General features: G+C 50.7%; 5 protein-coding genes across 9 annotated transcripts; 2 read left to right on the forward strand and 3 right to left on the reverse strand.

Annotated features, from left to right (window-relative positions):
• The first annotated feature begins 1,122 nt into the window (after positions 1-1,122).
• On the forward strand, positions 1,123-50,667 carry ZC3H18 (zinc finger CCCH-type containing 18). Of its 5 annotated transcripts, none has more exons than XM_053271225.1 (19): positions 1,123-1,339; positions 8,345-8,977; positions 12,314-12,398; positions 13,130-13,284; positions 13,752-13,844; positions 15,427-15,584; positions 19,379-19,411; positions 21,010-21,136; positions 21,578-21,855; positions 34,046-34,246; positions 35,302-35,427; positions 37,587-37,688; positions 39,823-39,966; positions 40,779-40,931; positions 41,864-42,024; positions 43,645-43,847; positions 45,490-45,589; positions 47,880-47,976; positions 49,747-50,667. In XM_053271225.1, the coding sequence occupies exons 2-19, from the start codon at positions 8,354-8,356 to the stop codon at positions 49,949-49,951; spliced, it is 3,045 nt and encodes a 1,014-aa protein (XP_053127200.1). In that variant the 5' UTR covers positions 1,123-1,339; positions 8,345-8,353; the 3' UTR covers positions 49,952-50,667. The 5 variants fall into 5 exon arrangements, with proteins under 5 accessions (XP_053127200.1, XP_053127198.1, XP_053127199.1 ...); XM_053271223.1 differs by having other exon boundaries at positions 1,124-1,339; positions 8,340-8,977; XM_053271224.1 differs by lacking the exon at positions 1,123-1,339 and adding an exon at positions 4,166-4,274 and having other exon boundaries at positions 8,340-8,977.
• Positions 50,668-61,159: 10,492 nt separating this feature from the next.
• Positions 61,160-66,782, forward strand: IL17C (interleukin 17C). The gene is made up of 3 exons (XM_053270472.1): positions 61,160-61,581; positions 63,259-63,566; positions 64,218-66,782. The coding sequence occupies exons 1-3, from the start codon at positions 61,396-61,398 to the stop codon at positions 64,465-64,467; spliced, it is 744 nt and encodes a 247-aa protein (XP_053126447.1). The 5' UTR covers positions 61,160-61,395; the 3' UTR covers positions 64,468-66,782.
• A 1,066-nt stretch (positions 66,783-67,848) lies between these two features.
• LOC128334524 (cytochrome b-245 light chain) lies at positions 67,849-77,803 on the reverse strand. Its single transcript, XM_053271425.1, has 6 exons — positions 77,489-77,803; positions 73,667-73,736; positions 72,299-72,373; positions 71,029-71,112; positions 69,563-69,644; positions 67,849-68,388 (listed from the first exon to the last, which is right to left on the reverse strand). The coding sequence occupies exons 1-6, from the start codon at positions 77,544-77,546 to the stop codon at positions 68,197-68,199; spliced, it is 561 nt and encodes a 186-aa protein (XP_053127400.1). The 5' UTR covers positions 77,547-77,803; the 3' UTR covers positions 67,849-68,196.
• A 1,276-nt stretch (positions 77,804-79,079) lies between these two features.
• MVD (mevalonate diphosphate decarboxylase) lies at positions 79,080-91,564 on the reverse strand. The gene is made up of 10 exons (XM_053271424.1): positions 91,138-91,564; positions 88,879-88,949; positions 87,479-87,593; positions 85,632-85,805; positions 84,226-84,425; positions 83,716-83,790; positions 82,111-82,329; positions 81,377-81,492; positions 80,789-80,897; positions 79,080-80,372 (listed from the first exon to the last, which is right to left on the reverse strand). The coding sequence occupies exons 1-10, from the start codon at positions 91,211-91,213 to the stop codon at positions 80,289-80,291; spliced, it is 1,239 nt and encodes a 412-aa protein (XP_053127399.1). The 5' UTR covers positions 91,214-91,564; the 3' UTR covers positions 79,080-80,288.
• Positions 91,565-99,280: 7,716 nt separating this feature from the next.
• SNAI3 (snail family transcriptional repressor 3) lies at positions 99,281-105,432 on the reverse strand. The gene is made up of 3 exons (XM_053271295.1): positions 105,223-105,432; positions 101,017-101,619; positions 99,281-100,075 (listed from the first exon to the last, which is right to left on the reverse strand). The coding sequence occupies exons 1-3, from the start codon at positions 105,365-105,367 to the stop codon at positions 99,894-99,896; spliced, it is 930 nt and encodes a 309-aa protein (XP_053127270.1). The 5' UTR covers positions 105,368-105,432; the 3' UTR covers positions 99,281-99,893.
• Positions 105,433-106,048: the final 616 nt, after the last annotated feature.

Below are 106,048 nucleotides of genomic sequence, written 5' to 3' on the forward strand. Positions count from 1 at the left end.
TCTTTGTACCCTGTGACATCTAAAAATGGGATGAAATGATGATTGGCATGTCCAGTAAACCATATGTGTGGCTCAATCACACATATTGCCTTGCCTCTCAATAGCAAAGACCTCCTCCCTCTGGCCACTCTGACTGGCTGCCAGAGCAGTCTTTCAAAATGATGAATTGTGATTGGTTGGAAGGTCATTCCCAGCTCCGCTACCTTTTGAAAATAAAGTCCAGCCTTTGAATTGGCTGCTGCCTCATCAATATTTAAATGAGCCCAATGAAACATGTGGCATTTCGGGACGGTGCTACCAACGCCCACTCTGTGAAAACATGGCAGCAGGCAGGCTGCAAGCAGGGAACAGGGCAGCACACACTGGGAGGCAGTGAAGCAAGCAGCTGCTGACTTGGGCACGTTTTTTGGGTGGGCACTGCCCACTCTGCCCTAAATTAGGAGTCTCCGTTGATGTGAGCACTGTAAGATAGAGGAGGCCATTCTGGGAAGAGCATCTGCATACTGGCATGCAGAAGGTCCCAAGTCCCCTCCCTGGCAGCATCTCCAGATAAGGCTAAGAGAGTCTCCTGCCTCCTGCTGCCAGTCTGTGTAGAAAACACTGAGCTAGAGGGACCAGGGTTGCAAGGCAGGGGGTGGATTTTTCAACGGCACTTTTTGTGGGGGTGGCTGGTTGCACACTGAAAAGAAACAAAGCCACACATGCGCTGCTGAGAGGGCACTCTGCACGCGCTCAGGGCGGCCGCTGCTCTGCCCAAGGGTTCCCTCGAACAGGGATCCCCCAGAGGTTGTTGACTACAACTCCCAGCATCCCCAGCGGCAAGGGACTTTGGCTGAGGATTGTGGGAATGGTAGTCAACCACATATGGGAAACCCTGTTGCAGGGAACGCTGCTCTGCCTGCGAGGAAGTTACGAAGCGGCTCCCCCGCTGCCAAACAGCCCTCCGCCCTCCAGACGAGCAAGCACGCAATGCGCAGGCGCGCGCCGAGGCGCCCTCTCCCCCTCTGGCCTGGCGCCACCGCCGGGCTTTCTGATTGGCTGCCGGGCTTCCCCTCAGCTAGGCCGCCCGCCTGTCATTTTCCCCCCGAGGTCCCGCCCACGCCGGCTGGGCCGGGTCCGGCGCCCGACCTCGCGCATGCGCCCGGGCGCCCGCAGCTACCGTGTGGGGCCGAGAGGCGACCTATCCGCCGTCGGCGTCGCGTTCGGGTGACGTCACGCCATGGCCGCCTCGCTCCGCCGCCGCTGCTGCTAGAGGCCTCGCCGCGCGCCCCGCCGCCTCCTGGAACCGCTCTCGCTTCCTCCCCCGGCTCCCTGCCCCGACCTTTCCCCGCCCGGCAAGGTGAGGAGCGGCGGGCCCGGCCTCCCAGCCCGGAGGGGAGGCCGAGGGGTCGGGGGTCGCCGCCCCCCTAGGAGTGGGGCGGGAGAGCCCTCGGCGGGGCGCCTGTGGGGAGGGCGGCTGAGGCCGCTCGGGGGAGGGGGCCCGTGACACGCGCCCCTCTCCAGGGGGAGGGAAATCGGTTTCCTGGGGAGGGTGGTGGGGCCAGGGGGAGGGGCCTGTCAGCAAGCCCGGGCGGCTCAGTGGGTCCTCCAGCTCCAGAGGTAGTCTATCCTTGGGTGCCTGGGTGCAAACAGCAGTGGGGGAGGCGGGTGGTCTGTGCTGCCTAGGCCAAGAGTAGGGATGGGGCCACAGCTCAGTGGCAGACTAGCATGCAGAAGGGCTCAGGTTCAGCCCCTGACAGCACTCCTAGGTGGGACTGGGAGAGACTCCGGCCTGGGAGGCCGCAGTCCTTCTGCCAGTCAGTGTGGACAACACTGAGCTGGATGGGCCCGTGGTCTGACTCGGTATAAGGCCACTTCCCACAGCTGTCAGAAACAGGACTGCTCTGATCTCACTGCAGGCAGGAGCTGGGCGTGGGGCCCCCGCTTGAAGAGGTCTGCGCTGCTTGCGTGGAAAACTGTGATGTGTTGTTCTGGACAACACGGAGTGTTCTCTGTCACGGAGTAACTACACGCACAAGTAGTGCGGAGCTGGATTATCCTCGATCGGACTTTTGGTTCATCTAGGCAGTATTGGCTACTCTTACTGGCAGCATCTCTACAGTGTTGTGGTCAGCACTTGGTCCATTGACCAAGAGTCTGGTTCAGTATATGGTAGGTTCCTATGATCTTATCCAAGGGGTTGAGGCACCTTCCCAGAGAATAGGACTCTCCCTGATGATCAGGCATGGTTCCTGTTCAGAAGCAGAATACTGGTGCTATTCAGCTATCCAGATTAGTAATGTTTACACTGACTGGCAGGACCTCTCCAGGGTTTTCTCCCAGCACTACTTGGTAATCTGCCAGGGACTGAACCCCGGACCTTCTAGTGGCATCTGGTAGACTACTGTGAGAAATGAGATACTAGACTAGATGGACCATTTGGTCTGATCCAGCAGGGAGGCTTTTCTTATGTTGCTGTATTCATAGGACTATGACAGGCTGCCTTACATAGCTGGGCCAAGCGGACTTGTATATACTTATTGAGCCCATCTAACCAAGTATTGCCTGCTCTGACTGGCAGCAGCTCTCCAAGGTCCGAGGCAAAGAAACGCCTTGCCCAGCCCTGCTGCCTGAGATCTCTTTCACTGAAGATGTCAGAGGTTGAGTTTTGGAGCTTTAGCATGTCTTCTGTCACTGAGTGACCCCCTCCTGTACACGCAAATATAATACAAAGCTGGATTATACTAGATCCAACTATTGGTTCATCTAGGCAGTACTGCCTACTCTTACTGGCAGCACCTCTTACAGTGTTGTTTGTCCAGTCATGTCATCTGTGGACATTTTAACTGGAAGTGCCAGGGACTGAACCTGGAACCTTATATATGCAAAGTGCTTAGCTATGGCCTCTCCTTATTTTGGGGAAATTGGAGGAGCAAGCTCAGGGAGCTGATGAAAAATATCACTAGCTCCTGCTTTGACAGGTGCATGGATGGATTAGTTGGACTGGAGCTGTAATGATGGGAGAGTGGGTTGTGATGGCAATTGCTGGTGTGAGTTCCTGATTAGCAGGCTGTATGTGTGTTGGAGGGGAAGTATTTTCTCTTCCATTTAGCAGGCGGTGATCCCACAATAAGTGTGTGAGGCAAGAGATAGGATGGAACAGACTCTTTTATGGGAAGCTGAAGAGGGCTTGGTGGGAAAGGATGGGTGCCAGCTTCTACATGGGCAACTTGGAGCCCGGAGGCTGGCAGGAGGGTAGCACATCAAAACTCACTGGGAGTGGGATTCATGTAGATCTGAGGTCGTGCAAAGCTAGCCTAATTTAAGTAAGTTTAAAGGTCATTGTGGGTTTCCCATATCAAGGGGTGGAAATGCTTATCTCCGTTATGGATCACAGTTTGAGTTCTAACCGTTTTGCATAAGTGACCTTGTCGTCTTTATAATAACCTTGTATGGTGGGTTAGTATTATCATCTCCACATTGCAGATGGGGGGGATGTTGCAGCTGGGAAGGGGTGGCTTGCCTGGTGGGTTCCTGGCATAGATGAGATTTGAACTGGAGGGGCTAAGAGACAGATTTGTCTCTTAGTTGTTGTACTGCATCAGCTCTGACTGTCAAGAGAGGTGGATGCTTTCTGAAACTCTTGATTGTTGTGTGTTTTAAAGTCTTCTATGCAAAGAAATCAGTGTATTTAGCTGGGTATATAGTTAACAAGATGGTGCGTTGATTTTAAAAATACGTACACTTTGGGACAACGATCTTTGTCATAGGTGCCTGCTCACTGCTGAAGTGATACAGCCAAACAGTACTGCCAAAATATTCCTAACTGGGCAAGGCTTTTGTGTCTTTGTGTGTGAAAGTGTCCCTTAAATTAGAACCATATTCTTCAGCTACCCAGTGGGACAAAAGAGTTGAAAAGTCCTTTGAAAAATGGTGATGTTTGGTATCTCAGTTCTTGTGGCTCAGTAATTCCACCAAGATATTCCTCATAACCACCTTAAAGGTTGATTCTGCTTTACCAAGAAAGCTTAACACCGCCTGTTATATATTGGATACTTGCTAATGGTCTACCTAAGGATCATCTTGCTCTGAGGGGAGGAGAGAAGACACACAGACAGACAGGGCTGGAAAGCTGCCACCATCCAGCTCCCATGCTCCAGCTGAGGTGGCCCCTCCCTTCCCAACTGCCACCACAGAGCTACCTAGGGAACATCTTGCTCTGAGGGGAGGAGAGAAGGAAAAAGCAGCAAAGCCTAAAGTGGTCAGCATGTGAAGATCTAAACATGTGGCTTGATGTATGGTTTTTTATTGACGCTTTTATGTAAACCGCTTTGGGAGATCTCCCCAAAAAGCGCTATATAACTGCCAGAAATAAATTGGAGGTTGTGATGATCTAGAAACCTGCTCCCCCCCCCTTTTTTTTTTAGATAGCTCTCCTAATGTTATATGATGTAATGACCATGACGTGGCAAAAGTTCGCCACCGGAACTGGGCAGCAATACAATGGATGTGCCATTTGCTATTAGCAAGTACTTTGCCAATCATAATTTGTATCAGTCGGGTCGCAAATCAAACAAGGCAGTGGGCTGCATCTGGCATAGGACACATACCTTGGAGTAGGCCTCTGTGGATATATGGCATTTGAAATAGTGGCAGGGAGATGTGTGCAAAATCAACCTATGATTCCCTGAAAAATAACAAATCATGAATGAACTTTATCTGAAATGGGCTTGGTATCAATAATCATTTGATCTATCATGTAATGAGTTTTTAATTCCTGTTTCTTTATTCACCCTTGGGGCTGGAAAAATACCAGGTACCTAGGAAATCATCTGCAGGCTGGTGCCTAAAGTCTTGATGAGGCCCTGGAAAATAATTGAAGGTGGCAAAAATAGATATCTGAGAACTTTTTTTTTTAGCCATAGATCAGTTAGCATTCCATGCTGTCCAATGTCGGCCTTTAAAACCAGCATCATAAGAAGCACAGCTGTGTTCATCTTTTGTGTAGTTGAAGGAAACACGCAAGATTTCCCTTCCCTCTGTATTGTTCGACTGGCTCATCACCGGAATAATATCTGAAATCTCAGGCCAGTATTGAGTAGAAAGCAGACTGCATTTCCCAGTAAGATACAAAGGTCCCATGGACATCTGTGGTCTTTTAGATTGTTTGTTTATTAAAATATGACTAATATCCCACCATTCAGATCCTCAGAGATAGAAAGTATGTTGTTCATCTAAGAAGAATATTTTCCTGGTCAGGTCTATTAAGTATATTCAAAATTCTGCTGTCCACTCAGCCCACTTATTAAGTTTCTTCAATTGGCTTTTCCAGCACAGTGTGTTCTCTTTCTGCCCTCAATCTTCCTCCAGCTTGTTATTTATTTATATCAGATTTGTACAGTGCTGCAAACTTTCGTCTCTGGGCTGTTAACAGTAACATAAAACAATTTAAAATATACACAAAACTTAAAACAATGTAAACAATTTAAAAGTCAAAAACAAATTAAAAACCTAAAAATTTAAAAAGCTGAAAAAGCTTGGGTGAATAGGAGGGTTTTCAAATGCTTTTTACAAATTGACAGAGAATATGATTTGACACGTGTGAATAAGCATCGGCTGTAAGTGACCAGGCAGGAGGAAGCCACCTTAAACAGGAAAAGAATTGCACTTCAAGCAAACGAGCCAAGCTGTATTACCAGTGGGAGGTCCTCTCCCTGGATTGCTAGCCATTTGGCCAGGAGAAAAGATTCTTCCTGGCTCCGATATCTCCATCAACTAGTGTGTTGGTCAATGACAGAAACCAACTATAACTAACTCCATCAGCTAACCCCTATTCATAAATCAAGTGGGGAGATTTTCAACCAAGCTAACGTGGTACTTCACAGCCTGCAGCCCTATTCATTTTGTCTTCTGACACCCCACACCACAGAAGCAATAGCAACTAAAGTGTGGGGGTGCCGCTGGATAAAGCTTATTGTACATGGAGGCTAGTGGGGTGGGGCAGAACATTTTCCAGGATTGCTGTTGCTATAGGCCCTCTGTTCCGCAGACGCAAGGGAGTTGTGTTGACTGGCTTCACAGCTTTTGGGTCCCTGAGGAGTCTGGGAGTCGCTGTGTACAAACTAGCACCTGTGCCATTCATCTGCTGGATACATGTCAGAAGGAACACACATGGTCTTGAATCATAGGGTTGTATTTTCAGGCTCTATTCTGCAAAAGCAGTCACAGACTAAGACTGCATATACATAAATATAGTCGCTATCTTCTGTGTTTAAGGAAGAGTCCTGGGGAAGGCGTCTTGATCTTTTCAAACTGCGCTTCCTTCTAAGTCATCAGTTTGAACCAGGCTATTACCCCAGCCCACCTGTCCATTTATATAAGCCTGCTAATGCTGACCTTTAATTTCAGGTGTTTCGGACTGTGAGCAAATTGCCATCCATGGGCGTGCTTAGGAGGGAATAATTTTTCAGGGAGTTAGAACAATTTCAAATTGTAATTGGAAACCAGGCCGTACGGCAAACTGTTAGGGATGGCTGTTTCTGATATTCACTTGGGCTTTTAAGTGCTTTTCAAGTGGCCAATTTGTGGGAGGCTTGTGCATGCTATACTTTACTGCCCTGAGCTGCAATTAACAGGAGGCAATTAGCATCATTCTTGTCTCTCTAAGCTTTTAATATCACCTTGTTGGGCTGAGCTGTGTGAAATGTTAGAGATCTGACCTAGGATGTGATCTCCTCTCCAGTGGAATGTGGAGTTCAGTTAATTCAGTAACATTTGCCTTTAGTTTTCAGGGTCCTGGATGTTCCTCAGCCCTAATATCTATCTGTGTGCAGATGTATAATATGTGGATGCAGTGTTCCATAGTCAAAAGCTTTTAGAGCTGGAGTTTGTTCTCCAACCAGCCTATGCAGTAATAATTACTACTGAATGTTTTTCACTTTACCTCTTCTACTTATTTTTCAAATCTTTGGTATGCTTATGAAGGTGGACACCTTACTTGGCATACAGGCCATAACTGGGACTAGCTCTGAAATATTTTTCTGGAGGGGGACCATTATGAAGAGAAAAGGTCTCAAGAGAGAGGCTTTAGTTGTCTAAAGAAGAAGCTTGAGCTCTTTAGGGGGTTGTTTCCATACAGCAGTGTGGGGCAGAACATTGGACCGGCAGAGGCTTTCCAGAGTTTTAGGTGGGATTTTCCAGCCCTGTCAGGAATTGCACCTGGGGCCTTCTGCATATTGAGCTATCCTTCCTCGTGACATTTTAATGATGCCTTGAAGAGTCCCTTCCTCTCCAGGCTGCTCTGCTTCCCACCCCAGCCAGCTCTTTGGATGCTTCTAGCTCACATCCTGACTTCCCAGGACTGGAGGCTGGCAGCTGCCCCCTTCCCCGACTGGGGCTGTTCTTGGTAACATGAGTATTTGATGCAGATCTGTCTGCATTCTTCCGGGCTGTGTAGTTGGATTTGTGGTGACTGCCCTGCATGTCTTCTGCATCCCATTGTTTGAACGTTTCTTCTGGAGCTGAAGAATTTTGAGCAATGAGAGACACAACACACAGACACTCCCCGCAAACAATCCTGGCAAGCACCCTAATGCTATGTTGGGCCAACAGCATAAAGTTCCTGATGCCACAATAAATCTGTTGGTTTTTAAGGCGCTGCAAGGCCTTTTTCTTTTTTTGCTTTTTCTGCAAGATAAGCCTCCTACTCCCCCTCTGGAATGTTTATTATCCAGGTGTTGTAATTTGCCCCAAGCCCTTGGGATAGAAATCCAAGTTAGGGCTGGGTGCACCCTGGTGTCATGATTTCACATGCTCTGCCTTCCGAATAAGCTTATGAATTAATTGTTGCATTTATATTTGAGAAAGAGAGGGGTGAGTGGGTGGGAATAGAAAAGCAGGCATGAAGAAAAGGATGAGATGGCCGTGCAGTGGGAGAATGAAGGAGAGACAGGCTCCTTCGTGGGGCGTTTCACCTGCCTCCCAGACCCTCATTTCCTTCCATTAGGGACAAGAACCTGTGTTTGTAAAATGCTGAGAATTGTATCATTCAAATGCACCTGCACCAACTACTAGAGGCAGAATTTGCATGGGGAATGTGCATGGCACCTTTCATTATCTGCTCTCTGTAGCTCAAAGCAGAGGGAATCCTAGTTTAAGATTACATTTGCAAATGATTCTATTGGAAGCCAATGCACCGTCTCCCTTCTTGGGTCCTAAACTGAACTCTTGTGTTTGAGGAGAGTCTGCACCCAACAGCTAAAAAAATGTAGGAATGGTTGAGGCTTGAGAGCCTGCTGCTGAGAACCAGTCCTGAACCCCCTTTTTGGCCCTGTGTGGTTACTGATTCTTTTCTCTTTCAGATTAGCAGGCCCTGATGGATGTTTCCGAAAGCCCTGAGCAAAATCCCCGCTCTCCTGACGAGAAGGTGGTGGAGGAAGAGGAGGAAGACCGCGACCAGCAGCTCTCGGAAGACGAAATCCTGAAAGGGAGTGACTCAGAACAGGATGGCGAGGACGGGCAGGGCACCACTTTGGGGGAAGAGGAGGAGGAAGACACAGCCAGGGTGTTGAGCCGCCAGGAGGCAGAGGAGAACCACTCGGACGAGGAGGACCGCTTGAGTGAGACCAAGTCTCAGGACTCTGACAATAACCAGCCAAGTCGGGAGCTGAAGGGCTCTCTGTGCAACCAGGGGGATAAAGAAGACAGAGCCAACGACCTGGGGGATGAAGCATCCTCGGTCACTCGGGAACTGGACGAACATGAATTGGACTATGACGAGGAAGTTCCCGAAGAGCCAAGCACTGTTGCTGCTGACGACGAGGCTGACAAGGCTGGGGGAGAGGAGGAGGAGGAGGAGGAGAAGGGAGACGAAGCCCCCGAGGAGGAGGAAGAGAAGAAGTCCGGCACAAAGAGTGATGATGAAAAGGACGGACAGGAGCCCCTCAAGGAGAAGAAAAAAGAAGAAGACGACGGAGAAATCGACGACGGCGAGATTGATGTAAGTTCCAGCTCCTCCCCAAGAGCTCAGGTTACACTGCCTGGCTCTTTGGTGAGATCGGCCTCCCTGGAAATCGGGGTCTGCATCGCAGTCTGTGCCCCTTCAGTTTTCTAGGTCTGCTGCGTGTGCAAAAAGGCTTCTTAAGGGCCCTTCTGCTGGTACTTTTTCATGATGAGGAACCTTATCCTGCACTGAGCTCTCACGTCAGTGTCATTTTGGGGAATGGCTGGATGTATGTTGGTTTCATGGGTTACATAGGAAGCTGCCTTATACTGAGCCCAGACCCTTGGTCCATCTGGCTCAGTATTGTCTACCCTGACTGGCAGCAGCTTTCCAGGGTTCCACACAGGGGTCCTTCCCTGCCTGGTGATTGGAGGGATTGAACTTGGGGCCTTCTGGATGCAAAGCAGGTGCTCTGCCCGTGAGCTACAGCCTCGATCCTTTCAGGCACCCTTGTTTAGCTAGAACTAGCAGCAGGCAGCTGGTGAAGATGGCCGGTAGCTAACCAAGTGAGTCCAGAGCTGAAGGGTTGTCCCGCAGAATCTGCTGGGAAGTGGAGAGAGTGCTTCCCAGCATGTTGTATTTCTGCTCTGTCCTGTCCCTTCCCACTTCCTCGGGCTATGCGAAGCAATAGTAGCACTGGCAGGAGGGCGGCCTCCTGTGTGGTTTGCTTCACCGTCTCTCCCTCTCCTGTGTCAGCATCTCTTCTCTTTGCCACCCACTCTTCTGCAGCCCCATCTGGCCAGGTCCCCTTGCTGACCAAGCTTCTGGACACGAAACTGTCGGGCAGGGGTCAGCAACCGGAACCCTCCAGCTATTGCTAAGCTGCAGCTCCCCTCATCCCCAGCCACAGTAAATTGCCGCTGAGGATGACAGTAGCTGGAGAGCCCAGGTGGCCGACCCCTGCTGTAGGGGACGTGGCTTTTTCTGGAATGTCGGCATTAACTCAGCAATGCGGTCCTGATTAGAAACCTTAAGGGAGGGGGTCCCAGCTCAGGAGCAGAACACATGCTCTGCATATAGAAGGTCCCAGGCTCGTTCCTGACATCTCCAGTTAGAAGGTAGCGTAACCAAGAAAAGGCAGGGGAAGATAGGAAGCTGCCTTCTACCGAGTCAGACCCTTGGTCCATCTAGCTCAATATTGTCTACACAGACTGGCAGCGGCTTCTTCTCCAAGGCTGCAGGCAGGAGTGTCTCTCGGGTCATAGGGAGCCACTAGCCAGTCAGAGCAAATATTCCTGGCCTCCACGGATTGCTGGTGTGCCACGTCTTAGGACTTGGTGGTTAAGCTCTTAGGATACCTGAGTTTGCAGCGCCAGCTAGCCTGGTGGGGCCTGTCATTTGATAAATCCTCGTGGCCTGCTCATTGAGGCAGCAAGCCTGAGAGCATGGGGTTCATGGCGTGCAGCCCATCTGTTCATGTAAGCTTGGCATTTCTGCATTATGTATTGATGTAAAACCTACCAGCTTCTGGAGAGGGATACCAGTCAGCCTATTAAAAGAGCGACCAGAGGAGTCGCTCATCCTGGGAGGCCTTGTGGCAGACACCTTCATCCAGCGCTTAAGCGTTTGAATTCCACGAGGCTCCTTCTGTTCAGTGTGAGAGGAGACTGCCCTCTGGGCAACTTTCAGACAGAAGCTTGCCTTGGGCATCTCTGCCATCTCCTCTTGATGACTCCTCCTCAGGATGCTCCCTTTCCCTCTTTGCCAAGAGTAGCACATTTGCAAAGAGTTCACACAGGCCTACAGAAAGGGTTGGTTGCATCATGCTCTTTGCATTGGGACACAGGTAGGGGTGTCACTGTTTTTCAGGTAGGACAGTGGGATAACCTCAGGTGCTTCACCATGGAGCTAAAAAAATTGGCAGAGAACTGAGCCTCTGGCCTTCTACATGCAAAGCATATGATCTCCCTCTGAGCTATAGGCTCTCATTTGGCTTCATTTGCTTGCTTTAAAACAACAACACCAAACCCTTTGCTTTCTGGTCTTTCTGAATCGTTACTTTTTGGAGGCTGTCATAAAGAACTTCCAGGGTTTGCTCTCAGCATGCTCTGATGCACAGCGGCTTTCAGTTTTGCATTGCCTTTCAGTGCCACATTTCCCAAATGAGGGATAAAAAGGGAGAGGGGGGTCGTGGCAGTGAGCAGTGAAATGGCTTCAGCTTCCTCTCTTAAAAGCTGCTCGCAACACAAATGGCCTTTAAACCTAATAGGGTGGAACCTCATCTGCATATCTGGCATCCTTCAGCTCTATGAATAAGAGAGAGCCAAAAATGTTCTGGACCGAAGTTGGTGGAGAAGAATAACAATTTTACTCCAAGAGAATTTATGTTCTGTGCCAAAGTTAGTTGGTGCAGATCGAGAAATTTCTGCAAACTCGTTGGAAGCTTTTCGCTTGTCAGGTGTTACACAGAACAGAGAATTTTCAGATATATTTATATACCGCTTTTCAACAAATGTTCCCAAAGCAGTGTTTATATAGAAATAAACATAAATGAATAAAGATGGCCCCCTGTCCCCGCAAGGGCTCACCATCTCAAAAAGAAACCTAAGACAGGCCAGCTACAGCCACGTGCTGGGGACAGATAGGGCCAGTTGCTCTCCCCCTGCTCAATAAAGAGAACCACCACTTTAAAAGGTGCCTCTTTGCTCAGTTGTCAGGGGGCTTTTGGAGAATCTCTGCAGTATTTGACCATGTGGAAAGTATAATAAAGGATGAGTGGCTGAGGAAAATAGCACTGTGCAGACAAGGGAAGTTGAGATGAACTGGTGCGAGTGTTAGATACAAAGGCTCTGGCCACGTCCCTTGGTGAAAACCACTTTGAGAACTTTCAAGTGCACCTCTGGAACCTCAAAGGTGGCAGTTGCTAGAAGCAGGAAAGAAAGGCGTGAGTGGGAGGAGAGGGAGCAGAAATGTCAGGTCCAGAAGGGTCTGTTGGAGAGGCTTGCCGGCTGAATTGTGGTCCACAGTTCACTTCTGGAGTGAAAGAGTTCTACTCTGTGTGTATATACACCCCAAAGCTGCCTCCTACTGAGTCAGAACTTTGATCCAGCAAGCTCAGTATCGTCTACACTGACTGGCAGCAACTTTTCAGGCAGGGGTCTTTCTCAGCCCTCCCTGGAGAGGCTGCCAGGGATGGAACCGGGGACCTTCTGCAGGTGCCCGGCCACTGAGCTGTGGCCCCTTCACTGCTCCATTTTAACCCCTCCCAGAGTGCAAAATTCTTGGCCTCTTCAGTCTGCTGGGCTGAAGAGTTGGGAGGAAACCCTCTGCACTGGTTTTGCTGTCAAAGGTGAGCCTCACATTTTTACTGGCCTGTCCCTCTGTGCCTTTCAGGACGACGATCTAGAGGAGGGAGAGGTGAAAGACCCCAGCGACAGGAAGGTGAGGCCTCGTCCCACCTGCAGGTTCTTCATGAAAGGTAGGAGCAAGCCCCAAAGCTCTCCTTCGCCTGGAGTGTGCTGAGGCAACCCTCGGGACTTCTGCTGTCCTGATTGATTGATTTTACTGCATTTTTATACCATCCAACAAAACAATTTCCTAGGTGGTTTGCAACATAATTCCTCGAGGTGCATGGCCTCTGTGAGGGTGATGTAACCCAAGATAGTTTTGGGGACCCCTCTTGGGTTCTCAGTGGTCACATTGAGCGTGATGAAGGCCTTTAAGTGCAACCAGGTGGAGCTCTACTGAGGTAGACCAAGGGCCCATCTAGTCCAGCACCCTGTCTCCAGGGGCCGGCAAGATGCTTCAGGGCAGCCCATGGAGGCCACACTGGCTCCCCTTTATTTGTCTCCAAGCAGCTGGTATTCAGAGGTACACTGCCCTGAAGGTGGTCCCTGAATGTGGAGGTTCAATTCAGCTACCATTGCTAATAATAGAAGAAGAGCCTGGTGCGACTTAGGAACCTAGGAAGCTGCCTTGTGCTGAGTTAGAGAGACCAGAGAGAGCAAAGCTGAGTGAATGAAAGGCAACACGACAAAAGGCTCACCCCTACCTTTCATTCGCTCAGCTTTGCTTCTTCAGTAAGTGCTCTGTGTCGTATTTGTTTTAAGTGATTTAATCTCCCTGGAAAAGCTGGAGATACCGTCTTCTCATTTTCCGTTGTTTTGTGCGAGAACACTGTACACTTTCTGTGCGCTTTCCCCGCTACAGGTCACTGTACTTGGGGCATGAACTGCCGGTTTATTCATCCCGGGGTGAACGACAAAGGAAACTACTCCTTGATCTCCAAGCCAGATCCTTTCTCTCCCAACGGCGCGCCACCCATTGGCCCAGGACCTCATCCGCTGATGCCAGCCAATCCTTGGGTACTGAGCTGTTACGTAACCTAGATCTGATCACTGGGGTTTACTGTGGAGGGCTGAACCAGGCCATGTTACTTGAGAGGGTGCGCACAGCCGGACAAGCGAGGAGCATCAAGGGGGCACTGCAGGCCCTAAGAACCTCAGAAGATCTCTGTTGGGTCTGAGAGAGGTCCAGCTAGTCCTGTGTCCTCCAGAGACCAACCTGTCAAGGCTCCTAGGCATGGCTAACACTTTTCTTCCAGGGTGTTGTCTAATTCCCATATCCAGCTATCAGTCTAAGCTAGTGGCCATCCTCACATCTTGGGGCAGTGAATCCCATGCATGAATTATGCCCCGCCTAACTAATCCTGCATCTCTTCTTGTGTTTATCTGCTGGTGACTGCAGGAAGAGAGGGCAGTGCAATGCCTTTGGGTCACATACCAGCTCTTGCACGGTTTTGTCTGGCTCATGGCTTCCTCTTTTCTCACAGGGAGGGCCAGTCGTTGATGAAATCTTGCCACTGCCGCCTCCAGACCCTCCGGCAGAAAGTGCCTGGGAAAGGGGACTCCGTCACGCTAAAGAGGTAAAAGGGCTGTTTGGGGACAGAAACACCAATGCAAATAAACCTATGTAGCTGCCAGACAGTCAGACCATCGGTGTTGTCTACTTTAACTGGCAGCAGTTCTCCAGGGTCTCTCCCGTCACTTGCTGCCTTGTCCTTTAAACTGCAGGTGCTGGCAGTTGAACCCGGACCCTTCTGCTTGCAAAGCATGTGGTCTGCCACAGAGCTATGGATGCTTCTGATAAGCCTCTGAAGCTGCCTTCGGCTAAGTCAGACCGTTGGGCTATCTAGCCCAGCACAAACTACTTGGACAGGCAGCAGCTCTCCAAGATCTTGAGCAGGGAAAGGTCCGTCTCCTAGTTCCTGTGGATGACCTTCCACATGCTAAGCACATGTTCTGCCTCTGAGCGACGGCACTTTCCTGTCGTAAGCGACATTTCCTCAATGACATCCAAGCCTCTTTCAGGCCGTGTGTGATGTTATCTCTTTTTTGTTATATTTTGGGCAAGCTCCCGTGGAAACCCTACTCAAATATTTACTCAACCAGCAAGCTGTGGTTTGTCCTTCTAAGAAAAGCAGGGGTTGCCATGCAGGCTACTCTGCAAAATGCAAAGCTTCAAAAGAAAGCAAGTGCCAGCGACGTCAGGGGCTATTGTTTGCGTCCTGGGCCTCGTAAGCCATCGCGTTGACTTCTGTGTGGTGCCACATGATTGTCCATCGCAAGCCTGCGTGCTTGGGTCGGTGCCCAAGTCCATGATTGTACGCTGGCTAATCGACTGGTTCTCGGAAAGAAGTAAGCCAGGAAACACCCCGCTGAAATGGGCAAATCCCAAAAGTGAATTTCTGGAAGCAAATGGTGCTGGAAGCACAGTCCCAGAAGGAAGAAGCAATCGTCCTGAGATCAAATACGGAGGCATTTCTGTTTGTATCAGAAATGCCGCAGTCCAGGGGTTCTCAAACTTGGGTCTCCCAGATACTGTTGGACTACAACTTTGGCCATGGTGGTGGGATGATGGGAGTTGTAGTCCTACAACAGCTGGGGGCCCAGGTTTGAGAACCCCTGCTCTAATTAATCACCGTGAGCCACTTGAGGAAAAGAGGGTAGAAACCTTTGAAATAAATAATATATACAGTTGCAGGATTCTGCCATAAAGGGATCCTAAAGAGAGATTATCATCTCAAAATGGTCTGTGCCTTGTAGGATGTTGCTGGTGGAGAGTTTTAGATGGTATCCTTGCTTGACCATTGTTTCTCGTGTTCTGGAAACGTCTCTCTTGGTTTACAGCCATGTCTCATACATGGGTTTGCCCTTGGAGCTGATTACGGGTTGCAACTAGGTTCCTCAGTGGGCCCTGGCCCTTATTTTTGTTTGAGTGGCCCTGTTGTGTTTTCAACCCTGCTAGCTGCTTTGAGAGGCCCTTTTTTGCTAATGGGATGGGAAATAGTAGTATATGTAGGTATATGTATAGGTACGTATTTCTTTTATTTATTTATTATCTCCCCCAGTTTAGTGAAAAATGCATCTTTGGATGTCAGCTCTGGGTTTGCCACCTGGCAGACTTTGTTGTCTCTTCTCTTGACTGACCTGTCCTACCCCCCATAGGTGTTGAAAAAGGCCACCATGCGGAAGGAGCAGGAGCCCGACTTTGAGGAGAAACGGTTTACAGTGACCATCGGGGAAGACGAGCGTGAGTTTGACAAAGAGAATGAATTTTTCCGGGACTGGAACTATCGCATCACTCGAGATGTCCGGGACTCAACGTAAGGGACTACTTTAAAATGGGTAACTCTGTATTGGGGGTGAGGGGAGAGGGAACATCAGTAGGTCCTCTTCCTGTTGATGTTCATGCTTCCCTTGGCTTTCTTCTGTGGGTCATCCTGTTATCCACCAGAGGGCAGTGTTGGCTCCCAACAAGAATTTGGCGGCTGTACTGTATTTTGGACCTGTGTTGTGTCTGGATTTAATTTCAGCTTGTTCACCCACATCCAGTTCATCATCACCCCGAGACACTAATTCATGGGCTTAGGTGGAAGAGAGAAGGAGAGCTAGATATCTTCTGCTTGGGGGTGACTGCCCCGCCAAATGGTTCTCCCAGTGGTTTCATGTCGGTGTTAAGTGATGTAGAGGTTGCTTGGGGAGATATTAGAGCCCTGAGGGATCCCACATATTGGGGGTTAGTAGGGGGTCAAACTGTTCTCCCCCAACACTGCCTTTGGGAAACTGCCCACCGGTCACCATCAGGTAGATTTTTCAGCACTGATAAGTTTCAAGGTGGGACCCTGTTTAATAAGTAGGTTAAGCAAGCTTCTCGGGAGATCCAGCCGCCGTGAGTGGGCTGGTATGTACAGATCACAGGCTGGTTGGTGTGGCACCTGATCCCAGCCTCCATGACTCACCCCAATGGATCAATAGCTCCCAGGTCTTAACCCACTTAAGATGGGCAGAGCATCAAGTGAGGAGCCATTGCTGAACAAAGCAAGGAAAACCTCTAGTGCTGATAATGCCCAGATCAATTGAATGAGCTTGTCCGGACAGGGCTACGTGTTTTCCTTGCTTCCTTGATTTTACCACTCAAGTGCAGAATTTGACATTGTGACAATCTGCAGCTTATTTTTATACAACAAGAGCCACTCTGTGCCCACCCACCCCACCCCCCGATGGCTGTGAAAATGTCTTCATTATCAGTTCTGAGGCTGGTTGCTGTACCCGTTGTCATTAGTTTAGTCTTCTTTACATTTAGCTGTAGTCCCATTTTTTCACTGTGCTCCTTACGGAGCTTGCAGATCATCCGCATTCTCAGCTATCAGAGTAGTGTCATCAGCAGCGTAGTGCAAGTTATTGATGTTTCTTCCTCAAACTTTAAAACCTCGCTCATCTTCTTCCAGTTCAGCTTCTCTCAGTATATGTTCAGCATACTGTATAATTTGAATAAATAAGGAGAAAGTATACAGCCTTGTCTTGCTCCTTTGACAATCTGGAACCAGTCTGTTTCACCATGTTCCGTCTGGACTGTGGCTTCCTGTCTTTTGTATAGGTTTTTCATAAGAACAATGAGGTGTTTGGGGATGCCCATTTTCCTAAGGATATTCCACAGTTTGGCATGATTGATGCAATCGAAGGCTTTTCTGTAGTCAATGAAGCACATATTGACTTCTTTCTGGTATTCTTTGGTTTTCTCAATTATCCAGCATGCATCAGCAATGATGTATCTTGTTCCTTGGCCTTTTATTAAACCAGCTTGGACATCCGGCATTTCCCTTTCCATGTAGGGCTCTAATTTGCATTGGATGATCCTGAGCATTATTTTGCTAGCATGTGAAATTAAGGATATTGTGCGATGGTTTGCACAATCTGTAAAGTCTCCTTTCTTTAGTAAGGGTATGTAGACTGACCTCTTCCAGTCTGTTAGCCACTGTGTCGTTCTCCAAATTTGCTGGCATAGTTTGGTTAGAGCCTTGACTCTTCTTCTGTTGCCTGCCATATTTCGGAAGTTATTCCATTAATTCCTGTAGCTTTCCAACTCGGTAATGACTGGAGTGCTGATCTAACTTCATCTTCCGTTGCTAGTGGTTCTTGCAAGTAGGGAATATCTTCTAGAGTATCTGGGATGTTGACATCTCTGTTGTACAGATTTTCAGAATACTTCTTCCATCTCTATTTGATCTTCTCTGAAGATCTTAAAATACTCTGATATTAAATAATGAAAATAATACTAAACTGCCAGTCCACCACCCAAATAATACATGTACCTTACAGAACAGAAGGGTTAACCATTTATTTCCTAATTTTACAAGCAGTGGCACAAAATTTAGGTACGTAGTAGGTAATCTCAGCATCAGAGTCAGAAAGAAGGAAATTCACATAAAAGTTGTCTGGCCTGCCTGGATAATGTAACACAATTGGGCCAATAAGAAGGGAGCGTATATTTCTATAAAATACACAGTACAATAATACATGCTGTACTGACTCAATCATGCCTGAGCAGCAGGGACAGAGCCATTGGGAATATGGTGTATGGCAGAATCTACCCTCCAAAACAGCCGACGGTAACACATTTAAATGTGCCAAAGTAAAGGCATGGCGGAACTTAGGGAAGGTAAGATTGTATAAGTAATTAGCCGGGGATAAGGTTTGTCTGGGATTTCCTGCAACCACACAATGTGTAGTTTGTGTTCTGTCCTTTTGAAGTGCAATATCCCAAAGGCGCTGATGAGTTAATTCTTTGGCCTTTAAAAGGCCTATGCGAGCCAGATCTGAGAGCGGGAGGCTATAACACCAAAGATTCTTATCCACTGCATTTCCCCATCTAGAAGAAAAGCTATCCATTAAAGTAAGGGTGGACAAACCAGAAGAGGTGTCAATTAATTTAAGCCAATAGATGAAAATAAGTGACCAAATGCAGTCTTCAGTTGGGATTAAACCAGTCTCAATTCTCAGTAAAGCATTTGGTACGCAACATGGGACGCCAAGGATAGATCTAAGGAACTTGGACTGCATTGCCTCTCAAGAGTCTACCTGCCCGGGAATTTATGCACATAGACCGTATTGGGCCAGTGTGGCTCCACATGGACATCTAGAGACAACTGATGTGCTGGGTGGGCAAGGAAGACAGACACACTTGCACTACTTTCTGCTTGTGCAGGCCAGATTGCGTGCAAAGTATCTTTTGATCCAGCCCATAATGAATCAATGCTGTATGAATCAAACAGCGCAGTTCCAATGTTGCAGGTAAATTTTTGCAGGTGGTTATCCCTTGAAGCATAGGCATAATGTATCGTTCTCAGTTATTTGGGCATGCTAAGATGAATGCTAACAGTTATCAGTGCCTCCATCCCCCCCCCCTTAAATTTTCAAGCTCTGTAAGGGAAGGATATGCTCTTGAATTGTCATATCCTAAAATAGTTACTAAGGTAATGGTAAAGTTGTGCCCTCGAGTTGGTGTCGACTCCTGGCGCCCACAGAGCCCTGTGGTTGTCTTTGGTAAAATACAGGAGGGGTTGACCATTGTCTCTTCCCTCACAGTATGCGATGATGCCTTTCAGCACCTTCCTATAGCGCTGCTGCCCGATAGAGGTGCTTCCCATATTCTGGGAAACATACCAGCAGGGATTTGAACCAGCAGCCTCTTGCTCGCTAGGCAAGTCATTTCCCTGCTGCACCATTGGGTGGCTTAGTCCAGTAAAAATTAGTAGAACTTTGAATCTGTGCAAATCTAACACAGTAAGTGTACTTGATTTAATTCCTTCCCCAGACACATGTTTCAGTTCAGCTGCTTTTGGATATGGGAAAGCTTTTACTATGTTTAAGTAGCATGTAAAATTAACACAATTTAGTTTTATTATTATAGGGCACTGTAAAATTTTCTGGAAAAATTTTACAATTCAAAACTTTCCAGGAAACTGACATCATCACACTTCCTCAAAGATCTGAGATTATTTGTTTGTTTTTTTAAAGTTAGCTTGCATTGAGATTAGATTGTGGTGTGTGAAGATGCTGACGAGTCCATAAATCTTCTTGTTCTTTTCCTCTTTCCCTCTTCCTTGAAAAACTCCAGTGAGGTGGATATCAAAGAGAACATTAACTATGGGTAAGCAGTCTCTAATCTCTCTTGTGCTCACAATGGTCTGATGTTGCTTTCAGTTTGATCCCTTGCCATTCTTAGGAATGTTTAGCTCAGTACCCATCATTGCATAACACTCGAGTTTCCAGCTGACCAGTTTTTACTTGTGCCTGTTTCTGGTTTGGAGATGGCCAGGTGTTGACACAGGGCCTCAAGTGAGAACATTATGAAAACTTTCGACTTGGATTTGGAGGGACAGAGGGGATGGAACCACCTTGCTGGTATTGCATTTCCAAGGGGAGGCTTTTTGGTGCTCCCAGGCAGAACGATGCTATGTCATGATGTAGCATCTTTTCTGGGGGGAGGCATCTGCTGGAAGTAACACCAGTAAGTCCCCCACTGCCAAGGAAGATGGCCAAACTCCTCCCTGCCAGTGGGCCGTGAAATGGGGATGGCTCTCAAGCTAGCCCCCCAAATCAACCTGGGTGTCTAGACAATGGCATGAGTTTTCTGGTGCCCTGAAAAGCTGCTGCCTGACTCCTGGTGGTATTTGAGTCTTTTGAAAAATATTTTTTTTCCAACGGGTATAGGAAATATTTCCCACAAAAACATCGTGGGGGGAAGAAGTGCAATATAGGAAGATCCTATTGACATCTCAAATTTTGTCTGAATCAAAGTCTGAAAACCTTGATTTGGTGAAGTTCAGATATTTCTGTCCCCTTCCAGATAGTACAGCTCAAGCAGAACTCTGTGTACTCAGATCTCAACCCCACTAAGTCCAGTGAGGCTTATTCCTCGGGGAGTAGGTTGAGGATTGTAGCCACAACGAAGCTTTCCTTGGAGAAAGGAAAGGAGGCGCTCATCCAACTTTTTCTGCAATCCACATTCTTGCTGCCATTGTCTGATTCCAGAATAACTCATTATGCACATGACGTGTCAAACCATCAGAAAGCCGAGTGGCATTAAAAGAGGATTAGAAGCTTTCCGGCAACCTAATCTGAGACTCATTGTGTGAGCAGTCCCCGCAGTGGGCACTTCCGCCACTCACAGGGGCGGGTGTGGGGGGGGGGAGATCCCTTTTCAGTCAAGAAGTGAGCCTTCCCTATTTCCAAACACCCTCACTCACCTCTGATGTCATCATCACTTAATCTGTCCACTGACGGTGCACACTGGACTCCCAGCTGGCAAACCTCGCTGTTTTTTGCATGGGGTGCGCTTTGGCAAAAACCTTCAGAGCGGGAGCCATTTGCCCCTGTGCTGATCTCCAGCCAGTGCTGAGCTTTTCTCCCTGCTGCGGGAGCCCTCTCTTAAGAGCTCTAGGAGAAAGGGCGACCTTCCCAGTCCTCTGTGCACGCATGGGGGAAGCATGGCATTGGAATTAGTTCTCCCTTTTGTGCAGTGATTGCTCTGAATATGTTGGTTTGGACACCAGTTGGCTGGGAAAGCGATTTGGTCTTCTCCCAGTAATTTCTTCCTGCGTGTGCAAAACGTATTTAATGTAGCCACCTTATTTATGTATGTATGTATTTGTTTCTCTATGTAAACCGCTTTGGAAGCTTTTGTTGAAAAGCGGTATATAAATATTTGTTGTAGTTGTAGTAAACTTTTTTTTGATGCCGTTGCAGGCTTGATCCTTATACGGACCCTTATTATGATTATGAAATAGAACGTTTCTGGCGTGGTGGACAGTATGAGAACTTCAGGGTACAGTACACAGACCCCGATCCCTACCGGAACTACAAGCTGAGTAAGGTAAGTTTATATGCATCCTCTTGAAGTTTGCCCTCCCCTAGCCTCAGGTCTGCAGTGGATTGACCCCGGCACCCAGTTTGTCCCCAGTGTGGTGTCCTCGGCAGCCCCTGGTCCAGTTATTGTGGGCAGAAGGTCATCGGGGAGGGAGGCAGGCAGATGGATCTCATTGGGCAGGAAGTCCCAGGCTGTAGACGTGGCCATGGAAAAGGTCCTCTTATGTTCCCACCAACTGCACTTCCAGACAATGGTGGGACATGCAAAAGGGGGGCCGTTTCGTGGGGGAGGCCACGTTCCTTTTGGTGTTCAGGGTGGTGACCACCGCTTTGAATTGGGTCCAGAAATGGAGCCGAAGCCAGTGAGGAGACAGGGGCTCATTGAAGAAATAAACTGCGGAGCGTGCGAGACAGAACTCTGAGCCTGCCTTCTCCTCTCTTTCACAAGGAAAGGGAAAGAGAGCGGGAGAGGGAAACCCGACAGCGTGAGCGGGAGCGCGAGCGCGAGAGGGAGCGGGAGCGAGAGCGTCGGCAGCGGGAGCGAGAGCGCGAGCGGGAACGGGAGCGCGACAAGGAGCGGCAGAGGCGGAAAGAGGAGTGGGAGAGGGAGAGAGAGCGCATCAAGAGAGACGAAAAGGACCGGCAGCACAGAGACCGGGACCGAGAGAGGGAGCGAGAAAAGGAGAAGGAGAAGCCTAAGCCTCGATCATCACCACAGCCCCCAAGGTATGAACTCCACTTTCAGTTGTGGGCCTTGCCCTTCTGTTCCATCCTGTCGGTGATCTGGGAGGGGAGGTGTGTGGGGCCCAGTCACTGTTGGCTGGTGTTTCATGAGGACATGAGACAGTGTGATGCAGAGAAAAGTGCTTCCCAGATCAGTTTGTTTGTTTTGTTTTGTTCATTTGTTGCCAGCCACTGAGTGGAGGGTAGACGAAATCTGACAGCAGCTTCCAAAGTGTCTAAATTAGCGGGCATTAAATGGGTGGTCCAGGACTCCTTGAGAGCCTTGCATTGCAAAAGGCTCTGACATGTATGCAGGAAACCAGTTTTAGAGTGCTCTTGGGTGGTTCAGGTTGCAAAATTCGGTCAGAATGGAGCACCCGAAGACTCTCGGCTCTAATTGTTTTAAAAGGCAAGCTTTCTAGCTCTTTTGGCTTCTGCTGGTTCCCCACACTACTAGTGAAGATTATATGACCAACCTTTCCTCCTCAGCGGTTAGAATATTCATCAGCATGCCATGAGATCACAGAAGCTCAGCCCGTGATTGTGCAGGGTATTGGTTCAGCAGGAGAATGTAACTTTTAGCTCTTCACATTGCGAATTTGTGGCAGTGAAACTGTCTGCATTAACATTTTGTTTGCTGTTTTAAATATGTTTGTGTTTGTTTGTTACGTTTATATCTTGCTCTTCCGAGGAGCTCAGAGCAGTGTACATGCTTATTTTTATCCTCACAACAACCCTGTGAGGTTAGGCTGAGAGATACATGACTGGCCCAGAGTCACCCCGTTAGTTTCATGGTTGAATGGGGATTCGAACTCGGGTCTTCCTGGTCCTAGTCCAGCACTCTAACCACTACCCTCTTGATTAACAACTTGAGCTGTTGGATAGATGGTCCAGTGCTATACGAAATAGGCTGACCTAATAGTTTCCTTGTTCCGTGCACTTTCCCCTGTCCTCCTGTGGTTACTGCTTCTGCCTTCCAGCATTTAGTGCCCATCCTCCCGCCTTCCTTCCTTCCACTCTATTTATGACCAACAAACCCCACATAGACTAGACTGTGCACAGGAAGTAACCTGTATCATTCTGCCGTTTGGGTTCCTTTGGCATTAAATTCATTTGGGACTCTCTATTTGGCTACGGCATCATGTGCACAACCCTTGGCAGATGACGACGGGGCAGGAGAGATGCCTGCTCTCTCTCTCTCTCTCTCTGTCTCTCTCTCTCTCTCTCTCTAGGCACCATCTCAATTTCTCCCCCCTGCAGAAGCCTCTGGCTGCAGACTCCTTTTTTAATTTGGCTAGCAGAAATCTTTGCCTTAATATGGGCCTTTTCTCTGTGTGCAACCCACCTGACTTGCACTGCTCTTCTGCCAATGGACGTGTGTGTGGGACAGGGTGGGCACTGGAATTCTTAGGGCTGCAAGAACTGCCTCCACCCGCCCCCAGCCCATTTCCCTGCTTCTGTGATGTTCTGCCTTCTTTGGAGTCCTTGCCCTTGAATTTCATCACTGGCCACACGGTTTGGCTGCCAAATCACTAGCTTGTCATGGTAGCATAATGTGCCCTGACCACTTCTTCACTCTCATTTATATAACTCATCCAGTGACTAAAAAGCTGGTGAAGAAAAGTGATGTAAGACTGAAATGTACACAGATTGCTAAAAGCCAGGTTTCCCCGGCTTCATGATGGCGCTTTGAAGCAAGTCCAGCTCCCCAGGCAAGGAAATGCATTCTCCTCCTCCTCAAGCATTTGGAGGCAAGTCTGTCTCACTCACCATTACTTCCGCTCGATGGCTCAGCAGAGTTGAAAAGTTCTAAAGATCTCCTTGGGGGTGGGGAGCGTCATCAAGGGTCACCTGAAGCTGGCCGGCTGAAGTGACTCCAGCCATGCGGTCTTTAACTGTTGGCTTGAATCACGCTTTGCTCCCCAAAATAGTGTGGCTTATTCCAAGCCCAGGTTCCTAGCTTTTGTGCTGAATTGGGCCTAAGAAAAGGTGTGTGTATCCAACACTGGTTTGACTTGGCTGACTGACTTGAGACTGGTTCCACAGTATAAGCACTTAATCCTAGATATGAGAAAGTCGAGCCAAGCAAGCCAGTTGAGCAGTTAGTTGCGGGGAGAAGGAAGAGGGTGATGTCTGCTCTCTGGCCAGGGCTTCGTTTCTCTCTGGTCTGCTACACAGCTGCACCTGCTGCTCAGTGGACTGCCAGCTCTGGAACTCCCTCTGTGTGCATGTGCTGTGAGCAGAATGCACATGGGGCATGCACTGGGTTGGGTGGCTGAGCTGGAGGAAGAGGGGAGGAGGACGTCGGGGCGGGCATGGCTGCAGGGGCGATTTGCACCCGGAAAGGGCTGCCATGGGAGAGGGGAGGGAGTATCTTCTGAAATTTGGTGGCCGAGTGCCAGAGAGAACCCAGGTATGCTTACCAGTGACAGGACAGTTACGCCCCGGTCTGTTGTGTCCCTAACCCACAGTATAACTAATATTTCCATATCAGATTTCATAAAAACAATTTTATTAATTAAAAAAGAGGTTGTAGCATGAATCAAAATTAATGTATAAGTCCTTAAAAAGTATGCATGTTGTGGGCAACCCCCCATAAGAAACTTATTTTGTCCTCAGGATTGTAACATGCAAGTAATGATTGAAGGCGCTTATTGAGATTCTTATTTCTTGGTTGGACAATAATCCCTCTTTGGTAGTCAGTTTTCTTCTTTGTGGCCATAGCTTCCTCTCAACGCATCACTTAATTTCCAAACAGAGGGGTGTTGATAAGTAATTGAACTTTGGATAGCACTATACCACCCCTCTAAACTATTGTTAGATCTAGGTAAGTCGTTCATTGTCCGATCATGAACATTCCACAAATCCATGGAGAAGGTTGCTGCAATCCTGCGCCCACATCTGCCTCTTGCTTGGCCACTGTATGTAACTTCAAAGTATGCAATGAATTTGGGAGGTAGGTCGTGATCTTCACTCAGATCCAGAAGGCCTGCCACCAGATCATTTACTGGAAGGAAAGCTAATGCAGAGAAACATCTAATTTTCGTATTGAATTCTTGATCTTCATTATACCATCGTCGTAAACCGAGGTCACACATTTTCTTAAAAATGGATTTTGACAAATGGAAAATACACAAGCTTATTGCTGCATTAGGAAATGTTTCTGCTATACTCTTTCTTGCTCCTAGTCCTGATCTCTCCGGCTGTCTGTGGTTTCTCATAGCTTTGATGTTGCCTTGGGTTCCCCGTCCCTTTTTCAAACTGCACACTCCTTTTAAAGTTATTGTGCAAGGCTGTCGTTATTGCAAAGACTTTTATTTGCTGCTGGTTTGTTTTTTGGTTGCTTTTAAATATTGATTGTTAGCCACCTTCAGGCATTAGCAAAAAGATCGGCTATAAATGTCTGAATAAGTGCCTCTTGGAACTTGCAAAAATCTGATGATCAAAGCCTTCTGGGATGGGAACAAATGCCATGAGCAGTTCTGGAGCCTTGTTGTGGGAGTGCTCTCCACACATAAGACCGATTCCGTTGGGTGTTCATCCAAAGGTGTGGGGAAAGGGGTCTGCTGGTGAGCCACGCTGGCACCCCCATGTTCAGCTGTGGCTTTCTTGTAAGATGGCGGGGCATGGCTAGCCAGCAGACTCTGGTTTGCCTCCTCCACCCCTTCAGCTGGGAGGGGGCACCGGAAACGCCATGTTCTTGGGGCTGAGGAGTCTCCTTGTGCAGTGCAACCCAGTGTATGTTACTCTGCAGTTAGTCCCACTCACTCCAGTGGTTCTGACTCCCAGGAAAGCAGACATTGGAATGCAGCCTCCACTCTGTTTTATGGTTCTCTTTATAAGAGGGGTACTCGGACTCGGGGGGCCCAGGTGTTACCTGTTGGACTACAGCTCCCATAAGCCCAGTCATAGTGGCCATTGTGGCTGTGGACTATGGGAGTTGAAGTCCAGCATCTGGGGATCCAAGTTTGATCCCCTCCTGCTTTATAAGGAGCCAAGATGCAAATGCCTGTCTTGCTTTTTGGCCTGTTCAGCAACAGCAACCATCAAGAAAACCCAGCTTCTGTTGGCCCAAGAGCAGAAGGATGACGGAGAAATGGCCATTTGCTTTTAAGCACATCTATGTCACTCTTATCTGGAATCCTACGTACAAGGCGGCCATTACGAAGTAATGTGTGTGTCTTTTTACGGATAGTACTTGGGCCGGTGTGTGAGTTGTTCTGGCCTCTCTAATCCATCTGGGGCGCTCTTCGGTATGACCCACAGCCAGGACACTTGAAGACTTGCTTTGATGGACCCTCCTCCTCTTCCTCCTCCTCCTCCTCCTCCTCCTCTCGGTGATCTGAGTTATGTGAACTTCACATTCAGAGAGAAGAATTATCTGGGGAACTGGTTTAATATGTAACATCTTTAGAAATTCGTTGTGTTTAACTAGCCAGCTTCTTCCTTGCAGTGGGAGTGACTTGACATTAATTGAGTTTATTTTTATAGACGCCTGTGCTTTCCCTAATAATTAAATCTTGGCTCAGCCGTTAGCAACCCCAGCCTCTTGCGTAGTTCTGGGCTGATGCTCTCCAAGCGCTCATGTGACTTGGCAGGTCTTCCTGATCTTGAAATGCCTTCTGCAGGCTACCTCCCTCCCTGCCAACAACTCAGGCAGTAAATGTCTAAATGAGTGCCTCTTGGAACTTGCAAACATCTGATGATCAAAGCCTTCTGGAGTGGGAGCGAATGCCACGAGCAGTCTATCAGTCATATTTGATTCTGGCTAAAGGCCTTGCCCTAAGCCTGCAAGGCAGGAGGGAAGGCTGCAAGGGCCGGGCATTCAAGATGGGCTTCCCGAAAAGTCTTGCTTTCAAAAGCATGAGGCCTTTATAACCCCAAAGGAGAGAATATTGGAGAGGGCAACTTGGACTTTGGTACCAAAGGCAGCCCTGTTGCTCACAGGCGCTTCTCACTCTTGGCAGGATGCTTAGTATTCTACTGTGCATGAAAGGGACTGTGGCGATAGATGGCTCATCTTGAATTCCTCCTCTTGACTCAGGCCAGGGGCCTGCTGGCTTGCGTTTTCTCCCTGGCACCCGCTGGGCTGGGGAGCAGTGTTCCCTCTCACGGGGATTCCCAGGTGTTGACTACAACTCCCATAATCCCCAAGCAAAAGTCATTGCAGCTGGGGATTCTGGGAGTTGTAGTCAGTAACATCTGAGAATCCCTGTTAGAGGGGACCCTGCTGGGGAGACCTCCTTCCAAAGCCCCACTCAGCCAGGCTGCTCTTGGGCAAATTGTTTACTTGGAGCCTGATGTAGAAGTCTCTGGGCAGGGTGAAACTCACCAGATTCATGGGAAGGCAGCTTTTTATATGCTACCCTGAGCTCCTTGGAGGAAAGATGGGACACTTATCTGATAAGTAACAGGGATTTTTATTTTGTACTTTGATCACTTTTATCTGGTTTTGAAAACCAAAGTTGAGAGAGTCCAGCAAGAAATATAAAAGGTCAGGATGAATGAATGAATGATTACCTATCTGCAAAGCGTGGCGTTACATACAAAGCAGTATAATGCTTTGGTATCATGTGCAAACATAAAAGCATTTTTAAACTGCAGGCTTTTGCCTGGCTATCAGTGCCACTGAACTCAGCAGGCTTCTGAACAAGCATACCTAGGATTGTACTATAAATCGGACAATAATGAAATGTCTACAGAAACAGTTAAAATCAGCATGTTGTTCTGAACCATCGATAAGCTGAACACGCAGTGAATGTCTGCTCTCACTGGTCATGTTTAAGTACAGGCGCAGAGCATAACGTTTCAAACAGAGATGGCAGATAAGAATTTGGATCACCAAACACATTTCAACCTTGGCTTGGGCATTTATTTTTAATGTATTCAATATATCACCTTGTTTCTAAATGGTCTTAAAACAGCTTGTTTAAAATGACGACCCCTGCTAGCTAATCAAAAAGGCATCTTGTTTTAAAAGTGGTGATTCTCTTGTATTTGGCAGTGGGGGAGCAATTGGTCCCATCCAGCCCCAGCACAACATCCCTCCAGTGGTTACTGCTGGTGCCCGCCTTGTGTTTCTTTTTAGATGGTGAGCCCTCTGGGGAAAGGGGACCATCTCATTCGTTGTTTTTTTCTACGTAAACCTCTCTGGAAACTTTTGAAATGCGTTAATTGAGTTTATTTCTATAGACGCCTGTGCTTTCCCTAATAATTAAATCTTGGCTCAGCCGTTAGCAACCCCAGCCTCTTGCGTCGTCGTAGTAGTAGTAGTAACTTGTTAATTTTCGTTATTTACAATTAATATTGTCTGATTTAAATAAATGTATGATACCAATGCATTTTATACTTTTTTTTAAAAGCACCTCTTTGAACTTGATAGTTCTCCCATTTATCTTGTTTGGTTGGAAATTATTTCATTTCCTTGATCTTTTTTTTAATCTGATGAGAGTATCCAAGTCAGGAAATAGCGTGATGCAAGCTGGAAGCTGCTTCCCCATGCAGAGGATACCTCCTCTAGGTGTGTGTGTTGCCAGCAGCAATGACTTCATCCGAATGGCTTTCAGCTTGGTCCTGGAGGGAGTTCTCTCTCTCTCCCCCCCCCTCCTCTGCCCCCTCCCCAGAGAGGAAGAGGGTGGAATGGAGTTGGCAGGAGGAGAAGGCAGAGACTCTAGAAGTGCAACAGAGCGTTGCTAGGTATGTGTTGGAGCCCGGAAGTTGGTGGGAGCCCTGCCAGCCCCATTAAGGTGGTTCAGGACGAAGGGAGTGCTTAAAAAAACAACCTTGGCTCTTTAGTTCCTATTGAGTCTTACAGTCAGAACACCCAAGCCGCTTCTTGTCTGGTCAAATTATAGTTTATTTGAAGGTGATATCTGCTAAATGAAGGGTGTTGCAACCCTGGATGCAGGCACGGGGTGGGGGGGGGAATATGGCTTTCCCCCCAATTATCTCTGGTTGGTTGTTTAAAAACAACTTTTGGAAACACACCAGGCTTTTAGTTTACATGTTTTAAAGTTCTAAAGTTTTTATTTATGGTGATTCTAATATGTTTTATATGATTTTTAGGTTTTAGTTCCTCTTTGTTTAAATGGTAAGCCGCCCTGAGATTTTATAGGGGGCAGTATACAAATACGTTAAATAAAATAAATAATGTGAATATGGCGAATATTTATATACCGCTTACCCACAAAAGTTCCCAAAGTGGTTTATATGGAAATAAATAAATGGCTTCCTGTCCCCAAAGGGCTCACCATCTTAAAAAAAGAAACATAAGCTAGACACCAGCAACAGCCACTGGAGGGATGCTGTGCTGGGGACGGAGAGGGCCAGTTGCTCCCCCCTGCTCAATAAAGAAAATCACTACTTTCAAAAGGTGCCACGTTGCTCAGTAGCAATAATAATAGTAATAACAACAACAAAAAGCAACTTTACTGGGGACAGCCTATATTCTGCGATGATACCTGTAACAACAGCAACAACATTGACCATAAAATTCAGCCATCCCAGGTCCTTGGGAAGGACTCGATGTCTGTGTAAAACAAACCAGTCAATAACACCTGGCTGACTGTGAAAACAGTAATAATAATTAATAATCTACCTCCACTCAACTTGTCCTCTAAAAGAAAAAAGGGGGGAAACCAAATATGTATTCAGAGTAGTCCACCTAGTTCAATATTGTCCACACTAGGCTAGGCAGCCTTGGCTTTCCAGCTGTTGTTGAACGACAACTCTCATCATCCCTGGGAGTTGTCGTTCAACAACAGCTGGAGAGCCAAGGTTGCCTACTCCTGGTCTGCACTGACTGGCAGCAACTCTCCAGAGCTTCAGTTCCCCCACCCACCCTCCCACCCAGCTCGTCTTGAAGATGCGAAGGAGTCAACCTGGGCCCTTCTGTATACAAAGCAGATGCTGAGCTATGGACCCTCCTCTAAGTAGTAGGTGTGAACAGCAAGGAGATAGAAAAGAGTTCAGGGGCACCAACCAGATGTTGTCTGCCACATGCAAGAGTCCACATGGTGTCGTGGTTAGAGGGTTGGATTAGAACCGAGTTCAAATCATAGGAACATAGGAAGCAGCCGTATACTGAGTCAGACCATTGGTCTGTCTCAGGGTTTTTTAACCTTGGGCCCCCAGATGTTGTTGGGCTACAACTCCCATCATCCTCAGCCACAGAGGCCATGTCTGGGGATGATGAGAGTTATAGTCCAAAAACGTCTGGGGGCCCAAGGTTAAGAAACCCTGCTCTATCTAACTCAGTATTGTCTACCCAGACGGGCAGCGGCTTCTCCCTGGTTGCAGGCAGGAGTCTCTCTCAGCCCTCTCTTGGAGATGCTGCCAGGGAGGGAACTGGGAACCTTCTGCTCTTCTCCGTCCTTTAAGGGGAATATTTTCCAGTTGTCACACTTCTAGTCTCCCATTCAAATGCAACCAGGGTGGACCCTGCTTAGCTTGGAGGACAAGTCATGCTGGCGACCACCAGCCCAGCTCTCCTCTCTCCCTTTTCAGACATGAAACCCGCTGGGTGACTCCAGGCCAGTCACTCCTCTTTCAGCCTAACCTACCTCACAGGGTTGTTGTGAGGATAGATATAACCATGCATAACACCTGGGCTCCTTGAAGGAAGAGCGGGAGAGAAGTGTAAAAATAAAATAAATAAGTACAAGATACTCGGGCACCGGCAAACGGGTGGGTCTCCAAGCAGCCGTAACTGCGCCCACTCCATGTTGAACAAATCTCTTGTCCACGCAGGGCTTTCCCTCCAGCCTGAAGAATCTTTCTACTAGGGAGAGGGTTTGTGTGTGTGTGTGTGCTTCTGCCTTCATCCTGCCTGCTTAGCTCTGACTCAGAAACCACTTAAGACTCCAAGGCACAGTGAAAACGGGAAAGTGTTGGGATCAGGTCCATTCCAGGAAGGGAGGGGCAGCAACCAGGCCATGTCTCTGTAATTTCATGACTACCCCTCACACATACGGGAGCCGTGACCTTGCAAAGCCCGCATGTAGCAAGAGCGGGCTGGTCCCTTTTTGATGAGTCACAGGGTCATGGCTGCGGCTGGTCCAGTTTTCTTCCACCGATGATGCTGAGAGAGAGAGAGAGAGAGCCCTCCGTAAGGGAAATGCTCAGTGGCCATGAGTAACACTCCTTCACATGTTGCACAAGGGACCAGCGTCCTACCTGGCTCTCGACTGACTACTTTAAGTCTAATCAAAGCCACACAGTCCCAGCATTTTGCCGAGGGCATGCAAATGTCCTCCTTTTGCATACAGCCCTACTATTTGCATGCCTTTCCCATTCCATTCACCACCCCCAGGGCAGCTTCTAGTAGGGAAGCACGAGACACCCAGCTACATAATGCTGCCTGCTAAAAATTCTTTCTCTGTTCAGAACTGTGTCCCTGGCCACTGGCTACAAACCAGTTTTATTTATGTATTTATTTCCAGGATGTATACCCCTCTCAAAAAATCTCAAAACCTTGCTCTGTAATTTTTAGTTGATCTTAATCAAGGGCTTATGCCACTGCTGGGGATTTGGGGGGATTTTTCTCTAACGGACCAGCACAGCTGCCTGCATTTCTGTGCGTTTTGAAGGATACTAGTGACGTTTGCAAGGATTAAAAAAAAAAAATTCAAGAGGATGTTTCTTCAGATTTAGCTTAACCTGCAAGCTGTTGAGCAATCACTTCCAGACCTTTTCATTTCCTCTTGTCAATCCCGGGAAACTTACAGTGATGTCAGTATGACACCTTGCTTGTTTTGTTTATTTTTTTTAAAAAGCATTTACTTCCTTGCTAGATGGACTTTCTTCAAAAGCCTGAACATCGTTGTCATGCTTCCCAACACGAGGGCCCTTCCTGCCTGATAAGATTAGGCCGTCAGTGAAAAGCTGATGTCATGCAGAGGGGAAGGGAAGGGGGGGAAGTAACATTCTCTCTGCGGAAAATCATTTTTTCCAGGCTGCATAATAGCATTGCAGGATCATTTGCATTAAAACATTCCACGGTTGGTCCCCCCTCCCCCTTTCATTCATCCAGTATTCTGGCTCATGGTCAGATTTCTCTTCTTGGCCTCCACCTGACACGAAATGACCTGTCTGAACAAAACAGAAAAGGCCTGGATGGGTTTGGGCAAGTTTCCAGAGCGGCAGAGCAAGCTGGAGTGTGCCAGGATTCTCCTCCTGGCAAGAACTTTCCCTTTCCAAACCGCTTCCCTTAGAATTGGGGTTGGAGCCCTGAAATTCTGCCTTTGCATGCTGAAGTGAAGCTCTGGGGAATGCATGGCCCCGAGGCAGCCTTTCCCACAGAAGCCAACCTGCAATGTATCTTAAGAGCAGGGCCTCATATATGCAAAGCAAGCACTCTGCCCTTTGGGCTACATCCCTGGAATGCCTGTGCACGCACAGGCACCCAAACTGATATTTTGGGAAGTAACCAGAGGCTCAGATAGGAGGAGGCCCAGAAATGAGGAGGGAACAAACCATTTCAGGTTTCGGTGCTTCTTGATGACTCCACACGTGACATTCAGATCTACCTCTCTTCTCCCAGCCCCCCCCCCCCCGTCCTGCTCCCACCGCAGCCTTCAGCTCTTCTGACCATCTGCAGGCAAAGCTGGAGAGTCCTTTGGCCAGTGGCAAAAAGTTCTTAGGTTTTGGAGGATTCCCATCCAATCTCCCCCTGGGGAAACCACATCATGCTGATGTCTCCCACCTTTACAGATTCTTACAGACCCTCCATGATTTTTAAGTATCCTTCTGGTCCACTGTTTTCTAGGACATAGACTTTTCTCTTGAAAACAATCTTAGCTCTGTTTTAAATTTTAATATTTTAGATTTAAAACTCCTTCTGCCTTATTATTACTCTATACTATTTTATATTTTATCTCCCATTCCCTGCTTGTATCTCATGTATTGTATTGTTCTTATGCTGGTCTACGACCGAATAAAGGTGATAGATTGACTGAGATTCTTACAGATCTTTTCCCAGTAATGATGCGGATTTTGAAGGGGACTTTTTGTTGTAGCTGGAGTAGTGAAAGGTAAAGAGAGAGAATGCTTCTGAAGCCTTAAACAATGCTGCGCTTTCATCTGTGGATTGTCCCAGTTAGCTTGAGTTTCAAAAAAGCACCCGGGCAAGTGGAGTGGCTTTCCCTTTCAGTTCTCCGCAACATGGCTTGTGTTGTCCCCTTCGCCTGCAAAGTCTTTCTCGGGGAAGTTTCCCAGGGACTTCACCTGCTGCTCCTGGGTCTGAACCCGGCAGCACTTTACAAAGTGTGCATTACAGTAGCCAAAAACAAGAAGCTGTTTTCAGCTGATGGTGCCCGGTGGCATTAAGGAGCCAGGTTAGGAGTGCAGAGAGCTTGAGCACTCGAGCCGTGGAAAGTAGGTGAGGAACAGGCCCCAATTCCCGCCACAACTCCCGTTGGCTGCTCTGGATCTCCCAGCACTCTAGTGAGCTGCTGCCCAGGCTTTCCCTTTGAGGTAGAGCAAGGCAACAGGGATGCTTCTGGGTTCTTTGTTCCCGTGAAATGATGCCCTGGCAATATTGCCGGCAGAACCTCACCTGGCCATTGTTAGCTCCTTGCCTCGTATTAAGCCCATCTCTTGCGCCCAAATCCGTCATAAGAGGGGCCCTGCAGGATCGAGCCGAAAGGTCCGCCTGCATCCTGATTCCCACCATGGCCACCCAGATGCCCTCTGGCAGGGGTTCTCCAGCTTGCACCTGCAGCAGTTGTTGGACTGCAGCTCCTGTCATCTCCAGACACGATGGCCAAAGGATGATAGGAGTTGTAGTCCAACGACATCTGGAGACCCGTGTTCTCTCTAACAGGGATTCCCAGACGTTGTTGACTACAGCTCCCAGCATCCCCAGCTGCATTGGCCTTTGGCTGGGAATTCTGGGAGCTGTAGTCAGTAACATATGGGAATCCCCTGTTGCAGGGAGCAGTGCTGGAGATGCAGGCTTGAGCTGCCCTGCCCTACTGGAAAGCCTACTCGCTGGCCAAGAAGGAAATAGCCCTTCCTTGCGGGTTCTTCCGCAGCAACTGGATCCAGAGGTCTGCTTTCTCATGAAGGTCCCTGGCTAGGAACCAGGGGTCGTCGTCCTCCTCCAGAAGCAGGACAAGAAAGTGGGCCTGAGGCCCTGGACAGCCCAAAGATCTCCCTGCCCTGCAGTTAACCGCCTTTGCTGTCCCTCTTGCAGCCGCCAACCTGAGCCACCAAAGAAGGAGAAGGAGACGACCACGACCACCCCGTCTCAGTCCAAGAGGGCCGATGAGTGGAAGGACCCCTGGCGCCGATCCAAATCCCCCAAGAAGAAGCACGGCCTGTCCGCTTCGCCCAGCCGCGCCCGCCGGCGCCGGAAGACCTCGGCCTCATCAGCCTCGGCCTCTGGTTCTTCAAGGTAGGATTCTTAGGGGCTTGGAGCTGGCACGGGAGGACCTTTCAAGTTCCTTGGATTGGCATCCTTGCAGGGGGGATGGGGGAGGAGGCAGGTGTCAGCCAGTGGTGGGAGAACCGGGGCCCATGGCTTGGGCAAGTGGCTGCTGGAGCGTCTGTGCAGAGGAGCGTCCAAGCCATCGTTGAGCTTGCTGTGGGACAGGTTGCTCAGGGGTTGTGGCCAGGAAGCCAGTTAATTGGACTGGAATGGCATGGAGAAACAGCCCTGGTCCATATACTGAGTCAGTCCTTGGTCCCTCTGGTTCAGTATTGTCTGCACTGACTGGCAGCAGCTCTCCAAGGTTTCAGGCAGGGGTCTCTCTCAGCCCTGTCATGGAGATGCTGCCAGGGAATGAACCTGGCACCTTCTGCATTTAAGCAGAGGCTCTTCCACTGAGCTACGGCCTCAGCCCTCAGGGGAATATCTTCCGGTGCTCACATGTTGTCACCCATCCAGATGTGAACCAAGGCTGGCCCTGCCTAGCAAGGGGGACAATTCATGCGCGCTAGCACAAGACCAGCTCTCCTCCCTGGTGGTAGCAAGCATGAATTGTCCCCTTTGCTAAGCAGGGTGAGCCTTGGTTTGCCTTTAGGTGGGAGACAACATGTTTGAACACTATATAAGCTGTTCCCCTGAGGCCAGGGGTTCTCAAACTTGGGTCCCCGGATGTTGTTGGACTTCAGTTCCCTTCAGCCATTGTGGCTGGGGATTATGGGCATTGACATCTAACATCATCTGAGGACCCAGGTTTAAGCTCCTCTGCCTTAGGGGAGAGCATCTGCTTTGCAAGCAGAAGGTCCCAGTTCAATCCCTGGCAGCATCTCCAGGTAAGCGTGGGATGCCCCGCCTGAAACCTTGGAGAGCTGCTGCCAGTCAGAGTAGGCCATCCTGAGCTAGCTGGAGCCATGACCGGACTCGGTAGAAGGCCGCTTCCTGTGTCAGCTGAAAATGAGAACTCGACTGGGGAATGTTCCGTTGCCAAACTACGGGATGTGTCTTTGTTCCCCCTGCTGCTCCAGGTCGTCGTCTCGTTCCTCCTCTTATTCTGGCTCCGGCTCCTCGCGGTCCCGTTCCAGATCTTCCTCCTACAGCTCCTACTCCAGTCGCTCTTCCAGGCACAGCTCCTTCTCAGGCAGCAGGTCCAGGTACCGTTTCTCTGACTTCAAGCTTTGGAGCTGGGCTGGCCAGCCTGAGCCGGGGGCTCTTTCGTTTAGGGAAAGATGAGAGAGGCCTATAGAACTGTGCATGGTGTGGAGAAAGTGGAGAGAGAGACATTCTTCTCCCTCTCACATAATACTAGAACCAGGGGTCATCCCATGGAATGGATTGCCAGGAAATTTAGGACCAACACACGGAAGTCCTTTTTCACACAACGCCTAACCAACTGGTGGGATTCTCTGCCACGAGATGTGGTGACCGCCAACAACCTGGATGGCTTTAAGAGGGGTTTGGATAACTTCAGGGAGGAGAGGTCGGAGGGCTACAGGCCACCTCCAGCCTCAAAGGCGGGATGCCTCTGAGTACCAGTTGCAGGGGAGTAACAGCAGGAGGGAGGGCCTGCCCCTTTTAACTCCTGCATCTGTGGGCTTCTAGTGGCATGTGGTGGGCCACTGAGAAACAGGATGCTGGACTAGATGGGCTTCCTTGGGCCTGATCCAGCAGGGCTCTTCTTCTGTTCTTATGAGCCTCTCCAGCTGTGGCCAGCCTGCAATGCCCGTTGTGCCCGGAGCTGTAGTCCCACAGCTGGAGAGCCTCAGGATAGCCACCCTTGCCTTAAAAGCCCTTAAGCTCTCATAGCCGCAGCAGGAGCAGGGTGGGCATGCCTTCATCTCCTGGCTGTGTGGCTTCCCAGAGGCATCTAGCAGGCCACTGTGGGAAGCAGGGTGCTTGGCTGGATCAGGCTCAGGTCCCGTCAGGGCAAAGGCATAGGATTTCTCAGGGTGCCTGTACCCACTTTCCAAGCCCAGGAACCCATGGGCGTGATCCACAGAGTGCGCACAAGTGAATGTGTTTACGAGTGTGACCCTCGGCTGGCATCTCAAATAAATAAACGTCGTCATTGCTGCCCCATGGGGCGGAAATGGGGGCAATTTCCTAGGCGGGCACTTTGCCAAGCGGTGCCAATCAACTTTGCATGTTTGGACTGGCTGCTGTTAGTGTAGGTGATAAAGGATGATGAAACTTCCAGATGCAACAAAAGGGTTGTTTTATAATGTGGAGGGAGGGAGGGAAGGAGAGTTATGTCAACAAATTGTGACAATCTTGTGACTCGCAGAGATTCAACAACACAGGCAGCTGTGAAGTGCACCAGGCCATGTGGACGGTGTCCCGTGACTGAGCCAAGGAATCTCACGATGGCTTGAGCAAACAGTGCCCGGACACCAGGCAGCAGCTGCGGCTGCGGCTGCTCTTTCTGCTTTCGAAGTCACTTTTCTCGTAGCGTCTTCTGGAGGCAGATGGGTTAGGAAGTCCCACAGCCTGGTCCGTGGCCTGTGGAAATGAGCAAGCTCTTATCTGTTGACTTCCCCCTCTTTCGAAGAGTCAGGCATTTCCCCAGCAAAGATGCCACTTTGGGGACAAGGAGTGGAGGAAACAAAGGGGGTTATCTGTTGACTTCCTCTTTTGAAGATCCAGGCGTTTCCCCAGCAAAGGTGCTTCTTTGGGGGAAGGAGTGGAGGAAACAAAGGGGGAAGTGCTCAGGCGGTTGAAGAAGAAGAGGGCCTGTGGGAAGACACTCTGGGGAAAAGGGAAAGGCGCCATGCAGGATGTAGAAGCACCTCCCCTGGTTACTGGAAATCCAGGCAGGTGCTTCTCGGCAAGCCACCCACTCCATCGGAAGCTTTCCTCTTGCACTTGAAGGGCTAATTATTTGGGTTTCGCCAACCACTACCTGGAAAGCTGAGAGGAGCCTGGCTGCTCCTCTCCCCCCGCCCCACCCCAGGTACTTGATTCTGTGGTTGTGTGGGTGTCTTGTGGACACCGCACACATGCACGCAGCCCTGAAGATGGTGCGGGGAGGATTTGGCCCTCTGAGTAGAGATGGTGTTTCCAGGGGGAAATGAAAATATTAAATAAGAGCTCTTGTTCTTTCAAAGCCGTTTTGAGCGTTCTGTCAGCCTCCTTATACCTGCACGGTAACTGGAGTTTTGTCATGTCAGGGGAGGGGCCTTGCGAGCTTTCTGTGCGGACTGTGCAAAGGATTCATTTCACCCCAAACTGGAAGAGGTGGTGGCGGCTGCAGCAGCCGCAAAGGCACATCTAACCCTTCACCCCCTGCCCTCTCTGTCCCTGTCCGGCTCTGCAGGTCGCGGTCCTTCTCATCTTCACCGTCTCCTTCCCCAACGCCATCTCCACACAAACCCCCTGCCAAGCCTAAAGGGGAGCCTGTAGCATCTGCTGGAAAGAGGTAAGATCCGGAGACTGCACTGGACAGGGCACCCTACATAGGAGCTCTGGACCCTGTCGTGGAAGCCTTGTGTTTCTGCCCTTTATCGGCTCGTTGCAGAGCTGGCCACCCCTCCAGCTCTCCCAGCAGTTGCTGTCCGGCTGCTTCCACCATCCCTGGCTCTTGGCCCTTGTTGCTGGGGATGGTGGGAGTTGTAGTCCAGGGACACGTGCAGAGCCTCTTCTCCTGTATCTGTCAACCAAACCCCGGCCAGCCGTGGAAGCCATCGATTATGGGTTGGAGGAACATCTCCTGGGGACGGGTAACTAACACAACTCTTTCTGTCCACACATGTGCACCCCTCTCAAATATTGAAGGGGGATATTTGGAGACTCATTCCTGCAAGGCACTGTGGACAATCATAAGTAGAGGCACAGCAGTTAGTGGTAAGAACTTGTACCCCAGTAAAACGTCGCTGGTGGGGAGGCTGGTGGGCCTTAGATTATGGGCTGAATGGCGGCCATGTTTAGAGACACACAAACCCCGATGGGAATATCCCAATGAGTGTTAGAAAATATCTTTCATGTATGATGTCCTTGCAGCTCCCCTTTTTGATATTGGATGTTTTTGGACTCCACAGGCATTCAGAAGGAAAGAAAGGTGGGGAAATATACCTGAAATGCTCTTGAGGGCACTCAAGCAGATGCTCTGCCACTGAGCATACAGCCTCAAACTGGCATTCCGTTTGCTGCTGAATGCCCGCTACAGAAGAGCCGCTTTAGGAGAGAGTGGTTGCCTTCAGGCCCTGCTTATGGGCTTCCTGGAGGCATCTGGGTGGCCACTCTAGGAAGCAGGATGTTGGACTTGATGGCCCTTTGGTCTGCCCAGCTAGGCTTTGTGTTCTTCTCTCTGGCACCTCGGGGGCCTCCTCTTTCGACTTTTTGGGGGGTTGTAAAGGTGCAGCCTCTTTGTTGCTGTCCTTTAGAACCTGGAAGGGACTTTCCACCAGATCAAGTGTGTAAACTGTGGTTCTGTGGTGGCCAGGCAGGAATTCAAGCACACACAAGAGTTGTATATGCTTAAATATTGATTTTGAAAATGACGTCAGCTCCCCTCCCCACCAACACATGCTCTGTATTTGCCCGACACAAGAGGCCACCTGCAGCACGATGCCCTCCCACCGGTGGCAGTGGTTTGCTTTGGAAGGTGACGTGCAGCAGCTCCCTAGACACGCCATCCTGAACTGCCTGGGCCCAGGAGGCAGGCGTCCGAGGGTAGCTGTGGCACATGTCTGCACTTGTACTGCTGCGTGTGGCGTGTGCGGGACCCAACGTCCTGCTTTCACTGCGAGGACAAAGTGGCTGCTGAGCCCAACTGGAATGTGTGCAGGCAGCTTCATTCATTCATTCATTCATTCTGTTTGTACACTGCCCCAGACTTCCGTCTCTGGGCGGTTTACAGCAACCTTGTTTATAGACCGCCTGACATATGCATCCCTAGCAAGGGTACATGGTTTTAAAAGGCAACCCCAACACAAAACAGGATAAAAACAGTTAACACAGTTTTGCGGAATAAGGCAACAATCAACACAGTGTCAAACAGCAGGTGTCCACTCAAGGGCCCCGAGCAGCCTGAACAGGACTTCTGCTGCTCAGGGGAGCTGTGTGTGTCAGGTCATGGCACAGGGCCGTGCCTACTGCATAAGAACGCAAGGACAGCCTTGCTGGATCTGGCCGAAAGCCTCTTTCCCCCAGTGGCCCACCAGATGCCTCTGGGAAGCCCACAACCAACCAGGAGATGCAGGCAGGCCCCCTCTCCTGCCGCTGCTCCCCCGGCCCCTGGCATTCGGAGGCATGCGACCTCTGAGCCTGGAGGGTAGCCTGTAGCCACCAGACTAGCAACCACCTAGAGTTGGAAGGAACCGGAGGCAGGTGTGGAGAGAGGCCTCTGCTGGGCAGCTGCTACCCATTGTTGTGGACAGGACTGGACTGGACTGATGTGCCACTGGCCTGACTTGGGAGAAGACCGCTTCCTGCTTAACGGGGCTGTCCCGCAGCCCCTGGGTGGGCTGGCTCCCTTCCTCTTCCCGCTGAGAGTCCGGGCCTCCGACTGCCGGCTCCCTTTGACCCCACCTTGCCCCGTTCTCCTTCTGCAGTGACAAGCCTGTGAAGAAAGTCGCCGCCCCTCCACCAGCACCTCCAGCCCCGAAAGCCGTCCCAGCCGCACCAGAGCCAGCCAAGCCAGGGGACAGCAGGGAGGCCAGACGGAAGGAGCGCCAGGCGAGGACGCCACCCCGGAGGTCAGTCCGACAGGGAAGCCAGCTGGAAGGCGTCCCCAGGAGGGCGGGTCCCAGCTGTGTCCTCTGGCACGTGCAGCTTTATTCAGCATCTGGGGAGGGGGGAGGAGGAGGAGACCTGGCCTTGTGGTAGCAAACACGACTGGACCCTTTGCTGATCAAGGTCTGCCTTGGTTTGTACTTGGATGGGAGGCTACGTGTGTCAGCACTGGAAGGTATTCCCTTTAGGGAGTAGGGCCATAGCTCAGTGGGAGAGCCCCTGCCTGCTTGCATGTGGAAGGGTCCCAGTCCCCTCCCTGGCAGCAGCATCTCCAAGAGAGGGCTGGGAGAGACTCCTGCCTGCAACCTGGGAGAAGCCGCTGCCAGTCTGGGGAGACACTGCTGAGCTCAGTGGACCAAGGGTCCAGCTCAGCAGAAGGCAGCTTCCTATGTTCCTCCCAAAACGTAGCATTTTGCTGCATGTCCCCAGAGTCCCCGCCACATAGGCACACAGGTCGTAATGCCCTCCAGCGCCTTCCTCCCGCCATTTGGGTACCTAGTGCACGTCTAGTTGCTGGGAGGCTCCCTGACTAATGGAGGGAATGCTCCATTTCAGTTCAGCGGAAGATCATTCTAAGAACTGGAGGCAAGCCTGACTTTGTATACGTGGTAGGAAGGCTCTTGTGCGCATGTTCGTATTCCTGGAGTGACATTCCCGTCGGGCAAGCACAGAAGTTCCCCTGAAATTCCTGGGCAGATGCCCGCCTGGCGTTTTGGTCCTGCCTCCTTGCCCTGCACAGGAGCGGCTAAACGGCTTCTCTGGGCTTCCCTTGCAGGCGGGCCATAAGCTGCAGCATGAGCGGCAGCGGCTCTAGCTACAGCGGCTCCAGCTCCCGTTCCAGGTCTCTGTCTCGGTCGCTCTCCCGGTCTCATTCCCGCTCCACCTCAGCCTCCGTCTCCCCGTCCCCGTCCGGCTCCAGAAAATCCAGGTGAGACTTCTGCTCAGTGGGGGCCATTCTGCTCAACCCAGGATCTGTTTGTTGGTAGCATCCCCTAAGACTAACGGATTGTTTCAGCAATTGGAGAGAGAGAGAGAGAAGTGCCGCAGGTCAGCAGCTGCTCCTTGGAAACTCTGGGAATTCCTGGGTCAGAGCAGAGATGTGTCCTAGGCTGCATCCTGTCCCTTGTCAGTATCTGGCCAGGTTTTCTCAGCCACACACATGCCCTGGGCCTGCTCGTCAGAAGTGTGCTCTGAAAGCAAAGCTCTTGACTCCATGGCAAAAAGGCTGCCCTTCGTTTTATCGAAACTTATGCCTCCTGTTTATACAGGCAGCCAGCACAATTTCTTATGCAACGCGGGGCATTCCTTAGCTTAATTTAGTTCTGAGAAGGAGCCTGGCTTGGCTTCAGGCTGTTGTCAAGAAGAAATCCAGGAAACAAACAAACCCAACGAAAGCAACCCTGCTAATACAATCAGCCTGCTTTGCCTAACATGCTTCTGAAACACTCTGTGCCATAACTTTGGTGACCTCATGGGAGTGCATCCCTTTCCCTCTGCTTCCTGCAAACTTTCCCTCCTTTTTCCAGATATTACTCCCACCCCCATGGTGGGGGGGGGGGGCGCGGTGGCGTTTCATTCAGCTTTGATTTCACTCAGAAACGCTGTACAGTGCAGTTGACCAGCATTTTGTTGCTGATGCTCATCTTCTCTGAGCATCCAGCATGATCGTAGACATTCTATGACATCACAGCGAGTCAGCCAGTGGGGGCAGGGGAGAGGCTTGTAGCCAGGCAGAAAAGAAAACTACCCAACCTTTTGGCCTGTTTGTAAAAATTAAAAAACGGGTGATTGCGGCTTTGCTTCAGCTGATCCTCCCAGGCCTAATGCTCCTTGCACTCCTTCCTCCCCCACGCCCATCAGGTCCCTGAGTGTGAGTAGTGTCTCATCCGTCTCTAGTGCCTCCTCCAGCAGCAGCTCCGTGCGCAGTGCTGACTCGGAAGACATGTACGCAGACCTGGCCAGCCCGGTTTCTTCAGCCAGCTCCCGATCCCCAACGCCAGCACAGCAGAAGAAGGAGAGAGGTACGCAGCTCTGCATTCACACGTGTGGCGCTCTGGTCTGCTCAGGTTTCTGAGGGTGGCTTGTACAGCTCCCCTGTGGCTGCTGCCAGGACCCAGCCTCCGTACCCTTTGGTGGAAGGGCATGCTTCATGCCTCCTTTTGAAGGCTGGTTTGGTAAGGTTTATGCTAACATGCAGCTAGACATGCTTTATGCAATGCCAAAAAAAAAAAAAATCAAAACCCAACATACACTGGAAACTTGAGGTTTTTGTGCAATTGGACCTATGGAGATTGATGAGGAAGTAGCTTGTTTGTTAAAAAATAAACAGAGGAGGAACAAAACAGACACCCCACCACCCCCCTCTCTCTCCCTACCTGCCTAATACACTAAGGTGATGCATGGCAAGCCCCGCCCACACAGTGCTTTACCAATCAGAGGTAACAGAACAGAAGCACTGTGGTGATTGGGCAGTAGGGATTCCATATGCATATAGGGAAGAGGAGTGGGGAGGGGGCGCATGAGAGTGGGTGACTGACACTGAGCAGTAAAGCAGGGGCTGTGGTGGGCTAGGGGGCACGGACAGCAACAAAGTCCCAGTGCACAGATGATCTGTGTGGGTGCAGCAAGGAAAGATGAGTGCTCTTCCTTTTCAAACTTGGTAATTCTGTATAAACTGTTTACCAGAGCCTTCCCTTTATTACGCTTCCCCGTTCTTTGCCATTTCCTTGCCTTTTGCCTGCCTTCCTCTGCCTCTCTTTTCCTCCCATCCATCCCTTGTTGTTCCCCCGGCTTCTGACTGTCTGTTTTTTGCTCGTGCCCATTTTCCCTTCCAGCGTTCTTTCTATTGGCACATTTCCGTCTGTGCAAACCTTTAGTTCTCTGAAGTCAGTGGAGATAAAAATGAATGTTCAGAATGGAAAAGCTGTTGGTCCTTCAGAAACATTCTTGGCGTTGGTGGCATTTAAGGATGTGATATTTAAATGACATGGTTTGCGTCTCCTGTGACTAACTTTGTTTGCAGTTATTAAGACCGTGGCCAGGAACTAACATAGCACCAAACCCCAGCTTCAGGTCCACCACCCCCGCTTTTGTGCACAAGGGGAGGAGACCAAAAGCTTCCTTTCCTGGTTCGGATCCTGGTTTAGTAACCTGGCTTATTAAGTAACTGTGGTTTGGGAAAACCTCAGTTTCCCCAGTTTGGATGAAATGGGAAACTATGGTGTGTCTGTGTGGGGGGGGTTTTAAAAACAAACTAGAAACAGAAGGCTGTGGAACTCGTTCTCAGCTGAGATCCGCACAGCTCCCTCTTTCCCAGCCTTTCAGAGGCCTTTTTTATTCAGGGTTCAGCCAATGAGTGGCCCCCTGCTCTCTCTTTAAATGGGAGCTGTGTGTGTTCTATTCTTAGGTTGCTTTTATTGAAATTTTATGACTGTTTCTATCCTGTTGTTAATCACCCTGGGGTCTTAGGATAAAGGGCAGTATAAAATAATAATAATAATTATTATTATTATTAGTAGTAGTAGTAGTAGTAGTAGTAGTATTAACAACAACAACAACAACAACAATAATTAATAATTAAGTGGCTTTCATGCTGACAGTCCTCTGGCCAGGCTTTCACTTTCACGCATTCTGGTTTTTAGCAGGAAAGCCCAAAAAGGAAGGCGGTGGCATCAAGGAGGAGAAGCGGAAACGGGAAGCGCCCGCACAGCCTCCCAGGTCGGCCAAGCCCGTGCCGGGGGGCAAATCCCAGCAGCCGCCCCCACCTCAGCAGATCCCACCTCTCCAGCCCCAGCCAGCGGGCTTCAGTGCCCACAAAGAAATCAAACTAACACTGTTGAACAAGGTGAGGTTTTGGAGAGGGGGTGGGACACAGGGCAGACGGGTCTTGATCCCCCGCCCCCCCGCCGCCTCCTGATCTGGGATCCGGATGGAGCTTGGCCACCTTCATCATGAAATCTACAGCCAGCGCCGTGTGTGTCTGTGTTGTTAGAGAGATAACTATAGAGATGGATGCCCACACACCCAGGGCCCTGCCTATGTATTTGGTTACAAGCAAGATGCCTGTAATTACCAGGGCAGGATAGGTGTGAGGGGAAGATTAACACTGTCTGGAATGCCTGCAGGGTGCGAAGGGTGTTTCTGCACACAGGACATGAGTGGCACCTCCCCTCATTTTTTTTGGGGGGGGGGGTGTCCCTGCTGGTGGAAGCCAGGCCAGCCAGTGCCAGTGGGGCTGGGCCGTTTCATCCTGATACAACACTCTCTCCCTCTCTCCCCTCCCTGCCCCCATGCAATGGTTTGCTCCCCCCTGCCTCCAAAGGAGTGAGTGACATCCGTTCACATCTAAGGGAGAAAATTCACGAGGACGTCATTCAGTTCTGTGAGGTGGACCTGTCCTGGGTGGCCCCTTTATTCCGTGCCAGTTCTTGTCCCCTTCTTTCAACTGTGTCCGAAAGTACATAGCAGCATAGGGGGCGGCCTTCTACCGAGTCAGGCCATCAGGCCATCCCGCTCAGGATCGCCTGCTCTGACTGGCAGCGGCTCTCTAAGGTTCCAGGCAGGAGTCTTCCCCAGCCCTACCTGGAGATGCTGCCAGGGGTTGAACCTGGGACCGTCTGCATGCCAAGCAGACGCTCTACCCACTGAGCTGCAGCCTTACAGCAGACAGGACTTCCATGTAGTCACCCTTCCCGCTTGCAAAGCAGGGCAGAGCCTGCTTAACAAAGGGGGCAATTCATGCTCACAACCGCAAGGCCCGCTCTCTGCAGGGGGCCGTACCAGAGGGGGACCCAATGCCAGGGCTGCTGAGCTTCCCTGTTTCTAGGACGGCAGAAGGTTGGTGGCAGATGAATGTCTCGATTTTGGTGAAGAGAGCGGGTCTTTTGGTCGCAAGCATGCCTTGTCCCCTTTCCTAAGTGGGGTCTGCCTTGGTTTGCATTTGGATTGGGTGACTGTGTGTGAGCACTGGAAGAGATTCCCCTCTGGGGACGGGGCTGCTCGGGGAAGCTGCCTGCTGCGTGCAGACGGTCCCAAGTCCCCTGTCAGCCTCTCCAAGGTAAGGCTGGGAGAGACTCCTGCCTGCAGCCCTGGAGAAGCCGCTGCCAGTCAGGGTAGACAATCCTGAGCTAGAGCGACCGAGGGCCTGACTTGGTAGACGGCTGCGCCTGATGAACTTCAGCCACTAGCTCTGGGGGAAGGGCCAGCTGAAAGGGGAAGCATTCAGGCCAAGCTGGCCTCGGACTGCAGCCTGCTTGGGCCATTGCCCGGGGCAGGCACTGACCTGACCTGTTGTGTGCGAGCGAGCAAGTGAGGCCTCTTCCCTCGGCTCCTGCCAGAGCCAGCCTGCAGCCGTGGTCTCCGGCCTTCTTCCTGAAAGGTCTCTGGCTGGGAGCCCCAAGGTGCAGGCTTCACACGAAGGAACTGCTGCGGCATGGCGCCCCCCAGGCAGGCCCTCCTGCCGCTGACAGCCCCTCCTTTGTTTTTAGGCAGCTGACAAAGGAAGCAGCAGGAAGAGGTACGAGCCCTCCGACAAAGACCGGCAGGCGTCTCCGCCAGCAAAACGGATCAACCTGTCTCCAGAGAGAGGTGAGGAGGCACCCTGTGAGGCAAGGCCTCTCCTGCCCTTTCGCCTGCCGTTGCGCTCCATTCTCCCACCTTCTGCGATGCCACCAGGCTGGGTTAGCATGTGGCACCGGCTGGCTTTTTCTTCTTTCTTTTTTAAAAAAAGGGATCTGTTTTGGACTTGGTGCGTTTGCCTTCCTCACTCGGAGCTCAGCCCTCGGGGCCTGCTCCGTTGTTCTGCCGATGAGCCAGGCAGCTGTGGGACTTGGCACTCCATTCAAGGCCCCCAGAGCCACCGTGGGATCTGTACACGTCCATTTGGCTGCAGAAGCGATCTTGCAAACGTGGGGATATTGGAGAGAGGCTGGGCATGTGCTGGGATGCTCAGCTCCATGCCACACTCAGTACGGCGAGCCGAAATGGAGCCCTCGATGCCCCTTTTCCCTCCGTGCCTAGAACTTTGCTTCTCTCAGTGCAGAAATCCTGTGAGATGCCGCTTGCCACTTTTCGGGAGTGACACTCTGTGAAGTGTCAGTCAGTAACTAAAACCGGTAGGCTTGGCCGAAGCCCAGCAGTGGCAAAACACAGCAGAACGGGTCGTTTCCGTAGTGGCTGAGAGGTCTCCCCTCTCCCTGGCCTCGTGGCCCTGAGAGTTCTAAGACATGCTGGGAAAGAGGGATCAGTGGAAACCTGGGCCTAGCCTCAGAAAGCTATCCCAGTTTGTGAAAGATATCTGATATCTGATCTCTCTGACATAACCAGAAGGCTATCCAGTGCCTCCTCGAAGAGGGCATTCCAGTTATGCCACCAGGCTAGGGAGAGGGAAGACGCCACCCACATAACTGCCGCGGGTGGGGGACCTGGTCCTGCCTGCTCTTAACACCCCAGCCGCTTCCTGCCTTTGTCCAGGCTCTGGTCTGATTCAGCGGCATGTGTGGCGAAAGCCAGACACCGACACCCCCGGCTTTCCTCCAGATCTGTTGCCAGCCCAGCGTGGCTGCCTCACTGAGAGCTGCCGTTCTCTCCGGCTGGTACACTCATCACCCCAGCTGACTGGGCTGCTGTTCCTGAAAGGCAGGCAAGCAGCACTTCAGCCTGGATTCCTTTAGCGTTCACTGTTGCTCGTGAAATCAAAAGCGCCGGCCGCGGTGCCAGGCTTTGCCAGCTGTCCCTGGGACATGCCTGGCATTGCTCAACTGCTGCCAAGACAACGGCAGCATCAGTAACTGTGCCACATTCCTTGTGCTGATCTCACCACTGGAAAAATGCAGCGTGGGATTCTCTTTAGCTGGTGCATCGGCTGGAAAGTCCCCAGTTTGAATCTTGCCCCTACCATGAACTCCTCAGGTGGCCAGGCATCTGTTTCCTCTTCGTTTCAGCCCCTCCCTGCAAGATGGAGATCAGAGGCAGGCAGAAGGGAGGTCAGCATGTGTTAGTCGATTTTCTCCCTGATTTTGCAGGAGATCAGCCAGCAGTTTCAGGCTCCACCAATCACAGCCGTTTGGAACAGCCTTTCCCATCCCCCCCCCCCAATCTTCTTAATTAGGTTACTGAAAGCAAAGCAGGTGTATGATGAGTAATGGAATTAAATGGCAAATGTAACAGGAGGAAAACCTGGAGTGGATTTTTGTGTGACAAGCCTGTGAGCTCCAGTCCAGTACGAAAAACAAATTCTGGGGCAGAAGTATGTGCTCAGAGGCACCCTGTTCCCTGCTTCTAAATGTGACTCAGCCACTCTGGGCCACTGTTTTTGCACCTGGCTCTGATTGGAGATCCTTGGGGTTCTTCGTTAAGAAACAAACAAACCCAAGTGGATCCGACAAGACTGACATCTGCCCACCCTGTAGATAACCTGCCTTGCAGGGTTGTTGTGAGGTTTACTCAGGTAATGTATCTTGAAGTGTTTTGAACGGTAAAATGCTTTGTTAATAATTTGTTGCCCTCCATTTTTAAAATTTGACTTGTCTTTGTTTTAACAAGATACAGAAAACATGCCAATAGATAGCTCTAAACACCCTTGTTGAAAAATTTGGGAATGCATCATCAAGCTTGCCCTAGGGCAGAAGTTTTGTCCAATTAGTAGATTCATGGATCTCCATCAGTGCTTTCCCCCGTTAGAGATGAGTCTCCTGACCCTCCGCTGGTATCCTGCCTGCTTGAAAACTGTAACATGTCCGCTTTCAGTCCGTGCAATTGAACTGCATTGACCTGTTTGATTTAAAGAACTTCTACCCCGCCTTTCGGTCAGTGATTCTCAACATGGCTAGCAAGAGTCTTAAGAATATGTGCATGTGACTTTTTCCTTCTGTCCCAGGTACTCGTGATAGGAAACTCACTGGAAGGCTCTCCTCCCCCAAACAGGACCGCCAACGAGGCCCCAATCCGAAGCCCTCCCCTGCTCAAGCCGACAAGTGAGTGCTGCTGCTGAGAGGTTTTCCCTGGCTGCTTCATTAGGCAGTCCCTGCCTGTTCTTCCTGCAGGCACTTGGACGGCTGCTGCGTCCCAGAGAGAGGCAAGGGCCCACACGCCCAGGCAGTTATCCTAGGGATCTCACTTGGCAGGGAATCTCTTGGCACTGCCTTGCAGAGAACAGTGTCATCTTTGCTTGTTTGCAGGATGGCCGGGTATCTTTACCTTCACCTCTGCTTGCCAGTCATGGTGTTACACCTCACCCTTCCAGTGCAGGACTTTGGGTGCAGTGTCTGTCTCTCTTTGGAGAGGAGAGCTGGTCTTATGGTTGCAAGCATGACTTGTCCCCTAGCTAAGCAGGGCCCACCCTGGTTGCATATGAAAGGGAGACTAGAAGTGTGAGCACTGGAAGAGATTCCCCTCAGTGGAGTAAACTGTGCTCCAGAAGTTTGGTGGGGGGTTTTTTGTGTTTGTTTTTTTAAGGGGGTCATCTTAAATTCAGACTAATCCTCTATTCAGGGAAATACAGTACTACTATTTATATATTGCTCAGAATCAATTTTTGCTATTACATTAATGTTCAACTTTGTGAAAAAGGATGGCCAAGTTCCACATCGCAGCTTGGATGCTTTTTTGTGCTGCCTGGAACTGGGTGTGAGGGAAGGGATAGGGAAATCCAGTACGTTTGATTAGGAGGAGGAATTCTTAAGATTTACTTGGAGGGCTTATGCTGCATTTCAGAAATGGAAAGGGAAGAGATGTCAGCCTACTTGGGATGGAAACTGCTCTGAAAGCTTGGTTTCTGCCATTGCATTGTGGCCAAGATGTTCTTATTCCCTGGACCAAAACAATGAATAGGCTTGCTCATGTGATCATCAAAGGGATAGTTAGTTTAATTTATTATGGTCATAGGCCAGCAGAAAAATACACACACACACTTCTACATTCAAAAACTACAAAGCCGTCATGCATAATCATTAACATAATCACCAAATGAAGGAGACAGTGCTCTGCCATTTATATTATGTCATTTTCCGTTAAATGTCATTTTCCTGGGCTGTGGAATATGCTCCCTATAAACATTTGTGGTTTAACATCTTTACCATCCTTCAAACGAGCCCTTAAGACACTCTTTCTTTTTTTAGCCTAGCTTTTAGTAATCTTTGAATGTTTTAAATCGTTTTGAATTGCTGTTTTAATGATTTGTTTTATTTTGTCTTTATTGTGTTTGTTTTTGTGAACCGCCAAGAGCCTTTGGAGTTAGGCGGTATATAAATTAAATAGATGATGATGATGATGTTGTTGATGTTGATAAATGGCCCGGCTTCAAGAGCTGTCCCTGCTCCTGGTTTTCAATCATGTGTGAGTTAAAAGCAAGATCAGAGTAGGAGAAAGGGATCGTGTGGGAGGCAGGTGCAGACTCCAGCGTCATCGTCCTCTCCAGCACTTCTACCCAGCACATTACCAAAGCAGGAGGGAACGCCTCTTCCTGCCTCTCACACAGTCACTTTCTCCTCCTCTGACCGAGCTTTTAGCTCACATGACCAGAAATCCAGACCATGACCAGCACTTGAAGGTGAGGAGGATGCTTGTCTTTACCCATTTACCAGCCATGTGAACAAGCCTACAATGGGTTTTTTAAAATAGTAAGCTGTGGCTTCAGTGGGAGCCTCCCTCCAGCCTCTGCTCATCTGGACCAACTCTGGCCCGGCCGTGCCTCTCCCTCTTGCCACCCTCCTGCTTCTCACGGCGGTGTGCTTTTCCTCCCACAGGAAGCGCCCATTGTCTCCCCAGCCCAAGGGTTCCAGCAAGGTCACGAGCATCCCGGGCAAAGTGGCCGAACCGGCCCCCGCAGCTGCTGCCACGAAATCGGGCAAGTCCAGCACATTGTCACGGCGGGAGGAGCTCCTGAAGCAGCTGAAGGCCGTGGAAGACGCCATTGCCCGCAAACGGGCCAAGATTCCTGGGAAAGTATAGTCTCTCGTGGCCCGGATTAGAGACTGCTCTGTGTTTTTATAAATAGTGTACAAGCGGCCACTTCGGATTTTGCAGTTCGGTTTTATTTTGGCTGTGGTCCTTTTTAAAAAATTAAAAAAAAAATTGGAAAGAGAAGAGAAATGTTGTCAGCCGAATGCCTGCCCACCCGCCCAGATCCAAGACGGCCCCCCTCTGGCTTCCTCTCCAGCCCACGTGTTGCTGGCACCGTGCCGCTGAGGCAGCCGTGCCCCCTGTGATGTTTTCCATGCCTATCTGGTACAGCGGACTCCACATGGCAGCCCTGCCAGATGCCTTCTCTCTGCTAGCTCCGAGTTGTCTTTCCCCTAGTTAGTCCTGCTGTGTGTTGAGTGTCTTCAGCAATGCAGTTCTACATCCTGTGTCAGGAGAGAGTCAGAAAGCCTGATGCCACCCACCAGAAATGTCTCCTCTGTCGTCTCTCCTCTGCCCTCCCCTCCCCCCCGCCGCCCCAACTCGTCCCCACCAGGAACGAAACCAATCACTTAGCTATCCTTGATGGAAGTCTGGTTGGAAGATCCCACGTGTCTTTTATTTTAAGCAGAAGATTGTTTTAGTTGATTTTGGGGAGCGGGGGTTGAAAAGAAGCAAAAAAAATACTGTCAGGATGTGTGTCTGATAAGGATTTTTTTTTTTTTTGGAGGAGTTATGCTGAAAATAAAGTATTTTGATAAACAGTTCCTCTTCTTTGACCTGTTTCTGTCCCAACCCCTCCTCCCACCTTCTAGTATTTTGAGCTCTCACGGAATTGGGGCTGGAGGAATCTTTGTGCTTTCGATTATTTGCTGGCTGCAAGTCGGAGCTTCCCTGCTAGCTTGCTTTTGTTTCGGTTTATTCATTGGGCCGGGCAGGGGGGGCATAGCCCCTCCTGCCTTTACTGACAAGCTGCCTCTGCTGGGTGTGCACTTTACCTGCAAGAGACTCAAGAAATGTATGTTTTTTGTTTGTTTGTTGTTTTAAATCCCAGGTGCCAGGGAGCCATGGCACCAAGAAACATAACCATGGGACCTAACTCAGATATTCAGAGGCAGAGTTAATTAATACAAGCTTTATTTGTCCCAGGCAACCCAGTTCTTATTTGTAAAGGGGGCAAAGAGAAGCCCATTCAATCTCCCTTTCACAGTTTGTCACTAAGCTTGGTAATTCTGTCAAACAGTCAGGCCAGGGGTCCTCGCCACTGGCCAGTGGATTTTAGATGCCTGACTGTAGTGCTGTAATGTGGGCTATATGCTTAAATTCTGGTGCACATCACATGGTCAGTTCCCATAATGAATCAACGCTTTATTAATCAAACAGGGCAGTTCCAATGTTGCAGGTAAATTTTTGCAGATGACTGTCCCTTGTAGCACAGGCATGATGTAGCATTCTCAGTTCTTTGGGCGTGCTCAGATCAATGTTAACAGTTATCAGTGTCTTCATGGATAATTGAATAATCAATTGATAATTCTGACCCAAGAAGCAAAATAGTAGGTAATGACAGTTGTGACCCGCCCAGACTTTTCCAGTTTTAAAAAAGTAAATATAATAATCATCCTAATGAACCCATGTGTGCTTACCACATAAGACAACATCTTTTCGACTGACTGTCCAGATGATGTCATGGCTTCCAAGGTTTTAAGTAAATGAATTAAATATAAATTGAGTTGCCTTTCAAACACATGCTACAGAGAGGAAGTATATTTCTGTACATGCATTCAGCATCACATGTAAATGGCCATACCTGTGTACAGAGCTGTATCTGGGTAAACTGTGCACGCTTCAGATGCATATTGAACATAAGATGTGAATGGGTCTCTGGTGAAAAGCAAAACTTTCTTGGCATGCCCTTGCTCTCACTCCTATGAAAATAATATCACACATGCCCCACACGTGCAGCCTTTCATGCATGCTTTTCCCTGGCTCAGAACTGTTAAAAAAACAAAACAAAAACCCATATACACCTCCCACAGTCACCTCATATATTCATACAGATGCAGCATCAACAGTGAAGAGCAAGCTGTCACCCAGCTGGCCCAGGGACATTTCTACCCCCTTGTTCAAATTATAACTATGCCCCCCCCATGCCCTGGCTCAAGAGACCTCAGCATCCCACAGGGCCTGAAGCTACAAGGCCATTGTGAGAGGGGTTTTCTGCAAAGGGGGGTGGGGTGTCTCCCAAGTAGGCAGAAGTAAAGTAAATTGTGCCAGGAGTCGGTGTCGACGTCGACTCCTGGCGCCCACAGAGCCCTGTGGTTGTCTTTGGTAGAATACAGGAGGGGTTGACCATTGCCACCTCCCGCGCAGTGTGAAATGATGCCTTTCAGCACCTTCCTATATCGCTGCTGCCCAGTATAGGCATTTTGCAAAATCCAGGAAACTGACCAGTGGGGATTCAAACCGGCAACCTCTGGCTTGCTAGTCAAGTCAATTCCCCTCTGTGCCATTAGGTGGCTTCAAGTAGATGGAAACCACCACCTTATTTTTGGGTCCTCCCATTTTGCTCCCATTTGGGATCAGTGCACATGACCACTTGAATTTGTTATTACGAATTACTGAATATCCTCAAAATTGTGATCAAATGAATGGGAGGGTTTCCTTGCCACCTTCCCCCCCCCCTTTCCTGGCAGGGCTGTGGGTGCCATGCGCATAGCAGATGCATGGCAGGCTAGATAGAGGTGGGAAGAGCTGTGCCTGGGCATCGTTTTTTCTGCCTGTTGCCCGCAGCTGCGGGAGGCTCAGAGGCCATTTCCCCCCAGAGCCGATCTTGGAACAGATCTCGCCTTGCCCTTATCTGCTCTGATTCACAGCAACTCTCCATGGGTGGGGGGGGAGTACTCAGGAAAAGATAAGAAGGGGTCTTTCCTCTTACCTGGGACCTGGGGATGGTGGTTTCTCCTGCACCACGAGGCCCCTCCCCTTCCTTGCTTCCTCTTCCAGACCAGGGAAGATTTTGCAGCACGGTGGACTTTTCAAAAAGTCACTGGCTCCCCACTGCCTGTTATTTCCACTTGACCTTTTGGCCCACCTGCCAGCAAAAATACCTAGCAAAAAGTCAACACCTGTGTGACTCAAAACATATCAGAGTGGGTTTTCAGAGATGGGAGAGAAAGAGAAGGGAAGGAGAGCAGAAGCCAGCAGAAAGCCAGTCTTGGAGGCTTCGTATGGGAAAAACCTCCGACCATTTATTGTGCAATCAGAAACATTGCCACAAAGCCCCTTTTCACAACTGGCACTTCAGCTCTGTGGGGTGTGTGTGTGTGTGTTTTGCATTTCCCATCTTTGTAATTGAATGAGAACGCCGCCTGTACAATTTCTGCTCCGAATCCCACCTTGCTTGATTGTTCATTAGTATCAATACTTCTATCATATCACCTTTCTACTTTCACAAAAATGCCCAAGAAGCCTTACTTCCATTTAAAAAGACAAAAAGAAACAATAAAATGAGAAGCGGCAGCAGATACACACTCACCAAAACAAGCCAGAACCAACAGTAAGATTTAGACCTCAGGCAGGCCAAGTGCCCACCAGAATGTCAAGGTCTTAGAACCTCAACAAAAGGTAATGTGGGAGGATGCCAGATGGGTCTCCTTGTGTAGGGAGTTCCACAGGTCAGGTGCACTATGGAAAATATCCCATCCACTCATGTGTTCCTGTCCTTCAGCCATCCAGATCCTAAGCTGCCAACAACATACTGCAAGAGACAGTCGAAGAAGGCCATGTCCTGGGTGAAACTGCCCTGTTTGGAAGATCCCATTGAGGGGTCATCTGCTCTGACTTCCTTGAGAAGACCTCTAGAGCAAACCAGGGCCTCTAATGAAGATGTTAACATCAGTTGGCAGAACACTCACGAGAGCAGGCAGCTCTTCAGGGATCCGGATCCAAAGGAGATGAACACTCTGCTCTCGCCCATACGCATGTTGAATGTGAGATGGGAATGGGTGGGGAAACAGAGGCCCCCCGCTAACTGAGCAAAGAGGCGCCTTTTTAAAGAGGTGATTCTCTTCCATTTAGCAGCGGGGAGAGCAGCTGGCCCTCTCCATCCCCAGCACAGCATCCCTCCAGGGGCTGTTGCTGGGATCTGTCTTCTGTTGCTCTTGTGAGCCCTTTGGGGACGGGGAGTCATTTGATGTCTTTATATCTATGTAAACCGCTTTGGGAACGTTTGTTGGAAAGCGGTATATAGATATTTGTCGTATCCATAAGAGGCAGGCGCGGTAGCTCAGTGGGGGAGCCTCTGCTTTGCATGCAGAAGGTTCAGGTTCACTCCTGGCAATTTATTTTATTAATTAACCCTGGCAGAGAAGTGCCAGCATTTGCGCACAAACACAGACCTCTGAAGAGCTTTGGCTGGGAGTCCATTATTTTATCTGAATTGTTCACAAACATATGAAAATGCTTGGGATGCAACCTTTAAATTTATGTATTGGTTAGATCCTCCCCTTAAACAACGTTTTAATCAAACAAAATGCATTCTTGATTAATTCAGGCAACATATTTTAAATATATATTAAAGACTGCTGGCTCAGTTTTCAAAGAAGCCTTCCCACTTGCCTTGGACCCAGGAGAGAATGCCTCTTCTCTGAACAGGTTCAACCTCTTCACTAGGCTGACCTAGGCGATCGCCTAGGGCACCAGTCTTGGCGGGGGGTGGGGGGTACATACATATAAGTGCCAGAATATAGCACTGCCCATTATTTGCCCTCTCCCATGCAAGGGTTGCATTGCACCCTTGAAGTACTACATGGTGGTGTAAGAATGTAAGATGTCATCCTGCCCATTCTGCACCCCGAAACACACCGTCTTCTTGGCTCATTGCATTTCAGCCCCCAATAAACAGCTAGCCTCATGATGTCAGCTGTTCTAAGAGCAGGACAGAAGCACAAAGGACATAAAGCAAAGACCTCAACCCAAGGCCAATATGGTGCTGGAATGCTTTCCCAATCTTCTTCTGCCTTAACCAATTTTGTTATCTTATTAATAGGCAGTCAGTCCCCACCAGTGATCATTTACATTCTCAGCGTATGAATAAGTGGCATGATCTGGTTCTAATTTATTCTTGCATAGCTTACAAGTCATCAAGAAAACTCAGCAATTATTATATAATTATTAGCTTTTACACAAAGAGGTATCACTTGCTCTTCTCCACATTGACTCAGGGGTTGCCTATGACAACAATGGCATCAGCATGTTTAAGAATCCTGAGCAACAAGCCATTGCACAGCTGAAGTCCAATTTTAAATAAAACCAGACTTACAGTGCAGTCCAAATTGTGCATCCTCACAAGTAAGTCTCTGGCTGGTCTCTGGGTCATCTCAGAGAGACCATCTTACTCCTGTGTGGAAGGAACTACACTGGCTGCTGATACGTTTCTGGGCAAAATACAAGGTGCTGGTTGTTATTACCTATAAAGCCCTAACAGCTTAGCCTCTGGGTATTTAGGATAACATCTTCTTCACCATGAGACCCACCACCTGTTAAGATCATCTGGAGAGGTTCATCTGCGGTTACCACCAACACGTTTGGTGGCTACTCGGGAACGGGGCCTTCTCCGTTGCGGCCCCTGGACTTTGGAATACACTCCCTGTAGAAATAAGAGCCTCCCCATCTCTGGCAACTTTTAAAAAGGCAATGAAGACGCATTTCTTCACCCAGGCTTTTAATTAGATGTATAGTTTTAATATTTTTAATATTGGGTTTTACGTGTTTTCAATGTTTTAAATTATTCTAATTGTTAATTGATTTGATGTTTTAAATTATTTTCATTGTAAACTGCCCAGGGCGATAGATAGATAGATTAGATTAGATTAGATTAGATTAGATTAGATTAGATTAGATTAAAAAAATAAGTCCTAAGTGTTGGGTGAGGCTTACTCCCAAGTAAGCAAGCATGCATACAAATTTATTCTTAAGCATGCACAACTCAGTACTTTGGGCCACTGATGTTAAAGAAATCAGTAGTTTCTTTGGGGGGGGACTCTGTGTGCACACACACACACATGTATAATTTTGTTATCTATGGTCTGCCAAGAAATCCAGAACTTTTTAGTTAATTACAGTCTGGCAGTTCAGTGAATGGGCATGCTGGAACTTTGAAGGAAGTGACTTTTTCGGGATTGCGAAAGAAGAGCGACAGTATCCCTTGTTTCCACATCCAAATTGGCTTCATGGGATCAGAGCATCAACCAGAAGCGGCTGAAACACAGTGGAACTGAAGCATGAATCATGAAGTCCCTGGATCAGAGATCACTCATGATTCAGTCATGGTTTCACAAGCAGCCTGCTCCCTGCTCCTTGATCTACACATCTGTAGCACATGGGGATAACAACCAAGTGACAGAAAGGTGGTTGCGCTGAGGCCACCTCTGTTTCTGACACTTCTGCCCAAGGAGGTGTAAAAGAATTTTTTTTTAAATTCCATATTTCTGCTAGGAGAAAAGTAAGCATTTGGTCAACACCTGTAATAAATATTTGACTGAGCGTTGCGCTGTGGCTTGTTCCCTGCATCATGGTGCATTGTCTTAGGTTTAAAGCAAGATTTAAGAGCACATTGCAAGACACACAGGAAGTGTTTGTTTTAAACCTGAACCTCCATATTCAGCACCAGTCTACCTCTGAACACCGGAGATGAGCGTTGATTGGTAGAACAACAGGAAAAGTTTGTTAAGTGGTCTGCTGAGACCCTAAGCAATTTTAAGTGGTCGAGGGGGGGGGTGTTCGAGAAACTTTGCATTCACCTTTTCAAAGCATATATTTTGTTGTGGAATGACAACCACCCTATATGAGAGGTTGGTATTATTATCACCATATTGTGAATAGGGCCATAGCTCAGCAGAATTGCTTTTGCTTTGCATGCAGAAGGTCCCAGGTTCAATCCCTGGCAGCATCTCCACGTACGGCTGGGAAAGACCCCTGTCTGAACCCTTGGCGTGTGCTGCTGTTTCCAAGGCCGCCTATAGAGAGCTTGCAGCAGTGGCAACGTGTGAATCAAAGACATCTCTTATGCGCTCCATTCGGCGCATGAAGCCACAGTGGTCTAATAAGCCATCCCCAGAAAGGAAGGAAAGAAGAAGCCGTGAAGACTGCCCGTTTTTCTGCCGCCTCCTCCCTCTGGACTGAATTGGAACGGACTTGGGAGTTGTGATGCAATGGTCATGGGGTGGTGACTTCCCCTCCTGTGGGCAGGTAGCGCATGTGATGCGCTTGGCAAATGAATGACACACCGAGAGGCATGACCAGGCAGAGCCGCCACTCTGCGCAGCCCGCTTACGATGATCCCGTGACCTGGAAAAGGTCAACCCTGCGCTGATGAGTCCTGACACTTCACCTAATTTCCACATCACGGCAGGCAGCAGAGCCTAATTAACTCTTTGAGCGGCAGTAGTTCCTGGGTGGCGTGGCCTCTCACCCAGGGAGAGGAGGAAGCCGGCTTGCCGTTACGGCCGAGTCGTCAGCCGTGGGGTTGGTTGTGTTGCATTTATTGACGGCAGCCGCGTCTTGCCCTTCCTCCCCACGGTAATCCTCCCAACAACCCTGCAAGGTGGGGACACAGGAAACTTCCTTATACAGACCTTTGGTCTTTCTAGCTCAGCCCTGTCTACACACCATCTCCGACTATTGGTGTGGCTGGGGATGATGGGGGTTGTAGTCCAGAAACAGCTGGAGGGCCGGAGTTGTGCCACTCTGGTCTGCACAGACTGGCAGCGGCTCTCCAGGGTTCCAAGCAGGTGTCTTTCCCAGGCCTGCCCAAAGATGCTGCCAGGGACGGAACCTGGGACCTTCCTCATGCAAAGCCGATGCTCCACCACTGACTCCATCCCACTGGCCCAGAGTTCCACAGCTGAGCAGCGGCCAAGTCAAGGCACATGGTCCCTTCAAAACACACCTCTCCCTACAGCGGAGCTGCTCCTGCAGTCCCAGAATTGAACCAGGATTCTCATCACATTAAAGCGGAAGTAAATGGGATTTCCTCCCAATTAGCCGGCTTTGATCCCATCTCTTAATGCCTTGCTTGAGTATTTGGCAGCGATCCTGGCACCTTCCTGGCAAGAAGTAAGTCTTTTGCAGTAGCAGCCTTAGATCAGTTCCAAGAGCAAAGTTGGATGCCCGTTCTGGGGAAGAGCTGGGCTCAGCCAAACTCCTGGAGACAGCGGGGGGCAGGGGGGCAGGGTCAGCCCGCCCTTCTTACCATGGCCGGAGATGCCAGCAGCAACATTCTGGTGGGTGGGCTAAGCTCTTCCAAGAGCCACCAGGAGAGAAGGGTGCTGATTGCCGGAGGACTGGCAAGCCAAGTCAGAGCACTGCTGTGGCTCATTCCTCATTAGTGGAAGGCTCGTCTCAGCTGAACCGGGGAACAGCTGCAATAAACAGCCTTATGTCTGAGGAGGTCCTGGAAACTCAAAGGACATGAGCCAGCGAGGGTGGGAGGTGGACACCATCCAGGGGGACGGATTATCATGCTGATCTTTGACAAGGGCTGTGCTCCTAGAGAGGGAAAGGAAGTGATTGCATTGCCAACTTTTCAGCTTTCAGAGCGTTCTCAGACTTTTATGGTCTTGACCATCGGGCCTGCAGGGACCAAATAAATGTGCAAGGGTGTTTTATTATCTATCTATCTATCTGATTTTATATACCGCCTGACTCCAAAGGCTCTAGGCAGTTCACAAAAATAAAAACCATGAAAACAAAACAAGACAAACTGTTAAGACAACAGCAGCAAATATTTATATACCGCTTTTCAACAAAGGTTTCCAAAGTGGTTTACACAGAGACATAACAAATAAATAAGATGGCTCCCTGTCCCCAAAGGGCTCACAGTCTTAAAAAAAGAAACATAAGATAGACACCAGCAAAAGTCACTGGAGGGATGCTGTGCTGGGGACGGAGAGGGCCAGTTACTCTCCCCCTGCTAAAGAGAGAATTGCCACATTAAAAGGGTGCCTCTTTGCCCAGTTAGCAGAGGTTTAAACAATTTAAAACTTTCAAAGATGACTAAAAGAACCGGCGTGGTGTAGTGGTTAGAATGCTGGACTAGGACCGGGGAGAGCCGAGTTCAAATCCCCATTCAGCCATGAGACTTGCTGGGCGACTAATGTGCGGTGGGGATCACGCCAAAGAAGGTGCTCTCCCAGGGAACCCGGTCCTAAGCTTTAAAGCTTCTAAAAGGTGTACAACCACAACAACTGCTATCAGAGGAATGGAAATGAAAACTGGCAGGACTGTCCTCCCAAAGACTACTCCATGGAGAGAGGAGGGCAGCCACTTCTTCCTTGCCCAGAGCCTCTGCCCAGCTCTTTCCTCTGTGCAAAAAGGTCTGCTGCAGTTTCACCCTTCCTGATAGTTTGAGGGGAGGGATAATGAAGGGGTCACGTCACAGAGAGAGTTGTACATGCAACAAGGCGATCACCTATGTTTTTTCTCACTGGGGTGGTGGAAGGTGCTGTGAGCTGCATGAGTCCCCGGAGAGGGCCCTGGCCGATGGGCTTCTGTTGCTGGCGCCTGCCCTGGTCTGCAGGGACAGTTAGTTCCACACATGCCAGGGATCACTTGTTGCTTTCCCAGGCATGTGTGAACTCCCCACCCTGAAGCCAGGCATCATCTGGGATGGCAGAGCACCTTTGAGTTGGGGCCACAGCTCAGTAGAGATCTATTTTAGCTCAGTCTTTTTACAGGTTTCATTTCACATGTTTGAAAATGGTTTCTAAAACCCACTGGCTCTTTCCAGTCTTGGGCTAATGAAAGCCACTGATAAATATGAAGTCAAGATCAAATCGGTGACAGTGGCAGCTTCCTGCCATGGGGCAGGAGGGAGGGTTGTCCACCTGCTATAAGGGCTGCCGTGAAAAAGCAAAAGGGTTAAAACACACACACACACACACCCCTACCTTTCCCTGTGGTCCCAATCCTGATCAGATCTCTCTCTCTCTCTCTCTCTCTCTCTCTCTCTCTCTCTCACACACACACACACACACACACACACACACTTACTTACTTGCAAGGCTGCTGTTCACAGTTAAAACGCAGACATACCAGGGTTTCTGACATGACCTTTGGCCCACAGTTAATACAGGGAAGAAAGGAAGGATGAGATCATCACCAGCACTCCTGTATTCTCTCCTCCAAGAGTTTCCATTTGGCTGCTTAAAAGGAGAATGGATCAATTGCCTTTCCTTCTGCAACAATACCAGGGTCATTCAATATAAAATTCTGAAGGCAATGGGTCGCTGCCATTTACTGAGTCAGACCACTGGTCCATCTAGCTCTGTATTGTCTACTCTGACTGGCAGTGGCTCTCCACCGCTGCAGGCAGGAGTCTTTCCCAGGTCTACCATCTCCTGTATGCTAAGCAGATGCTCTGCCACGGAGGTATGGCCCCATTCCCAAAATAAGCCCTGCCCCATATAAGGCTCAGACTTATGGCTTTAGGGTTTTGAGACTGACACACTAACTATTGCACCAAGGTAGTGCTCCAAAGGAGAGGAAATATAAAGCAAGTAAAAATAGATTCCATGTTGGCCCAAATTAATTTGACTGCAAAATATGCAAGCTTTGGAGCTGACAGAATGCTTCGTTTGAAGAAATGAAAAGCCAGCCAAAACTCAGGGGTTGCAAGAGCTGATATAACCATTGCTTGTTCTCCATCTCCGTGACATTCTCTTGCAGTTCCACTCCATGTGATGAAGAGTTCTATGAAACTCCGTAGCTTGCATAGCTCCAGACTAAGCCCAGTTAACCTAATGAGAGAGTGTTAATTCTAATTCTAATGTAGAATGTAAATATATATATAATTAGCTATAGAGCTAAACAGTTCAGAGTCTTCCCTTTGGAGGATTTTCATTTTGGAGAGCCATAAAGACCCAGCTCTTCAGCTTGGCTTTTGATAATATCTAAGTGGCTTTAATGGTTTCCAAATGAGGTTTATGTTAATAGTTTAAATTATTTTTTTAAATTATTATTATTGTGAACCACCAGAAGCTATTTTTGGATGGGTGGTGTATGGATGGATGGGCGAATGATTTACTTCTGGGGTGTCACTTCCATCAAAGGGGCTCACATTTTTCTCAGCATGAAAAGACGAAGAGAACTGCTCCACTATCCCCAGCCTCTGTGTATACAAGATCCCTGCTTGGGTTAAATGCCTTCCCTGCAAATCACTATTTAGGCATCTAGACCCCCACCCACCCCATATCCACTTTGTAGGGACAGGATGGGAAGCATAGATCTGTATGGTCACCAGCCACCCATTCAGTTAGCAACCCTAGGAAGAGCACTATTTCACAAATGCAGGCAGGGGATTGCAGAGGAAGAAACAAGTTATTAAAAGCACCCGTTTGTGCTTGGTGAGGGAGGAGGAAGTGAGTAGACTCAGCTATTTCCCCAAAGGGGAGGAGGAAAGTTGGAGTTTCCAGGTGTGTAACATCTCTGCTATATAAATGGAGACAGGTGCAAAGCTACCTTCAGAGCACCTGTCTTTGCTACTGGTTGAAATCCTTCCCCCAAGGGTCGCTGTGATCAGCCCACAACTCCAGGGCAAGAGGCAGACTCTGGATAAGCCTGCCAGCATCTTCTACGCCAGCACCTGCTCTCTGCCTCCTTCCTCCGTGGATTCAGCCGAGATGGTAAGGATGCTGGCTCCAGGTGCCACCTCCAGGTGCTAAAGGGAAATGCCAGGGAGCTGCTTGCTGGGCGAAGAGCTCTAGTGTCCTTCTCTCGGCAGAGCAGCAGAAGAGTGTGGGGGAGAATCCACTGGGACCAGCTGAGTTGCTTTGAGATGCTTTTGTGCAAACTAGTGTGCAGATGCATCCCTGGTGCAGAACTCCAGGTGTCTCTAGGGGGTCTTGTGCAACTGGGAGGCTGTTAGGTGTAAGCTCAGGTGTAGGCAGCAGAATGAGGTAGAGCAGAGAGGTGAGGTCTTGTACAAGCTCCAGCAACTCTGGGAGGGGAAACACTTGGCTTATTCCAAGGGAGAAAGAGCACAGGGTTTCATGGAGGCTGAAAATGGCAATGTATCTAGACAATGAGCACCTTCCAAGTCTAATATTCCCACACTCGCCTGCGAAGAAACTTGACTAAAAACAGAGGGGGTGGGACTCTAGAAATAGGATGTTTCAATTATCTCTGAGCCCTCCCTGAATAATCTTGGTTGCGTTTTGTTGAGGGGAAGAAAGGATGGGGGAAAGCAATCCTCATTTAATATTTTTGATATTTAGTCAGTCTCTCTCTTAAAAAAAACAAAAAACTTTTATGGAGTGTCTCGTTTAAATATCTAACCTACTTCAGGTGTATGTCGTCTTTTTTTCTCCTTCCTGTCGTTATTTCCCATCTCTTATCTACTGCTTTTATGGCGAAAAGGTGAAAAGTCAGGCTGTCAAATACCTGATGGGCTGCATAGTATTCCTAGAGTCCTGAATGAATATTAGCTCAGTTTTAAGAGTTGGAGTTCCATCGCTAGGCAGACTAACTTGCAAGAAACTATTTAGACTCTGCCTGGGCTGGGAGTGATACTGTTGTTGACTGACTCTTTTCTGCAATGGGTTTCCTGATAACATGGCTTAGAATGTGTCCCTAACAAATCAAGGCAGATTCTCAGCGAAGCTTGTTGGATTCTGCTTCACACCTCTGCCCTTTGATCTGCCCATGACATGGAGCAGGAGAACAATATTTCGGATATGTGGGGAAGAAAAGTGAACTGACAGAAAGGGAAATGGGTAGAGAAAAGAGGAGGGTTGTAATTCTAGGCACACTTACCTGAGAACAAGCCCCCACTGAATACAGTGGACTCATTATCGAATAGACATCAGAAGCTCTGAGCAAAGACTGTGTGAGTTAATGGTTATCTTCCAAACCCAGCAAGAGCTGCGATGGATATTGTGTTTGGTGGTGTTTTTGTGTGTGTTTTTTTTTAATTACTGTTACTAAGAACAATTTAGATAATGTTGTCCATGTGGCTGGAGTGCAATTTCCTGCCTCAAGGGGTTTGCAATCTCGGATTTGACGTGAGGAAGCCACTGGAAGAATGGAAGGGAAAAGCAGGCAGAGAGAATGCGGGGAAGGGCGTGCATTGCCCTCGGTTGTCCCTCAAGGCTGAACATCGAAAGTGTAGCTTTAAAAACCTCTCCTGCCAATGCAAAAGTGAAAATGCATTTCGGCACATGCGATGAAATACTTAAAGTGGTACTAGGAGTTTACCATTCTGGGTGGTAAGAAAGGCCGACAGGGACCCTTGAGGCAGAAGGCCTGTCCTCTGCTGCCGCCAGCACCTCACCCCCCTCTCCCTTCTGCCTCTCTCCATCCAGTGGTCCTCCGTCTTTGCCCTCCTCGCCCTCTTTGCCTGGACAGATGCCAGGCACCGCCGCCACCACCAGCAGCAGAACTGCTTCAGCCCACAGGACCTGCAAGGCGGCGGAGTGCCCACGAAATTCCTGAGCAAGACCGCGCGGTGGGAGCGCCACACCCCAGTGCAGCTGGTGCCTTATGTGAAGGGTGAGCAGGCTGGCAGGCAGAGGCACCGTCGGCACAATGAGGACAGATGCCCCAACCTGCAGAACTCTGACACTCTGCGCGGCGACATTAACGAACGCGCCATCTCGCCATGGACCTACAGGTAACACTGAGGCGCTGTTCGGAGCACCCAGAAGAATTCCTTGGGGCAGTTGGCTGGGAGAGGCTGCAGCAGTAGCCAAAATGGGATCCAGCACTTAATAGCTCACCCAAAATGATGATCTCTCTGGGTCTTGGTCTGCTCCTTAATAAAACATGTCCTTCCCCTCTCCTGGCTGGGATTCCTCTTCATGATAATCCTCTGGTGGATTCAGACTGATTGTTAGCTTATGGGACTCCTTGCCACCAGACGAGGTGATGGTCACTAGCTTAGATTAGAGGATTAGGCCATTCCATAGGTATTGGTCATGACTGCTATATGGAACCTCCATATTCAAAGGCAGTCTGCCTTTAAATAGCAGGTGTTGGAGAGCAACAGCTAAAGAGAGCTATGCTGGTCTTCTGGTAGACCACTTTAGGAAACGAGGTGGTTGGTCAAAACAAGCAGGGCTCTATTCTTAAGCAGATGCAACGGAGGGTTCCTGTATCTCCCATAACTGGGCCAAAAGAGGAATAGTGCTCCGTGCAGCAAGGAAAAGGCTGAAGAAAACAAAGCCCACAATTCTTGGAAGAGGGAGGAGGACCTTGCAGTTCAGGGATACCAAGTGGGGCATTTCGACTCCGCCTGACTCTCTTCCCCCCGCCTTTTTGCCAGGCTCGATGAGGATGAGAACCGTTATCCGGCCCAGCTGGCTTTTGCGGAGTGTCTCTGCAAAGGATGCATCGACGTCAAGACCGGAAGAGAGACGAAGTCGCTCAACTCGGTGTCCGTGTTCCAGGACATGATGGTCTTGCAGCGCACGCCCTGTCACCACAGCGCTGGTGACGACGGCTTCACCTTCGAGGTGAAGCACATCAAGGTGCCCGTGGCCTGCGCCTGTGTCCTGCCCCCGTCCAGCCGCTAAGCAGGGCGCCGTCTCTGCCAGCAAAGCTCCTATGGAGCAGTCTTGCTGGCAGTGTGTCCAAACCCCAAGCCTGTGAACGCAGCCTCGTGCACACCCCCCGGTATTGTGTTTGTTCTAAAGCACTTGTCCGTTTCAACAGTAGACCCCTAGGAAAGACAAAGCAGACACCGCCCAGTTGATATTGCCCCCCCCCCACACACACACACCCAGCACCCCAGGCCATCGGCAGAAGGGCCTGGTTTCTGGACACCAATGTGGCCAAGAGCAGATCTGCTTCCTTGAAAACACCACCATGGTGAATGCTCTTCTCCAGAAAACCTCCTTCCGGGGGGGGGGGAAATGGAGGCTGGAAATCGAAACCATGGTCAAAAGGATGTTTGCTTTGCAAATCTGAGTGGTTCAACTATCATGGCTTCTCCGCAGATGACAAAGGGCCTCTTCACAGACTCTGCAAAACAAGGAGACCTTGCGAGGAAGCCATGACAGCTGAAGCGGGTTTACCTACGTAGCCGCAGAGACATCCCAAGGGATTGTGCCTTAGGAGAAGGGCGCAATTGGGCCTCCTTGGCCCTAAGTCAGCCGGGGGCACCTCCCTCCCCTTAACTCTGCCCGCCTCATTTGGTGGCCTTTTAAGAGCCACATTTCCAGAGGGTGCTAAAACGAACACAACTCAAGTTGGGAACTTTCCGTTCCACCGGGTTGACCTGAGCCACAATGGGGCAGACTGATGTGTTCTTCCCAGAAACCTGTTTTTAACCTATTTATTTTATTTATATTATATTTATACCCATCCATGAGATTTTAAAGTGCTTTAAATTATTATTCCTCTTCCAGCAGTGCAGTTCTCGGGACCATGCTCTGCCAGGACTCCGCCTGTCTGCCACCCCCACCCCCACCTCTCTATCATGGGATGCCACCTCAGGAGCTCCAGCTGCCCAAGGCTGTGGTGAGAATCCCACAGCTTGGTTGCGCACCAGCGTGCAGCTGATGCCCAGCCAACCTTGTGGCACAGTGCAATTGTCCAGCTCAGGGGCACGTTGGCGTGCAGCCAATACCGAACTGACCTGCCAATTGTACCTCGGCAGACCGTCTCCTGGCAGAAGCCGGTAACTTAGCAGGCAGCAGACCTGCCGTTCAGTCCTGTCTGAAACTCTCTGCTGCCAACATGCTGAGCACTGCACTAAGGGGCCTGGTGCCAGCATGAAGGCAGACCTGGTGCTCTTGTGCCAGGAGAGGACGACTCCTCTTCCCCCCCCCGCTCCTCCTCCAGAGCAAGGGTGCCGCTGTGAAAGGGTGCCTGCCCTGCCCCACCCAGCTCACTCATGCAGCCGCCTTCCAGGTTTGTGAGGAGCCTCCTTCTCCCCTCCTGGGAGGGGTTGGGGTCGGGAAGATGCTGAAGGCTGCTCTGCTTCCTTGCCAGGAACATCAGAGCGGCAACCATCATCAGGACTAGACCCTTGGGTGTTGCTGGCAACGTTGCTTGTTTTTAATTATTTATTCGTATTTATCGCTCAAGTTCTAGACCGCCTTTCACAAACCTCATCCCAAGGCAGTTTACAAAAACTAAGCTACAATGAAAATGGCATTAAAACGTTCAAATTGGCTAAGACAATAAGAACCACAAGAACACCAAAAGGCAGTAGCCATAAAAAGACCAGCAGGAGAGCTGAGAAATCTGGCTTCCCACACCTTGTTGGATGTGTTGACCTATACAATTGTATTGTCTGTGCTTGGGCTGGGGGGTAAGCAAAGTATTGTATCAACAGAAGCCAAATTTTACAAGTGTAATGTTTAAAATTATTTAACTTTTGCTTAGCCAAGGGGTGGAGAAAGGAGTTGTGCCCCAGAGAAGCAACTCTTAAGTCCAGCTCTCTGTCTTCAGAGAACTTGGCAGTGTTGCCTATCCACTTCCACCTTGGTCTCTGTATCCATGAGGACTAGAGCCTTGCTTCCAACTTTACATGGAGGTAAAGATTCTCTGGCTGGTATGCTCCATGCATGCTGGATACCAGATTTCACGGGTTAGTAGAACAGAAGTGTGGACATGCAGCCAGCCTGTCTGTAGCTTTCACTGCTGTTTGCTGCCTCCCGCAATGGTTTAACTCTCTATTTATTTATTTGATGTTCCCCTGAATTTTTAAATTATGTATGTTGTGCCTAAACTCCTAAGGATGGTGTTTAAATTATTATTTATGTAAAAGTATTTATTCAACAAAATGCTTGTTGGGGATGTCTCCTAGATTGGATTTACATGCATTTTTAACTGATGTGAAATTCTTTCGTAAACCAATAAAAGCGTTGTTTGTCTATGGAAAGTCTCTGGTTCAGACTGCTTTGTTGCAATGCCATAGCACTGCAGGGCCAGGGGAGATCCGAAGGTAACCTTATCCAGCTGCACCCACCCCTTCCAGGCCAATCTATCCAATCGCCTCTCCTGCGCACACCTTCAATCCAGACCAGTTTGCCACAGGATGCGTGGATTTTCACAAGCAAAATATGCCTTCAGAGCAAATTGGCAGGACCAAGACAAATCGCTATCCTGCTGTTTGAAGCCCCCAGCAACTGGTACTCAAAGGCACGGGCTGCTTCTAATCACTCTCCACCAATAGCTGAAAGACACAAATTGGTCCAATCCACTTCTAAATCAATGGCCATATCTGGTGGTTGTGGTGGTAATAGTTGATTCCGTATGTTAGTTACATTGCATAAAGGAGTCTCTTTTTCCTTTCCATTGACATAACTGGACAGCCTACAATAGCACTAATCAGACATGATGCTGAACACTCACAATGAGTGTACAGTAATTCACACATTTATGCTGAACACAGCAAGATGTTTTCTATTTGTACAATGCATTTGAAGGGCCTGTATGCAGGACAACTTTTAAAATGAATTCCAGTACACAAATACAAATGAGCATAGACATTTTTGCCTCATTGGAAAGATGCTCCGACTCATTGCTCAGTTCCATTTGCCCTTTTCTGCACCCTTGTCACACTACCCTAACCTCCTTTGAGTCCATCTTAGTGGGGATGACCAAGTGGGCACATCCTGTGGCTGAAGATCCTTCTGCCCCAAACTGGCAGTGGCACATGTGCAAAACCACCCAGCTGATCACTTACCCCCTCTGCATCTTTTAACTACCTGCTTGTTCTTATTGCCACGATGGTACATGAGTATTTCCCTCCCAGGCCCTATGTGCACACATTTCTAAGCAAATGAACTGGAGACTAATCCACTTGGTAGAGCAGAAATAAGGAGACAGACCCAAGTGTGGAATAAGATGACACGAATGACGCAAACAGGCTGAGAACATGCGGCTGAGCCCCTGAACCGCAGCAGTCTGTCACGGCATCCTAATATAACCAAGAGGAAAGCCAGTGAGATCTTCCACTCATTTTATTATAATGTAGGCACATGAGGAGGAACCCTAGAAGAAGTACAAAGTGATTCCAAGACAGAAAATGGGGCCAGCTGCCACGCTTCTGAGGCCAGCAGCAGGCAGCCCTGCCTGAATCTTCACAACCCTGTGGAGAGAAACAAGATGGCCGCCACCAGGCCCCCTGGCGACACCAACATGGCGGCTGGTGGGCTGGCTGGCGGTGGGTAAGTGTCCATGGAGGTAGACTACAGGACAGGTAAAAGAAAATATCCGCAGGGTAGCCATAGGGCGGCTATCCCTTCCCCCCAGGTGCAGCAGAACAGGCCCCTCAGGCACCAGCCCGCCGGTCACTCCCCTCCGGGGAGGACTGCGATGGGGTTTTCATGCCCGCCGGCCTCTGCATCAGCCGGCCTCTTGCGAGCGTTGACTGGAGCCCGAGGCGGTGGGTTGGTCGGCGGGTGCTTAATGGTGACTCCAAGTTGTGCTCGTTCCTTCGGCCGGGATTCAATGGGAATCCATTCTTCGCCACGGATGGCAGCCTGAAGGAAAAGGTCCAGGGGGAAGGGAGGGGGAATGGTAACCTCAACTGCTTCATTCTCAGCCTGCTACTAACCAGGTTTTATCCCTTTCCCTATCACCATTTTGTGGTGTTTTCTAAACCAGGGGTTCCCAACCGGTGGAATCGCATTCCACTGGAATTGCATTCACTGCCCCCTCCTCCTCCATTTTGGGCCAATGGGGCTCATGGAGGGGGTTAGGATGCAACAAGCTCTTATTAAAAAAAAATTATCAGTGCCTTTGTGCAAAGCCGCCAGCAGGGGGAAGTCAGATCCTTCTGTTCTGCTTGCACAAGCAAGAGCACCGAGAAATGAAATGGAGCAGAAATATTTCTATATTTAAAAACATATGCCCTTATATATCCTCAATCTGCCAAATGATCCAGCCAATCCACAGTGCAAAAAGAGAGAGGAGGAAATATGAACGTGTCCGAAAAATAAGTCTGATGTAAAACAAAAGCAAATGTGATCGAAATCAAAAGCCGAAAGCAGATGAGAATCGGCTTGTACCTTTGCACAAAAACCCAGGTGGGGAAAAAATATTTTTTTCTCATGCATGGGACGGAAAGGGGCTGTAAATAAATCAACAAATCGTTGCACAATGATTTGAACCATCCACACCACACTGCAATGCATAAACGACGGGGCAAGCCTCCTACAATGGGAAAAACCAGCTACTTTCCTGCAAGGCATGTACAACGTTGTAGGGCTACAACGCATCAATAAACTCCGATACCAGGCATCGGAAATATGAATGGCACCCTGCTGACAGGGCAGCGACCATGATGTCGCAACATGGGCGACACAGAGGGGGACTCAGCGAACATGTTGCAAAACTGTTGCAGCGTGTAATCTGGAAAGCACCCCGGAGAACCACAGGTTGGGAATCCCTGGTCTAAACATACATGGTGCCACCTAGTGGCTGAATCTGGAGGTGTGCCAGGGCAGCCCACCCCACACCCACAATTGCAATTGCAATTATTTTTACAATTATCAGGGGGGGATAATTTAATGGCAGACAAAAACATGCATGAAAATACAGCATATGCCACACAGGTGGGTGACTGAACAGCCACAAATTATGTAAGTGGTGGACAGCCCAGCTCATGACTTCCAGGAGTTATAATCGGCCCTGGTGGTGGTCTTGGTCCCTTACCAGTAAGTAGATGCCACTCGCTATGGCCAGGCAGACGGTGCCAAGGATCGTGGACAGCAAGAATCCAGCTGGGACTGCCAAGCTGCAAAAAGGAATGAGAAGAAGGGAGCAAGTGTCAGGCAGAATGACTCTTTTGGGGTGGTCTCTCTCGTTCATCATACAGAGGCCCTATTTATACATTATGACAGGGATTTATGCAAATCTTTGGCGCGACCACGTTTGGAAGACTGTGTGCAGTTCTGGCCGCCACTTTTCATAAAAGCTGTAGCTCAGTGGTAGAGTATTTGCTTGGCATGCAGAAGGTCCTGGGTTCAATCCCTGGCTGCATCTCCGGTTAGGCCTGGGAAAGACTCTTATCTGGAACCTTGGAGAAGCCGCTGCCAATCTGTGTAGACAATCCTGAGTTAGATAGCCCAAAGGTCTGACACATATAAGGCAGCTTCCTAGGTATGTTCTTCTGATATTATAGAGGTGGGGGAAATGCAGAAAATCTTGCTGCCACCAGATTTGGTGATGGCCACTGGCTGGGATGGCTTTTGAATAAGCAAATTCAGGGAGGACAGGTCTAGAGGTGCACCTAGGTAATTTTGGAGCCCGGACCTAAAGAAGCGCGCACACACACACACACACACACACCCGCCAAGAGTTAAGCATCATCCTCCTACACACGCACCATGACAACACAGTATTTTTTACACTAGGGTTTCTTGAGGGCAAAAACAGCAACTGAACTCACAAGAACGTAAGCATATAAAACTTACAACTTATATTTTATTTGCACAGAACATATTTATGCAAATATGCATTAGCAGAAATATTTCTTAAACACGCAACTTAACATATTCCCATCCCACATATTTCTTTCCCCACTCGCCCCTCTGTCTCTTAAGCAGAGGTCATGCTCGGCGCCCGGCACAGGTCAGTCATGCCCTGACTGTGTGGGTGTAGTGACCACAACATCCGGGACAAAGAGGATTTGGGGGGGCCCCAGGGGGTGTGGAGGTCCTGGACCTCTGCCCAGAGCTTCAGGGGTAAGAGTGCCTCTGGACCGGTCTATGAATGGCTATTAGTCTTGATGGCTAGAGGCTGTCTCCCCGTTCAGATTTTGCTCAGTGGGGCTTGCATCCAATTAGGAATATAGGAAGCTGCCAAATACTGAGTCAGACCACAGGTCCATCTAGCTCGGTACTGTCTACACAGACTGGCAGCGGCTTCTCCAAGGCTGCTGCCCAACATTCCTTGTGTCCCAGCAGGTGGAACTCACCTGAAATTGACTCACCTGAATTGAAACGGAACCCCTGTACCTGTGGCCCGCTTACCTTCTCACCCTGGTTAAACACACCGAATGTCTGAATGCTATTTAACTAAGTTTGACAGGATACATTTGAGCTAACTTGGGTTTCTGGGAAGAGACATTAAAGTGCACACACCTTGTGTGCAGCCAGTAACAAGAGCTGCTGAGTTACCTGGCGTGGAGAATGGCTCGAATGTAATAATTCCTCGTGAGGGGTCCAAACACTTTCACCACGGCTGTGAAACACTTCTGGCCACTGTTAGGGAAGAAGGAAAAAGACAGAGTGCCACAGCTTACAGATCCTCTCTGCTGAAGAGATTGGTGATGCTCAGAAGCCAATGACACAAACAATGCTGCCAGCCCAAACAATGACACTGTTTTGCCTGCTTGGTGCCTTTGTGATACGATCATTCTCTCTGGACCTTGCTAAGCACAATCACCCTCACACCTATCATTTTTCTAAGGATCTTTACAGACGGCAGTTAAGTGAAGGATGCTCAAAGCTTTCGCACTAGTTCCAAGTGAGATCTTACTCCTTATCACTGCAAGCAGAAGAGGGCAACCAAGATGATCAGGGGCCTAGAGCACCTTTCTTATGAAGCAAGACTACAACACCTGGGGCTTTTTAGTTTAGAAAAAAGACAACTGCGGGGAGACATGATAGAGGTCTATAAAGTCATGCATGGTGCGGAGAAGGTGGATAGAGATAAATTCTTCTCCCTCTCCCATAACACTAGAACCAGGGGTCATCATCCCATGAAAGTGATTGCCAGGAAATCTAGGACCATCAAATGGAAGTACTTTTTCACACAACACATAATCCACTTGTGGAATTCTCTGCCACGAGATGTGGTGACAGCCAACAACCTGGATGGCTTTAAGAAGGGTATGGATGACTTCATGGAGGCGAGGTCTATCAACGGCTACTAGTCAGAGGGCTGTGGGCCACCTCCAGCCTCAAAGGCAGGATGCCTCTGGATACAAGTTGCAGGGGAGGAACAGCAGGAGAGAGGGCATGCCCTCAGCTCCTGCCTGTGGCTTCCAGCTGCATCTGGTGGGCCACTGTGCGAAACTGGATGCTGGACTAGATGGGCTTCCTTGGGCCTGATCCAGCAGGGCTGTTCTTATGTTCTTAAGCTTCCATGGTACTTCCTAGCACGATCGTACCCTCTGTATACAAGCTAAACAGGGACCTTGTGCGATTTTTCACAGCACCACCTGGTGGTGAGCTTTGGCATCCCAAGAACTCCTCACCATTTTTCATGCCTGCTTTTGTGGAAACGGGGGGGAAAGGGTGGTTTTTTCTCAGAATTCAAGCGCTGGCCAGCAGGTGGCGCTGCAAAATGCATCATCGGCAGTCTCTGCTCAGCCTGATTATCGGCAAGCGAAATTGCAGAGCCTCGATGCCCAACACCAGAAAGGACGGAAGGCTCAGTACTCACCTCCTCTCCATGGTGGACCCCTTTTTCCGCTTCCCCCGAGGGTACTCCAGCAGGCAAACAAACACTCCAGCTACTCTTGAAGGAAAACAGTTAAGGGGGAAAAAAAGAATCTTCCATGTCCCATTATTCCAGGGGAAGAAGAAGAGCCAGCGGCAGCGGGGTGTAGTGGTTGGACTAGGACCAGGGAGACCCGGGTTCAAATCCCCATTCAGCCATGAAACTCACTGGGTGACTCTGGCCAAGTCACTTATCTCTCAGCCTAACCCACCTCACAGGGTTGTTGCGAGGATAAACACAACCATGTACACTGCTTTGGGCTCTTTGGAGGAAGAGGGGGATAAAAACGTAAAAAATAAAGCAAAACGACAACTTTCTAGGAAAGCTCTGTCCGTGGCAGTCCAATAAGACCCAGGACATCCTTCCTGTAGTCCTTTTTTTGGGGGGGGTCTGACATAAGACATGGGAGAAGATTCCCCCACCCCCTTGGAGCAAGGACAGGGTTTCCAACAGGCGGTACTAGCACCCCTAGAAGTACTGGAAGGGCTCCCAGGGGCTACTCAGAATCCTCCTGCCTCCCCACGCTGCAGAAAGGGAGGGAAGAGGGAGAAGACCCTCCTCCTCCTCTGCTCCTGATTGGATGGCTTCATGCTAAAGCTCAGCGTGGCCCTCCCCTCAGCCTGACTGACAGACTTCACAAAATAAGCACGGATTACTCTCATTGAAATAGGACAAGTAAACTTAATTTATTTCAGTGGGAGTATTCATGTGTAAGCCACCTAATAATGGTGCAGCGGGGAAATGACTCGACCAGCAAGTCAGAGGTTGCTGGTTCGAATCCCCGCTGGTGTGTTTCCCAGACTATGGGAGACACCTATATTAAGCAGCAGTGATATAGGAAGATGCTGAAAGGCTTCATCTCATACTGCGTGGGAAGAGGCAATGGTTTTCTGGGACCATAATGTATTTGGGGGGGGCTTTGGAATTTTCTTGGTAGTCTGGGCAAGGCCTGGCACCTACCTGCAAAAACAGCATGTTCCTATTTTTCCTGATTTGGTCTGGGAATTTTATGTCAGCCACTGAGGCCAAAACAGCTTTATGTTGTAGAGACACACTCTCAAAATCTCTGTGGGTTACCTGACTTGAAGAGGTGCACTTGTTAAAGAAGGCTAGGAGCCCCTCTGGACTAGGAGCAGCTTGGCCCTTTTTGTGAAGACAGCAGGCGAGAGTCTAAAGGTGTGTTATAAAGATGTCCATCACGTGCAGACACCGACCCACACAAGGAGGATATTACTCACACCCAAGACAGCTGCGGTTACAGAATTCAGAGGGGTGGCAGGTGGGCGGACACTTATTTTCACAAAAGGATACATTGCATATGCTGCAAATTCCCAGCCTTTGAACTGGCCAGAAACTGCCACAATTCCACCGGTCACTAGAACTAAAGAGAAAGAGAGAGGTCATTTCATCTGCATTCAGGCCGTGAGCCTTTCTGACCACCACACATTAGCACTTTCCCTGAAATTCAAATATGCCGCAAACCCTGGAATCAGCTGCCTGTTTTCCGAATCCAGTTTTTCTTTCTATAAAGAAAGCTCCGCGGAATATCTTTTTTTCTAATTCAAGGGGGAAATTGTATCTCACAAATAAAAGGTTCAAGAAGCCACTGAAAGGGTCAGCTTGGCCTCAGTGGAGGCAGGAATGAATTTCTGAGAAAACAGGTGCCAGGGCTGAAACCAGCCTGGGATAATTCTCCTTGCTCTGGAATCTCATTCCTTAATCCCTGGTGGGTGGAGATAAGGTGGTTACTCCTGCCTGAAGGAAAGTGGCACACCGAAGGCAGGCTTGGGAACAAAGGAGCAGAGGGTGGACCGCCTTGTACTGAGTCAGGCACTTGCTCCATCTAGCTCTTTATTGTCTACACTGACTGGCAGCAGCTTCTCCAAAGTGGCAGGCAGGAGTCTTTCCCAGCCCTACCTAGAGATGCTACCAAACACCTCCTGGGACCTGCACCCAACTACCTTGCCGCTGAGCTACAGCCCCATCCTCAAAAGGTGGCATAAGTGGGTCTCCCATCAAGGCACTGACCACACCCAGGCCGGCATGCCAGACTAGACGGCCCCTCCTTGGGCGGACCCCGCACGGCTCTTCCGACATTCCTATTCCCGCAGAGTGCCCAACACGGTTTGCAGCCCAGACGAGATTCAGTGGGGAACTTCTCGGCTTGCATCTCACACCCACCAGGCTAAGCCACTCGCGGCCTGACATTTGCAGGGCCACCTGACCGCAGGCTGCTGAACGGAAACCCCCGGCCCACGTCAGGCCAAGGAAGAGGAACACGGCACCCAGAAGTGAAACCTGCTTCTCTGCCCAGCCGCAAGGCCCCCGCCTCCCCTCTGCCTCCTTTGTGGCCGCTGGCTCAAGTCAGTGCCCACTCTCAGTGGGGAGGTGCTGCTAACCCCGATGGGCCCTTTTGCTGCCCACACTCTTAGTTGCCAGAGACTACCAGGCCTGTGGTGGGCTGATGCTCATTTCTCTGGCCTGAAGTCCCTTTTTGCCCAGGGGTCAGGCGAGGCTTGCACCCACAAAGCCATTTCCAGAAAGGAGCCAGAGGCCGGTGCCATTCCGAGGGCATCTGGAGCGTTACACTTCTGGCCAGAGGGGAGCACATCTGGGACGCGTCAGCCGGAGAACCGCATGGGCACATGAGCCCACAAGTGAGCCCCCAGGCGCCAGGCATCAGATGGGAGGTCCTGCCCAGTCACCGTGCTGTGCTCCGAGCGTGAAGACCATGCACAGCAGGAATTCAAGGAGCTGGCCAGAAGCGAGGCAGAAATGACCCAGCCCTGAGTCGTCCTCTTAAGGCACTTAAGGGCTGGGAAATGCCCCAGTAAAAGAGAGAGAGGAAAACTGAATTTCCAAATGCCCCAGCAGCCCCCAAAGAACTGAGCAAGGAGGACATTTTTCTCCCTGAGCAAGCCAGATATTGCTCACTCCTAAGCAGCTCAACTTGCACTTCAGATAGAAAGTGAAGCCTCTCCTTCCAAGAAGAATATCCTGAAAACTCAGATGCATCAGACCCTGAGCCATCCCTCACCAATTCAGCAACAGTGGTGCATCAAGACCGGATGGGTACAACAGGTGCACACACACTCGCCCAGTTTACACACTGCCCAAGGGCAGAAGGAACTAGCTTAAGTTGTAAATGGATCGCATGGCTCAGTTAAAGGCCAGGGTGCAAAATATTCCTTCTAATCCCTCCTCAGAACCCACTTTTTCCATGGGTTCCTTGGGAACAGCACTTAAAATGCAGCCCTGCCCTGTCCTCTGTCATCGCCCCATTTGCCAATATAGAATGTAAGCTCCTGGGGGCAGAGACCTGGTTTTTGTAAAGCAGGTCAAGGGCACCAATTTTTTTTTTAAATAAAAAAGAACTTTGTGGCTACAAATTGGTCATTAAAGAGTTTAGCCTGGAAAGATGACTTTTGGCTATCAGACCTGTTAAATTCTGGTGAGGTAGGGGGACCGACCTTGCAGACAGGTGGTTCTACCTTACCAGATGCCTTTGGGTTCTGTCTAACGGATTCCCTGCCCAGGCAAAGATTTTGATGCTAATCTGCATTACTGTATTTATCCACACACAAGACTACACCCAAAAGGAAAAGGACTCTGAATTTAAGACGAGGCCCCCTGATTTTTAACATCTAAGAACTTCTCCCCAGATGTTGCTGGACTACAACTCCCATCATCCACCTGCCATTATGGCTGGGGGTGATGGGAGTTGTGGCCCAACATCATCTGGGGATCTGAGTTAGGAACCCCTAACTCAGAGGGCTTTGACAAGGCAGCAGGACTTTTCTCGTGGCTGTCTTGTGTAAGGCTAGTGAGGAAGCTGTGTCACTTCCAAAAGACCCAAGGAGGGTCTTGGGAGGCGGGGAGGGGGCCGGGGAGGCAGCACAAGGCCAAGCAAGCACCAAGGTCTGTGCCAGTCAGCAAAGGACACCTCAGAGCACTCACAGACAGCCACAGCCTTCTGGCTACAAGGTTTCCTTCCCCTATTTTCATGGGCTCCACTTCCTCAAACCTGCATCAACAGCCACTCACTTCCTCCTTGTCAGAATCCAGCCCAGCCCAGCCCAGCCCGGCCAAAAGCTCCTCTTCTTCTTCTTCTTCTTCTAAATGCTGGAAGTCTCACTTTCCCCACCCCTGCTGCCCCCACGTTTAAGAGGGAGCAAACTGGGAAGAAAGGGGTCTGTGGCTGCCCTGGGGCCTGGGCCCCCTTGCAGAGGAGGGCCACCCCTCCCTCCCTCCCCAGCAGAATCCCTGCACGGAGTTGCAGGGAACGGTGCTGTGTCAGGGGGTGGTCACAGCAGCAGCCCACTCCCGGCAGATGAGCTGCTGCCCGGCGGCCCCCACCCCTTGGAAGCATCTCTTGCAGCAGCGGGACAAGCCACACGCCTGGCCCCGAGGAGGCAGCAGTTGCACGCGCTCGTCGGGCCGTTCGAGAGCTCTGCGGAGAGGATCGTTTCGGGGGATCCTGGTTAACTGTCAGTCACCATCCACCTCCTGGCAACAGGGCAGCAAGGCCAGGGTGGGTGTTTCGGGTCAGTTTGTTTGTTAGTCATGCTGGGGATCTGAGGAGCAAGAAAGGACTAGAAGAAGACTCCAAGCCCGCCCTGGGGCTGCACACTTGTAGAATCACCGCGTGGTGCCTCTGGCCCCGAAATGTTAACTCTGCTGGGCCTGGGGGCGATTAAGTTCCTCCCCAAACTGGAAAGTCAAGGGCTGCCCATCCCTGAAAAGGGCTCCTAGACAAGGGGGGTGGGGAGGGGAGAGAGCCCCTTTCCCTGGGCTCCAGTTCTAGGAAGCCAAGAGGAGGCTGCCCTTTGCCCATGCTCAGGTGCCCCGCACCCCAGGATGGGGCAGCCCTCCAGGATGGGCCTCCATCTCTCCAGGGGACTCTTGGAAGCAATCCTGGAGAAGTTCAGGGCGGCGGCGGGGGGGGGGTGCGCCGCTCCATCATACGTGAAAAGCAAGCCTGGCGGCGCCCCCCTGGGGACTGTGGCTGGCGGGCAAGAAGCGGGCCTTTGCCCGGAGGGGGGGGGAGAAGAGGAGCAGCAGCCGAGGGGGCGACGCGGGCCCCCCGCCCGCCCGCCCGCCCCCCCCCCCCGCCGCAGCAGCAAGCAGACTCACTCAGGCCGGCGGCCAGCGCCTGCTCGTTGGCCCACATGGCCCACTCGATGCGCGCCATGATCGCGCCGCCGAGGGATGGAGGCGGCAGCAGCAGCAGCAGCCCAGCGGCCCTCCTCGCAGGCAGCCCCGCCGCGACGACGCCCCTTCCTGCTCCACCCCTGGCCAGCCAGGAACGCCCCGCGCGCCTCTGGGTCCCCTCCTGCCCGCGCCGCTGCGCCCGGAGAGGCGCCCGCGGACTCCCCTCGACGCCGCCTCCTCCCGGGACTCCTCCGGCGGAAACAGCAGCAGCAGCAGCAGGAGGAGGAAGAGCCGCCGCCCCGGCCCACCGGCCGGCTGGCTGGGGGCGCAAGCAAGGCGGGCACTGGCAGCGCAGGCTTCTTCGAGGCGCAGCTGCTGGCCAGCTTCGCGAAGCGGCCTGAAACGTCTCACCCTCCGAGAACCGGCGGCGAGGCGAGGGGGAGCCGCCACGTGGACGCACCCCGCCGGGATCGGGCTGGTGGGGTGGGCTGCAAGGGAGCCGAGGCAGCCCAGGGAGGCGCGTCCCGGGCCGGGGTGCCCGCTGCGTGCCATGGTCGCGCCCCAGGGCTCCCTCCCTCCCTTCCCTGAGTCGCCAACGGCAGCCGGGCTCTTGCGCTGGAAAGTGGAGCGGCAGAGATGGATGGTCCGCAGCTTCTGGCTCATCGGTTGCGAGGAGGAGGAGGAGGAGGAGGAGGAAGGTCGCCGGGATGAAGCGGGCCGGAGATTTCTAGGCTTCTGTTCCAAAATATAGTGGAGATTAGCCCATTCTTGGCTTCACGGGACCTCCCACAGCTCTCGCCAACTCAAACAAGAATAGTATATGATGGAGTGCTTGAAGATGAATTAATCCCGGTGTTGTTCCATATACAATTAAGAGGGAGTCTGCTTCTATGAGCCCCCTAATGGTGCAGTGGGGAAGCAACCTGCCTAGAGAGTTGGGGGCTGTGGGTTCGAATCCTCGCTGGTGTGTTTCCCAGAATATGGGAAACTCCCTCATCGCTGCCGAAAGGCATCGTCCCACACTGCGCAGGAGATGGCAATGGTAAACCCCTCCTGTATTCTACCAAGAAAACCACGACATGGATGCAAAAATCACCCCCCACTGCTTTGGCCCAAACACACATATGTTGCATCCTGGGAGGAGGTTCAGTCCCTCTGGGCAGATCCACTGCAGAGGAATGCTGGACCGCGCTCACCTCCAAATCAGCAACCCTGATGGGAGAGCAGGGGAGGAAGAACTCAGGAGCTGCATTTTATGCAACCCTGCTGAGAAGAACTGCGGTTCTGCCACCAGCTGGAAGCAAGAAAGAGACCTCCTTTCAGCTGCCAGGATTAGCCAAGACCAGCATCCACCTCAAAGAGCCCCAGAACGAGGGTTGAGTGGGGGGCTGAGGCAGCTCTGCAGGATGCTGGCGGGTGGTCCCACAGGGGCCAGAGGCAGCAGCGGCAGCAGGAAAGCTGGGGCCCAACAGGTGGGTTGCTTCCAATCAGGTTGCCACAGGCAATGAAACAGCACATCTGTTTGCCAAGAAAAGAGAAGCCATAAAAAGAGGACAGCACAAACACAGTTTATGACATCACTTTCTTCTTTTCTTTTTTAATAAAACCCTCCATTAAAAATGACAACCACGACAATGAAACTGAAACTGTAGAGAAGAACCGCAAGTGGGATTTTGAGCCAAAGAGAATGGCAGGAACTGGGCAACGGTGAGAAAGAGCGCAGAGAGCCAGAGGAAGCCGGCACAGTCGTTTGGATTCCCGACTTGCTGAATTGCAGCCACAACGGCATTGTCTGATGGAGCCGGCCCGGAGTCTCTCTCCTGCAAGTTGACAGGGGCCGCCTAAGGCAGCAGGAGTCCTCAGCTTGGTAGCCCCAGGTGCTGATGGACTACTACTCCCATCATCCCCAGCCACAATGGGATGAGGAGAGCCACAGCCCAACAGCATCCAGGGGCCCAAGGTTGGGGAACCCTATTCCAAGGCAATGGGGGAGGGCAGGTTAGGGCTGGGGCCAAATGGGTGGAAGGGGGGCTCTCCGGGCAGGCGCTGGAGAGTCACCAAGTGGGAGTGCATTCCTAGGCTCTCTCCACCATTAAAGGCCTTGGCGGCCCGGAGCGCAGCCTCTGGCTTCAGAGCAGAAGAGGTGCTTGCAGGCCAGAGTCTGTCAGTCTGGCTCTCTTTGCAAGAATCCCAGCCGGGGAAGCTCTCGGCACTGCAGCACCTGGGACAAGGCACCGATGCCGCCTTGCCTCACGACCCCTTGGTGGGGGCCAGCCCCTTTTCAAAGTGTGCAAGGCCCAGATCAGTCCAAAGAGCTGCTCTGGGGTGTGTGTGGCATCTTGCTGCCCTCTTGGCGTCTGAGGGGGACCGCCACTCCTTGCCTCATGAAAGGGCCACCCCCGATCTCAGCACCCAGCAGGCACTCGGTGGTCCACCGGCAATGGCCCAACTGCGCTCTACCGCTGAGCCTCCCTTTCCTACAGGGGAGCAATCCCAACCCCCAGAAAAGGTCAGGAAAAGGCACCAAGTGAGAGGAAGCTTCCCAGGAAGATTTGGGCTCAGAGGAGCCCCTGATAAGAACAGCCGCCGCCACCCATAAAAGAAAGGCCAGACCAACTCCCCATGCCAATAACCACCAGATCTTTCCCAGTTCCCTTAAAGAGACAGCCTCTCCTCTGCACACCCATCTTGTGGGGGGGGGTGTTTAAGGGGGCTGCTTCCTGCACAAATCTTCGGCCTCGGATCCAGCTGCAGCCCCCACAAGGACAGGGAGCCTCTTTGCTCAGCTGCTGCTGCTTCGGGGTAACCCGTCCGCTCCCAGGAGATGGCAGCTTGCGTCTTCCACTAGTAGTGGCCCCGGTCCAGGCTGGAAGAGGAGCAAAAGCCTGCATTAATGCAGTCCTGAACTCTTGAGTTTGCAGAAAGCTAGAAAAGCAGGTAGGCGCGGCGGGGATGGACGAACAACCAGAACGGTGGAAATCCCAGTGCGGACAAAACGGCATTGGCTCACTCTCTGCTTTGCCCTTTCTGGGACTCAGAGGAAGGGAGCAGCAGCCCAGGAGAGAGGCGGAGGCGAGGAATAATGAGGAACGATTCTGCAAAACACAGATTTACAAGCTGGGCAAAGAGGAGGTACTTTGAGCCAGGAGTGGAGAGGAGAGGCGAAGGCAGAGAAGCAGAGGCGTCTGGGTAAAGGATGGAAAGAGGGTCCTCACAGCCTGTGGACAGGGTCAAAGCCTCACGCAGGGCTCTGGAGGCAGATGCCACTCTACCCATCCGTACCTTGGTGAGCAGCAGGTACCGGATGGCTCCTGGCATGGGATCCCTCACCACCGCCGATACCAGTTCCTCAGACAGCGAGGCTGCTTTCGCCGGCAGACCTTTCAGGAATCTGGGGGCAGTGCAGAGAAAAAGAAGCACCAGCTGAGAGTCTGCAGCCCTCCTGCTCCCCAACCCACAGACGATTCCCCTCCACAGCGCCATGGCCCAACAGTCACCAGTACATAGGGAACTGCCTTCCACTGAGTCAGACCCTAGGTCCCTCCAGCTCAGGATTGTCTACACCAGGGATTCTCAACGTTGGGTCCCCAGATGTTATTGGACTTCAACTCCCATAATCCCCAACCAAAGGCCACTGGGGCTGGGGATTATGGGAGTTGAAGTCCAATAACATCTGGGGACCCAACGTTGAGAATCCTTGGTCTACACTGACTGGCAGCGGCTTCTCCAAGGTTCCGGGCAGGAGTCTCTCTCAGCCCTACCTGGCACTGCTGCCAGGGTCTCAGCCGGAGACCCCCAGCACGCCAAGCAGATGCTCTGCCCCCAAGCTACGGCCCCCTCCCCAAAGTCCGACTGGCCGGGCTCACTTACTGGCCTCCGTTATTCTCCGGAGGGAAGCTGCGTCTCACCACCTCCACCAACTCGTCCATCGTGTCCTCCGTGGTGAACAGGACTGGGTTGGGGCCGGCGTCAAAAGTGTAGGCCACCTGCAAGCAGGGCCAAGGGTCAGCAAAGCCCCCGTTGATTCAGGAGCCGGTCGCCTTGGCTCTTCAGGCCGCTGTTGAATTTGTTGGGGTTGCCGATGATGGGCGTTGTAGTTAACAACAGCTGGAGAGCCAAGGTGGCCAGCCCCTGCATTAATTGAAAAGGTATTCATAGCCCTGGGGAGAGGAAGGGGCTGGGGGGTGCCAACGGTTCTAGTGTTGTGGGGGGGGGGATTTCTCTCTGTCCACCCTCTCCACTCTAATAAGCCTCTCTTCTGCCTGCCCTGAATCTCCTGCCAATCCACTTTGCTCAATGATTCTGCATTAGAGGGTTATGAGAAAGGGAGCAGGCAGGAAACCCAGAACTTCTCATTCTGTCCATTCTCCCCAAGCCATGCTTAGTTTTGCCTTTCGATCAAAGCGACAGGATTTTATCACCTTGTGGTGACATTTCCCAGTAAAGATTCGTCTTGTAGACACATCCCAGAGAGTCCTTTTCCAAAGCAAGGATTCCCAGCCTTGCCCTGGGATTGCACGATCACACCACCCCCCCACCCCCCCACACACACCCTCCAAGCACCACAGCTGTCTCCCCCCCCCAGCACCGCTGCCCCCTCCCACCTTCGTCTTGCCGTAGTGCGCATTGAGGCGATGCACCAGGGCGATCACTTGCTTGGAGGTGTCGTTGAGGTAGAAGATGGGGGGGAAAGTGTCCAGGCAGGTAGCATGGAACTGGTTGCTGTCCTTCATGGTGAGCTCAGCGAAGCCCTCGAAGTTGCACTGCTGAACATGCTGGATCATTTGGGCCATGCGCTCGGGAACCACAGCCTCGGCACGGTGCTGGAAGGCAGGAGGAAGGAAGGAAGGAAGGAAGGAAGGAAGGAAGGAGCTGGGTCCAGGACAGACCCTCCCCAAACCCACCCTTTAGCTTTAGAGGAGAGCTTGTCTGGTGGCAGCAAGCATGACTTGTCCCCTTAGCTAAGCAGGGCCCACCCTGGTTGCATTTGAATGGGAGACTAGAAGTGTGAGCACTGGAAGAGATTCTCATCAAGGGATGAAGCCGCTGCTCTGGGAAGAGCATCTAGGTTCCAGGTTCCCTCCCTAGCAGCATCTCCAAGTTAAGGCTCAGAGAGATTCCTGCCTGCGACCTTGGAGAAGCCGCTGCCAGTCTGGGTAGACAATACTGAGCTAGATGGACCAAGGGTCTGACTCAGGATATGGCCGCTTCCTAGATTCCACCTGACAGGATAATTCATGGAAATGGCAGAAGAAGGGCAGGTGGTTTAGAAAACCTCCAGCAGAGAGGAATGAGAAATGAGAAATCTCTCTTCCCCCCCACCCCAGATTCAGTCTGCCTCTGCCTTTCACCCTTTAAATCCTTATTGAAGACATTTATTTTCCACTAGGCATTTGCCCTTTAATCCCCCCCCCCCCATTTTTCTTTCTTTCTTTCGTTCTTTTTAAGTCTCGGATGCTGTTTTGTACACACCTGAGTCTGTGGATTGAGCGGTGTATTAAATCTTTTAATAAACAAACTGGTATGAATATCAACAAAGGTGCTCAAAGCAGCCGATCTATTATTAAACCATAAATAATGTGGTTCCTTGTCTCAAAGGAGCTCACAGTCTAAAAATAAACAGAGGTAGACTACCAGCAACTACCAGCCACTGGAGGAATGCTGCGCCGGGGCTGGAGAGGGCCAGTTGCTCTCCCCTGCTAACTGTAAAAGAATCGCCACTTTTAAACGCTGCCTCTTTGCTCAGTAAGCAGAAAAACCGCTCACTCTCTCCGAACCGTAGAATTCAAAGGCACCCAGTAAGGACGGCCGCTGTTGGCCTTCAAGCCACAATCCGATCGCTCAGAGATGAATGTCGGAAGCTGCCGTATACAGAGTCCTTGGTCCATCTAGTTCAGGACCATCCTCAATGACTGGCAGCAGCTCTCCAAGGTTTCTGGAAGGGGCCTTTGTCTGGAGCTCGCAGGGGTTGATCCTGCGACCTCCTGCATGCCAAGCAGATGCTCTGCCAGTGGGATACGGCCTTTCCTCACAAAGAAGCGTATGAATCTGCCGAGTCTGAGCCTTGGTCCGTCTAGCTCAGCACGGTCGACACGGCTTGCCAGCAGCTCTCCAAGACTTCAGAGCAACACACACACACCCACCTCTGCGGCCTTAGTGGGGAACCTGCCTTTCCGTGGCCAGCAGGCAACCCCACCACTGGCCATTACCTTCAACAAGAGGCTTGTCTTCACGCTGGTCTGCATCCCCGCCGTGCTGCCCACCGGCTTCTTCTCCGCACTCACCTGTCAAGGAAGGGTGACGGAGAAGAGCAGAGAAAGCAGGTCAGGGCTCCTGCCGAAAGCGGCATCACAACATCCCGAAACCAGGGCCTGCCAGAGCTTCTGGGGGCACCGCACCATGGCCCGAAATCCTTTGCAACATGGCAGCTCCCATCTGCTTCATAAGAAGAGCCCTAGCGGATCAGGCCCAAGAAGGCCTCTCTAGCCTGTTTCCCACACTGGCCCACCAGATGCCTCTGGGATGAAGGCAAGAGATGAAGGCAGGCCCTCTCTCCTGCTCTTGCTCCCCTGCAACTGGTGTCACAGGCATCTCGCCTCGATAAGGCTGGAGGCGTCCTATAGCCACTAGACTAGTAGCCATGGATAGACCTGCCCTCCATGAATTGGTCCGAGTCCCTCTTCGAGCCATCACCACTTCCCTTGACGCTGCTCACTCACCACCAGAATCAGGACCCTCAGCTCGGGCCAGTGTGTCTCCGGCGCCACCTGCAGGGCGATGCTGTCCTTGCCGTCGGCTTGCTGCCCCATCACCCACTGCACGAAGCCCCCAAACATGCTCCTGCAGGCGCTTCCTGAGCCCTGGCGGGCCACTTCAGAGAGCTCGCCCTCCACGCCGTAGAGCTTGGCCAACGTGTAGACTAGGACGCCAAAGAGAAGGGGCTGGGCTCAGGCCTCGGGCTCGTGGGGAGGGTCCCAGCACAGCCACAGTTTCCATTAGGAGAGCTATTGCTTGATCTCAGCTACATCTCACCAGCACACACAGTTTACACATAATTACATCTCTCCCTGCAAACCATTAATCAACCACCACTCCGTTCTCATTACTCATTCACGGCACAGTATTGCTTCATTCATCTGGAAAGCAAAATATTCATGAATTCAGTCCTCAAACTTCAGATCAGAATGTCCCCAATAGCAAACACACATGTGCTATATCTTTTGTTGCGACAGACAGACAGACAGACAGACAGACAGACAGACACACACGTTACAAATAACTTTGTCATTATTAACTTGCTGGCCTTCTCTGGCCCATGCAAAATTTGATAATTTTTGCTTGCATTTTCTCCAAATTTGGCAGCCAATTGTTCCAGCTTGGGGGATTCATGTGTCCCCTCCCCACCACACACACCCCTTTTATATGGAAAGGCAGGAGGCGAAGAGGGTGGCGTGGCTGAGAAGGTGATCAGGCAAGAGTAGCGACTAAGGCGGCCATTCTGCAAAGCTCTGCTTCTACTGCCCATCAATGGTCCTGAGCCATATCCCACCATTCTGCCTCCCTCCCTCCCTATCTGTGGTTCAATTTCTATATCGCCTTTCATACAAACATATCCTAAGGCAGTTTACAAAAATTAATGCACGATAAAACTGCATAAAAATCACTCTAAAATACTAAAATCAGTTAACACACTGCCAAAAGCATCAGTTAAAATAATAACAACCAAAGACACACACAAAAAAACACACCACAACCCAACCACCATTTTAAAAAAAAGATAAAGAGAAGCAGAAAAGCTGAGAAACCTGGCAGTTCCTAAGGAGTAAAAGCTTGAACAAATAAAAAAGTCTTTAGTTGTTTGTTTGTTTTTAAAGCAGCCACAGATGTCAAAGAGTGGATACTCACTGGGAGAGCATTCTAGAGTCTGGGGGCAACAACCAAGAAGGCCCTGTTCCACATGCACAACCATTTAGCCTCTCTCAACCCCATCCCAAGTTTCCCCCTGCACAGCCACAACTCTCCTCCCCGGGCACCCCTTTGAACACGGAAGCAACATCCACAGAGCTGCTGGAGGGCTGGGGGGAGGAAGAGACCACTAAGAGCCACCAGGAGCTCCCCTACTCACCCAGGCAGGCGTACCCAGCCGCGGAGGAAGCCAGCCCAGCCGCCGTGGGGAAGTTGTTCTCCGAGGCAATGTGGACTCTGTAGGCCAGGCTGAGGGGTGGGGGGTCACCACGGCTGCTGCCATCGTCACCACCGCTGCCATTGGCGCTACGCCGCTTGCGAGCCAGACGGCGGACTGCAAGAGAGAGGGGGGCTGTGAGAGGAAGGAGGCCACACATCCCTGGAAACCGAGGCCAGCTCACTGCTTGCCTTTTTATCCCATCTTCCTTCCAAGGAACTCAGAATAGTATACATGATCCCTCCTCCCCGCATTTTATCCTCACAACCACCTCTGTAAGGCAGGCTAGGCTGAGAGAGAGCAAGGCAGTTAACATGATTATAAGGGCAGGACAAGTGTGCTGCTCCCGTTCGGAAGCTTTTGCGCCCTCTCCCGTGTTGTGACCACCGTGTGTGAGGGAAACGGCAAGGTCAGAGGGGGAGGCAGTGATCGTCTGGGAGAGAGGAGCGGAGTTGGACACTGGAGTTGGAGTTCCTGCCTCAATAGAGCTGGGCACAAGAGCGGAGTAAGACATTGCAGCTCCTCTCTCCCAGACACTCCTTTCCTCCCCCTCCGACCCGGCCATTTGCCTCACGGCACACGATCTCAAAACGGGAGAGTGCACAGCTCCCGAAGGATCATCTGGAAACTGTCCTCCTGAGGGCCCCGACTCTGCCTTCCAAGCGAGGAAGCCCACTGCTACACATCCTACACGCTGCAGAAAGAGCTCCTCTCTCTGGAAAACGAACCATCCAGGTTTGGCCTCTGGTGGCCAACTCCTCCCGCGCCACACCCCACTGGAGCAGAAGCATCTGGGCCTTGTCAATGCAGGTCTATTTATCACATTTTTATACTGCCTGACATGGACAACTCTAGGTGGTGTACAAAATTTATTTTATTTATTTATCAAATTTGTACACCACCCCAAACGTTAGTCTCTGGGCGGTTAACAATTGTATAAAACAAGCTAAAAACATATACAAAAAACTTAAAACAATTTAAAAATAAACCAGAGATTAAAACCTAAAGTTTTTTAGGAAGCTGAGAAAGCTTGGGCGAAAAGATGAGTTTTCAGGTGTTTTTTGAAAATTGCCAGGGATGGGAAGGATCGTATCTCAGCAAGGAGCGCATTCCACAATCTCGGGGCAGCAACCGAGAAGGCCTGTCTCTGTGTAGCCACCAAATGAGTTGGTGGTAACTGGAGACGGACCTCCACAGATGACCTCAACGGGCGGCGGGGCTCATAGTGAAGACGACGCTCTCTTAAACACCCAGAGGCCAGGGCCAAAATTTAACACAATATAAAAAGTCAACACAGATTAAAAATCCATGAAACACAATAAAAACAATTGCCTAAAACAGTTCTTAAAAGAAATTTTTAAAATTCATTCTAATTAAAAGCCTGTGAGAACAGTTGAGTCTTGAGGGTCTTCCTGAAAACAAACAGAGATGCTCTTAGTTCAGAGGGGAACGTATTCCAAAGCCCCGGGGCAGCCACAGAGAAAGCCACCATGGGTCACCACCAGAGGAGCCAGCGGCAACCATAACTGGATCTCTCCAGAAGATCATAACAGGCGGCAGGGGCCAGGACAAAGAAGGCACTCTCTTAAAAACCCTGGGCCCAAGACATTAAGGGCTTTATAGGTAATAACCAGCACTTTGTATTTCATCCGGAAACATATCGGCAGCTAGTGCAATTCTTTCAAAATCGGTGTGATGTGGTCTCTTCGTGTGGTCCCACAGACCAATCTGGCTGCCACATTCTGTTGATCCTTCTGGGCACTTCCAGCACATTCTGGCCTCCCACTCACCCTCCCGCAGGCAGGACTGGAGGCGAGGGTGTCCAATGTCATCCTCCTGGCCATTCAGCCAGAGGCGGTCCTCTTTGAAGTCCCGGCTGATGGCAGCAGTGGTGGTGGTTTTGAGCTGCAACAGAACCACCAGTTTCAAGGTGAAAAAGGAGTACCAGAGACCATCTATCTGCAGGACTACAGCCACAGAATCGCTTCATATTATATCATGACTTTTATGTATTTATTTATTTATTACATTTCTATACAGCCAAAAATGGGCATCTCATTTACACAAAACCCAAACCACTGTTAAAAGCAAACCATCAAAGCAGATAAAAAATAGTTTTGAATAACAGTAGCTACAGCAAAGCTGACTTATAGCTAACCAAAGCTAGGTTGAATAAATGTGTCTTTAGTGTGCCTCTAAAGGCAGCTAGAGATGGTGAAGCTCTTAAAGCAACAGGGAGTTTGTTCCAGGGTCTGGGGGCAGCTATAGAAAAGGCTTGACTCTGAGCTGCCACCAAACGTTCTGGGGGCAACCTCACACTGACCTCTCCAGAAGATCTTAATGAGCAGGGGGGATCCCGACTTGACTGTGATCCAGACAATGCGCTCTATGTGGGACTGCCTTTGTATATAGTTGGGAAACTGCCGTTGGTCCAGAATGCGGCAGCCAAGCTGGTCTCTGGGTCATCTCGGAGAGACCATATCACTACTGTCTTAAAAGATCTACACTGGTTACCGATAAGTTTCCAGGCAAAATACAATGTTTTGGTTATAACCTATAAAGCCCTAAACAGCTTGGGCCCTGGGTATTTAAGAGAACATCTTCGCTATGAATCACACCGCCCAGTGAGACCATCAGGAGAGGTCCATCGGCAGTTGCCACCAGCTCGTCTAGTGGTTACTCAGGGACGGGCTTTCTCTGTTGCTGCCTCGAGGCATTGGACCGTGCTCCCTGCTGAAATAAGAGCCTCCCCATCTCTGACAACTTTTAAAAAGACAGTCAAGACACTTTTTGTTCACCCGCTCTTTTAATTAGATACTGTTTTAATTGTGTTTTTAATAGTTTTAACATTTTAAATTTAAAATTGTTGTAATATTTTAACCTTTTTACTTGTTTTTATTGTTATGTTGTAAACCATCCAGAGACTTGCCTTTTGGGCGGTGTACAGATATGCTAAATAAAATAAATAAAAATCTGAAGTAGACAGGTGCCATCTTTATTTGTTCATTCTATAGTTCTCAATCCCTGGACAAGTAATCCAGGGAGGCTAGTAAAAATGCCCCTAAATCACACAACATGCTGACACTGATTCTCTGGCTAACAATATTGTTTTTGTAGCAGCCAAAATAACCTCAGCTTCCTGTTCCGTTTTGCAAACAAAACAAGAGACATATTATTGTCTTGTACTAACCTGATCTTGGTGCAGGGTGATGCTAAGAGAAGAATTGATAGGCAAGATCAGCTCTTCATCACGTTTCCCCCCTGGGTGAAGGAAGACATTGTTAGTACCGGGGGGGAAACACACACACACAGGCTTGAGCAACAGAGTCCCATCTGCAAGCAGATCCTTGTGCTAGCCTGTGGCTTGATACTCCAAGATTATCAGTCTTGGAGTTCGACAGAGCTAGTCCAACCTGCTGTTTCTGTTTCCAAGAGAGGGGACTGGATAAGAGATGCAAGAGAAGCCTGTCATTTGCTGCCACTCATCACGCCTCCTTGTCCTGACTTATAATTTGCTAATTTGGCTGTCTGTACTATATAAATGTTTTAGGGGGCAAAGGGGGTGGAAAACAGGATATTCCACTTACAACCTGATCCTGCACGCATTTACTCAGAAGACATCTTCAGTGGAGCTGGCTTTCAGCTAAGCCTACTTAGTGCTGCTTATCTAAATGTAGAGCCCACCTGCAAGAAACTGGGTCTTATTTAGAACTTGCCCTTATTAAAACATAGTTTTAAAAACAACAACTGTTATTGCTAAAACAAAGTTGGAAAAACAAAATATTTCCAAACATTTTGGAAAGGCACAATTTCATATGACTGAACTACCATGCCATCTATCTGCATTGGAATTCCACAATGGGGGAGTAATTAATGGGCTAATATATTTCTTCTGCACGCCCTTGCGGACTATATTTGGCATACAGAGGCCACCATTATGAAACTGCTCCTCCCTTGATACTGTAATGCTTCTTTATTGCCAAGAACATCTTGCAAGACACAGAATTTCCTTTGGTGCAAGAGCAGAAAAGTCTTGCGTGTAGATAATTCAACAGTTTGCATGCCTACACCAAAACTGGTCCTTTTAAAGGTGCCTGTGAATACAAGAGTATATTGTTGCATTTCCTAATCTGATGGTGACTGTAGGTAGACTGTAAAGAAACCCGACAACAAGAAGACACGATTACACTGCAGCAAAGTAACGAGAAAAGGGAAAGCACATCTCTTTTTCCTTTCTAAATCTAATCTTCGTGTATAAGGAGTGAAAAATGTAAATCAGATTTATTTATTTATTTATTTATTCAATTTATATACCACCCTTCCAAAATGGCTCAGGGCAGTTTACAACCAGAATCCAGAATCTCCCAGATCTTAGACTGTTAACACATTTTAATTCATTAACCCTTCTTATGAGCATATATGAATGTGCCATCTACTGAAGCCACCTAATGGTGCAGTGGGAAAGCAACCTGCCTAAGGAGCAAGAGGTTGCCGGTTCGAATCCCCACTGGTATGCTTCCCAGGCTATGGGAAACACCTATATTGGGCAGCAGCAATATCGGAAGGTGCTGAAAGGCATCATCGCATACTGCATGGGAGGAGGCAATGGTAAACACCTCCTGTATTCTACCCAAGGCAACCACAGGGCTCTATGGTTGTCAGGAGCTGACACCGACTCGACGGTACAACCTTTCCTCCCCCCCCCCCCGCTATTGAGTTACACCATCCAGCCCAGTATCCTGTACTCTGACTGGCAGCATCTCTTGGAGAGAGCAGTCTCCAAGACCTGCTCTCAGGCAGAGAGCGGTCTCTACCACCTGGAATGCTTTTAACTGGAGATGCTGGCAGGGATTGAAACAGATGCAAAACAGGGCTGCTGTCAGCGAGCTAGCCATAGCCAGCCACCGCCAGCCCAAGAGCTCGCACATATAAAGGGGGCCTTGTCCTAGAACAATTGCCCATCTTCTAGCCCGGCCAGTACTGACTACTCTGGCAACTCTCCCCGGAGCCAGACTGGATTCTGCCTCCCCCAATCTCGCTCCCTGGGATCATCCTTGCAATTGTGGAGGAGATGCTGCCAGGAACGGAACCCGGGACCCGCTTCTGCATGCATTGCAGACTTGCAGTGTTCCCTCGCACAGGGCTTCCCAGATGCTGCTGACTACAACTCCCATCACCCCCAGCCACAAGGGCACTGCAGCTGGGGGTGCTGGGAGTTGTAGTCCCCAACACCTGGGAAGCCCTGTGCGAGGGGGCAGGGTGGGTGCAGAGGAGCAGATGCCCTCGTTCCACTGAGCGGCAGCAGCCCCTCCCTCCTTCCGCAGACCCCTTTGTTTGGGCAGACCCCACCACTCCTAAAGCCAGTGGCAGCCCCTCGGGAGAGGCTGCGGGCTGCAGGACCAGGCGGGGAGGAACTTGGCGGCAGCAACCCAGAAGGCGAGATACTCACAGTACTTGACCACGGCGATGTTGACAGGCGCCGTGCAGGTCACGACGGACAAGGCGGGCTTGTCTGCCTCAGCCATGCGGGAGGAGAAGGGAGGCTGGCTGGAGCTGCCAAGAGGGGCTGCCGCTGAGCTGGAGCTGCAGCTGCAGAACGGTCAGAGACGCACCCTGTCTTTCTCCCCCTGGGAGGCTCCTAGCCGTTCTTGCCCGCCCAGGGAGCGCCCTCTGCCCCAGTTGCAAGGAGTGCGGGAGGCGAGCTTGCAAGCCTCCCACGTGCGCCTGCCCTGCACAGCTGCCTTCCCCAGGATTGGCCAGGGAAGCACCAGCTGCTGCAGCCCGGCCCAATCAGGGCCAGCCTCGCCTCCTCCAGTTGCTACTCTCAGCCAATAGAGTGCGTCGGAAGAGCAGCCTCCTCGCTCTCCCCATCCATCCCCCAGCACCTCCTCCTCCTCCTCCTCCTCCTCAGAGGCATGGAACCCTTTAGGAGAGGGATGATTTCCGACCCGGGCCTATAAAGCCGTTGCACAGTGCGCCACCGCGCGTCCCTCCCAGAGACCTGTGGCGGCCATGACACTAGAGGCAGTGGTACAATTCAGTCGTGGGGTTTTCCCCGCCTGCGCTTAGTGGGATAGATAGCAGAGCACTAAAGGAGTTAAACGTCCAGGGGGAGAAAAGTGGGCAGAAAGACAGGCTATGAGGTTGCACCAGGTCTTTTCTGGGTTGTTTTTTTTAGTATCTTGGCTGCATTGTCCTAGAACAGATAAAATGAAATATCCCTGGACCAACTTAGTTTTGCATCTCGCGTATCCGTTAGGAAAGACACTAGAGGGCGCGCGAAGGCTGCAAACTCTACAAAATGCAGATCTTCCCTACCTGTCTTCTGGTGACCCTCAGGCGCATGGATTGAGGGTTATTTCTCCCCTAGGGTTGCCAGCATTTCATTGCCAGAATGAGGGACACACGTTTGTACGGGGGGCTGGGAGGGGTATGCAGTGGCAATCAAGCGCCTGAGTCTCATTGACATCCATGTAACTGAATTATTATATGCTATTGTATAAATGAGGGACAAATGCTGTCCCTTTAGGGACCAGCATTTCATACCTGAAATCAGGGACATCCTGTGTAACGAGGGACAGTTGGCAACCCTATAGATCTCCCCCCTTTTGGAAAAGGCAATGTGCAAGTCATGGTCGGATCCTTGGTCATTCTGACTGGCAGCAGCTCTCCACGGTTCTGGACTCTGAGGTTTCTCCCAGTCTCAGCCCTACTACCTGGGAGAGGTGCTGAGAACTGAACCCAGGACCTTTTGCATGCAAAGCAGGTGTCCTGTCACTGAGCTACGAACCCATTGATTTAAACATCTCTATTGGCAGCCACCTAATGGCGCAGCGGGGAAATGACTTGATTAGCAAGCCAGAGGTTGCCGGTTCAAATCCCCGCTGGTATGTTTCCCAGACTACCATCCTTACCAGTGGGTATGTTTCCCATAGTCTACTATAGGGCAGCAGCGACATAGGAAGATGCGGAAAGGCATCATCTCATACTGTGCGGGAGGAGGCAATGGTAAACCCCTCCTGTATTCTACCGAAGACAACCACAAGGCTCTGTGAGCACCAGGAATCAACATCGTCTCAACAGCACACTTTACCTTTACCTTTATTGGCCAAGCTGAAGACAGATCATCCTGGAGAGAATCTATTTATGTGGTTGCTAAGAGTCAACTTGACGGCACGTAATCAATCAATCAAGTTTGTCTCATGATGGGAGCTGCAGACAGCTAACTGAACTCAGAAAAACAATAGGCCTTAATCATATTCATAATCCAGATATTGGAATTCTTCCATTCAGCAATCAAAAGAGCAAGACCTTGATCAAGGAACCGGAGAACCCAGATCCTGTTCAAATGTGAACAGACCTGACAGAGCCCACATAGGTTTGCAAATAATTGCAGCCGTAGTCCTCCAGGATATTAAATGCAATAAGAAGTTTTCAATAATATTCCATGACCACAGCCCACATCCATCCCTGACTTGGCTCCATTGCTGCCTTGTCTGTATCACTTCAGTATGTTGGACAGTCTGTAGTACATTTTGGGTTTTAAATAGAATTGAGACAAACTTTTTGGATTGTGTGTGATAGGATTCCCAGGCTTTCTCTCCTCCCTATGAATTTCCGAGCAAAAAAGTCAAATTCATATTTTCCATAATCCATTTTATTTTTCAACACCTTTCACTTCCCTCATAGAAGTTACACTGTTTGATAACATTCTGTGGCTGAGAGTCCCCCCCCCCCCCCGCCGTTAGTGAGCACCTCGACTATTGGCTGGAACAGCTTGTGTGTAGCCTATGGAATGCAAACAAAGGCTTAACAAGGCCTAGCACAAGGTATCGCATGACCCACAGAAACCAAATCCCCGCCTCTTTTAAAGAAAGAATGTTCCCGCGGAGAGAGCCGAGACTTGTCTCAGCAGAATATTTATAATCTTGGTTCATGGAGTCTTCAACATGCAGATCTGCGCAGTTTGCTGTGAAATGTGAACAGCAAATGTTATGGAACCTTCATTCACGTGACGGGTGTTAGGAGAGAGCCATATCTTTACCTTCCAGCCACTCACCGTGGAAACTATTCCACAGATCTCTTTGTTGGAGAGACATCATGCTCCTGGTCTCCAAGATAAATATATCCATTTTGATTCACTAGGGTGGGATAAAAATGCCACACCCACCCACCTGCCTTTGGCTGGATCACTCGTTCAGAAAAATCCTCCACAATCAGAAGTCAATGCACATGCTAAGAGTCGACACCGATTTGACGGCACTGAATCAGTCAATCAAATCATAACAAACAAACAAGGTGAAAAGAAAATACAATACAAAATTGCTTTAAAACTCATTTTACAATTCGTTAAAAATCAGATCAAATCTGAAAACCCGGATTTAAAAGGCCTGGGTGAACAAAAAGGTCTTTACCTGGCATCTAAAAGAACAAAGTGATGAAGCCAGGTGAACCTGCCTTGGAATAAAATGTGTCCTGCATGGGAATAAAATGTGGCAGGGGGTGATGGGAGTTGTAGTGCAGCAACAGCTGGAGTACTTGACCACCCCTAATCTCAGTGGTGTCATTAGGGGATGGCCTATGGGGCACGGGGCCCCCATGAATTGCCCAGAGCCCTGAATCTCAAAAAACGATCTCCCTCCTCCAAGACCTCTTCCAGAAAGGAAGCACAGCAATGAAGATGTTCGTAGGTAGCAGAGCAACTCCCTGAGCTTGCCTTGAGACACCTCCATTGCCGTTTGACCGGTATACCGCCCCAGTCAAACTCCCCACCTGACAAGAGCAACCTGCACAGAGCTTGGGGGGCGGGGAGAGAGAGAAGTGAGGCCTCACCTCACTCTTTGCTGATTCCACCTTCACAGGTGCTGTATTATGATATTAGAGGCGTTAATCTTAAGTCTCTAATGGGACGATGTGATTAAGTGTCGTTATCAAAGGGGGACGGTGGGCCCAAGCCCCAAGCCCTTGAAGTACCTAGCAACGTCTCTGCCTGATCTGTTTGAGCAGGTGTAAGGGAGGCAGAGTTCTTCTAGGCAGAACTCTTCCCCAGCACCTGATCGCTGAGAGCCTTCAAATGGAGATGCCGTGATTTGAGCCACTTCCTATACCCTGCGTTGGAGGGGGTCAGCACCCACGTTTGCTCTTAAAACGAATGTGTGTACACTCGTTCACCCCGCAAACATGAACTTGCGTACAGGCGCTTGTACGCGCATACCACGTAATGTCTGCAGAGGAAGCATGAGAAGAGTTCTGTGCCTCCGCAGAAACACCTGTCTTCCACAGAAGGTATGGTGGTAGGGCTAGAGGCCCACGCTGCCAGCCAGCTCAGACCTCCCTGTTCCAGCCGAGGGTCTGTTTTGCCACCTGCCAAGCATCCAAAGCGGCAACGGACGGGGACGCGCCTGTTCCACTACCGCCTGCCAGCAGCGTATTGATAGCAAGCAGGGGACCAGCCAAGAGGGCATAGATAGAAACCCGCCACTATTCTTGCCCTTCTTGGTTGAATCGTCAGAGAAACTTCCACTGCTAGAGGCCGGGGGGGCTATTTATAGGGGCTGGTATTTCGGGGACAGCGCTGCTTTTCCATTCGTTGTGGGAGAAAGAAACTGAGACGGGAGCCCTGTCCAGATGCTTGCTCTCGCGTGCGCGCTCTCTCTCATATTCGGAGGAGGATCATGCCAGGCCATGGAAAAGTGTACATCCCCAAGGAGGGAGAACAAGCACAAGGTCATTTCCCACAGCCCTTCTTGCTAGGCTGCTGCCCTCCGCTCCTAAACGTTTCCCGATAGTTGTGGGCTCACAAGGATAGAAATAAATATACTCCGTCAATTGCGTGATCTAACTAGGCAGACCTGCACTGTGGACATTTGCAGAAACGTGGACATTAAGGACCTAGATTAGTTCTGTCTCCTGGTGCGTCAAAACCCACTGTCTTAAAACAGGAGTCTGCCACATCCCTTTCAGCACCCCCCCCCCCAAAGAGGAGCATGCTAGTGCTTTGCCCACAAAAACTCTCACAAACAGAAAACCCATTTCAAGAATGCAAGATAAAACTTACTTCTTTGGTCTGGCCTTCCGGAGTTTTCAAATGGGTTTTGAATTGTTTAGACGGTTTTATATCGTTTTGAGTTCTCTTTTTTGTTTTTAATGGACTATATCTTTGTTTTGTTTTTGTGGACTGCCCAGAGCTGATAAATAGGGCAGTATAGAAATAGAAGATGATGATGATGATGATGACTGATGACGTATGGAATAATAGATTTTTATGCTACTGCTGTGAATTTATTTTTAACCCTTTTTTGCTGACCCTCTAGTTATAGCTATGTAGTAAAGGTAAAGTAAAGCTGCGCCGTCGAGTCGGTGTCGGCTCCTGGGGCCCACAGAGCCCTGTGGTTGTCTTGGGTAGAATGCAGGAGTGGTTGACCATTGCCTCCTCCTGCACAATATGAGATGATGCCTTTCAGCTTATTTCTATAGCTCTACTGCCCAATACAGATGTTTCCCATGGTCTAGGAAACACACCAGCGGGGATACAAATTGGCTGGCAACTTCTGGTTTGCTAGTCAAGTCATTTCCCCACTGCGCCATTAGGTGGCTCAGCTATTTAGTAGCCTGGGGAAATTCCACCTGTAGAACTTCTGCCAGTTACACTGCTGTTGAAGCTGGCAAACTGCTCAGATCGAGTTTTCAACTGTGGGTCCCCAGATGTTGTTTGACTACAACTCCCATAATCCCTAGCCACAAAGGCCATTGGGGTGATGGGAGTTGTAGTCCAACATCACCACAGTTGGGAAACGCTGTCCTAAGAAGCCATGAAAAGACAGTGGAGGGCTAGAATAGAGTTGCGGCTTATATGACCAAGGTGGCAGAAGTGGTACCCATTAAAGGCACTTTGGGTGTGAAATATTCGAATAGGTGGATGCATTTAACACGTAAGACACTTTTTATTGAATATCGCATGGCATTCTTTGTACAGCACCCTCAGAATACATTTCTTAAGGTATTAGGTTGCATGTATATACAATGGATTAGGTATGGTAAACCTAATTGCCGGTTGCCGGTTCGAATCCCCGCTGGTCTGTTTCCCAGACTATGGGAAACACCTCTATCGGGCGGCAGCGATACAGGAAGATGCTGAAAGTCATCATCATCTCATACTGAGTGGGAGGAGGCAATGGTCAACCCCTCCTGTATCCTACCCAAAGACAACCACAGGGCTCTGTGGGCGCCAGGAGTTGACACCGACTCAACGACACCCTTTACCTTTATTAATAAGGGTACATGTGTCACAAATGTAATGTACGTTATTAACTCTCCCCCCTCCCCATGAGGTTGGTGGCTATTCCCTCCATCCTGCAAGAGCCAAGGAGGTAGCGAGAGGTCAGGGCGGAGAGCTGAGCAGTCCTAACGCCGGACGTGGTTTGCACTTCTATGCCCCCATCTGGGCTTGGATGCTTTTCTTGAGGGAAAGCAGCTCCGAGAGAATTCCTAGCGCAGACAAAAGAATCTCTCTGTGGAAACCATGGAGGGTCCGCGCCCGGCTCTTTCCGACTTCATCCCGTCCTAGGGAGAGTGGAAAATCTCATTCATTCACTGCGCCTCCCCTCTCCCTCCCTTGTCCTGGCAAGTGGGCTGCCTGGCCCCCTGCCTGGGCTCCCCACCTCTCGGCTGTGGGGCCAGCGCTATATTTAGGAGCCTTTTCCATCTGCCGCCAGAAGCCGAGAGGGAAAGCATTTGGGCTGATTTTAGCCGCGGCAACATTCTTTCCTGCCTGCGCCCTGGCCGTGACAGGTGCAGCGGCCCCATTTAGCTACTCAGAGGCCCAAAATAGCCCACAAATTTACAATCCAGCTTCCTTTCAGTCTCAGGGTCCTATTTATGCACACTGGTTCAGGCTGCCCAAATTATAAATATTATAATTGCGATGCTTTGCCACCCTAACCTCATGGCTCCAAAACAGCTCTCCTTGCTTGAAGTGTATAAAGTTATGCATGGGGTGGGGAGAGAGACGATTTTCTTCCCCGCACAAGGACCAGGGATCATCCCATGCAACTGGGATGACCAGGAAATTTAGGATTGACTACAGGAAGTACTTGTTCACACAGCACATCATTAATCTGTGGCACTCTCTGCCACGGGATGTGGCGGCAGCCATGAGCTTGGATGGCTTTAAAAGGAGCCTAGAAAAAACCACGGAGGACAGGTCTATCAATATGCTTCCTAGTCTTGATGGCTACAGGCTACCTCCAGCCTCAGAGGCAGGATGCCTCTCAATCCCAGTTGCAGGGGAGCAACAGCAGGAGAGGGGGCAGGCCCTCACCTCTTGCCTCTGGACTTCACAGAAGCATCTGGCGGGCTACTGTGGGAAGTGGGATGCTGGGCTACAGAGTCCTTGGGCCTGATCCAGTCGGCCTGTTCTTAACATGGCAATCCTACCTCCACGGCAGCATGCAAGCCAATGGATTGCTTGTTCCTTAAATGTTGTGCAAGACCTTTTCTTCCGTAGCTTTGCTGGTATGCCACTGTGGACACCTTTAGGGAAGAAGATGGGAAAACTCAAGTTGTGACCAAGAATGCCTGGTTGGGTTTTTTTTGGGGGGGGGGTTGTTTTGTTTTTACAGAGAATGCCTGGATGCCCTCTGGGCTCGATGCCGGCTGCATCCAGAGCAGCTCATCAGCTCCCAAACACGCACAGGCTCTTGCAAGCTGCTTCTGGAATTGCAGGAAACCAGAAGCTTGCAGGACAGACCCAGCCCGGGCACCTCCTCCATCTTCTGCCACCTCTTTCCAGGGGCGGATTAACCTCTTTGCTGCCCATAGGCAAAGAGGGGTTTTGCTGCCGCGGGGAGGGGGGGTGCGAGGGGAAACCCCCCTTTTTGTCTATGAAAATCACCGCTGAGGATGGGGCACAGGGTCGGTGGCTGGCTGTAGGGAGGGTGGAGGGGGGCAAGGAGGGAGGAGTACCCCCTTTTTACCTTCCAAAGTGCTGCCCATCTAGGATTTCTCCCGCCGGCAGCACCTCCCCTCCGGTAACTTCTGCCCCTTGCAAAGGGGGAGTCATCGGGCTCACTCACCGCTCAGCTCTGGAGAAGCCAAGCGAGCTCTTCCCCCTCATTTCAGGCAGCCGTTTGCTGCCCGATGATCACCCTGGATTTCGCTTCCTCTCCCTTGTTGGAGCCGAGCGCTGAGCAAGCCTGGTGGCACCCCCTTGGCAAGCCACTACGCGCAGCCCCCAGAGAGGCACCACGGCAAAAGTGGGGGAGCGGCAAAAGTTGCCACTGCTCAGATCTTGCCGCCACAGGCAGACGCCTCCCCTGCCTCTGCCTTAATGCGGCATGGTCCGTTTCCCTCCTCAGGCCACAGAGGAAGAAGAAGCAGGCAGGAGGAGGAGATGCTCAAGGCCGTGGCAGCCAAGAAGCGCTCTCTGGGCCTTGGCTTTTCCTTTGACCTTCCCGAATGAAGGTGTGTGGAGACAGGGATCCCGTGAGGCCGAATCAGGCCTCCCACCAAAGCATGCAGGTTTTGCAGCTTGCAGGGAAAACCCTCTTCATAGTAGAAGGCCGTAGGGCCGCTGAGAGACTGATTTCAAGGAGACTCAGAGATAAGCTCCTGGAACCGGGAAGATCCCACACTGGTGGCCAGAAAGCAACCGGAGGTGCAGAATGGCCAGAGAGAACCGGCCAGGACACAGGAGGAAACGGTAGCAAACACGAACTGGGTTCTTTAATGCAAAGACCAGTTTCTCGGGACACGCCATTCTAGCAAGGGAGGTGGATGTGGGAGGCTCCGAGCAACCAGGACCTTGGAGATGTGCCAGTGAGTCTGCAAGCTGCACAGCGTGGATGCATCCACAAAGCCCCTCCATGAAAGGAAAGAGGCTGACCCACCCACAGCAAGGAATTCAAAGCCAGGCTGGGATGCTGTTTCTTAGGGCGGCCAGGTGGTACCAAACGACTGCAGGGCTGCACACTTCCCCCCTTGACCCATCAGAGAGCGATCCAGCTCCCGGAGGCCAGGCTGGGTGGGCACTCTTTGGAACAGCAGATACTGTGTGGTCACAGAGTCCTTGCCGGGAACCCCGACTTCTGCAGCAGATGCAACCCTGGCCTCCACATTCTGGATCTCGAGTGATCTGGGCTTCTTCTCCATCCTCAAAGACGCTCTTGGCTAGCAACCGTTTCCCAAGGAGGCCAGCACAAACCCCTGTCAGGTAGCCGGGCAGCAGCCGGCCTCCTCGTGCCTCAGCAGCAGCGACATCCGGGAGAAGGTCTTGGAGCAAGTGCTGCACTGGTACTTCTTCACGTCGGAATGAGTCTGCAGGTGCGCCCGGAGATTCGAGCGGTCAGCGAAAGCTCGGCTACAGTGGGAGCAGGTGTAGGGCTTCTCGCCTGGAAAAGGAGCAGCCGGAGGGGGAGAGTCAGGAGTGGAGAAGCTGCTGGAGGAGAGCTGGTCTTGTGGGAGCAAGCGTGAATTGCCCACTTTGCTAAGCAGGGCCTGCCCTGGTTTGCATTTGAATGGGAGACTTTGAGCACTGCAAGATCTTCCCCTCAGGGGATGGAGCCACTCTGGGAAGAGCAGAAGGTTCCCCGTTCCCTCCCTGGCAGCATCTCCAAGAGAGGGCTGAGAGAGACTCCTGCCTGCAACCTTGGAGAAGCCGCTGCCAGTCTGTGAAGACAATACTGAGCTAGAGAGACCAATGGTCTGACTCGGTATGTGGCAGCTTCCTGTGTTCCTAGTATTCTTAATTGTAAGGCCTGGCCTGGGGCCAGTGGCAGCAGCCTCCATCAACCTGAAGTGCGTTTCTTGGTCCTGTCTGGAGCTTTGGCCGAAGCTGACTGCTGTGCGGAGTCTCCCCGGCACCATGCGGAGATGGTCATTCCCACCAGCCCTCTTGAGCCCCTGTGCCGTCTTGGAAGGGATGCCCAGAGAGTGCTGGGAAGTGGCGCCCTTCCCAGGGCTTGGCCTCTTGAGCTCTGAGGAGAGGGCTCCTCCGTCTCTCTGGTGCAGGGCTGGGCAGAGGTCAGCACCGTGGGGCTCTGGAGTGGAAGGTCTCTTGCCAAAGGGGCCCCCGCTGGAAAACCCGCAAAGAGCTCTCAAGGCCAGCTCTCCTCCCCAGTGCGCCCAATAAAATGGGTGCCTCTGAGCATGCGCCAAGGGCACGACCTCTCCCACCCGCAAGCAGCCACCGCCAACATTCTGCACAGCCGAGGGCTCGGTGGACAGAAAAGCTCCACCCCCACCCCCAAGCACGGGAGACCCCCCACCTTCAAAGAGCGCCTCCCCTCCTCTTCTCGGCATCGTTGCCTCCCTCCACAAAGGCGCCCCCTACCTGTGTGTGTCCGGATGTGCCCCTGCAGCAGCCACGGCCGGGAGAAAGCCTTGCCACAGATCTTGCAGACGCAGGGCAGCGTGTGCGTGCGGATGTGCATCTTCAGGGCGCCCAGGCTGGCGTAGTCCTTGTCGCAGTACTTGCAGGTCAAATACTTCCTGGCAGCGGCTGCCTGCAGCGGGCACCGCGGCTGCCTGTCCCGGGCCAGGCCAGAGGGCGGGCGGGGGGCCTTGTGACAGCCGCGGCACTCCGGCCTCCCCGGGGGCCCGGCTGGCCCGCCCGGAACCCCCAGCGGCTTCTCCCCTTCTCCCTCCACCAGGCCGCCCAGGCTGGCGGGAGTCCTCCTTGGGGGCAGGCCGGCCGCCGGCGGGAGGTTGAGGTTGTTCTGGTTGTCTCGGAGCGGAGTGCTCGGGAGGCGGGTGCCTCCTGCGGGGTCTCCTCCGGCCTGGCTGCTCTGGGGAAGCGGCAGCAGGGACAAGCAGGCGATGACGGAGCCGCGGTCCCGTAGCCTGGCAACTTCGCCGGGCGCCGGGCAAGGCCCGCCATCCGGCACGCAGAGGGGGTGCCCTGTCGCCCGCCACGGGTGGCCCGAGCCATTGGGGTCTGGGGAAGGCACAAGAAGCAGCAGGTCAGGAGAGAGAGGCACCTGCGAGAGCCCCTGGCAAGCCTATGGGTTGCTGCGGGCGTCATGAATCCTCTAGGGGTCTGCCCTGGCCCCAGGCTGGCTACTAGACCTTTCCTAGGCAGTGGGCATAGGGATATAGGAAGCTGCCATATACTGAGTCAGACCGCTGGTCCATCTAGCTCAGTATTGTCTACCCAGACTGGCAGCGGCTTCTCCGAGGTTGCAGGCAGGAGTCTCTCTCAGCCTGTCTTGGAGATGCTGCCAGGGAGGGAACTTGGAACCTTCTGCATGCAAGTAGGCAGGTGCTCTTCCCAGAGCAGCTCCGTGCCCCAAAGAGACTCTCTTACAGTGCTCACACATGCAGTCTCCCATTCAAATGCAAACCAGGGTGGACCCTGCTTAGCAAATGGGACAATTCATCCCCGCTACCATAAGACCAGCTCTCCTCTTGGGGGGGAAATGCTGACCAAGCCCCCTAATAGCCCGGCTTTGGCCAGGTCAGGCTTGTAGGGAATTAATCAATATATATTAGTAATCAAATATTCTTACACTCTTCACTTCCAGACATACATACAAGCCCCCTCCCTTTCCAACATTTAGCAGCTGACATTGCCAGTCCTGGCGCAGGGGGAGCATCAGAGGACACTCGTGAATCATATCAGGCTGTTTATGTAGGACCATTGAGGTCTTTGTGGCTTTGCAAAAGCAGAAAAGGACAGATCCCTGCCCTAAGGGGCTTACAATCTAAAAACTATTCTTAAAACATTTATCTGTCTATCTATCTTTTTCATTTGGCCCATTTGCTCTACTGCCCCATATGCAAATCTCTGGGCGGTTTACAATCTAAAACACAACAATTAAAGCATTAACACAATTAGAACAATTTAAAATATAGATAAAAGCTCTAAAACTTAAAACTGTAAATTAAAGGACTCTTCAAACAGGAATGTTTTCAGATTTATCAAAATCTGAATTAAAATTAAATACCTTTGTCTGGAACTTCTCCCCAGAACAACCATGTGATACCCACCTTTTTTGGAAAGACCCTGGCACCCTCTCCACACCCCACTGTAACTAGACCAAGATACCTGAAACAAATGCACATTTCTCTCCCCCTGCTTACCTCCCACCACTTCCTCCGTTTCAGGTAACTTGGCTTAGCTACAGTGAGGTGTGGAGATGGTGGGGGTTTGTGCCAGGATGTTTACCCCAATGAGAGGCATCATCAAGCCATTCTTCTGGGGGGAGGCTCCAGGGCGATTGAGCCTCATTCAGCACTAAGCTGGAGCTGAGCACCTGCTTTGCACGCAGGAACTATCCCTGGCAGGATCTTCGGGTGAGGCAGGGAAGGGTCCTCTCCGAAACCCTGCAGAGCTGCTGCCAGACTTCAGAGTCGCCAGTACGGAGCTAGAGAGACCAAGAGTCTGACTCAGGGACGAGGATTTGCCACAATGCCATAAGTGAAGCAGCAGAGGCCATGCACCTAACACCCAAAGATCAACCCATTTTCTGTATGGGCTGCCTTCTTGGTTTTATTTATTATTATTATTTCTTGTTTACACAGTCAGACAGGTGTTATTGACTGGTTTGTTTTATCCAGACATTGAGTCCTTCCCAAGGACCTGGGATGGCTGGATTTTATTGTCAATTGTTGTTGTTGTTGTTGTTAATTTATAATGCATCCAGAAAGAGCAGTTGCAAGCACATTGCCAGAGTGCTTAACTCCTGGAGGGAAACAGAAGTGGCGAGTCTCCAAGGAGTTCAGAGATTTCCCCTTAGGAGATGATGGGGCTGCTCTGGGAAGAGCAGAAGGTTCCAAGTTCCCTCCCTGGCAGCATCTCCAAGAAAGGCCTGGGAGAGATTCCTGCCTGCAACCTTGGAGAAGCCGCTGCCAGTCTGTGAAGACGATACTGAGCTAGATAGACCGATGGTCTGACTCAGTATATGGCAGCTTCCTATGTTCCTATGATATAGCCACTTTTAGAATGAATAATGCCCCATTTCTGTTCAAGTGGGAATAGTTTTTATTCCTGGCCAGAGTGTAAATTTCAATCAGAGCATACCTACAAGTAAGTTATGGTGAGGGGGTTAGGCCTCTTGTTTCCCTTTCTGCCTTTTTAGACTCAGAGAGGGCAGTGAGTGACGGATGCACCATCAGTCTAACCTTATAGATGCAGTGATTGGAGTCTACAGTATATGCTGGGCAGCTTTTGATCTCTGATCTTGCTTTGGGTACAGTTCTAAATAGTTTTGTAAACAGAATCATTTTAAAAGAGAAACATTCATACACATCAGGGGGTTGAGATGCCAAGACGTGACTCATTGCCACAAGACTGCAGAGCGCACCCTTACAAGCAACTTAACTCCAACAGAGCCCTGCCTGGAAGGTGGCCCTTCTAATTCTTGAAATAACTGCACAACGCCTTCCGGATTTTCACATTCTCGATCTGTTTACAAAAAAGTCAAGTGTGAAAGCCATCCTGCTAACTTAACCCAGACTGGCCAAGCCGCTCAAGAGCTGTGCACAACTGGACTGAGCCTTCACACCATCTTTATCATGTGATGGGGGCACCTTTAGCTGCCCTGGCCACAGGTAACTCTGTAACATGGTACACCAATCTTCCACCCAACACAGAGAATTTAACTGGTAAAGTTCTAACCTCCAAATGTCGGGGAAACACCACCTACTTTATTTCTGCCTGTCACGCAGCTGCTAGACACAGAATGACAGGCAGAAACTCTCCTTGACTTATTGCATCTGTTTAAGTGGCGTGTGCAGCCCTGGCTGCTGGCGTGGGCATGGCTGTGTCAGGGTGAGGGTGGCTGGTGGGCTGCCTGCTGTTCTTGGAGCAGCCGTGTGTGTGTGTAAAGGTCAAGTGTGCCATCAAGTCGATTCCAACTCCTGGCGCCCACAGAGCCCTGCGGTGTTCTTTGGTAGAATACAGGAGAGGTTGACCATGGCCATCTCCTGCGCAGTATGAGATTGTGCCTTTCAGCATCTTCCTATATCGCTGCTGCCCGAGATAGTACCAGTGGGGATTCGAACCGGCAACCTTAGGAACATAGGAAGCTGCCATAGACTGAGACAGACCCTTGGTCCATCTAGCTCAGGATTGTCTTCACAGACAGGCAGCGGCTTCTCCAACCTTCTGCTTGGTAGTGAAGCATTTCTCCCGCGCTGCGCCACTTAAGGGGATCGGGGGGGGGGGTGTAGGGGGACCACAAAAACTTGGAAGGGCGCCTGCGGTCCCGCAAAGGAAACCCACCCCCACCTCCCACCCCCACGCCGGGGCTGATTGTGCCTCCCCCAGTCCGCCACTGCCGGCTGGGGCGCATGGAGCGCGCACCAAGAGAGGCGGCTCGGGGCTGCAGCGGGACGGAGGAGGCCGGCGTGCCGTGGCGGTTCCCCGGCTGCCCAGGAGCAAAGGAGGCGGGATGGAGCTGGGACCCGCCGCCGCGAGAAGCACCAGCAGCACCAGCACCAGCCGCCCGGCTGGGGAGCGGCCCGAGCTCGCCATGCCTCGCCCGGCGCGCCGTGCGCCCTGGGCGCAAAGCGCAGCGCCTCCCCGCGCGGTGCCTACCTTGTTGGCGGCGGCTCTCGAGCAGCCGGCCGTAGTCGGGCACGCGGGTGCTGGAGGGCTTCTTGACCAGGAAGGAGCGCGGCATGGCGGCGGCGGCGAGGGGGCAGCGGCGAGCCGGGGCAATAAAGCGCGCGGTCATTACCATGGGCCTCCGGCGGAGCCAACCGCCGGCCGAGGGGTCGGGCTTGGCCGCCTCCCCGGCACGCTGGGCCGCCTCCCCCGCGCTGCAGGTGTGCGAGGGCAAAGGGGCGGCTCGCGGGGAGGAGGAGGCAGCAGCCCTGCTGCTGTGCTGTGCCCCGGCCGGGGGCTGGGAGGTCGCCCGCCCTCCGTCCCTCTCCGACTGCTCCTCCCGAGGGTCCCACACTTTCTCTCCGCTTCTCCCTGGGACGGGGCGCGCGCTGTTCTTGCAGTGGCCAGCACAAAACGCTCAGCAGGGTTGGGGTTGTCTACTACACGGACTGGCAGCGGCTCTCCACGATGTCAGAGATGGGTCTTGTTTTCAGCTCTGCCTGGAGATGCGCCCAAGAACTGAACCTCTCGGACCTTCTGCCAACAAAGCGGATGTGCTTCCCACTGAGCTACACAGCCCCATCCTCGAAGGCTGACAGGGGTGTGTTGATTTGGAGGCCTTGACAGGAGACCTGCGGCTAGAAGTCTGCAGACTTGCACCCTTTGAAGTGCATTGTGTGTAGAAGCAGCCAGTTCTTTTGCTATCCGTTTCCACCAGCAAACTTTGAAATTTTCAGCCAGTTTACCCCCATAAGAGATCCATATGCCTTACTTGAAAAAAAAGCCTATGTATGTGTAACTGAAACTGCTGCATCTG

The sequence above is a fragment of the Hemicordylus capensis genome, chromosome 9, assembly GCF_027244095.1.
Source record: "Hemicordylus capensis ecotype Gifberg chromosome 9, rHemCap1.1.pri, whole genome shotgun sequence".
Lineage (NCBI taxonomy): Eukaryota > Metazoa > Chordata > Lepidosauria > Squamata > Cordylidae > Hemicordylus > Hemicordylus capensis.

Bases quoted from the DNA above. Each gene is read 5' to 3' on its own strand.
- ZC3H18 (XM_053271225.1), top strand. From the start codon at position 8,354: ATGGATGTTTCCGAAAGCCCTGAGCAAAATCCCCGCTCTCCTGACGAG. The intron at 21,856-34,045 runs GTATGAACTCCA...TCCCTCTTGCAG, and splicing joins TCATCACCACAGCCCCCAAG to CCGCCAACCTGAGCCACCAA. The intron at 45,590-47,879 runs GTGAGGAGGCAC...CTTCTGTCCCAG, and splicing joins CAACCTGTCTCCAGAGAGAG to GTACTCGTGATAGGAAACTC.
- IL17C (XM_053270472.1), top strand. From the start codon at position 61,396: ATGGAGACAGGTGCAAAGCTACCTTCAGAGCACCTGTCTTTGCTACTG. The intron at 61,582-63,258 runs GTAAGGATGCTG...CTCTCCATCCAG, and splicing joins CCGTGGATTCAGCCGAGATG to TGGTCCTCCGTCTTTGCCCT. The intron at 63,567-64,217 runs GTAACACTGAGG...CCTTTTTGCCAG, and splicing joins ATCTCGCCATGGACCTACAG to GCTCGATGAGGATGAGAACC.
- LOC128334524 (XM_053271425.1), bottom strand. From the start codon at position 77,546: ATGGCGCGCATCGAGTGGGCCATGTGGGCCAACGAGCAGGCGCTGGCC. The intron at 73,737-77,488 runs GTGAGTCTGCTT...CTTTCTCTTTAG, and splicing joins GGCGCTGGCCGCCGGCCTGA to TTCTAGTGACCGGTGGAATT. The intron at 68,389-69,562 runs GTAAGGGACCAA...CTTTTCCTTCAG, and splicing joins CGAGTGGCATCTACTTACTG to GCTGCCATCCGTGGCGAAGA.
- MVD (XM_053271424.1), bottom strand. From the start codon at position 91,213: ATGGCTGAGGCAGACAAGCCCGCCTTGTCCGTCGTGACCTGCACGGCG. The intron at 84,426-85,631 runs GTGAGTAGGGGA...TTGGCGTCCTAG, and splicing joins GGCTGGGTACGCCTGCCTGG to TCTACACGTTGGCCAAGCTC. The intron at 80,898-81,376 runs GTAAGTGAGCCC...CACTGCCCCCAG, and splicing joins CCGGAGAATAACGGAGGCCA to ATTCCTGAAAGGTCTGCCGG.
- SNAI3 (XM_053271295.1), bottom strand. From the start codon at position 105,367: ATGGTAATGACCGCGCGCTTTATTGCCCCGGCTCGCCGCTGCCCCCTC. The intron at 101,620-105,222 runs GTAGGCACCGCG...TGCCTTCCCCAG, and splicing joins CGAGAGCCGCCGCCAACAAG to ACCCCAATGGCTCGGGCCAC. The intron at 100,076-101,016 runs GTAGGGGGCGCC...CTCCTTTTCCAG, and splicing joins GCACATCCGGACACACACAG to GCGAGAAGCCCTACACCTGC.